This window comes from Lonchura striata, chromosome 1 (assembly GCF_046129695.1).
Source record: "Lonchura striata isolate bLonStr1 chromosome 1, bLonStr1.mat, whole genome shotgun sequence".
Taxonomy (NCBI): Eukaryota; Metazoa; Chordata; class Aves; order Passeriformes; family Estrildidae; genus Lonchura; species Lonchura striata.
The window spans coordinates 23,371,021-23,514,569 of record NC_134603.1 but is presented as its reverse complement, the minus strand read 5'-3'; the positions used below and the strand labels follow the sequence as shown (position 1 = coordinate 23,514,569).

Below are 143,549 nucleotides of genomic sequence, written 5' to 3'. Positions count from 1 at the left end.
AAAAACAGGCTCCCCCTGGTTATCTGGTAAAAGCAATAAAGGGCTTTCTACAGCTGTCAGGATGACCCAGGGAAATCTATCAGGCAGCATCAACTCGACCCTGTTTTCTGTCCCAAAGTCAAAGAGTTGACACGTCAAAACCTTGCTGTCAGTTCCTGCCTCAGCCCAGATCTCTGTGGGGGCTGATCCTGCAAGGTGCTGAGCACCTCTGAGCAGAAGCCTGGAAACCCTTTTGTCCATGAGAAAGTATTATTTGCAGTCAATGGGGCCCACACTGAACTGTGTTCCCATTGTGCTCCTTTTCACTGTCATTCTGCAGTGTTTGCATTTCATACAAGTATATTTTCTATGGGGTGTGTCCATCTGAGGTGCCCTGTCACCTGCTCAAGGCAAAGCATTCACCTAGAACTACATAAACAGACTTAAGTCAAGGAGAAAGCAGCTCTAGCATCTATTCCATCTAGCCCCAAACAGCTATTGCAAATAAGGAGAATATTTGTGTGTGCTGTTCTTATCTGGCCTGGCCCTAAGATGCCATCACTACACATATGAGGAGGAAGTTTGTCAGAAATGAGCTTATGCTGTTGGGGATCCTGAGAAATTATGGGAAATCAAGGGCAGATGTAAAAAACAGTGAGGATTTTTTTAAAGAATGGAGAAAAAAATCAGATCTTTTCTGAGGACTTGTTGTACCAGATCTTTTCTGAGGATTTGTTTGGATGTCTGAAGACATCCAAGGGGGAAAAAAAATTAAATTCTACTTCAAGTGAAAATATTAACTCAAACTTTGACATGGAGCTCTTATTAACATCTTAATTTTATATAATGTAAGCACATATGCCACCACAGAGCTATTAATTTCCATGCACAGAAACTTTTGAAGGCACAGCACCAGCTGCTTAAATATGTCTATAATTATTCACGCATTAACACCTACTGAATTAGCAGCATTAGCACCTACTGAATCATCTTGTGTGCATTTAAATAAATTAAGGCTGGGATTCAGTAGCCCTGGCCTGGGAGGCTGTACTTGCTGGAGTTATGGATGCAGTGCTGCTTGACCTGCAGAGCAGGTGAAAGGTGTTGCAAATGCCTTCTTGAAAGAGCCTGTCCTCTAATTGGCAGCAGTGCAACCCATCAGGCAATGGTGGCTGGCACTGAAATCTATTTTCTCTGAATCTTTCTTTTTGTTTCAATTGAGGAAGATTCTTATAACTCCCCACTTTTTTTTTTTTTTTTTTTTTTTTTTTTTTTTTTTTTTTTTTAATTCCTGCACTTTTCTTGCTAGGCCCCATTAGGAAACTCACATTTCTCCATCTGTCTCAGAGCTTATTTTATGTGGAAATATTTCAAAACTCTCACAGCTCTTATTCAGTCCCATACAATTGAAAGAAGTTCAAAGTTGGGCAGGGCACCAAGTCAGCAGACATTAATAACATTACTTGCAACCATTCAAAACTTGTCATTTGTTAAGTCTGTCTCTCTCGTTCCAACAGGCATAAATCATGTGTATAAATGAGCTCCTACCCACAAAGGAGAGTTGATTTTAACATCTAAGCCTGCGCTGTCACCATCAGGATTTTTTCTTTCCACAATTTTGAGTCCAAGACCAGAAGGAAGGTGACTCAGTGCAAACACACCTCACGAACGTTTAGAGAAAAGTTAAGCAACTTCTGCATGAAAACTTCAGCCCTTCCCACACACATCCAGCATAACAGAAGCATCCTTCACGTCCCACTGTCGGCACCTGCATCAATCGGGGGGGAGAGGGGCTGCCCAAGGGGAGGGCAGTGGGTGTCCCTGCTGCCTGAGCAATGATGGGGCTCTGGAGGCACCATCCTCCCACACAACCTATCTCACTCTTGCCACCTGCTCTGCAAGCACTGGAAGGTCTGTGTCCAGTGATGTCCTTCTGCAAAGGAGTTGCCAAATCTGACGAGAAAGTAAATCTTGACACCACCACACCAAATTGCCATGGGGCTGAGGGCTGGTGCTTATAGAACATCCCACTCATCAGGCAAGCCCTCATCCCTGCCCTCACCCTTCTCCTTCAGGCACCACCATGCTGCTTCTGATGAGATAGCCTCCCAGGCACTGGGCACTGACCTCACAAATTGAAACACAAGAAATTTCATTTAAAAGATAAGTAAAAAACATTTTTTGTGGAGGGCAGTCAAGCACTGGCACAGGCTGACCAGGGAGGCAAAGTCTCCATCCTTGTAGATATTCAAGGTCTGACAGAGCACAGGCCTTATCAACCTGCTGCAGCTGATGGTGTTGGAGCAGGGGTTGAACCAGACGATCTCCAGAAGTGCCTGTCAGCTTCAGATATTTTTCCATACTGTGACTCTGTGACTGCCTCCCAGCTACCCTCAGATGCTGTATTTCTGCTGTGTGTCTCCCAGCTCTAATACATCTTTAGTTCAAACCACCTTGTTGTGGCCAGAAAATGTCCTCTACTGTACTGTGAGGCAACAGCCCTGAGAGCACATTCGCCCTGGGTAGGAGTGCCTTCTACTCTGCAGATCATGGGAGGAGAAGAGGCATCCTTCCCTTTTCATGCATTTCTGTATATTCCTTGCTCATATCTAGCCCACAGCTAGGGCTGGAGAGCAGGCTCTGGAAGGAGGTGGTGCCCAGGACTGTGCACAGCTGCAACCCTGCAGCACCGTCATCTTCCCACACACACAGCACATATGGCTGTAGATGATCATGGCAAGTGCTGTCCCAACCACAGGCTTCCTGCCATGAGAAACTATAGTGACTGGGGTATTGTAGTTTTCTGGGACAAGCCATTACAAAGAAACTCTTTAGAACATACTCAAGGTTTTTGTGCTCAAGTAGGCCTGAATCACTCTAGCTGGCATTTTTTGTTCATACTTCCACTCCTTATGAACTCAGGGATTTGAATTTTATTTAATCTGCAAAAACACTGAAGGATGATTTTTGCTTCAACAAGAGTTGCAGAATCTTGCTCCCTAGAGATATTAATTTTTATATCTCTGGAGCTAGGCAAGATGACTCCTCTAGGTTATGAGTAAACTAATAAAGTTCTAAACCAAATCATATTTTTCACAGTAAAAAACCAGAGACTGTATGACCACTGTGGCTTCCAGCATCCTTCTCAGAGTCATAATGCATCCTCTGGAATCCTCACATCAGTCTGCTGCTGCTGACAAGTTTCAAACCAATTAGAAGTTTCATTCAGCCACAAGTTGCTTGGGTTCCTTCCTCCTAGTGAATAATCTCATGTGCAATACAGCAATCAGGCTATTAAGAACCTCAGCAAAGCCTTTGCTGATTTAAAATTATGCTCCTAAGTGGCTTCCCAAGATGGTGAAATGCTTTGTAGATGCTGCCATCAACAATTTTCAATCTAAGGCTTGCTCCTTTGCCTTTTTGGGAAACTTCCAGACATTGCTCTTATTTTTTTGCAAAGCCTTCAGCTCATATTTTATACCCTCTCTTAATTCCTTCTCTGACATCTCCAGCTGCTTCAAGTCTTAATTCCAACTGCAAAGTCTGTGGGTCTTGTTTTAGATCTTCTCTGTGATTTTTTGTTTCCCTAATTCCAGACAAGTAATTTTGATATCTCCACCATTTGGTTCTTCTCAGTTCAATGACACCATGAGCTCCCAACCTTTTGCCATGATTTCTTTTCTGCCTGGCTCGTGGTTGTGCTTCCCAATCCAGGCATTACAGCGAGTTCTTCTGCTCATTTCAACTCAGAAAAGTCGATGGCAGAATGAGGGATTTCATTGACATAATCCCACTCAATTACAAAAATAAAATAGAGAAAACACGTTCTACATCACATATGGACTCCAAATAGCAAGATACAATTTTTTTGCTATTTCTATCCCCCATTCCCAGGCAATAGCCTACTCCAGGATCACATTACAAACACTTCCCTCTGGCCGTCTTTAGCTGAATTCTGCCATTTTTGCCTGCTTTTCTGCTGACCTGGCTTCATGTTTCATGTCATGGTTCTACAACAAGTAACAGTCAGTCACTGGCTACCTGCCCGCAGTGAAACCTCTCTGCCCACACAGCTTCCCTTCCACCAAACCTGCCTGCTGCCCTCTGTTTCATTGATGGATTTTTTTTGTTTTGCTTGTCATATACTTGCAATGAGTTTTCCCATTTTTTAGAAGTAATGTATAGGATGATTCATGTTGGCTTGTGTTGTGAGTAAGCCCACGAAATGTCCCTGGGTGAGTAGCACCTTTGCCATCAAACAGCTGTACCAAACACACCCCCTTTCCTACTACATCAGTGGAAGAGGAGCTGCAGGATGCTCTCAACCACAGGCAGCAGTGGTGTCACCACCTTATCTCAGCCATCCTGAGAGTTTCTACTTCTACTCCCTTTCTGAAGTTCTTGGGTCCTTGAAATGAAAACAATCTGTGGCCAGAAGTAACTGATACAAGGGATGAAGGTACAAAGGATGAATTCCACGTGAGCATGAATTTATCAGTTATTGTTTGTACCTATAAAATGCAGGAGCACATCTCATGTCATCCTCACCACTCACCTCCTGACTGCTTACTACACTTTTTGCTTTAGCTTCTGAACTCAACTCATCTTGCTCCTTATAGATGTAGATAGATACAGATATAGATTTTATATATATATATATATATATATATATATATATATACATATATCCATGGAGATAAAGGACACCTGGCCCCAGCAGCATCCGTAGGAGCCTGTATCAGAGCTACCAGCATCCATTACCCCTAGCTTTAGATATGCTGCTTAGAAGTGCTTTGGAGTCAGTTAGTGACCAGTCTGGGACACTCTACTGTCCAGCAAGCTAAGTTGGAAGTTTTTCAAAGATAAATATATTCCCAGAGCCAGATGCAAGTAGCTTTTACAATATCTGCATTTTTGCTTTACACTATACCCTGTTCCTACTATCTCAAAAGACTAAAATTTGATTGCTACTGTCCTGGGAAAACAGAAACCAACTGAAGAACAGTTAAAACATAGTTGATTTTTTTCTGAGCTGTCATCAAAATAGCATTGAGTTTTGCATGTTTGCAAGGGTACCAGAAAAAGAGTATCAAATGCATACATTGCTTAAACACCCCCTTCCACCCTCACAGCACACACACCCAGAGCAGAGACCAGGAAGAGCACTTAAAATCTCTGTAGAAGTATTTATTTTAGAAATAGAAGCTATAGCTCATCTCCACACTGACTTGCAGCACAGTTGCCTGTGCTGATTTTGCAGGGGTCTGTGAAGCACTGCCCGTAGCAGCCAAACAGGCTGATAAACTCCTGACAGATCCTGCAGGGTTGGAAGGACTCAGCACAGTGATTCTCAGAGCCAGCCAGCACCACCACTCTGTATTGACATTGGCAGGGCTGCACGGGTCCGTCAGAGGGAACTGGTGACATCATGCAGCCTTCATCCTTCCATGGTGACCCACATCAAAGGCAGTTTAATTGCTGCCCAGAGGAATGGACATTCTGTAATATACAATGAATCACGTTTGGAAGTCCTAGGAGGTCATACACAGCTCCTGGCAAATCCAGTGGAGGAAGGTGATGTGGCTGACAAACCCTCTACAGCAGATCCCAGAGAGATTGTAACTGATGATGATGAACTAGCCCCCTCAAAGGCTTAGCCCTGCATACCGTAGTGCCTGAACATGGACTTATCAGTAGCTCTATAGTGACACTACTCGTCATGGTTATCTCAATGTTAATACAGCTCAAGAAAGAAAATCCTTTTGTAAATGTTCTTGTAATGGTCAGAAATTATTAGGAAAGTTAAATCAGCTGAATATCCATATTGTTGGATTTAGCTGCACACACCTTGGGACCCCAGTGATGTTCCGGGCTGCCTTTCCAGTGCTGTGAATCCAGGTCTGCTGAGCAAAAGGAAAGGTCCTTTAGCCATGCCTTCCACCAGCAGCCAGCTCCCTTTTCTCTCTTGCTTCAGCAGTACTTCTGCACCAACAAGGGCATAATGAAGGGCCATTACTTGCTTAGCCCTACCCTGCTCTTGAAGAATGTGTAATGTTTAATTGTATCCCAAGGCTAACTTAAAGCTATGCACTGACATTTAAATAGTGCTCTTTTGTTGACAACTGTTACATGTATCAATTTTTATTTACAATGTTACACACAGATGCATACTCATATGCCTATAAAAATAATGCGTTCTTCATGATTGGATATCAAAAAAAAGGTAAATAAAAATGTTTGTGAGGCTCCCTTGCATGCCTAGGTCTGAAAAACATTAATTTAAAAATGACAAAGCCCAGAATATGCAGGGGGATATAATATCCCTAAAGTTCAGTCTTATTGTTCACTCCTAGCCAGGTCTATTCAGAAAACCAGGACTCTATTTCACATGAAACATGAAGGTCAATATATTTTATTTCCCTGTAGAATGAAATCGAAATATAATATTCTCCATAGATGGTACCATGAAAAAACAGACTCAGAAGACATCTGGTGGCCCTACAGGTGACCTAGATTCTCTGGTTTAGTTGAGGGGGTTGAATCTCAGTCTCTGATATTCCAGGTTCTCTCCAAGGAAAGGTAAAATTCCTTCTGGATGTGAGAAACGTACTCAGCAGCTTCGCTTAGGTAGTGCTGTGTTTTAGCAAAATATTCTACAATTATATTTTTGGATGAATCTGTGATTCTGTGAAGCATTTCCCACTACAGGCCTTGTTCAGCTGGGTAACAAATGTTTTATTCTGGTTAGTCCTACAGATGAACTCATTGGAGTCACACCTTGTCTGTCCATAAGTACCAGCTCCGCCTCCGCTTTAGTACATCTCAGGGAGGAAAGATCATAAACACAGAGGAGACCAACGGGAGTTTCTGGATATCTGAAATCAATTGAACACGTGTGGGAAACTCCTAGGATACAAGTGGATCTGCCTGCAGCTACCCCTCTCAAGTCCATCCTCTGCAAGGCCAAGGCTTGTTGGTCATGTTCAGCCACCGAGTGCCTCTGAGCCCACCAGCTGAAGGCACTCTGGATTCTCAGCATCTGACAACACGTGCAGGTACTTCAATATACTGAGAACATTAAAGAGTAGGACATTTGTGAACAGCTGCCTGGGAGACAGAGGTGAGTGGAGACCTTTGCCTTTTTTTATGAGCATATTGCAGCTGCTGGCAGGTCTCTGTTCACAGTTGACAAAACAGCAGAGGAAAACAGAGGAGAGGAGGCCTGTGTCTGCATCTGCAAGGGATTGGGAATCCAGAGATTATTCACTGCAGCTGCAAGTTTCATCATGGGCAACTTCAGCAGGAAGAGTTTTCCTACTTGCCAAAAAGATCACCTCAAAGTGTTTAGCTGTCCCAAGCTGTGCTGAGCGAAGTAGAAAAGTCATTATTTCTTTGATCAACAATTCAAAGTGGGACTCAAAATGCTGAGGCTGTTTGCAAACTCATTTTCAGTGGAACCTAAAAAAGTTAAGGGCAGAGCTGGTTCAGAACTGGTGGTCGTTACCATGTGGTGATCCACTCTCCCAGCCAGATTCCAAACAGACCTGTTTTTTCTCTAAAGTGAGGATTTTCTCTAAAAGTGAGGATCTTCTCTAAAAACCTGGCGAGTCACAGATTTCCTGAGTCAAGTGAGAGACCTGCTATTTGCATAAAACAATTTCAAAGTCCTTGTGTGAGAAAAAGGTTTCTTTCTGGTCTGAATATGATCAAATCAGAGCATGGGACTGCTCACCAGACTCACTCCAACTCCTCTGGCCATCTCAAAGGCAAAGCTGATGGTTTGAGAGGAGCTAGGGACAGATTTTCCACTGACATCACTTTCCCGGCTATGGCAGGAAACCACGACGTCTTTATTGTTCAGGTGTTAAATGCAGTCAGAGCAGTCAGTAATAAAAAGTAATGACTCTGTGTATGTAACACGGACCAAAATCCAGTGATATGCAATTCTATGCAGTCCTCAGGCACCTTCCATATGTTGCTGTCAGTTGCATTCCTCTGCTGTGTAATTCCATAATGTCTTTTTCCTATGAAATATAATTGTCTGTGTCTTTTCTTGAAGATGGCAAGAAGATCTCTCCCATGTACTGCAGGGTGCACTCTGTAAGGACCTCCACAGAAAGTGAACACTGGAAACCAAGCATGTAGGATTATGTGGCAGCAGGTGGGTGTGATTTGGAGTGGCCGAAGCAGCACTAAAACACGTTCTCAGAGCTCATATTTTCTACTACTACTGCTAGTGGGAATCCTTCCACCCTTTCTTCTTTCCTGTGTGATTAAGTCAACTTTTTTAGAAAAGCAGGTTTGCAGGAAATTGCACTTTTGAGGGCATGCTTGCACTCTTGGTTAGACCTCGACCCAGTCCTAAGGCCTGCAGGCAGTACTACCCATACTGCAAGTTTGGGTCTAGAGCAAAGCACATCTGTCGCTAAACCCTGGGACCATGTTCTAGACAATAACCAGTGCTGTGCCAGGAAGTCTTCTGCAGTTCTGGAAAACAACCTCTGCTCCCTTTTGGAGATATAGTGGATAGGATGTATGTTCATGTTTTGACACAGTAAGTAGGATTTAATTGCCTCAGCACTGGACTTTTTGGCTATTTGAGATGCCCCCGCCGGTGTCACCTGGGCCCAAGCAGCTGGAGAGTGGAGTTTCCCATAAACCCCCTCCCCACCAAGCACCAGAGGATGTCTTGGTGTGTCAGGTCCTCTCAAGTGTCACTAGATATCTGCAGCTGGAAAACTGCACTGACTGGTTGGTGCCTTCACTAGGAAACTCCCAAGGAGAGGTTAGAACACAAGTATAAATGCTTAAATAGACACTCATGGCTTATGGCTGAGCTACTTATTTTCTAAAATGGTTTGGAAGTGATTTTGTTGTCTCACTTAATTTGCAAACAGCAGCGCATCAGCTTACACATATGAATGTGGGTTTTTTTCTGTCAGCGAGTGTGTGCACCAGTTCCAGCATGCAGATAACACTTAAAAAGCACCTAAAGCAGGTGCAGATAATGTAGGTCTGGTTTGGCTCTATATGTAGATCTTAATTCCTTCAAAGTCAGGAGGTGCTGGGATCTGAGGTTTTGCAGCAGACAGAGCCCTGCGAACCTCAGCTTCCCTTGCTCCCTCCTTCTGTCTCCCACTGTGGAATGACAGAGGAAAGCAGGAAAAGCTGATTGCCAAGTGGGCACAACCCAAGGGGAAAATTCTTCCCAGTCTCTGCAGGGGAGTTCATGTCTATGCTGGTGCAAAAGGCCTATTTACCTCAGTCTTTGCTTGTCCAGTTCCAAGTGTAATTAATTGACATAAAATTATCCAGCCATTTTTCAAATCCTGACCCATTGTTTGAATCAGTGACCTCCTGCAGTACCAAATTCCACAGGTTGACTACATACTGTGTAAAGTAATATTTCTATCCATTTACTAGCCATTAATTTCTGACCTTTGGGAAATCTGAAATATGTATGATCATGTGAAGGATCTTGAGCCATTCATACTTGTGTGTTGTGCAAAACACATTTGTTCATTTAACCAAGTCCTGAGTTCATTTGGCCCCAACTTGAGCACCAGGCAAGACAAATTAGCCCAGAAGGCAAGAGAAATGGCAAGAAGCAAGCTGCCAGCTGTTAGATGAGCAAATAGGGAGCTACAGAGATTCCCAGAGCCAAATTGTTATCTTATTTATGCTAGTATAAATCTAAAGTAACTGCACTGAATTACCCTGGATTTATCCTTCTGCAAAAGAGATCAGAATCTGACACTCACTTTGGAAATTTCCCGCTTCCAATTTCAATTCTTCCTAGAAACAGAATGAGACACCATTGTGCCACAGCGTTGTCAAATATTTCCTACAGAAATACAGAAAAGTATCAAATAACCAATGGTTCTGAGGAAAAACAAAATCCCTTGCAAAACTTTCAATCATCAAAAGAAATCCCACAGTTTTACAAATCCAGAGGTTGCAATACCAAGAGAACTAGACAGAACTAATTTTTAAAGTGTCCTTTGTCTCCTTGGTCCTTACAACAATCTGCTTCTGTGAAATTCAGTTTTGGGTCTCAGTCAATCCTATCTGAACTGAGACCTGAATCCTATCTGGAACTGAGTTTGATCAGAGGGAAACACAAAGAGAGAGCAGGAATGGAGATGTTGCAAATGAGAGAGAAAGAAATGCAGGCAGGTTTGAATGTGCTCTATAAATTCAAGTACCCTCTTGTTCTTTGCTTTATTTTCTCTTCTCATTGTCCCTTACAACTTTACCACCAGGTTGCTGCTAGAGAGAAGCAAAACACAAATATTGCAAAAGAAATGCAGAGCAGGCTAAGCAGTATAGTAACATGTTATAATGAACCAGCCAGTCCTGAAAAGAAAATTACTACTTCCCTCATTTCTAGTAAAATCCTCAGCATACTTTTTCTCACACATACAATTTTATTGCCAGGGTGTTTTATATGAGATGTGCTCAATTTGTAAAAGTAGTTCTGAAAAGTTTCTTAAATTATTACCTTGCAAAACATTCTAGGGTATTTAATTGAAATGGCATCACTCTGTTTTAAAACATTGTAGTGTTAAATAAACTTGACCTGTAGCACCAAAACACTCATTTTTCTTTTCCTGCGTCATACTCTTGAAATGCATGTGTACAATACCCTGACTCCAGCTGAAAAACAAATGCAAGCCCCTATCAAAAAATAATGACACTGCCACCTTTCCTCTTGTCACTGAGACTAATAGAGGAAGAAACTTTAAGAAAGAAGTGGCCTCATCTTCACTACCGATGGAAAATGAGATTGAATGAGACAGGTATAAGTACACAATTGTGCTCTGGGTCCAAATCCCGCTTGTGCAGTCACAGAGCTCTGCCTACAGCCCCAGCTGGCAGCCAGCTCTGCCTGCCTGTGCTCTGGGGAGCAGAGGGCAGGGGTGGGGCAGGGGGATCACACCAGGAATATGGGGCCAGGGCCATGGGCAGCAAAGGGACAATGCTTCCAGCAAGACCCAGGGCGATCCAGGAGAGCTCACCATCTCACAGCCAACATGTGGGCAAGGAAACTTGTTACACTGATAAAAAACTATTTAGTACCAAGAGGAGCTTGTGTGCTGAGTTTTTACAGTGGTTTACAAAGCATGATGAATAAAGATCAATGCTTTAATGGGATCAACATGCTGACTAGAATGAGAGGAAAGAAAGCAGTGGTATGTGCAGGCAGAAGGTTCCATCATGCAGGATGATACTCAGAAATCAGCTCACTGAATTTTCTACCTTTTCCTGTGTGGCATCACTGTGCTGTTATTTATGCTTTTCCAGTAAAAGAGACCTGCAAACTGGATATACAGACATTTAAGTTCCCACAATTCACAGGAGGCCATTGAAGTAGTCATAGCACCAGCTTGATAGAGTTCAAGAAACATTTGACAATGTTCTCAGGCACATGGAGTGACTCTTGGGGCATCGTGTGCAGGAGTTGGACTTGATGATCTTGATGGGTCCTCCCCAGCTCCACATATTCTATAATTCTGTGATAGCTGAGACACAGAAAGAATTAATATCTTGGAATTCATGAGGAAAAGAGAAAGCATTGTTAACCAGCTACTTCCAGGTCATGCCATTGAAAGGATCATGGTGTACTGAAGGTGGGCTGCAGGATAGATATTAATAAGACTAAAGGGTGACTTAAATAATGGGCAGCTAAAGACAAAACCACATGACAGGAAATTTTGAAGGCTTTCAGGGGCAAGACTCCTGGCTTTTCTAAACTCATGCACAGTGAAAGTCATTGCAGAGAAACAGTTAAAATATATATGCTGCTAGATAGAGCATGGCATAGCGATAAGAGAACCAAACATGTATTGTGAGGGTCAGTGTAAGCTAGTGTCACCCTTCTGGGAAAGAGTGGGATATCCACAAGAATCTGAAATCTGTGGTGACAGTACTGAGTGCAGCCTCAGGGGTGTCCCCAGCCCCAGGCATCCCACCAGGTGTTTCATTGTCTGCAGAGTTTTGTCTGCAGAGGACCCATGGAGCTTCTCTTGCCCTTCAGCCAAGAAGTCAACCTGTCTGTTTGGCAACTGCTTCCCCAAATACACACAAATTCTTCCGTCCAGGTCTTCCCCAAGGAAGGGACCTCTTTGGTGAGTTCAGAGCACCCAAAATTTTAGATTGTCAGTCCAGATCTGAAACTGTTCCTGCAGCCTTGAAAAATCTTCTCATGTCTGTTGTTCCTATCCTCTGTAGAAGAAACTCAATCTGAGACTGAAACAGGAGGATGTGATCTCAGTTGCAGGCTGTGTATGAAAGGCACCTGTGTCACAATTCCATCCAGCTTCCAAGATCAGCCTAAGAGCCTGAGGAGAGTACTCAAGATATAAAAAGGCAGAAGGAGCAAATCTGCCAGAGACAATGTAGCTTGGCATCCCCAAAGGCAGTGTCCTTCTGTCAGGGCGAGGGCGGGAGTTACTGCTTGAACAGAAGTTGAGAGGCAGGGTCTTGTAGGGCTTGGGAGGTATCTGCAAGGGGTAGGAGGGATAAAGCTCTGAGGGACAGTAGAACACAGCATAGATCAAGTCCTGTGGTGATTGAAATCCCAAGCTACAGGGTGCAGATCATTAGGATGCACTTTGGCCTAGAGGCAGGGGTTAGCTGAATGCTGCTGTTCTGTTCTTGAAATTTTACTTCCCCATTTGCTTTCTGTTGATTTTTACACAGGATGCTCATCTGCACTGACATGTACCAATTGGCTTGACTGCAGCTACATCTATGAAGAAGAAAATGGTTTAGAGCCAGCTCCTCAGCTGGAGCAAATCAAGCAGATGTGGACTCAGGCCAATTGAGACCATGCATGAGATCTCCCAGTTTCTCATCTCAAACTGTTATATTAAAGTAAACATAAGATACAGTAGCTCCCTATCTTTGCCTTGGTTTTGCACACTGATGTTTTGTCTGACTTCCCATGCCAGGGTAAATATAAGGAAGGTGATCACATGAAAATTGTTTCCAAATTGCCAATGACTCACCCTCTCAGACACTTGTAAGGAAATATGGGGATAGTTGTCACCACTCACTGTTTTAGGAAGCATAATCCATCCTAGATGGATATCCTGCATAGACATCAGACCTCAAAAGGTCTTTATAACTGCACCTCAGTGTACAGGATTCAAGAGCCATCCCTGCAGGTACAAGAGGGTCTGGGCAGCCCTGCCCAAGCCCTACATCTCTTGAAGCTCAGTGGTGAAGAGATGCTTCTGCCCCACAGGTCACTGCCCACAGGAGACCACCTGATGCTGAAATGAGAAAGCAACGACCCAGCAGTTCACCCTTTCTGGGGATTCTGCAGGATGCCACCATGTCACTCTCCATTTCATGCTGAACCACCTGAAGGCTGCTGTCACTTCTTTGGAGTGCTCTGTGAGGTGTTGATAGGAGATGCTTTGCCCTGCCTTTTCTATTAGCACACTAGTGTGAAAGGGACCATTATACAGCTCATTTCAGAAAAACAAAAGGATCCCTCAGCACCATGGGCCCTCCACTGGTCAGGCAAGCCAAACAGAAAGGTGCTTTCCTAGGCAGACAAAAGCTTCAAGCAGCTGCCTTTGCAGCACTGTGGGTCTTGTATCTGGAAATCCAAGAGGAGCCATGGGTGTTCCAGCACACCATGCCCTGGCACAGATCATGGGCACTTCCATCATCTGCAGTGTCCAGGAGGGCACTCCACACCCCAGCCCATTCCTCTGAGACTGGTTAAATTGGCTTTTATGCCATTTTGAGAACTCAGGTGTACTGCATGAAAAACAACAGCTCTATATAAAGCATAAAGCCAGAGTCAGGCTCCTTGGCTCAGATTCCTTTGGAACTGTATTTCAGTGAAGAAAAGGTCATAGATTAAAAAGATGCTGGGTTTTTTCCCCTCCAACAGCTTGCAAATAGTACAGAACTATTCACTGGTCTGGACTTCCTAACTCCATAGAGATTGTTCCTGTGTACAACCCATCTAATAAACTGATGAACAATGATTGTGGCATCCAAGGGTGGCCAGTGACTTGCTGGTCTGCAGCACTCAGGGGAGATTCTTTGGTTTTCACATCTGGCCAAACTCTAACATTTGTGTGACCTTTCAAAGTCAGGGGAACTTTCCATGAAATACACAGGCAACCAAATATTTAGGTCTGCAGAGTTACTGTGGGACATTACTTACTTATCACAAACACAAAACTCAGGAGAGACAGAGCTGTCCAAAATTTGGATAGCATGTCAACTCTTCACATTAATGCACTTTCTCTATTATTAAACAGAAACATTATATTTCTCCAAGAGCTTAGTCAGAGCCTGAGTTGTATAGGAATAGATATCTGGCTCCATCATCCCAAGATATTGATCAGAACCTTCCTACAGCATCTATGTGCCTTAATTACAGATAGTCCTCTCCCTGTAAAAGAACCTCTTCTCCTGTTACAATGCTGAGCACTATTCCTCCATGAAGGTCATGGAAATCAAAGTCTGTGCCTCCTTCCAGGGTCAATAACAACATGTTCGCCACACTTGCTCCCCACCAGCGCAGGTGCCGTGACCCTCCACCATCACCCACAGCGAGACCTGCCACCAGCTGCTGTGTGGAAGCCTTTGGCAGCTTCCAGCAGCCACTCTGTACCCAGGGTCACTTCACTGCCACTTGAGGCATACACCAAATTTTCCTGCTGGGATTGCTTTCCTCACTTTGGGACAGGTGCTGTTTGCAGAGCTCCAACCTGTTTTTTTGCTGTGGCACACAAATCATCATCTTTTCATGGAGCTTCTGCTGCCTCAGAGAAGTGACATGCTTACGTCCTTCAGCTTCTCCCCAACCTAAATGGGCAGCAGAGATATCCTCTGTAAGGTCCAGGAGCTGAGAAGGGCAGGAAGTGGAGATAGCCATGAGCTGCCTCTTGAACTGCCTCTTCTGAAGTAAGAGCCACTCACAGTGACTAGAAATGGTGGAAAGCCATGAGCACACCTCCATCAGCTAGCCCAAGGTATCCATGAATGCTTCAGGGGTGATATGAGCCAAAACCCATAGCAGAGTGTTCACTACACTTTATAGCAGCTGCTGTGGCTTTTTTTCTAACTTGACATTTATGAGCAGCTCCATCCCTCACACACCTCTGGGTATCATCACTGTTTTTATTCTGGTTTGATTACAAATATCCAGAACTGGGGCTGTGCTGTTGAGCTGTTGTTGCTCATGTAACTGACATGACCTCCTGTCCCCTTCCAGCACAAATAAGAGGAATAAGAACCCTGCAATCTGCAATTTGTTTTCTACCTCCTCTTTTTAATTTTTTTAAAAAATATATTGTTAATGAAACTAACATTTTAAAACACAGTTCTTTTTTTTTTTTTTTTTTTTTTTTTTTTTTTGCCCATGGAACTCAAACTTTGCTGTGTTCATGCACAAAAGGGACAGGAATATGCATGGAATATGTTGAAAATTGCAATGAACAAAGGCAGAAAGTGTGTTTCAATTTCCACACCCTCCATGCAGGACAACGTCTGTCCCTTTTTTACTGTTTTCAGTTCTTATTGCAAGATGAGAAACCTTTTAGAAATAGTAATTAAAATTACAGTCTTTTCTTCATCAAGATACATTGCAGATTGTCTGCAAAAGGGAAATGCTGAGCTGCTCCAGAGTCTCTACCATGGGAGCTACTTATGCCTGCCCTCATGTCACATACATATTTCTCTGCTTCCCACAGCCTTCCAGGAGGAAACTATTTGAATTTGTGGAAATGAGGGATGGGTTGCTGCATGCCAGTTATGTCACTTTAGGTGAAATAGGAGCCATCAGCAGGCTAGGGAAAAGCCAGTGCAGCTGAGCATGGTGTCTGGGTTTATTGCTCAGCCATGCCAGGGAGGTGTGCCTGGCAAAGGCACAGCTCCTGCTCCTGGTGTCACTGGCACATCCCAGGGAGCCCCATGGTGCACCAGGAGCCAGCACGTTCACCTGCACCTGGTTCCTGCAGTGCTGAACCTGCCAGGTCTCAGAGCATCCCAGCTGCCCCAGCCACTCCTGCTGAGCAGGGGGACAGTTGCTGATTTTGAAAAAAACATGAAAAACAGAATTCTGGGGGGAGAAGGGTTGCTGAGGAACTAAGCTTGTAATGAAATGAAAATATTCACTTTTTTAGAAGAATGTAAGACTTTATGATTTTGTGTTTTCCTGTTTTGCTTGGCGCATGGTATTGAAAAAATGGAGAAGGCAGAGATGAAAAAACACAGAAAGTAATCTCTGTCCTTGTAGAAACTTTGTTTAATATCAACAGTGAAATTTCTTTCAGTGATATTTTTTCCACATAAAAATATCTTCTATTCTTCTTATGAATATGTCTGTTCCAGTGAAGGGGTAGAGCTTTGCATCATAAAAAAATTGTAGCCATTTTTTATGTAAAAATAAGAAAGCAAAAAAAAAATCTGCTGAGGAAAGTTTTTTGTTTGTTTTGTTTGTTTGTTTTAATACCAGTCAGCCTCCACTTTTGCTATCAGGATTTTGCCAGACTAGACTTTTGTGGGGGGTGGAATGGTGTGAATTGAACTAGCAGAATTCCAAGGATATATTGCACCTGAAGATAATGCAATTTTTGTAGCTATGACAGTGATGCTAGACTTTAAATCTGGGAGTAAGGAAGGGGTGACTAACATGGAAAAAGCCACAAGTGGAAGAGGGAGAGGAAGGAGGAAATAGCAGATGCCATCTTCTCCAAGAGGCCAGAGAAAGGACAACATTCAGCGTGGTTATTAGCTGCACAAGGTTTTGAAAATAAAACTAAGGGCAGGAGGAGGAAAATCTGCAAAAGAAAAAGCAGAGGCAAGGGTGTGAAAAGGGAGCATTGTTAGCCTGATCACAGGAGAGAAATGGTTATGTACTCACCATGCTTGGCTGGGATGGAGCAGAGCAATGTCAGAGCCTGGATGGGTGCAAGAGAGCAGAGCGAGTGATCAGCAGGCAGGGAACAGCAACATGGAAAAGGATGGATCCCTCCAGGGCCATGGTTTATACTTGATTAGTTATTTTAAGTAAGCTGAGGCAGGTAATTACTCATGAGTCTGACCATGAGGTATTTAACAGTTGAACCACAGAAGAAGTTGTATGCACTGCCTACCTCTGCCTGGCAGAAGGCATAAATTGATGATTAATACAGCTTAAGTCACATCTCACTTCTCCCACTGGCCATGGGCCAAAATGAGCCCATTTTCCTTGAGGAATAGGTCTATCATGTGCAACTCAGCCCCTGCCTGCTTAGGGATGCTGTGAACTTATGCCTACACCTTGCCAGACCATGCAGGACCCAGGCAGAGCTGCAGCTTCTCTGTCCAAAGCCACCATCGCTCCCATCCAGATGCTCATGGCAGCAGCACAGTGAGACTGAGCAAGACGTGGGCTGGAGGTGGGTGCTGCACCCACGGGGATCTCCAGGTTCAGGGGACCCCTGGAGACATGGGATGCAGCCCCAGAGTCAGGGCTGGTGTCTGGAAGAAGGGCCACACCCTGAGGCAGCACAGGCAGTGTTTTCCCCAGGGACAGGAAAGGGCAAAAGGCTTGGCCATCCAGCCCAAAAGCAGCCCAGCCTGTTTGCATATGTTGGCTTGTCCATATGTACTTGTGGGTGTAGAGCTCAGCAATAGATTTATTTTTTTTTTCAGTTGCACTATGCTCACTGTGATAACAGGAGGCTTAATTGTGAACAGCACTATGAAACCAGTGAAATAGATGTAAGTATTAGCTGATACTCAATACCAGGAATGACCTGTCTTTTATGTCCTCTCACTGTTCTGGTGGAAGCCTACCAGAATGCAGGACACATGTTTTCCAACTCAATAGCAGGTATCCAGCTGGAGAAATGTGTTTCCCTGAATTATAGCCATATGCTATATATCCCACTTCAACATATCATATCATGTTCCATCTGCACAGAATTTGACACTGCATAAAACAATCTGCTTTGAATTCAAATGCATATACTTCCTCACACAAAACAAAACCCTCTGGCTAGGCTGTGAATCTAAATTCCTCAGAGCTTCTGGCAAAACTTGTGCCACAAACAGAAAAGCCCAAAGCCAAAGCTGTAGGGAGAAGGCATTATCTCTGGGCTGTTCCATCTGAAACAAATTCTACCTTCACATCAAGGAATTTGTCCCGGTGGTTGTTGATAGAGAACAGAGCAGAACCCAGAGCAAGAAATATTTGCAAACCCACTAGGACTACCAAGCTGTACAAAACATAATACCCAGGAGTATATTATCCTGGCTTTCTCTATGCTACTCTGAACCTCTCACATCTGTAACAGCATGGTACTTAAGTGGCAACTAGAGAGTAGGTGACTCAGCAATTTCGAATACCATAGCTCTCCTAATTAGAGAAAAAAATGGGTTTTGTCATTTTTCAAGCAAATGGACTGCTTTCCAATTGTCTGCTAGACTTCTAATGGCCCCATGTCAAGCTCATCTTCCTTGCCATATTAGGCATTCATCTTAATGTAAAGAGTATCCTTCTTCCTGAGACAAAATGTGAAGTCAGAAACACTTGAGAAGACCTTACATGATGAACACTTCTTTATTTTCTCTTTCTCTCTCAAAACCTTTCAGCTATACCTACTTAGTAGATGCCCAATGTTTCATGGCTCTGCTGCCTGTTTTGTCAGTCATGAATTTGTTTGCATTCTCTCCCAGCAAAACAGCCTTTGGCAGAGATACATCCCAATTTAAATAGGATTTTAGACTCTACTCTGAAAGAACAAAAAGAGCAACCAAATGAAAGAGAAGAGTCACTACAACTTTAGCACTGTTAATGAAAATATTCTGCTTTTAGAATATTGACAAAAAGGGACAGGAGTACAGTTTACAGAATTACAGTTCTAGATTATGATAGTAATTTATTTCCCTCTAAAACAACAACAAAAAATAATTTGGGAGCTTGTGTCATAGTGGATGTTCATCTTTACTAATCAAAGATGTATGTAAGAGGGCTGATAAGCACCACTTGCCAAGGGCCTGCATATGCAAGAAAGAACTGATTCCCCTCATGTCTGCAGGGTTTCTGGTTCAAGATGGACCAGATTTTTCATTGCTTTTATTTGTCTGATCACAGTAACCACCAAGACTCCTCTCCAGAGCTCCACATCTGAACCAATATGAAATAAATGACAAACAGAACAGCAATGTTAGATTAAAACTTGAGGACACAAAATCTAGTTTCTGAAAAGTATTTCAGAGTCAGCTGTAGGACACAGCTGGCTGCATAACATCTGCTGGGAAGTGCAGATAAATGATTTTAGGCTGATTGAGGCTTGGGAGATTTTTGACCAGAATTGGCATCAACAGCAATTTGTGCCTGGTGAATTCACAGAAGCACATTTTTCTCATGCTATGACCCATTGTCTGGTTTATGATGGCAACAAGAAACTCTCATCCAGTGCCGGACCCCATCTGAGTGGAAGTGAACAAAGGGACTCCCTCATTGTGAGGCATTCATCTGGCTGCATTAAACATAATGCCTTATATAAAGTTATGAGAGATATTTATTCTACTCTGCTCAGTATTAATGACATCCCAGAAAGTGTACAGTCCAGTTTACCAAAGTAAATCCCCCTTTTCCCATTTCAAGAGGAAAATTCAGATCTGTATATCTCAAGGGAGATAATTGCAGATGAGCACGTAACAGTTTTTAGTTCTCCTGTCAGGCACTTTATGATATATAGATCTCAGGCACTGTGGCACTGCAGAGTTCTCCACACAACAGTACCTTGGGAACTCTACTCCCACCTCTTTTGATGGCAAGGCCCACCCTGGTAGACGTAACTGAAAACATTTTTCAGAACACACAGAGAAAAGCTGGCCCTGAGTGAGTCTTACATAGGTACTATGTAAGATATATTGATGTCCCAGGTAATGTTAGCCTGTGGCCAGTAGGCTACTAATGATCTAGAACATACCAGAAAATGATCTCTTAGATCACGATCCCTAAAACTGGGCACATCACTTTACCTGAGCCCTCAGTAGTCTAGATGTCAAAATACTTCTGACACCTAATATTCCAATTGTTATGCTCTGGAATATTGTGGGCAACTAAATTAATCGTTCATTACCTTGTATTCAGAACTCATTTCAGTATACAGTCCAGATTTTCTCTTGTATGAGCATTATTAGCTAGAGTTTGTTTGGGTTTTTTTACATTTTGCTTGATGTTATCCTTTCTTAAGTGTAATATTTTGCATAAAGTGCTTAGCTGTATATTGTTGCTATTACATTTCACTGTACTTATACCAAACTGTCCCTTTAATGTAGCAAAATAATTTTGGAAAGTTACATGCTTGAGTTGCATGTCACTCTTACCAAAAAGAACATGGGACTAATTAGATATGATTTGTTCTGGATAAATTCACACTGGTTATTTTTATCACATTATCATTCTGCAGTTGCTATTTTATGAAGCACTTGAATTTTTTGCAGTAATTCTCAAAGTATTGGAGGTATCTGAGACAGGTTGTCTAGTCTGCAATTCTTGGTACCCTTTAAATCTTCTCTGTGTTCTTAAATACACTTATTAGTCAGAAATTCCTGTGGTTAGTTCTTTAACTATACCAGGGTAAACTTCCCCAGGACTTCCTAATCTGAGTATATGCCCTTTATTCAAAGGTTCCTTTACTTCTCTTCTGTGAGCTACATTTCAGTTACCTTGCTAGTCCTAAGTGTGTTCAGCCTCTCATATTGTCTACTACTTGCAAAGGTGATGTTTCACACTTCAGCCTACTCTGTCAGTGATAATCCTTCTCCCTTTTTCCCAATTTCTTTTTCTGATTCCTTTTTGCAGTCTTTATACTTCAGTCCTTCTCTTTAATTTATCCTAGTAGTGTCTTTGATCACTTTCTATATGATGGGGTTTTGTCAACGGATAACCACACAAGTTTTAACTCAGACCCCTGATTTTCTCCAATGCTGTCCTCCTTGCCAGCAGGATAGGTCCTATGAGACCTTTAACTAAGGATTTCTTCCAAACTGCCTGTTTCCTTAAGATTCTTTCTCATTTTGGCTCCTCCCTTCAAAACTTTCCCTATCAATTGCCCAAAGTGAGGAAATCTGCCATACAGGAGTGATTTGGTCTTGCTCTCTTCCTCCACAGACACGTGAGCTCAAATTGCTTTCTAGCAAGTTTATCTTTATTAATCATATTTACCATATCTTATCTGGTCATATCTCGCATAACTGCCTTAATACTTTGAAAGAAAGAGTTGTCCAAACACATTCCAAAAACTTGAGGAACTTTACATGCTGTGCTGTGCTGTTAGGTTTCGTTTGGTTGGTTTTTGAATTTTCTGACAGCAGGTAATCTGGTTAGATAAAGTTAGATTACCACTACCTCATATCCTCAGGACACTCCCAGAAGTTGCTCAAAAATGTGACATCAGCCTCCTCCTCATTCAGTAATCTTTACTGTTCCTCTGTTTCATCTACAACCACTCTGTCTTTCCCTCTTTCTGGCCTTCTATACATTCCTAATATACCAGATAACACTCATCCCTTTTTTACTGCCTCTACTTCCTACACAGTTTATACTCTCTCTGCTAATATTGAAGTGCCACAATTTATTTCACTGAGCCTATGTGACACTGATTAAACTGTAGCCTTTGTTGTGTCCCAAGATTTCTTGTTCTTCCTGTTTATTCTCCATACTCTTACCATTAGAGTGAAAACATCTCAGATGTTTGGCAGGTTGCCCTTACATTATCCCTTTCATTCTATGGCCCTCCTGCAATTTCCCATTTCCACCAAAGCAATGAGTTGTCAACCAGACCTCTACTTTTCTTACTCACCTGAGGTCTCTCCTGCCCACTCACTCAAATTCTGCAATCCTAGGAGCATTTTCACTCACTTTTCTCTAGTAATAAAATTCTCACATTCTGGAAAGCAATGTTTTTTTCACTGATGTAACAATGCTCCATAGGATGAAGATTCTCCCTAAGGTCTTCCTAAAAAATGGTGCAGAAAGTTGTTAGTAGGAAAGCAGTTTTATCAGATAAAGGTCCACAGTCCAATTTCAGATTTCTCAGTTCCAGAGAGGGGGTTGACAGCACTCATAGTTTAAACAAATGCTAGTTTTGTCAAAATGCTAGCACATAGGCAAATATGAAGTCCCATTCCCTACATCAGGCTGATGTGCAAAATTAGGTCTGGGTAAAACCTCTGGAGAACCATTTCTAATTCCCAACAGCATAATACACTAAGTAGTAATGTATATTAACTAAGACAGTGGTATTTCGAAGGCTGCAGTCATCAAGCAATAGGCAGGTGATGAGTGTAGCAGGGACAATATGTTGATTCTCCTCCCTCACAATTATGAACAGCTGGAACATCCTCAGTTTACAATGGGTCTGACACTGCAAAGAAGCAAGAACAAATATTTGGAAATCTAATCACATAATATAGATGAATGCTGACAAGAGGACCCTGCTCTAGGGGAATAACTCCTTTATAGCACATGGTTGCTATGTGAGAGAACAAATTACACGCTATTGATACCTGCTGTCCTGCTGCCCAGCCTATGAATGACTGACAAGGGTGAAGTTCAGTCACTCAATTTCCTCAAAGCTTCAGGTGTGCTTCTGAAGCAAAGATAAGAGTTTATGAAGAAAGAGGTTTCATACAGTGTCATCAGCTCAAATAGTATTTGAAGTTAAACACGGAGTTGTAAAAAATCAGCATGCTTATTTTATAGATGCAGTAAACAGACCAGCCTCTCATCTACATGGAGATAACAAGCAGGAAGACTGGATCTGCTCTTCGTGGGGAATTTCCAGCTTTTCTGCCCACAAAAAAAAAAAAAAAAAAAAAAAAATTTCAAAAACATGCTGCTCTGACAAGTAAATGTAAGAGAGCATCTGTGGTCCAAAATGAGCTTACTTATAAAAGGGCTTGTCTCATGCTGTTTTTTTCATTCATGTACTCAGAATTTGTTCCAATGCATAACTATACTTCAAAGATGAGTCAGTGATTTTCTTGTGCTTGAGCAGCACAGCCAGTGTGATGGATGAATTGTATAATGTCTGTTGATAAGTATCACACCATCAGCCAGACCAACTTCAGCTGTCTTCTGTCCCTTGTTGTCTAATCCCACTGTTTCATAGATTCTGCTCCCCCTTCTGGCCAGCAACATAATAAAAGAAATAATTTCCTTTTGAAATGTGATTTTGAGCACGGGGAGTTGAGAAATGGAAAAGAAACTTCATATTACTTTGGCAGGACAAAGAGATCTGAGCTGTGTATCCACTGCATTTCCATATTTGGATCTCTCTGTAACAAAGGCTTGCAGTATTTGTAGCAAAAAAGCCAATAAAATAATTACAGGTATTTTTTTGTTACATTTTCAATTTACTGGGTATCTCTTGCGGGAACAGCAGTGGGGAGGGCAGGAGAGAGGACGGAGGACAGGAAGTGCAAGGAAAGAAATACCATCAGCTTTGCTGTATCTATTCACTTCTCCCTCTCAGCACAATATTGCTCCTTTTTAGATTTGTGCAAAATACTGCAGACCTAAAAAAGGAAGTGAGCAGAGATCCCATCTTTAGGAATAGCAGACTTGCCAAAATGGGTTCAGATAATGTTATATTATGTATATCATCCAGAGCACGTGCTGCAAAAGGCCAATGTTTTCTCTGCTTCAATAAGCAATATCCAAAAGGTGCGCCTCCAAAGCAGATACTGCAGTTTATAACTATCTTTGCCTTTTTTCTGGTTCTCCACTCCTCTCTGAGGTTAGCAACCACAGGCATTTGGGACAAAGGGCTTTCAAACATTTTCTGGCCATTAAAGAAGTTACCAAAATTCAGCTAGTGTAGAAGAAGGTACAAACTGCACTACACAGTACACCCAGGAGAGAAAAACGTTGCCTCTTTAACAACTCCTTTGATGGAAGCTTTCTTAGGCCTCCCACAGTTGAACTTTGTCTGATGAAGCTCCCCAAAGCCATGTCTGAGGTGGAGCAGAAAGGACAACTCAGTAACAGCACAGATTGCCACCATGCGTGTGATGAATGGGCTTGCAACAGAAGCGATATTGGTTTTTACACGGAAAGGAAATTGCATTGAAACTCTCAGTGTATGGTTTTAGCCAAAGCATTGTCTGTACACACAATAATTCATTTGCTCAATAGACAGCAAAATAAAGAGATTATTCATTCAGCCTTCTCTAGCTGACAATTTTGTAAAATTTCGTATTTTACATCATGTTCATTTCCAGTTGACAATGTCTTACATATCTCATTTACCTTTCCTCAGAGTGTATATTGCAGCTTATTGGACATCATTTGCCCATTCTTTCCCTCATAAAGAAAGCAGAGTTTTGATCCACAGCAGAAGACTGAACTGGTGTGGTCAGAACAGCAACCAAAGTTTACACCAGTCAGAACTGCACATGGTGAACCTGGCTTTAGAACCAAAGCCTTTTTTCAGCTATAATTTCTAAATCTACTATTAGTAACAAACTTGAAACACTATTAAGTACTATTAAGTACTAGAAAGCAATATTCCTCTGGTAGTTGTACCAACTCAGCTGCTGCTATTCAAACACTGGGGCCCGATTCTGCACTCCTTTTGTTCAAGCACCAGTCTAAGGGAGTGAAAGCTGGTCAGAGAAAAACGTGTGGGATCAGATCTTGTGATATGGCAAAAAAATTCCACTTTCCATGAAAGGAACCTTGTTTTCAAACACATTCCACAAGGTGAGCAGCTCTTTCAGCCCTTCTGCATATAAGATGAGGCTTTTCTTTTTTTCCCTGAGAGTGCGGCTCACAGCCCCCAAGCTGCCTGTAACCACCTCTGCATGCATCACTGAGAGAGGATCCTTCTCTTACTGAAACAGCTACTCATTGAATAGTTCTTCATTATCTAAGAGATAGCCAGGAAATATTTAATAAATATATTACCCATTGCATCAAAATAAATATAATTTATAAAACATTCATTGTCTTTTGCTCATCATCATCATCATACAGTGTATATTACCGTCCCCCATACAGATGAGATTTACAAACGTTTGCCTGAATTTTTCCCCTTAATGCATTCTCCCACTTACAATAATCATTGCATAAATTGCATAAAAACACAATGCAGCTTTATGCCACTGGCATAAACCAAAGACGAAACTAAAGATCTTGTGAGAGTACAAGAAGTCTTCAGACAGGAGGAATGGCTTTAGGTGCGCCTTCAAGTGGCACTTGATCCAACTCAACTCCGCAGCATTTTAGAATCAGAGCCAGTATTTACTTGAGAACTCAGAATTACTTAATCAAATAATAGAACATATAAAAGCAAGCTGACTTTTTGGAAAAAAAAATGTTTAATAATACAATAATAGTTGTAGTACCGTCCAGTAAAGGTGTATTGTAAAAATGTTCTGAATATTAATTTACCTCAGATAACTTTAGAGTTGTAAATACTTGCATTATATTGAGGTAGACAGTAAAAAAAATTATTTTCTCCATTATTAGCACAGAATTAAAATCTTGTAATAATATCTTAAGGAAGTGATAATGTTAACTAAGGATGAAATATTTGATAAATGCTTAATTCTGTACAACTCAAATATAAACTTTTAAAAATATTAGAAATTATAACATTTCGAGTGCATATCATGTTTTGCACATTAAAAAAGAAATGTATGTTGTTCATCTCCATTTTGCACTTTTCAGTCTGTTTAAATAAACAAATATTTACAACTTTTACATGAACAACAGTGCATCCAAAGCAAAATGTGCATTTTAAATTAATGCTCCTGGTCGAGTCTTTTTATTAGCATTTTATATTATTATTCTCTTCTCTTTTTTATCTTTTTCCACAAGTTTGTAGCTCTGCAATACCAGATAAGCCAACAATTCTAGAAATCGGTGGGGGAAAGCATGAAACTACGAACATAATAATTACATTAAGAAAGGGCTAGGCAGAGCTTCGAAGTGCACTTTCCTCAGGTGAAGCCACAGATGAGACCAAAGGTGGGAAATAAACAGAAATCTTACATAGAACGCCTTTTCCAGCACAACGTTTGCATATAATACTGCTGCAAGTTGCGAGGGCCGCCGAGACACAGCTACCCAGAGACCTGGCAATGACATCCTTGAACTCTTCGTGGGACCCGAAGCAATTTCCTTTCCAATCCACCCCGGTTGTGCTTTCTGTACACTTTTCTCTTCACAGTTTGCTGTCTTAAAATAAAACCTAGCTGATAATTACAATCTTAAGCAACTCCCAGTTTGTTTTTTTTTTTTCCCTCCTTTTCCTCTTTGTTTTTTTTTCCCCTTGGGGGGAGAGAGAAAAAAAAAAGGGGGGGGGGGGGGGCGTAGGCTATTTCTGGCTGGTAAGCTTGCAGGAATGTGAAAGAGAGAGGGCAGAAATGAAACAGCCCTCTTCAGAGCAACTTCAGAGAGAGGGATCAGTCTGCTCCCTCTCCCTCCCCCGACTCTTTTTGTACTTGGTAAATTGCCTTCACCTTTGGAGGGAGGAGGACAGATCGCCAGATAAACCTCGGGGGAGGAGAGGGGAGCGGGGAAGGGACCGGGAGGGGGCCTCGCCGCCTACCCGGCCCGCTCGCCCTTCCCCGCCGGCAGCGGCGGGCCGACGCTGCCGTAGCCCCCGCCGCCGCCGCGGGCAGCCGCCGCGGAACCCCGGCGCCGGGCCGCCGCCCGCCCCTCCGCCCCAGCCGCGCTCGGCCGGCCGCGGGACGGCGGCCCCGCTCGCCGCTGCCGTCGCACCTCCGCCAGACGCAGACCCGGCTGCCGCCGAGGGGCGTCCCGCCCGCTACCTGCAGCCGCAGGACTCCACCACCATGTCCTCGTACTGCTTGTACACCACGTTGTTGCCCGCGTCGATGTAGAGGATGCTGATGGGGGTCAGTTTGGTGGGGACGCAGCAGCTGGGCGGCGTGGAGCCGGGGTCCATGGAGTTCATAAGGGTCTGGATGATGGCATGGTTTGTGGGCTCCAGGTGGGAGCGCAGCGGGAAGTCGCAGACGCCCTCGCAGTGGTGGGCTTCGTATTCCAGCGGGGCGATGATCCAGTCGTCCCAGCCCAGCTCCTTGAAGTTGACGTGCAGCGGCTTCTTGCTGCAGCGCAGCCGGGACTTCTTGCCGTGCCGCTTGGCGAAGGCGGTGCGGCGCTGGCGCCGGGCCGGCGGGCGGCGGGCAGCGGGCGGCGGGGGTGCGCCCAGCTCGGCGCGCAGCTCCCCGAGGAGGCTCCGCCGCCGGGCGCGGGTGAAGACCACCAGCAGCGCCCGCTCCTGCGGCGGCCGCGGCCGGCGCGCGAAGCCCAGGCCCCGCAGGTCCAGCCAGCGCCGCGGCCCGCGGTCCGCCGAGGCCCGCATCTCCAGGCACAGCCGCTTCCAGGGCCGCTGCTCCCGCAGGCCCTGCCGCACGTCGAACACCTCCCAGCCGGCGGACGAGGCCGCCCGCGGGTCCAGGGCGCGGGAGTCCAGCGGTCGCGGCGAGAGGCAGGCGGAGAGCTGCACGTGCAGCGGGGCGGCGGGCGGCGGGCGGCCCCGGGGGGCCCGGCGGAACAGGCGCAGCTCGGCCCCCACGAGCTCCTCCGTCTCCGAGAGGGTCGACACATCAAACACATACTGCTGCCGCCTCAAGGGAGCGGGCGAGAGATCGTCTGCGAGATAAAAATAATTACAGTCAGTTGCGCTCGGGGGGATCTGCCGAGAGGTCTCTGAGGCGGGAGAGGGAGGGAGCGCCGCCGGCTTGCCCGGCCGGGGCCGCTTTTGCCTGCCTCGCCCCCCACCCCCAGCCGGACCGGGACCGGGGGAGGGTAGGGAGAGGAGAAGGAAGCAGAAGGAGAAGGGAAGAATATGGAAAGGAAAAGGAAGAATATGGAAAGGAAAGGAAGTATGGAAGAACCCGCACCAGACAGAAGACAGCTCTCCAGGACTACAGGCAGACCCTGCTCCACGCACATCCTCTGCCTATCAGCCCCATATACACGTATCTGTTCGTTCTCCTCTAAGGAAGACCTGGACTTCTTTTTTGACACATCGGTGTACAAAGTGCAGCACAAAAAGCAAACCAGATTCCCCTGAGCTGCTTTCCAATAAAATGTTTACAACCCAGCAAATACAAAAATTCCCAAAGCCCCTGTGTTTTCCCAGAAGCTAGTAAAGCTTGTGTAGATTTCTATAGTAAAAGTGTCACTGGAGCCTCTGTTCAGCAGCCCCTCTCCGTTTTTCCAAAATCAGCCCACACCAGGGGTAGAAACAGACTAAAGAAATGCACACCCGCCTGTTATTTATCGATATCAAAGGTCATTACGATTCCTAATCAGTATGTTCCAAAACCTCGGCTCTACCTGACAGGTCTCTGGGAACCCCCTGCGGGGCAGGAGAGACAAGCGGATGATTTATGCAAACCAAAACCTTCAAACGCGCTACGGCGATGTAAAAAATCAATGCGGATTAACGTGCAGTTAATCAGTGCGGATTAGCACACTCGACAGCCGCTCTGCGCCGCTGCGTGTTCCCCTAGACGTCAGCAGGGAGATGGAGCGTGGAGTGCAGCAGGGACAGCGGGAATTGCTGGGAAAAAGACCTGCCCCGAAGGGAGCCGCCGTGGGAGGCCCCGCGCCCGCCCGGACCGTGCCGCGCACCCACGCATGGGCATCTCCGGCTGCGGGGCTGGGCGCCCGCCGGGCCCCGCACACCTGCCCGGCTCCCGCAGCCAGGCGGCCGCGGCACAGCCGCGGTCCCCGCCTCGCCCGGCGTGGCACTGGGAGTCAGCAAGGAGAGGCAGTTCCCGAGCCGGAGCTTCCCCGCCTCCCCGGGGCTGCGCGCCGGCGGGAGCGATGCGGAATCGTTGCCTTTCAGGCAATCCCGGAAAATCTGAACCCCGGCCTTTCGCATCCCTGTCTCCGCCTCCGACTTCAGGCTTGTCTGTTTCCTCGCGGTGGGGCTTCTCCTTCCCAGCGAGGGCTGAGAGGCAGCCTGGTCGTGCATCCCGCTCAGGGAGTGCGGGAGGAGACTGAAAAAAAAACACGAGCAGAGCCCGAAAAATGTCGTCACAGTCCAGGTGACGACAACAGCTGCTTTATCGAGCTGTGAAAATAAAAGTGAAACCCATCGGGAGCTGCCTAGAGGTGCTGGACAGTTTCATCAGCACTGCAAATACAGGCCAGGATTCGGTCCATGAGTCTCCTGTGGGTTTTGGGGGCGCCTGGGGGTAGTTCTACCCTTCCTTCACAGACGCAGGTCATGGGCTGAGGTGCACGTGGTTGCAGGAGGAGGGTCCAACAGCTCAGGAGATCTCTGGTATCATTGTCTCCTCCTTCAACGGGATCCTGGAAGCTTCAGAGAAAAGCGGATAAGCCCTCGGGTAAGAAAAAACGCACAGGTCCTCCTCCTCCTTCTCCTCTTTCTTGTCGTCTTGGAGGTTTTTTCCTGCATCCAACATCTGTCAGATACCTGGGCATCCGACAGGGCGTAGACCGATCTCCTGGCCTGCCGAGATGCCTCAGACCTTCGTTCAAGGGCTCCAGCGACCGTCGAGGAAACTAGATCAGCATCTTCCTCTGCGGCTATTCCCAGCTTCGGGATGTAGACAGAGCCGGGCCTGAGCACTGATTCGCTTTTAATCGCTCTCGTTGCTTAGGGGATGGAGAGGCGGGTGTCACGCTTCGTTCCAGAGAGAGATGCTCACTCTCTTTGATACTCCCAGTCGCCACGGGGTGGGGGGTGAGAAGAGTGCTGCCTCCCGGCCGCTGTCCCTCCGGAGCAGATGCCCCCTCACACACACTCCTCCTTATCTTATTCTTGGCCAGGGCCATGGTCCTGGGGCCCCCCTTACCTCTATCGGGGTGCAAGAGCAAGGCAGCACTGCCCGGCAGTCTCAGCTTTCAGGGAAAGGGCAGCCCTTCCCCAAGGGACGAGGGGACACGAAGGTAGCAGCGCCTCTCCCCTTCCCGAGGAACCATCACGCAGGTGACCTGGCGCGGAGCAGGAAATAATCCCATTCGGGGGTAACATCCAGGCATGAAGCTTAGACGGAAGGGAAGCAGCGAGAGGCTGAATCTCCCACATGTCCCCGCTGCTGAAAATGGGTTTTAAAGGGGCTGCAGACCCTTGTCACCCGGCGGTGTTGAAGGAAACCAGCTCCGGCACTGTGGGTGCCAAAAGGCTTGCTCAGGGATGCTCCCCGAGCAGCATCTTTTGAGACTACAGTTTGGCGAGGGTTTGGGGTGTTGTACGGCTGATCCGGGTTGCATGGCACGCTGGTGACACAGCCGATTTGCAGAGAAATGTGCCCCCAGTCAAGCTAATCTCTGAGACGGGCTTCAGCAGCACCGAAAAAGTGTGCTGAAAAAGTCCCACTGGCTCGGGCAGCTGCCGGCTCCCGTGCTTCTCTCGGGAGGGCAGGGAAAGGGGCAGGGCTGCCGGTTGTTTCAAATAAGCAGCTTTGAATCCGATCAGATAAACGCTATTTATTCACTCTTGTAACCTAATAATTCCAGATGAATACATAATCCTAAACCAGTACTGGCTCGCTCCCAGCGCAGTCGAGAGGGTGGGAAAAGCAGCAGAGGGTGGGGAGGGAAAGCAGGACCTCCAGAACCTCCACAAAACGGGGAGACACGGGTCTAGGTTGGGGACCCTTTGTTCCAGCGAAGCTGCTGCCTTCCTAGCACACAAAGAGCGGCAGCAGAGCGGCGTGGGGACACCCTGACTGTCCCTCTCTCTTCCTGTGAGCAGTGCACCGCGGATAGGGGCTTGTCCTCTTCAGTTTTCCTTTAAACCCAATGAGCGGTGAAACCCGGGGTTTCTAACAGCCAGCTCGAGATCTGCCTTTTTCTCAGGCCAGCTGAAGTTGTTCTTACAGATATTCCCGTTTCCGAAATACTTGGTGCGAACAGCAAAGTCATCCCAGCTGGGCTGGGGAAAGCCACATTGCAGAAAATACACTGGAAAGGTGTGTTTATATTTGTAGCGTTAATGTAGATGAATGTTGGGTCCGCAGTAAGTATTTGTTCTGTTTCGACTCTCCGTAGTTTATTCTTTTATTTCGGGCGAAAATAAAATATTAGGAGCGGGAAGGAGGGACAGAAGGAAGGACAGAAGGAGGGAGTAGGTGTATCTGAAATTTAAGAATGTGTCAGTGGCGGATGGAAGAGAGCAGTCCTACTCCGTTCTGCCGTGTGTGCACGCCGTTCAGCGGCGTGCCCGGTGCTCCCGCGGAAGGACCGGGCAGGGCAGGGCCGGTCCGGGCCGGGGGCGCCGCGCCGGGCCCCCGCCCGCCTTCCCCCACGCTATCCTTCGCGGTGCGGTGGCTGCGGTTTCAGCATCTCCAAAGCTAAATGAATCGGCTGGGACTCTTCCCTCAATTCCCTGTGTGAAGCCTCTCCTGTTTCCCGGGTCGCTTTCTCGCCGCAGTCTGGGCTTTGAGGAGAGACGGGGGTTAACGAAGGCTACACAAAGTTTCCCTTTTCATGGCAGATCAGGTACTGGGCTCCCAGCCAATTCATCAGGGCTCAGATCTTAACTTTACATCACTGCAAATTATACCCAAACCACATTCAAGAAGAATTTTCCCATTCCCAAATTCTCTTTCAAGCCATATTTAAATTCGCAAACCAAAAGCACATTTTCAGTTTAAAGACACTTTGCAGACACTCGCACAACAATAATCTGGAAATTAAAACATATATTGTCCCTAATTGCGAAGGTCTGTCCACACGTTGTCTGCGGAGTCGCAAGGCTGACAGGTATTTCTTTCGGAGCATTACCCAAGCTGTGGAAACAAGGGGCTGACTCTCCATGTGTGGTATTTCCCGGGTTTCAATTCCACATCTCCCAGCGCCTGCCTAGCCGCGGTTTTTTATTACACCCAGTGATTAGATTTAAATGTATCGTTAGCTTCATTATCGGGTAACCGAGAAAGACCACACCTTCCTCGGAACAATTCCCAATCCTGCCAAAAAAACACTAACTGGTTGTTGGAGGGCTGGTTTGGGGTTTTTGTTTGTTTGTTTGTTTGTTTGTGGGGTTTTGTTTGTTTGGGTTTTTTTTTTATTTTTGTTTTTCTCCTCAGAGTGGGGAGGTACCTGGCTGTGATGCACCTTTGATCACCGCTGTACCGTACCTGCTCCGGGAAGGCTGCCTGCCCTTGCCCCACTCTCCCTCTCGCCGCCACCTCCCCGCTTTCCACGGGCCACTCTCGGCCCTCGGGCACAGAGGGATCGCTGCAACACCCGCGGGACGTCCCACAAGGATCCGGGCGCTCGGCTGTCGGCATCGTCCCAGGAGATGCGCCGAGGCGGACAGGAGCTTCCTTGTGGGGTTTCTACCTGCTGTAACAGACCTTAACACAGTATCTTTCCCTTTCCCCATTTGCGGCGGTTACGCTACCCGAAACACTTCGATGGAGGAGAAATAATTCCTCCGAAATTATTCGTGTTGAGAAAATCGGTTTGAATATTCTCAGCACTTGGAGCTAAGAAATTAAGCGAAGATATTTCTGAGTGGTAAATGTGGAAGCGCTAAGATACAGCAAGACAGCATACAGATCTCGCCATAACTAGCAAAGACTGAAACACCCCCTTTCGCTCATAAATCAGACTTCAGGCACGAGAGGACTCCAACCCTCAGTTTCAGCCTGCCCCGAAATCGCAAGGAAAGGAGGGTTTTCTCCGACCGACCGTTTTTGGGTTTTTTTTCTGCCATGAAGGGAGGAGGTAAATGAGGAGGGCGAGGCGCCCCGCGGCCGTGCCCAGCACAGAGTGGCCCTGGCCTGCGCCGGATTTTCTCCCCGCGGGCCACTCGGCTGCCGGTTGGGGCCAGCCCAACTGCGGCACAGCATCTCCCCGCGGGCGGCGGAAACTCCACAGCTCCGAGGCGGAGACCTCGGACCTCCGTTCCCCACGTGTCCCCCACCTCCAAAAACAAAACAAAACAAAACAAAACAAAACAATGTAGCCTCTTAGCAAGCCCCGCAGGAGGGTCTCTGGATTTAAAAAATAATAGTAATAACGAAAAAAATCAGGACCAGGTCCGAAATGAGCCACTGGAATAATTTGATAGGCGTTAATTACTCGCCCTGTTAGCAAAGCGGCTCCGCGGCAGCGCACCGCCCCGCCGAGCTGCCGGATCTACGGAGGTCCCGGAGCCGCTTCCCCGGACCGCCCTCCCGTCCCGCGGAGCTGCATGCGCGAGCCCCCACGCCTTCTCCAGGGACAACAAACAAACGAGAGATAAACCAAAAAATACTCCCCCCGCCGACAGCCCCCATTTTCGCTGGGGAGCGGCGAGAGGTGCAGCTGCAGCCGCCGAGGGGACGCTGCGCTCCTCTCCGCCTGCGCCCCCACCCCGCGCTCCGCTCTCTCCCGCAGCTCCCGCGGGGCGGGGGGCGAAACACCAACCCCGAAACACTTCCCGGCACAGGCAGCGCGGAGCCGCCGCCCGCTCCCCGCCCGCCCCCCGCCACCGGCTCCGGGGGCGCGGAGGCCCCGCCGGGCCGGGCCGGGCCGGGCCGGGCCGCTCGCTCCTTTCCCGGGTGCACGGCGGGGATGAGGAGCGGCAGCTCGCTGCCGCGCTCCGGCCGTCTGGTCTGCATTAGTGTTTTTATAAGGGGCTCAAACAAATCGAATACAAGGTCACCAAATAATTAACAGTTGTGAATTCCCTCCTCTCCTATTAAAATACTTCCCCGTTTATATTTCATTTTCCTTCTGCCAACGACAACACTGCTTGGGCAAAGGCGCTGCACAGATTACACTACATTGCAGCTTTCGGTCCACCCAGAAACCCGCTGTTTTGCATAAATATGTTGTACTAGATTAACTTCAAGTGAGATTTACACTCTTTTCCTCTGCCGCATGTACAGCCGGGCCATTTTCTGTTTCTGTACACGAGATCCCCCTTTCGTCCTAGCCGTCTATTCGCCACCCTCATGTCAAGAGCAAAATAACGATGTTCGGATCCCTGCCCATCGGAATCAGCTGCCTTCCAACTGGAACGCGAAACTGCATTAACAAAACGCGGAGGGAAAAAGGAGACGATCTTGACCTATTTCGATTTCCCCGTCCCTTAGGCGCGGATCGCGGCATTTCGTATGCGGGAGCCCTGCCTTGGTGCCGGTGCTGCGGGCAGCTCTTCAGACACAAAAGGGGCACTCGCCGCAGCCGGCCCTCGTGGCAATCCCTTCCCACGGAGATCCTTTCGAAAATCGTGCTCCCTCGCACTCCAGCTATTTCTTTTTTGTTTTCGATTTGTTCCCAGTCATGCCGCGTTTCTTGCTAGCTGTGGGATCGCTTGTTTATAACTCCCTTCTCCAGCTCCCTCCCGCTCTCTTTTTTTCTTCTTTCTTTCTTTTTTTTTTTTTTTTTTTTTTTTTCCCTTCCCCTGCCTGGTGGAGTCCTTGCAGCTCCTAATTGTCCTGCCTTACTGTGGAGCTCCAATGCTGGGGGTCCTGAGGCCAGTGAGAGCACCATCTGCGTTTTAATGAGTTACTTCATGTGCCAACAGTAATTTTGCTACATTCAGCTAGGTCCTGTCTGATCTTGCGACCGTAACAAGGGGGAGCGAGTGGGGGGCGGGAGGGGGTGGAGAACGGGGAATCACAAACCCTTTCCCCCCCTTTCTCCTCTCTTTTTCTACCGACGGGGGGAAAATTATATATGTATTAATCAGTAGTGAGTCTTCACTCCCTCTCGCGCTACCCTGAAAACGATCTTATTAGCGTCAAGCGAGAAGGGAATAAGCGAAGCAAAGGGAAGCGGCTGTCGCTGGCTGCACCGAAGCGCTCTGCTCCGCAGCCTCGGAAGGCGGTGGGACGGGCGGGCCCGGGACTGCTGCGGCCGGGAGCTGCTGCCGGTCGGAGCCGAGTGCCGAGCCCCGCCGGACGCTCTTCGCGGACACGCAGGCACACAGCCCGCCTCGTACGGGAAGGGGATTTCTCGGCAAGACTAAAAGTTGCTTCGCGGTCCTCTGCGGGCTGCTGTCCCCCCGACATGCTGCCATGAAGGATAGCGTGCGGCAGGTGGGACGGCCGCCGTCATATCTCCCCCAGAGCTGCTGCTTAGGTAAAGAGCAGCCCATCTAATTGGGTCAATTTGGGCGGCTATACTGTCTGCAAATGAAGTGACAGAAAATCTGCCCCCCCCCCCCTTCCCCGCTTTCCCTAAGCAAAGACTGTTCATCATCAGCACAACTCCAGCCCGCCAATTAACTGGGCTAGGAGCCCACAGGGAGGTGGGCAGTAAAATAGCTACCACTTCAGAGGAACGGAAGCTCTCTTGAAGTTTTTTGGTGATGTGCCATCGGCTGGTCCACTTCATTATGGGAGACTAGACAATATTTGATATGTTATGACATGAACACTCAATTAGATCACTGAGTTGAAATACTCCAATCAGTGGCTTGATGCTAAGCAACCCTCAGAAGGTCCAGCAGAAGGTCACAGCCTGTGACACATCAAATCAAAATCAATGGGGAAAAGTGAGGCTTTTCCTTAATCAAACCAGGACTTCTGTTAGCAAATCACTTCCCTCGGAGTAGAATCTCACATACAGCGAGATGAGCTAAATTTGTTAAATTAACTGTCTTTCTTCTGGTTATCAAGAATAAGATGATATCGACCGCGACTCCATTTCTTGCGGCTCGCAGAATTAGCACCCCGTTTCCTCTCCGTCAGGGGGAGCGGTCCAGGCTCCTTTCTGACGGCTGAATTTTCGAAACCGTGTTTCTAGAAAAGAAGTCCTCTTTCCCCCAGCCCCGCTTTTAACAGCGACGAAGAAAACAACCCCCATAAGGCGAAGGCGGAGAGCAAAACCCCTTGTCCCATTTCCCCTCGAAAACGTCTGCGGGCTTCCGACCGCCAGAGGCACATACAGTGGGCGCTCCCACGCGTCCTCCCGAGCCCAGAGGGGCGCGATGGGCACCGAGGCGGGAGGCGAAGAGCCCCGCCGAGCTCTCTCCGCGGAAAGAGCTCCCCCGAGCCAGGGGTAGCAATGGGGCAAGGGGCTGAGCCTTGGGTGCCGTGGGCGGGGAGAAGCTTCCGGCTCGGGGAGGCGGTAAAGGGGGTCGGTTTGGGTTCGGTTCGATTTTGTTTAGGGCGATCGGCTTCTGCAGCTCCAGGGAGCCGTGTGACTTTCCCGGCGCTGTGTTTTGCCCTAAAACGGCTGGGACACGGCGGGAGGGCAACGAGCTGCCCCGGCTCCGGTGCTGCCAGCCCCCGGCAGGTACACCAGTGCCCGAGGAAGCGCGGACGGAGGGGAGGGAGGGTCTTCAAATGTGAGAGAGAGGGAGCAATGAAAGCGCAACCTTCATTAAGAACCTGTTAATTAGTCTGTTCTTAATGGCTCACAACCAGGGTAACGAGAAAAGGGGGGGGGGGGGGGATAAAAGGGGCCGGGGGGCGTTTTTATGGAAGAGAAATTTTACTCTGGATCGACAAGAAATGTGCACCCGTGGCCCCGAGTACGAGCGATACGACGGCGAGAGAGGAGCACAGGAGGGCCCCGGCCGGGACTGCAGGTCACGGAGGGGGCCCGGGAACCCCGCGGCACCGATGCTGCCCGGGAAGCTCTGCGGCTCGATGTAGCGGGCCCCGCTGCCAATCCCGACCCGGGGGTGCATGAGGACCAATCCCGCATACAGCTCAAAGGATTCGGCCCCGGAGCAGACGTCAAGTCCAGCCGCCCCTCGCTGAGTCCCGGTACTGGGCGGCACCTGGGCTGCACGCTGACCCCCGCAAGTGGAGCCGGCCGGTCCCAGTCCCAGCGCTCTCGGAAGGGCTCGGGGCTCTTCCAGGTAACCCCGATAACGCGACCCGAGGCGAGAACAGCCTCAGGCAGAAGATGTTTGCCTTCGGTCAGTTTAAACTTTCTTTTCGCCGTGCAGCCGCGTCGATAAGATCCACCCTTTCTCCGGTGGGTGGAAAGAAACCAGAAGAACTGTATTTAATTTTTTTGGTCAAGGTTGAATGTACACCCAAATTCCGCCTGCGAAGCTGGGGTGTGTTTTCCACCACCTCATGACAATTCGGGGAGGAACACTCGTGTTTCTCGCACGCAGCACTTAGGACTGCCTCGACTCGGGTTTAGTGCCGCGGGGCCGTTTGCTTTAGAATAAAACAACACGACTCCCAATTTACCGAGGGATCTGCACTTTCCTGTAACACCGGAGTGGGGAACAGCACCGGTGGCCCCTGCACAGCGCTCCCCACCTCCCAGCACCAGGCTCCGCAGCACGGCAGCCTCCTACCGTGGAGCGCAGCGGGAAGGGACACCCGCAGCCCTGGGGGGAACGTAAGGGGCGTGGGGGGCCAGAACTTACCTCGTCCCCTGTCGACAAAACTAGTGATGGTGTTGGCGGATTTGGACGACTGAAAAAAGCTGGCGTTGATGCCCAGTTTCTCCGCGATAGAGTAAGTCCTGAACAGAGACAGCATGTATTCGTGGGGTTCCGCCCGCGGGAGCGCCCGGTCCATGGCGTGTCCCCCTTGCCGCGGGCGGTTTTCCCGTGGGGACCGCGGCACTCTGCGGCTGCGACCACCTTTGGAGAAGGCTGCGAGCTCCGAGGAGGCAGGGAGGGAAGCCGGGAGGCAGCAAGGTAAATCCCAGAGGAGGCTGGCGAGCAAGGCGGCGGAGAGCAGGGCCCGGCGTGCATTCATAGCGAGAGGCGGCGGCGGTAGGGAGGAAGAGGAGGGCGGCCCGACGTGCGGCTCCGGCGGCCCACGGAGCGGCGCGGGGACTGCGCGGCGGCGCGGCGCGGAGCGGCGACTGCACCCGGGCGGGCTCGGCCCGCGGCCGCCCGCCCCGCCCCGCGGGTCCCGCCCCGCCGCGCACCGCCCCGTGGGGGCACCCAGCGCGCCCCCGCGGGGCGGTCCGCGGCGGGGCGGGACACCCTGGTCGGGGGCTCGGGGTCCCTTTGCTCCCTCCCCGCTGTGTTCTCCACGCGGGAAGCGGACGCGAGGGCCGGGGAGAGATGCCGCGCGTCTTGCTGCCACCTCTCGGGTGCCGCTTCTCATGAACCCAGCGGTGCTGTCATCTGTTCAGGTGCCTCACAGGTTCTCCAGGTTTGAGTGTGGGCAGATTCGTGTGATGCTAATGATTTTGCTTGAGGATGTCTGTATTCCCGTGGCTATGTGCCCGAAAACTTGGCACAAAGCAGGGTCTTATAACAAGGAGAATTTGGTGGCAGGTGAGGGTCTCACCTTGCATGTGCCAGGGCTCATCTAGCTAGAAACCTTGAGACAGGTCCTGACACCCATTAGAGAAGGAAGAGAAAGCATAGGAAGAGCCAGAGACCATTCTCCTTGTCTCAAAATCTGCAAATCGGCCACCAAGAGGGGACCAGCCCAAGTGGAGCACAGTGGCAGGCTGGGGCCTGGCAAAAAGCAGCTCTGGGCACTACTGGGCAATCAGCATTGTCAAGATAATCAGGGTAACCTGGGACAGGCAGGAAAGATTCCTCAAAGCAGGGCACACATTTGCCTTGTCCTGGGCATGCAAAAGACAGCAGTGGAGCAGATGTACAAGGATTCAGATATTCACCCACCACTTTTCAGAGGCTTTTCATTTGGCTTTCACTTTTCACTTTTCATTTGGCTTTTCAGAGGTGCGTCCTTCAGCATAAAACTGGTGTCAGTTCTCCAGTGGTTTCATCCAACCACCTGGCTAGGGTTCACAGCCGTGACAACGCATAACATGCTTGCATTACTGTCCTGATCACTACTTTCTTCTCCTTCACCTTCTCATCCTCCTGCCTGAACCATGACACTGCGTGGTGGTGTGTGTTTTTATAGGATTTTACACTGTTTTGTTTTTAGGGTGAGGTGTTCAATGTTAGGTAGTTTCAGTTGGTATGTTCCTTGTACCCCCTATTTCTTCCCCTCACAACAGCTTCTCCCAGGTTGTTTACCCTTAAGTGTCCCTCAAAGTGCCAATCTCCCTGTTCCTTCTCCCATACACTTAAATGATTCTGTCAATCAAGGTTGTGCACCCCTAAGTTCTCCCGCCACTTGACTGTCCCTCAAAGAGCCAATCTCCCTGTTCCTCCCCTCATACCCTTAAATGATTCTGTCAATCCAGGTTGTGCTGCCCTCCTCCTCTGTCTGTCAGTGTAGCCACCCCCATTTGGTTCTCAAAAGTTCCCTGTCTGTTGGCCCTTCCCCAGCTCCCCATTGGATTGTTAAGCCCGCTCCCTCCCCTGTGCTGCCCTCATTGGATTATCCCAGTTGGGTTCTCCCATAACACTTCCCCATTGGACGTGAGCTGTTTCCACCCCTCATATCCTCCCCTCTTTAAAATGTGCTGCCGCCCTCTTTCCTGTGTTTACTTGTCCCTGAGCCCTCCTAGGTAATAAACTACCTTGGAATTCATACAAGTGCCCCCTCTCTGTTTCTTTGCCAAGGTCCTTTGTTTCTGCTTGGGAGCTGTGCTACCCATGCCACAGCCAGCCACAGGGAACTGCCAACCCCTGTGAGCACTGCCACCCTAGAGGTCTCAGAAAGAGATCTGGGGGCAGCCATTCATATTGTGCCCTCCAGCCACAGCTCCTCTAATTCCAGTAAGAGGTCATGTGTGTATCTGTGAAATCCTGGTCCATAGTAAATAAAGGGAATATGATATCTCTGACCATGCTCCTCCATCAGCTGCAATTCTTGATGCAGTAATAAATACACTGGACTTGTGGACTTGCCTTTTTCTTCCCCGTTCTCATTTTCCACTAAGAGAGCGCAGCTCATGCCTGGGCTTTTGGCACCACTCCCACTGCAACACGGGATGAGTGGGATGAGGCAGACCCTGACAGGACATATGAAGCAGGCTTCTAGCCTGGCACATCCCAGTTTGCCTGAAGGGAGCTTAGGCCCACTGTGTTCCCTGTGTCCTGGGAAGAGATGCTAGGGACTATGAGGAACACAAGGGGAACATTCAAAGCAAGTGACAGGCTCAGGTTCCAAGTGTACCAGGCTGCATGTCTACTAGAAAAAAAGATAATTCCAAGATAGGAGCTCACACTATCCTGCAGCCCTCCATACATGGCTTAGAGAGCTCCCTGGTGTGCTTTTGCCCCATGCCAACTAGCACTTTCCAGCCAATACCCAGGCCTGTTACAAGTTATGGCTTGTGCCAGGGGCTGTCCCTAGATTGCCATTTGGATATGCCCATGTGGATGTGGGACGCATCATATAGCTGGGAGTAGAGGAAGGAGCCCGTCATTGCCTTGGCTTCTTTTTAGCACGATAGATGTACTGCAAGGTGCTGGCAGATGAACTGTGAAGAGATGGGGCTACAAAAAAGTATCAGTGACAGTGCAGAAATGAGGCAAGTGTTCTGCAAAACCAATTCCCACTTCATTCTGTCCTGTTTCTTCACCACCTTTTATTTATTGTGCTTTCACTCCTCCTGTCCACCCTCTAGTTTCACAGACACCCTCCTGACCACTACCCTCCCTTTTCATCAGCTGCTTTCTGCACTGGGAGTGTCCCCCCTCCTCCTGTCCCTTTGGCTTCTCTTTTCTGACGCCTCACTTTTGTTGCTTCTACTCTCCTTTGCCTCTCCCATCCTTTCTGTTCTGTACTTAGCATTTTGGCTATTTTTTTTTTTTTTTTTTTTTTTTGCCATGACCCAGTTCCTTCCGGAGCCTTATCATCACTTTTTTGTTTCCTTCTGCCGCTTTTGTGTCCTATTCACTTATTCCATGCTCCTGCTGGCTATCTTCAATCAGCTGCCCAGCTCCAGTTTCTCCTCCGTCAACTTCTGCCCAACCCTAGCTCCCCAGGCTCTTTCTTTTCTCTCCTGCTGCATTTCATTGTCCTGTTTTTCTTTTCTAATATTGTTCCCACTTCCCACATCCCCTCCTTGTGGTCCCAAATGCTGCTGCTGCACGGCTGCCCTTTCCCACTCTCACTCTGCTGGTTTCCAGGGTCTCCTCTGGTGCTCCCGGAGTGTCTGTTCCCTTCCTGCCTTTGTCTCTTGGTCTGTCTCTCCTCTTCCCTCTTTGTTCTCAGCTTTTTCCTTCCTTGGCCTCCTCCTCTCCCAAGGGGAGGTGGTTTCATGCTAATGCAAATCTGCAAGGTCTCAAGAGCAACTTCCATCAGCCTGATTTAATTTCTACCTGCTGCTTTTGCATGTTTTAACGCATTCTCTGAAATTGACTTGGATGGCTGCTTTGCACTGCCACTTCTTTATCAGGGGTCTGACTTGAAGCCCTCTGCAGCCAGGAGGGCCTTTCCTCTGGCTCTTGTGACCTTTCAGGCAGGGTGGAGGCTGAGGCCCTGCTGATGCAGATGCCCCCCAGTAGCACCCCAAGATTGTTACCTGTGAGGGTGCACACAGGTAACAGTAACAGCCATATATAGGCAGTGTTTGCTTTCCAGCCTTTTTCTCAAACCTTTACGTTGCTCAGGGTTGTCCCTGTGTCATTTTGGAATACAGTGCCATTGTTCAATACATCTAATTGCCAAGACAGTCACTTAAGGGAATGACAGAGCACGGAACTGTGGGGATATAACAATTGTGGTGCCTCATGGAGCAACACAGTCAGGTCACTGAGAGGGACTTGAATATATTGAGCCATCTTAAGAAGCTTTGGTTTTGATTGTCCCTGAGAAAACTGTGTGGAACTGGACCTGAGAATTGCAGGCAGGAGTGGGCACTTTGTGGGGCAGCATGAGAATGAATCAGCGCCTGTGAGACACTTGGGATCCCTGCTTTAGTGCATGGAAAAGAGTGAAATAATGGCAGCAACAATAAAAAGAGTAAAATAATAGCAGCCACCAGAAAAGAAGAATAGTGTTTTAAAAACTTGTTTCCTTTCTGGTTTTCTCAACAATAAAAGTTGGCCAGATTTCAGTTTATAATTGCATTATACATATTTTGTAACATTTTTTTCAATTTCAAATATGTTTCTCAGAACTAAAGCAATTTGGAGACTGCAAAAATGCAGTTTTAAAACTAGTTTCATTAATTTGCTTGCACTAGCACACATCGCATCTTTCACATTTTTTTCTTTCTGTGAATTTGCTATTCTGGGGAAAAGTATAAATGAACGGAGAGAAATTTGAAAATCAGAAAGCAGTCCAAATAAAAGAGATTTCTTTAATGTGGAAATTTAATGGAAATTTCTCTTGCTATAACCATAACATGAGCAGCCATGTTGAGGAAGAATGACACAGGTTAAAATTCATCCCTGCAAAGTGGTCAAGCCAAGACATAAGTATCAGTCATTTCACCTTTGGTTTGTGGTCATTTGTAAGACTTACTGTGGTACATAAGGGATATGAGTACAGAGTCGATCAGTTTGTAGACATTCCCTCTTAGTATTTTTTCTTTTTTTTTTTTGCGTCTAGGTTGATGCTTGTTTTAACATGAACAATCTATTGTAGGATTTTTATTTCTGTGAACCAAAATAATTTTTATTAGGATGACTAGAAAATGTACCCCCTCAAACTATGGGTTTTTCCCTGCTTAGCACAATAGGCTCCAAAAATGCTGTGGTTACACCACATAATCAGGGGGCAGGGATTCCTATCAGAACACCAGTTAGCACATTTTCCAAAATGCCCATGTAGTCCGTATGTGCTGGTTTTCAGCAAAACACCAGACTTAACAAGCCTTGGCTTTGAAAATGGAAATTTTTTTCCAAAGACCCTGGTTCTGAGGCATTAAATTCTTATCCTTTTAGCTTTAGCATTTCTAGCACCTCTAATCTTTTCTCTAGTGCTCCTGGAAAGGTTGATTTTCAGTGCTTCACACTGGCAGGAATATTTATTTTTCAGTAGCTATATTTTATTCCAGGAGTTGTTTCCCCTTCCCTTATGGATAATGGGCCAGCTCCTCTCTCTGCCTCCCTCCCGGCTGAGCTGCCCTGCTCTTGGCCGAGGGTACCTTCTGAGATGGAGCACCAAGCTCCTTCTCTTCTGCACGCATTCTGGACCGTCACATTAGCCAAATTTTTTTTTACACAGAAAGCCATCCTTTTTTCCTAAACATTTATTTCATCATGCCCCATCTCCAAACCATCAACATAAACACCAAAAGTCTAAGCAGATCAAGATTTTTAACTGCCCAAACGATGGTGTGTGAACTAACAGAAGACAAAGGAGCATACCCAAATAAATAGGGTTTCTTTAGGAGTCTGAAGTACCTCCTGCATTGTGGTCCTCCAAAGAAGGTCCTGTTTCACTTTCCAAGCATCCCGCAAGGGATCTGCTCCTCTCCCAGTGCACCACAGCCCACAGAGCTCTTCAGATGAGTCCCCCCAAGTTCCAGCTCAGTGGAGGCTTGTGCAGCCCCACAGCGTAGGGACAGACTTTCCCATTTCTCTTCCTTTTGCTCCTGCTTTTGGTGGTTTGTCTTTTCACAAGAAAAGTCGGGAGAAGGAGCAGGGCTAACCCTATGCATCACTGTTGCTTTTTGCAGTGCTTTATTTTGCCACAAAACAGTGGCAACTTCTCTTCTCTGCAAGCTTTCTGCATTTTTGTCAGTGTCGTAGATTAGAACCACATTGTCTCTCACTCACAGTTAAAAACTTAATACATGGATGTGAAGAGTGAAGCCACTCCTGCATTCTTGGTGCATCAAAACAGATCCTGACATCAGGAAAACAAATTGCAGCATATAGATCAGGAGAAAAGGAAGAAGTTTGCAACAGTAATTCTGCTTTCATTTGCTCTGGTGTAGAGCATCAAAATGATGTAGGAAATTGTTTTTCCTGTTTAGGATAGATTTGATTTTGAAAAATTACTGCTAACTTTGTAAACATTAAAATAGACACAATAAAGATGTGAAATTTCACACAGGGGATCCACAATGTTTGTATAATTATAAGCATATGGTTACTTTACACAAAGTCGCTGTTATACTTTTATTTACTAGTGGTTGGGGAAAACAGAGGTTCTCAAATTCAATGTTTATTTACATGTATAAGGAATGTCACAGTCTTCATTAACCTGTCATAATCTGTATTTCTGTCTTGGAACTCCAGCTATATAAACCAAACCCCCATTCACAGCATCATTTCTAATTTGTTCAGCTACTCTGCTAAATCAGACAATTTCTGTAATTTCTAAAGAATGTATATGCTGCTGCTGGTGTCAGGATGAGAACTGCTTACCACCTCAGTGCCTGCTTATTTCAGCTCTTGAGGGGGTAAAAGTGAAAGTTGTTGCTTTGATGCAATTTTCTTTGTTCTGAGGAATTTTGTGGGACTTTAATTTGTTGTTTTCTTTTTAGTCTGAATTTCTGTGAGGCTATGAACCAGCCCTGGAGGATACTCAGCATTTTTTCTTTGATATCTGCAATTCCTAATTTTATAGGACACAAAAGGAACTCAGATCCAGCAGGGTTCTGCCCTCAGTTTGTGAGCTGAATTACATTATTTTTTGCCTTTAATACTTTACTTCAGGAAGTGTGGGAGCTGATACATACACAGTAACTTCACATTTTAGAAGAAAGGTGAAATAATTTGCAGATTTTTTTTTTGCACTTTTTCCTTCTATGTAAGAATACGTACAGTTTTGATAGCTAGATTTAACTGTGCATTTGGGGTTTTTTGGGGGCAATACCTCAGCTCAGACTACCATATTTGGCTCCACTCAAGCTGGTGCTATTAAATGATGCTTGCTGTTATGAAATATCAGAACCATGCATTCTGACTGGAGAGGGACAAGGACATAGAACAAATTCCTTTCAAGAGAAGATGAAGGAGCCTGTACTAGTGTTGCATCACTGCAGTCTGGCCTAACAGCACAAAGAGATTTACTTGCATCCTTTTATTTTACAATTCCTTTTTCATCCATGTCTTTTTCCTTCACGTCCCTCTTGTCACTTCAGCACTGCATGGCCACTTGGAGCATGGCAGCTGGGTTTTCTCACAGATCCTGAGAAGACTTCAAGATGTCTTGGTTACTGTTCTGTTACCAGTTCTGGGGAAAAAGTGAACACTTATCTGACACCTCGCAGGTGTGGGTACCAATCTCATCCCTACTCACACTGCAGGAGTGTCACTGTGTGTTTCCTTGCTGTTGTTTCTGTCTATTCATTGTTTCAGCTACAAACTCTTCAGGACAGGATTTGCTTCCCACCATGCCACTGTTATTTAATTATTTTCTTGGAAGGGAAAATTTAATTTTTTTCTTACATTAGTTCAAAGCAATCCACCAGTGCTAGTTCTGCCGAGCCCACTGGGTGTTGCTTTCTGTCTTCCCAGACCATGACCTGGAGCCATTTGCCCTAGAGAAACCCTTCAGGAGCAATGCAGGAGAGTCACTGCATACAGAGCCAAACCAGGGAGGTGCCAATGGAATAGGCTCTGGCAAACAAAACAAACTTCTGGGAAGTATAAAATTCATTTTGACCCTTGGCAATGCTTAGATATTGGAAGGAGATGGGGTGCAGCAGTCCTCAGGCTGGGGATATTCCCTTGTCCAGAGAAGTTGTGCCAGAGGATGGTGGCAGGGGAAGGAGAGGCACAGGTTGATCTCTGTGATGGTGACAGCTGTCATGGCAATTCTACTCTTTCCCCTTTCGTTTTAGTTTGGTTTACTGAGGAGGGAGTGAAAGGCATAGAGAGGAGGAAGAGGGGATCAAGGAAAGACAGGAAAAGGCAAACTGATAGTGGTTTTATATCAAAAGGTTAGATGCCAGCTGGAACTTCCCCATTAAATAAAGGGACTTGATGTGAATTCTACTCCACCTCAGAAAACAGCCCCACATGTTGCAAGTGTTCCTTTCCCTTTGCATTTCTTTTTTTGCATTTTAAAATCTTTGTAATTTAGAAAAGCCACTTTTCCTATCCCTGTCACAAGAGAGCCAGGCACAGCAAATGGAAGCTGATGACTTGCCCTGGAGAAACAGTTGAATTATTTCTCCAAGGGGCACTGCTACAACACAGTCCCATACCTGCCAGCAGCCACAGGGAGCCTCCATGCTCCTATCCCAGGCAGACATAGTGTCCATCCTTTATAGATCCCAAATTAACTCAGCTATTTTGTTCAGTAAAAGATGATTAAACAAGCAGTAAGATGTTATCATTAGGGGCTTCCTATTAAACTATGACTATAAATACTGGCATAGGAAGGATAAAGCTTCCTCAAGCTAAGCAAGTCAGAAGATAATATTTCCTTCAACTTGTCCATGAAATGTATTGGTGGACCAAGGTGTTTATCAATGCTACCTCTTAGGAAATCAACAAGTTCATTTTCAGTTCCTCTGACTGCTTTATATTTAATGCAGTAATGTGGTTACCTATTACATAAAAATGCACCATTAAATAGATTTCTCAAACCATTTCAACACCACAAAGGCAAAAGACTTACTCAAAAGAATGCCAAGGCTCAAAAAGAAGCATTCACCAGCTAGAGAACAGCAAAACCCTCTTGCCTGTAGCATATTTTGTTTCCTTTGCAGCTTAATCATAATTCTGAATTCCCTTGTTTTAAATGCTTGTTCTAGGATTAATTAAATCAGCTGGTCTGATCCTGAAGCTGCTGATGTGTACATTTTTTCTTTCTTAATATATGGTGGGGTTTTTTCTATATACAGGAGCAGTGGCAGCAAGCCAGAGCAATGCCATTGTGCTGTACCAAAGAAAGAACTCTAAAGCAGAAGAGTTTGTTGGAGTATTCTTCTTCCCCACTGATGCCAATGCTGCCCTGGCAAGGGAAATCACTTCCACACCTCCTATATGTGCATGGCTGCTGGTGTGAGCAGATACCAGTGAGGCAAGAAGGAACTGGGAGTGATGGCAGAATATTAGCACATTTACAAGTAAAATTATGGGCATGGCCTTTATCCTGGGTATTTTTTCTGTGCCAATCAAGCAAAAAAGTCCTTTATAAAACCCAAATTGAAACTGTGCAAACAGTGTAGATAACAACCTCATGCTTGCTGTGCATCAAACAGAATAAATGTATGATAGCTTGGGAGGTGCTGGTTTGCCTCTGAATGTCTGAAGTTTGGGGAGATTTGCTCACTTTGGGCATGGGCCCAAAGCCATTCACAGGCAAGGGGAGTGGGCTGGGGCAGAGAGCTGACCTTTTTATTGCAGGGCTGCTCTACGGTCATCAGAAGAAACCTGCTGCCGTTCAGCCCGCAGCGCCTTTTCATCAGTGCTGCTCTCACTGACACTAATGGGAATTACGATTGTAGTTTAACTTTCTCATGTGCCAGGGTATAGCCGCACACAGTTCTCCTCTTTATAAAAGAAGACCAGGCACTCTATAACTGCTAAGAACAGGCTGTCTGAAAGGTGTTTTATTAACTAAAGTTGGGGAAGAAAATGAAACTGAAAAGAATACGACTGCATATTAAACTACATGAAGTGGTCATGACAACTGGGAATCTCAGTATCATAAAATTTTAACAGCTGGATGCAATCAGTGGGGATTTTCCATTTTTCTTTTTTGTTAGGCTTAAGAAAGAAAAAGAGGAAGAAGAAAAAAAGAAAAATAAAAGCTTCATTTTACTCAAGCAAGCTTTTTATCCAGCTCAGCTTTCTTTGCTTAATAACAGAAATTGTCTTTACTTCTCTATAAATCTCAGCACTGCCTGTGCTTAGGTGACATTGTCCTTTTCCTGGGGCAGGGATTCCACAGCTGGAGGTGTTCAATATCCCCAACAGCAACACGACAAGGAATGGAAACCAGAGAAATGCATGTTATAGGGAGACTTCCCCCACATGTATGCAATTTTCAGAACTTAACAAATAATTAATAAAAATCAAATTTTGCCTCACAATTCATCAGCCGTGCCTGAAATCCCACAGTAGTTCTTCAGCAAAAGGACAAAGTTCCATGGTAGGTCAGCAGAAACACTTTAATGTTTGCCTGGGCATCTTCCATTTCATCGCATGTAGTCTCAGCCCAGGCTTTCACTTATGTACCTTTCTTTAGCACTGTTTGCTTCTTGGTAATGTCAGCACTTGCCTTGAGGTAGCTGAAGAAACATTTCACAGACTGAGCTTTATCAGACCTATAGAAACAGAGGGCATTACTGAAAATAATGTAATGGATTTCCTATCCCCACAAAAAGCATATGTTTAAAAAACAAGGTCAGAATTGTATATAATTTATTGAATGGTATTTCTTGATAGCTCCAGTGAGGACTGGCTTATTTACCCAGGGAGTAATAGGATATTATTCAGCATAACTGAGTTTGATGGCTCTCTGTCTGACTTGTATCGCTTTGCTTAGGCAGCCTTATAAACAAGCATGTTTCCTCAGTTCATTGTTATTTCTGTGTCTGTTAAAATGCAAACTGACACCAAATGTATGACTTCACCTTTCAATGCTTACATGTGCATTTTTGTTTACTAAAATAGCTTCATTTTTCCTTTACTAATGGTTCATGAAGCCTACAACAGCATCCACGTATCTGAAGAAAACATTCTCTTGCATTTTCAGTTTCCCCAAATCCCACTTGTCTCCAAAGTCACAGGTTTCCTGGAGCAGAGGTTGCATTCTATATAAACTCCTAAGCCCTTGTTTTGTGGACTGTGGATGGGCTTTGCCTCTCCCGAGGGACTCAGCACTGCACATTTATACTGAGGGTCAGAGCAAGGCAGGATGGAGCACTGAGGATGCAAAAAGAGCAGATTCCTGAAGAATTTTCACCTTCAGTCTCCCAGTTCCTTCAATAGTTTCCCTAAATTGTGTTTTCCGTGTTCTTTTACAAAATAATGTGGAAACACCTGTAGAAGGGCCAAAATAAACACCAGCAGATGGTGTTTGGAAAATGTCAGGGGCTGCACTTTGATGAGGTGCTTGGGAAGGGAGCTGAGCCCATCAGAGCACATCACCTGGCAGTGCCCGTATCAGTGAGCTGTGGAGAAAACTGGTGGGCAGTGAAATGCTCTGTGGGCTTGGTGACTGCACAGACCTGGGACAGGGACTGTGTCTGGACTGTGAAGGACTTCTGGGTGGCAGGCTTGCTTCAATCCCAAATGTCTCTAACTGAAGTAAGCAAAGATGCTGTGTGTGCTTTGAGCAGACATGTAAACTCAGAGCCAGTAGCACAAGTTAAATGATCAAAGAGACAAGAAATATGCTTTTCTATGGAGAACCGGTTAAAAGTACAACCAAACCACCATGCTTGGACTACGTTATATATTTCAGAGGCTTGTATAAGGCACTGCATGGGGATAAAGAAGAGAAATTGCTGCTCTGGGGGTCGGGAGGATCACCGAGTCATTCCACTCATCACTCCAAATGAACTAGCAGCATCCAAGTGAAAACCCGGGCAGTCTGCGAATGAACATCCTCGGAGGGAGACGTCTGAGAGAAAGTAGGTATCGTACCGGCACCAGATGGGTGTCACCACTGGGTGACACGAAATGCGCTCTGTAGGACTGGCACTTAGGCTCCGAGCAGACTTTTCCCCCTCAAGGACAACATCTGAGAGCTGCCCGGGCTCTGCGGGGGACACACGGCGGATGGGCTCCGCTCCCGTTTCCTGACCTCCTCCTCGCACCTCCAGCTTACGGACGGCCCGGAGAGCCCGGCGCGCTCCGGGCTCCGGCCAGGAAAGCGGCCAGCGGACAGCAAGGGCGGCCCCTTCCCCCAGTTAGCGGGACAGCGTTCCCGCCCCGGTGCCGCCCGGTGCCGCCCGGTGCCGCCCGGTACCTCCCGGTACCTCCCGGTGCCTCCCGGTACCTCCCGGTGCCGCCCGGTGCCTCCCGGTGCCGCCCGGTGCCTCCCGGTACCTCCCGGTGCCGCCCGGTGCCTCCCGGTGCCGCCCGGTGCCGCCCGGTGCCTCCCGGTGCCGCCCGGTGCCGCCCGGTGCCGCCCGGTGCCGCCCGGTGCCGCCCGGTGCCGCCCGGTGCCGCCCGGTGCCGCCCGGTGCCGCCCCGGTCCCTCACCTCTGCCAGGGGCGGCGGGGCCGTGCCCGTGGCGACAGCGCCACCTGGCGGCCGGAGAGAGGCGCGCGGCCCCTCGGGGGGAGCCCGGCCCCTCGGGGGGAGCCCGGCCCCTCGGGGGAGAGCCCGGCCCCGGCCCCTCGGGGCAGCCCGGTCCCTGGGGGGCAGCCCGGCCCCGGGGCGCTCTCCCGGCCAGAACTGCGGCTGGGATGCTGCGGCGCGCTCCCCGCTCTGAATGTCCCTGAGCGCCGCTGGGACACTCACACGGGCTTTTTGGAGGACTTTTTTTTTGTCTCCATTCCCTGGGGCGGCGCTGCCCATGGGATTGTTTTGCTGGAGCGCCTCCACTTCCCAAAAAATTTCTGACCTGTGTTCTTTTTGTGTTCGTTTGTTCCACATGCTCATTCCAGTCCCCAAAGCAGGAGCCCACAGACTGATTTTCCCATATGACACTTGCTTTGCATGCTAGCAGGAACGACAGCACAGACAGGGAGCACCTGAGGTGAGGAAACGAGAAGGTAAGAGCTGAAACAGTGGGCATCCAACCTAAATCACACAGCAGAATTATGAGATAAGGGGTTTTATCACAATAGTGAAGAGGAGAATTGCAGAAATACAAAAAAATTGAAAGTTATTTTCCTACACTTAGCATAAGTCTGGAAAGAGTGAAAAGTTTGGAGAGAAGCAGCTCAGTATGTGCTGGTCCATGAGTGTTGGCAATCTGATGAATGCAGCTACCAAGGGGACCCCTGTGGCCTTTGCTGCAGGTGTTCTTGCAGAGAATACAATTTGTCCAATGATTCATGCTTTTTTTTTTCCATGTCCTCACAGGACAGCTCTGTAAATAAACCCTGTGTGAGCTCTGCCTGAGACTACAGGCTCACAAAGGTACTCTGCAAAATTATAAAGCCAGCATGAGCTTCAGGAGCAGTTCTGTAACTCATACAGACCTGGGCACATATATGAGGCTGTCCTGGAGCCAAACCCTGCCCCATGTGTCACTCACCAGTGCCAGAAATACGTTTTGTTTCCAGATTACTCTTTGCTACAAGTGTAAAGTGCTAGACCCCAACTGTGGCAGATGGAGTCATGTTACGTTCAGTTTTGTCACCTCTGCTAGATAGCAATGACTTTCATCAAGCCACCAAGAGGCTGGCAACGTCAACAGGTGCAGTAATGTCTAACAGAGCCTGTCTGTCTGCAGGAACCACTTACAGGCTTAGCATCCAGATTGTCTATAAGACAATACATGTGGTTCTGCAGCTCTGCTTGCACAGCCAGGACTCAGGTGCAGAAGTGAGGTTCTTCCGTGGCACCTGAGCCCTGCAGGTCTTTGTTTTCCACTCCTTAGAAAGTTTTCTTCTTGAAGAATGAACTTTTAATAATTTTTTTTTCTAACATTAACATACATTCCATTCTTTCAACTTACTGATGAGTGTAGCAGCCTGCTTTCCATTTTCACAATGTGTTTTGCCCATGAACTTAATTTTCTCATCAGATTTTGAGAGCTGCAGAGGCACTTGGAAAGTTCTTGGCTCATATGCACTGCGCCAGACCACACCTTCTCCTTGAGGAATTCCCAGGCTTTCATTGCAAGACTGTGATCTCTGTAAACTCTTGTCTCTGATGTCTGAATATTTGTAATACTTCTCATTGTTCAGGATTTAGCTCCATCCAAGCGCATGGGGTGACTTGCCATTCACCAGCAGATATGTTCCAGGCTTCCTCCAGCAAATTTTTCTCACCTCTCCAAGCTCTCCGGTGCACACCAGCAGGCTGTCAAGGAGGGCGAGGAGAAGAAAATCATGGTCCCCTCAGAAGTCAGAAGAAAACTTTCCACCTGCTTTTGCAGAGTCCATGCCATGCCTTCCCTGCTGACCTCGTCAATGTTTGGGCAGTGTCCCAGCTCAGCGTCGGTGAGGATTCGGGCTGTTCCTGTTGTTTGGGCTGTTCCTGTGAGGTGGATGCTGCTGTGGCCAGGCAGGGGCGTGAGCCTTGCTCAGTGCCCGTGTCCTGCTGGGTCATCCACTGGCCATCTGTGCTGGATCCACGGAACTGCACGGCTGCAGGTCTGGAAGGGGTTTGTGTGTGGGAGCAGAAAGATCACTCCTAAACACAATTTCTCTGGGTGTGAGAAAGATGGAGTCTTCAAATTGTGCCTGGTCTACCCAGTGCTCTGTAAGCTTTGGTGCAAGAAAAGTGAGAGCCTGAGATTTCCAATGAAAGAAAAACATCCACAGAAATAAATAAAATTTAAGATTAATGGAGCTGTAAGGACAATAATTGCAGAACTACATGCTGGTAAATTTTTATCACACAATAATACATATGGCAGCAGCAAATAGAGTCTGTTTTCTTTGCTTAAGCATATGTACCACTACACATTTATAAAAGCAACCATTCCTATTCTCTTACACTGTTTGGAATATGTTTGAAACACACAGTCGAGTGTGGGGAAGTGTCCAAAAAAGTTGCATCTGTCTGGTTTATGACTGACAGGAAAGGCCAAGCAATTATCTGAACTCCTGATGGGACAATTTTGTTCAGATGTATTTTGGGGTCAGGAGGCAAGGATTTCATCAGAGAGAGTTCTTCAGCTTATGAAACATACAATGTGTCCAAAACAAGGTCTGAAGTTGATTAGACATAAGTATTCAAAAGGAAATGATTTACATGACAGCCCTGGATGTATTGTCTTCTCCGTAAGATCTGACCCAGCAAGGCTGAGATAACTCACTTATGAAATAGGGCTTGTGGACCTAATTAAGGCAATCTTTTTATTTTTCCATGGTAATGTTTTTCGGGGAATTAGTATATAAATCTTCAGGAACCAGGTGGAAATTTAGGAGCATTTCCTCAGCTGGTGTAAATGAGCATGCTGGAAAACCAGGGCCATGGTTTCTAGATGGGATGACAGGTTTTGCTGTGTTTTGATGCTGTTTGGCAAGGGCTTTGAAAGAGGCAGCACAGTTGCCCAGGCAGTTACAAGGCTGCACATGTGTGTGGCATTTGCTGCATCTTTCCTCCAATGCAGCAGATGCCCCACACGTGCACAGCTCTGTCATTGCCACTGGGTCCAGGGGGTCTGCTCAGGAGGAAAAAAAAATTTTTCCCTTGTTACACAGGGCTTGGCCACCGTGAGTATTTTGGGGACACCTGCTGTTGGGACTGAGAGGCAGCAAGAGCATGAGGATTTTGTCTGGTGCAGCATTTCCCTCCTGTTTTTCACACACAAACCATAGAGGCTGAGTGCCTTCATAGGAAAAGATTACACAGAAAGTATAAAAAATAATAGTTGCCCTTCATGTGTTCTCTTCATTTTTCCTGTTGCCTTTTTTGTGGGGGGTGTGGGGTGGAGACGGTAGGACAACAGACAAAGCAGTCTATTTGCAAATGTTTCATTCTTGGTATGTTTAGATGTTGTTTATTTCTATGCATTTGCATTTTTGTCTTCCAATTCTAGCATGCACCTAGAGTTTACTGTGAAAGATTGAGAATTAATATTTTTAAATTCAAACAGGTTCGCTTTTTAAACTTTTCTTCTCCCAGATGAGACTTCTTTCTCACACCTTTTTAGGGAGGTTTGCAAAGGTCCCTCATGCTTTTAGCAAGACACGCTTGATGTCTCTGTAAGATTTATTAGGAGTCACAACTTAATCAAGGAACCAAGAAAGATTCATTTTTCATGCAACTTGTACAGCATCATCACCTGAGAGGCTCAGCACTAGTAAATCTTGCTGGCATACTGTGGAGGGTGATCCTGAATTTTCAGACTGCCCAAATGCAAACTGAAGGGATACACTGCTTTATGTCTCCTTCCAAGCTGAAAAGAAATATGTTTGAGAAATAAGCCCTTTTGATGGCAATTTAATTTGGGGCAGATGTGCCCAGCAGCCATGATATCATCCTAAGGCAGGCCTTTTCTCCTTCTCCACTTGCCCCCTCCCCAGCTTTACAGGAAAGGTATGGAACATGAAGGGATTTATCAGGTGTCTTATCATAAATGTGCTTTATATCCTGAAGTGCATCTGTGGGCTGGTTCTCATAGGTAAAACCAGCTGTTAGCTTTGAATAAGGACAGATAAACAGAAAAAGAAAAGATTGTTCACAGGAAAGATTTCCAGCCATCATGTATGTTGTGGAAAAGAAGAATAAAACCAAATATACATGTTTGGTCTCTGAGCATATGATTTTTTTCAATGTCAGGACTGTCAGTGAATTTACTTTCATCTGAAAGTAAATCCAGCTCTGCATTCAGCAGCAAGCAGTGCTGGTCACTGGGCACCTGGAAAGCCACCTTTGGCTGAGAGATGAGGCTCTGTCCATTTAATCACTGGCACCTCTGCTGAGGCAACCAATGCAGGTGGACAGGAATCCTGCCTGTCAAATGGTTTTGGCTCTCTGACCTCCCCTCCTCAAAATCTCCAGCCACCGCCAGATTAATCTAACATTGATTAACAATTATGCCTGAGGAATGAGGAACACGTGAATGTTAGAAGTTAGGTGCCAGTGGCCTGAGAAGTAAGCAATTAATCTAATGTACCTCTTTGGAGAATACAAACCTGGAGACTAAATCACAGCCTAGGATCAGGTGGATTTTTGAGTCTAAAGTCCCAATTTAGATGTGTTTTAGGTTACCTAGATCTTACCCCTATTTCATACCAGAAGAATTATTCTAGAAGGACAAAACATGGAGCTTGAAGCTGTGGCAGGCATAAAGGAATCTTGTAGCATGCTTTTGTAGGTGTAATGTGGAAAGATTGTGTCTCCATTTTCCATAAGTGTACTGGGAAGCATAGAAATCCCTTTGTCTTTTTTCAGAGGTTTTTTTGTTGTGGTTTTGGAATTTTTTTTATGTAGAGGTCTTTCAGTTTTCAAAGAGCAGTAATGTCCAGCCTTCTGGAAAAAATGCAAAGACCTCTTGGTATAGTGCAGCTTGTAAAGGGAGACATATAAGATATCTCATTGCTTTATCCAGTGCTTGTGCTCCACCACGCTGAAATACATCCACTATGTGGCAGAAAAACCCCTGTGCTTTCACCACATAAACCCTGCTTGTTTTCTTGGGTAAGGGGAAAAAAGTGCCCGCCATGGGGTGAAAGGCTGCTGGGAAAAGGAGTATTGCTCATGACTGCACAGCACTTGCTGGGAGAACAAGATGATCTGTGCTGGTGCTAATAAACCAGGGGAAGATTTTCATGTCCATAAGAACATAAGGATTGCCTAAATGAAAAAACGAGGAAGGAAAAATGCTAAGTGAAAAGAGCTAACTTTAGTACTCTTTCTTTTTGCTTTTTAAATATCTGCAGCCAGGAATGCTCGCGGGGAGTGCCAGGAATACGAAAAGGTTGAGGAAGGGTGAGTGCTAGCAGTCTCAGCCTTTTCACACTTGTTGCTGCTGAATCATAAAAACTCCACATAACTCCACATAGTCCTCTTTGGGGCTGTGTGAGCTATTGCCAAGACAGTGACATCTTTGGGCCAGCACAGCTTTCCAATGTGGAGAACTGCATTGACCATTCTGAGGGAACCAGGGGGTAAGATTTATCTAAACATAATAGAAGTTGTGTATTTAGGAGTAAAAAAAAAAAAAAGCATCAGAATAAAATTAATTTTTACTGAACCATTTATTTCTTGGCTTTGTGAAAACTGTTTCAAGTCATTGCCTTTCTTTAGGAGGGTCAGGAGGCCAAGTCCAATGATAAATACAAAACTCTGAGATCATTATTCCCTTCTTGGACTTTAACTGATGAAAAGCTCCATTCTGTTTGGCTGGGCTGCAGTCCAAAGCCCAGTGACCACCCTGCTGCAGCAAAATGCTGAGTTAGGGTATTCTTGAAAACCTAAAACATCACTTATGCTTTTCCTGATAGGAAACAGATAAAAGTCCGCTGTGTCTCTATCTTTAATTGTCCATATCCTTGTGGTCGTCTTCCTCTAGGCTTGATAGACCCCTGTTGCAGCTGAAGGGTGTAGCAGCTGGGGCTCTTGGTGCCAGCAGGTTTTAGTGCCAGGACTTCACTCCTTGAAGGCAGGAGAAGACTGGCTGCTGGCCAAGCAGCATGTGGGCAAGGCTGCCTTAAACCTGACTCTGCTGAGCTTGTGCTGCTGGCTGAGCAGTGACTAAGACACCCATCTCAGTGCTTTTTAAAGCTGTCCACCAAAATCTGGGTTGAGACTATCTTCTTCACTGGTATTAGCAACATCCACAGGATCTTGGTTAAAGTAACATTTGCCTTGTTTTGATCTGGGGCATGAATTAAGTGCATTTTCTGAACAGTCTTCAACACTGATTTCCAGTTGTCCTGTGTGTTCAAGGTGGAATATTTTAATGTTAAACTCCACCTTACTTCTAAGTAAGGATGAGCATTTCAGGACAAAAAGAAACTCAAATGCCTTAAACCTATCCCCTTCCACTGCAGTAGGTGAAACTCACTTTCCACAAGAATTCCCAAGCAAATTATGGCAAACTTCCCCAACTTCTCTGCAGCTGCACTGGCAGGAGGCCAGCAGGCTAAAGGCAGTATCATATTGAATGTAAAGGTGTAATATACATAGCCCAGAGCTACCAGCAGAAAAGGCTCTGTCCTGAATCCTATGGCTGCAGAAGCTGCTGTGACACCCAATATACACTTAGCCCTGGGCAACCAAAACCTGTACTAAAAATTATTTGTTTCTTCCCTAGCAATAAAGTTCTGTCACTCCTGCAGCATCCTCTTCAAGCTTGAGGCTGAAAAGCACAACCTTCTCCTGTGCTCTCCCAGGAGGATATTTCTTTTCCCTCTGACAGATCCTTCACTGAAGTAGGGTTTCCCATGCATGTGAGGCCTGCACAGGAATGCTAATCCTTTCTTTAATCAAGGAGAATGTCTCTCACCTTGAATTGGCAACAATCCCTTGGCCTTTCTGGGGCTGTGGGTGCTGCTGCTCTCACTGTTGGCTACCAGAGATGTTGGGTTTTTCTTTGGAGCATCCATGTGCAGATGCAGGATGAGAGGAAAGGAGCCTCAGTACAAGCCGCTTCCTGCAGATGATGCTGCCTTGCTCTCCTCCTTCCCTTCTAGCTGTTTCCTTGGGTGCTTGGTGCCTTACACTTACCTTGTGATTACTGCAGATTCCAGAACTGATCAGCAGAAAAATTATTTAATAATGTTGTTTTTTTTCAGTTTTAAAATAGCAATTGTCCAACTGAGTGGGGCATATGAATGTGTCTCTCGTGACTTTCTCATACAGACAGCTAAGGAGAGATGAAATCATTAATCAGTGGGTGCACAAGTGGTTGGAAAACATGCTGAACTTATCATGGTTTGTCATCAAACTGAAAATTCATTCTTAATAGGGTCACCTAGGGTCTGTTTGGGGCTTGTTTCAGTTTGATATTTTCATTAGTAACTTGGATAATGGAATAAAGCATGCTTATAAAATCGGCCCATCACACTAAGCCAGGAGGATTTTGAGCATATTGGGGCCCAGGATTAAAATTCAAAATAGCTATGAAAAATTGGAGAGCTTTTCCAGAATAAACAAATGGAACAAAAGAGAGATACATGCAAAGTGCTAGGAGGTCAGAAGGCCTTCTATTGGAACAAGGAGTGACCAACCAAGCAGCAGAAGAGACCTGGAGGTGAACACACCCCAGCTGACCACAGGGACACCTGCAAGGGTAAGCGTGGGGATGTGAAAGCTAAGGGCTGAGTGGTAACTTCATGGCATTGGGAACTTCTCAAGTTTTGCATCCAGCAATTGAACATCACCTTTTAGAAAAGACATAAATGAAATAAGAAAGCTCTGAGAGACCATCAAGGGTATTACAAGGTTTGTAAAATCTGACCTGTGAGGAGAGATTGAAAGATCTTGGAGTTGTTTAGTCTAGTGAAGAGAAGATAGATAGGTCCAAAGGGAGTGAGATAACAGCCTTCAAATTTTTTTCTGTAAAGAGGATGAAAATCTGTTATCTTTATATCCATTGAGAGTGGACATAAGGAGTAATAGATTTAACAGGATGCAAGGGAGATTTAGATAGCAGGACAAACTATCCTGCTATAAACAAATATAAGCTCAGGAGCATGCTCCCTTTGTCGACTGGGGGAGTGCAGTCATTAGAGGTTTTTAAGAACAGATTAGATGAGTGGGCGTTGCAGACAGCCTGTTACAGTTCTTCTCACCTCAGCACCAGAGAATAAACCGCAGGGCCCTTCCTGGTACTGTTTTATCCTTCCCTGCAGTAATTTTCTGGAGTTGCTGGAGCTGAAGGAGCTGTGCCAATGGCTCTTGTTCTGCTGCTCGGGAAGCAGAACAGCTCTGCCAGGAGGAAAACACAGCCATCTGCCTGGGATGTGTGAAAGCACCATGGCTACTACTTACATGGGCAGTAGTCACAGCTGCATGCTTTTGCTTATAGAGCAAGCCATTGCAGAGCTCCACTTCAATTCAAGCAGTCCTTGGGCTTCCTTGCTCAGCTGGGTCTTCCCTTAGCACATCTCTTAAGGCACTCAAAGGCAGCAATGAAGTGCTTCTCTCACGTCTTGTTCCTGATGTTTTAGCAGATTGGTCTTGGAGGCAGCTCTCACAGACACCATTCTAACAAGACTGAGTTGTAAACTGAGTCAACGTCCATGACAGCTCCTAGTTAAAGGGGAAGAAGTAAAACACCCAAGCTGCAAATGGCGAAGGCAACCATTCTGCTTTGTACATTAAAACAACTGTTACATACCAATAACTCATTGTCTTCTGACTTCCTTTCATTTATTTTCAGAGTGATACTGACTGTGATAAAATACACTTTAAAAATCAGATGGTTAAACAAGATGTGCAATCTGCTTATTATTATAGTTTCTACCCCAAGCTGTGAATCAGTGCCTCTTCAGTCTGGCAGTCTGAGATTATTTAAGCATATAGGTTTGTGTTCTAGGAAACAGTAAAAATTGTCTACTCAATGATAAATAATTGCTTCTTCTTTAGAAGCACTTGTTATCACCTCCTCATACTGAATATTTTTAGTACTAGCAAAGTATCTTCTTTTCAGCTCCCTTGAGACATCTGCTCTCCATATGGTGGACTTGCCTCTGCTTACACAGCCGGTTTCTGGGAAGGAGTCTCCTGGTATGACAAATTGGAATTATTTCCAGGTCTTCAAACACTCCACTAGTTCCTGACTCGTGTAATTGAGCCTAACAAGTTCTGCAATATTGTACATGTTTTAATCCCTCTTGCCTACCTAATTTTTGTCATATTACCTCCACTGACAGCAAGCTGCCCTTAAAACATCAACACCAGGCAGCAAAGAGCCACTTAGGAACCAGTGCTGGTGCTGAGCCCTGCTAGGGTACACACCCCACAATGCTGTGCTGCCCCTCTGCTCCTTGAAGTAAATCTGCAGGAATCAGCATGTTTAGTCCATCCTGGCCATGACCAGGGGCTGCCAGCATGGGAGCACAGCCTCTTTGAGCATCTCTGCCAGATCCTTAGCACTGTGACTAGTGCAAGAGAAACAGGACCACCCCATCACTATGGGACACACTATTTGCTTCCTGCTGTTTCTGAACTGTATTCTGTGAAGTAAAGACTCCTATAGTCATACAGAAAGGAGACAGAATTTTTTTTCTCTTTGGTTTGACAGCAAATGCCAGAGGATGAGAGATAAAAAATAATCACTCATGTTTGTGTGTTAGGCATATATCTATAGTTACCCTCTTATTCCCCACTGTAGACCGTGATGCATGGGTACTCTCTGATATTGCACTATAAAACACATGCACTACTCAGATATATTTCTCATGACTTATTACAGAAACTTACAGTTTGAATTTTTCTAGAAGCTGTTACAGTACAAAGAAACACAAAGCTCTGTCAAGTGTTTCATTCCACATAATAACCTGACGTTGCAAGGAACAGTGGAGGGAAACCACACAGATGATACTTTAGGAGCAAGACTTCCAACAGAGGACCGGTGGAAGGCACTGAATATTGATATTTCTGACTCACAGTGTTTGTGTATTTTAATAACACTCCAAGCACCTATTTTCCTTCCATGTTTGGAGAATCAGGGAAGTGCCACACCAGCAAAAGGGAAGAAAGCTATGTGCACGGGGAGGAGCAGAAGCAGTGTGGGGAGTACTCCAGAGCAGCAGGCCCTCATCATGCTGAGCCCCCAGCATGCTGCTGGAGGTAGGTTATACTGAATGAGCTGTGATTTTGTCTTGAAAATCTAATGCTTTCATTAATTCATACAATGTTTTTCCCAAGATCTATAGCTAAAACTCCAAGGATACAATATGTGGTCATGAGAAATGCATCTAGCCAATTATTTTTTTCCTATGGTAAACATGAAATCCTTCTTAATTAGAAAGAAGTGAATTGTTTTGGCAGCAGAGTGCCACATACAAAGTACCTGGAGAATAGAGAAGTACTCCAGATCCTTCTGAGAATAATGAGAGCAAAGTAAAAGCAGAGTAACCCAGATGAAAACTAAAACCTGAGGAAAAGAAAAAAATGTTTTTCTTAAATCCTTGGTTAGTGAGAAATTAACCTTAATTAATTTTTATACTTTAAATAAGATATATGGAACAAAGATTTTGTTTCTTATAAATTAATATGGATACTTGCTGTTTCAAGATAGGTCAGAAGTCTGTGTTTTATGGAGTTGCAAATAAACTTTGCTTATGAAGCAGCAGATAGGGCACATTCAGAAGCATGTTATTGCTTAGCTTCCACGTATGAGACAATTTCTGCAGCTAAAAAATATTAAATGTTCAGTAAATCACTGCATCATTAAGGACCTAAAGGGCAAAGATGTGTCAAACTGAGTATGCTGCTTTGTCTCAACGTTTCCTACATCCAAGGTTACAGCAGGACAGTTCAGTGGCATATTCCCAAACACTGAGCCAATGCCAGCATTTTCTTAATGGGATTAAATTCTGTCTTGTTACTGTACAAAGACACATTTTAAGTACTCTTGGCCATTTATTTGATGTATGATTCGCTTTGGCTGAATTATTAGCCTGGAACTGTGAAGAGTAGATTCTTTATTTCATTTCTTGCTGTTGTTCTCCAAAAATTATGCAATTAGCAATAGAGATATTAATAGAATGGAGAAGTAAGATAATAATTTAGAAGTTTTTCCCTTCCGTTAGTATCTCTATCAATAATTGAATAAATACTGGGAGAAGTAAAGCACATTGATGTATGTACAACAAAAAAACATTGATTTGATAAACAGCTATCCAGAAGGACTCTTCTGAGATGACACCCTGCCTTGTAGCATTGGAAGGAAGGGAATACATATGGCAGCAATACTACCCACAGCTAAAACAAGGCACAAGCTGGTCACAGACAGGACTTGGAGGCTGGGATGGAAATTATGTCAAATTGGGCCTCTGGTACCTTTCTGCTGCAGGCAATAGAACAGCAGGGATCATCCCTACAAAGACATCCTTGGGCCATGACACATGTGGCAGCCACAATCACAGCAGATTAAACATGATGAAAATATTTCTGGCTGCTGCAAACACTAAATTAAAATGTAAGTAAAAGGCAGTTCCCTCCCAGCTCCCCCTCCCCCTTGAAGCTGGCCAAGAAGACCTGTACAGTGGCTCAGGCTCACCAGGATCTTTCCTGCCAGCTCAGCAGCAGCGCAGCCTCGAGCCAGTGCAGCATAGCTGGGCTTCCCCTGCCCTGGACCCCACAGTGGGGACTTCCACCAGGTCCAGCAATCATGGGAGTGCTGCCTGTTGCAGAGGAGGGGAGGAAATTAGAACGTTGTCATTAGATCTATTATATGTAGATGCCTTCTCCAGGCAGGTGACACCCTGCAGGATCCCAGCCAGCAGTGCTGGAGACCTTTGCATTCCCAGGAGTGGGTGGCTCGCCAGAGGGCAGCCGTATGCTACAGTCTTAAAACAGTCGCTATCCACTCGGACACAAACGCTTACTGCAGAGTTGTTAACATCATAAAATACATTCTACAATAATTTCTGAGAACTCCATACTCACCATGAACACGTCACAACTGAGACTATACTCCTGCAATTGTTTTTTGCTTGCTAAAACATTGATTTATTAAAGACTTGATCCTGATCTTATTTCACAGCTATATAATTCCACTGCTATGACGTTATCCCAAAAGACTTTCGACTACAATGCATAAATGCAGAAAAATTAGGAGGCTTGCCAAACAGTATATGGGCAGAACATTCCTGGATTTGATCTTGATGCTGAAGACTATAAGCCTGATCCTCGGTTCTTGAAGACTGGTAGAAACCAGGGCATGTCTATGTTACAATTGCAAGGATAAATATGAGAGGTTGAGATAATGACTTCTATCACAGATAGTGTTGTCTTTCTTTTGTTTGTATGTATTCTAAAAAACTTCCCATCTCTATATATAATCACCAAGGATATATGTTGAGACTAACTGTGGTTTTTAACAAAGCACAGTTGTCCAGCTCCTTCCTACAAAGGAACAAGTCAACGCTACCAGGGTCTGCACTTCCAGTGCAGAGCCACCATTGGCAGAATTGAAACAAATTTATGGCAAAAATTAAAACATTTATATTTTAACATCTCCAGACTTTATTAGGTGTTCTTTATACAGTCATCTGGTATGTTTAAAGGGTGAGCAATCATATAAAAGGAAATATGGTCATAACTGATTGAAGTAATAAAACCCTGAAACTAAATAACATCTCATAACTCATTACACAGCATATATTAGATTTCATTACATCAGTATATGACTTAGTAGTAAATTCTCCTGTTGGTCATAAACCTCTAAAGTGTTGTCATCCTGAAAAATGAAATTAAAAAAGGGAAGAAGACAATGCCAGGACATTCTGGTGGTGCTTGTACTATTACAGCACAGCCCCACCTTGCGTCAGGGTGAGCTGGCCTTGATTGCTGATGATGGAGATGGGTGATGTGTTTTTCTCCACTGTTATCATTGTGTTGGGGACAAAGCCACTCCTCCCACCTGGGGCATTGGCATTGCCGGGGGTTTGTTTTTGTGACCTAATGCTGAGCTTGTCACCCTTGTGTGCTGATGAAGTCACCTGCATCTCTGGCACTGGACAGCTCTTGCAAGGGTGGTGGCTGAGCACACCCTCCCTGAGAGCTTCCCTGTCTGTACTGGGGTCCAGGAACCCCACTGAGCACGTGGTGGTGAAGCAGCAATGTGCTGGTAACAGGGGTCAGAGCCGTGGGCTGGGAGCCTGTGTTCCCTCCGCCGTGGCACTGGGCAGTGTTAGCTGCTGGCAGTGTTTGCTGCTCACCACCCTGGGCAAGCCATGAGGGGGTGGTTGCTACCCACCCAGCTTCCTCATCCTCACCATGGTTTCATCTGCCCTTGTTCACAGGCTAAGTACTGCTGCAAGCTGGCAAATGTGGCTCTGCCACATGCCCTGGGCTGCAGGGAGCTGGTTGGACACCCCAGCTACTCGCCACTTGGACATGGCATAGCTGGAGCCCGGTGGGACTGTGATCTGGGGCTCTCAGAAGGGACCTTGGAGAGGCATTCACTAATTCATGTTACCCCATGGAAACACCAGCATGGGGGATTTCCAAAATCCCCTCTCTTTCTAAGGCTGGAGCATCTCCCAGCCGATTCCCAAAGGCTATTCAGGATGCTGGTGCCTTCCCAAATCCTTCAAAGGGCTGAGCAGAGGGTCACTGATAACCTGAGCATGCTCCATGAGTCCAGTGACCTGCTGGTGTCTTTAAGGGAGGTAGCAGTCACATGCAATGAGGAGAGGAGCCAGGCTTATTTCTGGCATAAGCTCACCATGCCCACTGATTGTTTGTGCTACAAACAACAAACACATCAGAGAAACTGCACAAAAATCAACCTCTGAGCTGGGGACAGGCTCTGGTAAGTGTTTGAGCCACCCAGCTACAGCATCAGAGATCTGCTCCCCATCTTTTTGCAGCTCCCAGTGTCTTGAACTCTTGATGTACTGCAGCACAGCACCAACACCTCATCTGGGGCTCCATCCTCCAGCTGCTCAGGCCAGGTCTGAGCAGGGGACCAGCCCTGTGACTGGGAAAGTTGATTTCCCCCAGGGCCAGTGAAGTGGCAGTTTTTACCCAGGTTGCCTCTTTCTATTTCACTGTCAGGGCTGGCATCTGCTGCCTCAGGATAAGATGGGCTTTTGCTAGTGAGGGGGGCAGCAGGTTCCTCATTCCAGGCTAGGAGATTCTGCTAAAATTATTTCTGAGCAGATTTGCTAGGATTAGTCCACAGCAAACCCCTTGCTGCAGGGCTCATCTCTGTACAGCATGCCATAGCTCTGAGACATGTCCATGACACTGGTTTGGCAAAGTCAGGCATAAGCAGAGACTGTTGTGGCTCTCAGTGTCAGCTGTGAACAGTGGATCTTCCTCTCTACAATTCCCCAAAAAGCTTTTATGTTGCTTCATTTGAGAACTAACCTCTCCTCCTCCATCTGACAGTTTATAATTACCCAGAGCCACTGATCAGCAACTATACCATTTTCAACATCTGGGAGATCTTAAGGCAGATCCCAGTCCAAACTGCACTGATGTAATTGTTTTGCTGGGTGAAGGACGATAACTCTCCCCATTTAAGATTATACTCCTTCAAAATAATCCAATGGTATTTTTGAGGCTCACTTATGTCAACACGTGCTTTATTGTGTCTTATGTGTTTTTAAAGTGCTGGGTGGAAGCAGCTGGAGGAGAAGTCCCCTTTCAAAGTATACCTCATCTTGTTCTTTTTGAAGTAGCTTGTTGAATAAGGCTTTAATGGCTGTTTTGGACATGTTCAGACACACCATTGGGTTTGATATACTTATGAAAAGCTAAGGATATAAAGTCATGAAAGAGATCCCCCAAAGCTCCAAAGGTGAAGATGACTACACCCTTCCTTTCCACGAGAAAGAGCAAGAGTCTGTGACCAGATAAAAAACAAAGCTATACTTCTGAAAGGAAATATGGTCTGTTACTTTTATTTTTCTTGAGAATTTTTTTGTGTTGTTGCTATATAAAATATATAAATAAAGCATGTCTAGTTGCTGTCAGTGCAGCCCCATGTCCTCCTGACTTTGCCCTGCCCTAGGAGCCTAAGTGCTCCTAGGCAGGGATGACTGCCTCCACAGAGCTTCGAAATTATGATCTCACCCCTCCTCTAGTACCTTGGCTTTTGCAGTGCACAGAGCAGAGCTGAGCCAAGCCTCACCTGGCAGCACGGTACCTCTTGCTTTTTAGCAGAGCCACCTCTACACCACCACGACAGTGTGGTGAACTCTAGCAGGCTGCCTGAGTGCTGAGCATTGATGGGGGCCTGCTTGCACATTGATGGAGTTTTCACCCACACTCTTCAGGATGAGAGACTGTGGCTGAGAAACATGGAGAACTTGGAGAAGTTTTAGTTAATTGAAGCAAACCAAACAGATCAAGCTGCTTTTATGACTATTTCATAATAGTATCTTTTAAAACTAATACTCCATTGGGGAACACAACTTGCAGACAGAAAACCCTCTGAAGTGCCTTGAAGAGATCTGAGCTTTGGACTCTGAACTTTGCTGCTTATAAACAATCATTTCAATCTGCTAGGTCGCAGTGGGAGTATGAGGCTTCATAAAAGGGCTTAGGTGTTGGAATACTGAGTGCAGCAGTGCTTAACTCCGTGTCTCACTATGCAGCCGCCCCTTGCAATCCAGAAGATTTAGACACAAAGAACCAGATCCATTTAGGCCAGTGGGGAACCACTTTAGGAAGGGCTAAGGAGAGCACAGCCCAGCTGCGCTGAGTTACCTCCTTCTGATCGGGTTTCAGGCTCCAGATCCTTTCCCAGCACAGGAACCAATGCAGCACATTCTCATAAAGTAGCAACAATAATTCCAGCAGCAACAAGATCCAGTGCTCCTCTTTTGCTGCAGAGATGTGAGCATCCGAAACTGAGACCCACCCTGTAACTGTGGGGGCGTCTTCTTGAAGATGGTCTAATTTTCATGACAGAAACAGATGAGGTTGGGCCACAGGAGATGGAAGCTTAGGCCATGTCTGGGCACCCTGGAGGCGGGGCAAGGGCAGCTTGGATTCCATTCACAATAAGGTTCAGTGCATGATCTTTAAATATTCTTTAGGGAAATCCTGAGCCTCAATGAGTGCCATGAACTTGGCATTCCAAAAGTTAGGATACACAGGTGTCACTCTCTGCAGTGGCCTAAAAAGCACCCTTGCCTTTGTCAAACCACCTCATACCTCTCTCCACATGCGCATACTCAGTGGTTCCATTTCCCAAAATGCATTAAACAACATGTTTGCACATAAATGCATCAACTCCGCCTCATCCTCACTGTGCACCTCCAGAGCAGGCAAAGGGGATTGAGGTCAATTTATATTCTTTATACTTCCTTCAGATCCCTGCACATGATTCCCTAATCCTCAGTCTACCTCAACCCCTCACCTACCCTGCATTTCTCACTCAAGCCCTTGGCCTATCTCCCTGATCCAGTGCCAGGGCTCAGGTACTACAGGAGAAAGCAGGGCAGAAGCTGGTGGGCAGTAAATGCCCAGACAGGTGAGTGCCTCTAGGCAGGTGGAGTCAGGCATTACCCTTATTTTGCAGCACATCATAAACCAGCCTAGAAAAAAACTCTAACCAACTGATTCAAGTTCTCGTGTCTCCTGATAGTTTATCAGATCTTTCATAGCAGAAGAGATAGCCAGAAGGATTAATAGTCCCACTTGCACTGCAGAAAATATGTAAATACTATGTAAAAATATGTAAGCATTCACCGAGAAGGGAACTCTGAATCCACACCTTTTGTGAAGTAAAAAGAATTGAGCTGACAGGCTGCCAGCATAATCTAGCATTAAATCACCCTGAGCAGAAGAAATTGAGGGCTCCTTCTCCAAACATGTCTTAACACGTACCTTGCCAGGAAGGCAGAGGTGTAGATGCTTTCTGGCATCTTGGGACGGCACACTTACCTGTCATTTCATCCCAGTAACACCAGCACAGGTTCTGGGTGAGTCAGGAACTTCTTCACACTGAAGGAAGCTTACAGCTCCACATGGCCAGCAGGGGAGTTTGAGGAAACAAGTTTTGGGATCAGGCCCCATGGCATTTAGATGCTAACACAAACTCTTACAGTGAAGTTCGTGGCCTACAGTTTTTCAAGATGTTAGCCCTTTGGGCTGTAGATCAGCTAAGAGAGGCTATGAGAAGAGAAGTCACCCTGATGTCACCCTGGAGGCGTTGCCTCTGCCTGTTCTGCTGCCCAAGAGCAGCCCTTGCCCTGGCCACAGTTGCAGTCCACAAAAACCGACTGCTAACACTGGAGAAATCCTGAAGGTCATCTTTGACCTTTGCTATCTAGAGAGAAAATGCCTCAAGTCAGAATGCGTTTACCATACTAATGCTAAAATGCTTCCATTAAAATGACAAGCACGATGCTTCATCAAAATTCTTCTGGGATTTGTATCTGCTGTAGCTCTCTTTCAGATGGAATTTGGATGTAAAACAAGCATATGTTTCTTGTTACAGTGCTGAAAAAAATCCATTGTTTTGGGGTTGACCAATTCGAAATTTAAGGAAATCAACCTGACATAGCAAACATGATCTTCACCAATCAAAATGTATTCTTATATTTCATTATGTATTTAATAAAGAGAACTTCAAGTGAAGCACAGGTTTGCTCAAAACTGATGAAGAATAATTTAAGCTAAAATTATCATCAAACTGCAGGACTAGCAATACCAGCTCAGACTCTTAATTTACACACTAATAATTCAGATGTGATGAACTATAAAAATACCTCAGTAATTTATGTAATCCCTACAAAATTTATATCCAAAAATCTACATTAACAAAGGTGAAGATTTCAAAATCAGGAATAAGGAGATACAAGATTTGCTGTTGCATTGTACATGATGATATGACCTTAAATTGCCGGTTCACATTTTAGGCATTCTCATTCAGAAATTCTTTACAATCCTCTTCAGTGCACGACTCATCCTTGCTTTCTGGAAGCACCAGGTACAGGCCACAAATACATCGTCTTCTATGCAAGTTTTTTTGCACTTACCACCAGAGGAATTATGATTGTGAGAATCCCTGTGAAATTTGCTCCTGCTACCACCACCTGTAGTAACCATTGTGTGTATGGATAAATACCAACAGTTGCACCTAATATTTTCAGAACCAATGAACTGAATCCAGACATTTCAGAATCACCCAGATGTGATTACTCTGTACTTCTGCAGATGTAGCTCCAAGCAGAGATATATTAAGCACTTAGCAAAATTTTTATGAAGCTTCTGTGAACCAAGTGTCTTGCTTAGTATTACAGAAGAACCTTGTGATAGCAGAATAAAGGAATCCCAGTTCTCCAAAGCAGAATGCCCTTTCCTTCCTCATCAGATATTTTCTTTTTTCTTTTATTTTCTTCTCTCCTCTAGCTATCTGATCCCCTTTACTATTACTAAGCTTTTCCTTAAAATGAGGCAACTTTTGCAGATAGCAAGATAATGGCTGCACAGGCCAGGATGATCCAGAGGGCAGGATCCCACAGAGAGATGGACAAGTGGGGTAGAATCAATACAGTAAAATTGCAGGTCTGAAACCGCATTTCTGCAAATGCATTCCTTCCCATCCCAGATATTTTAAGCATTCAAAACTGGGAATCATGCTGACCCTCCAACTTGTCACCAGCAGGATTAAAATCCTACATACAAGAAAACTCCCATTTCTTCTGGCTAAAATTAATGCTTGTTAACTCAATGTGCACAGAAGGGAACACCAGAAGGTGAAACATGAAATGTCTCCCAAGCTACTCATTCATTAGCCAGTAGCAGAAGCATCCAAATCTCACACAACATACCCCAAAGTAAGAGTTTAGTCTCTAAAACAAAGCTGATATAGCTCCTGGTTCCCAGGCAGCAGATGCCAGTCTTATACCAGGCCTCCTTCCTCCTTATTCCTCACCACTTTTAGACACTCCCAAACATTTCAAATACACACCCATCTCTACCAAAAAATGGCAAAAAACCATTTTCCTTACTAATAGCTTTCCAAGATACAACTTGGAAGTTGTAGTACAATAGTACATTTTTCCAAAATGCTTCAACAGAAGACTACTTTGGACATTATGGAAATTTAAAGTTAAAAATTATCAATCCAAGTCAGAAGCATCTGAAAACTCATCTAAATGAAACCTCAGTGAACAGGAAACTTGGCTTCCTTTTTCCTCTTTCCCTTGAGCTACCCAGATAACTTGGAAGGACTCTTTTATTAACTTCTACTACTCACTTCTGACTCTTTAAGATGTTACATTTGATAGAAAAGGGGTAATTTAGTTTCAGATGTTTTAGACTAACTGGGGTGTGGCTGCTTTGGACTTTATTCATAGGTCAGCCTATTTTTAAGCGCCTTATGCCAACAAAGCCCTTTTGTCCAAACCAAGTAATTTTTGAGAGGCTTTCTTCTTAATCCAAACCTGTGGTCAAATAAGCAGAGCCTTTCCACAGAATTCTAGCTTTCATAGAAATTTGACCAGCTATGCTTTTAAAGTACCACTTTCACTATGTAATTAAGTCTTCTAATAATTCTAAGAGATAATGAAATAGTTCTAATTTCATTTAATAGAAAACTATACTCTAATAATTCCATAAAGAGAAGTATGAAATTTCAAGCCCCATTTGTCTCTTGGAAGAAAATAATAAAGTTCCCAAAAATACATCAAATTATGTATGGTTCAATTATTAGATTTTACTATAGGAGAAAAATGAAACCTCAAATTCTTAACGTATTCTCCACACAGACTTTAAAGGAGTATTGACAATGTAGGTATTTTTGCAGAATTTTGTTTTGCCACATGAGGCTGTCAAGTTTTGAGGGATCACTGTATCCATCCTACAGATATAAGGGACTTCAGCAAGCAGGTGACGGTTAGTAAGAGTCATGAGCAAAGCTAAAAGCTTCTAACCCAGTATTTTATTTATTTGGTCATACCAATTCAAAACTGCAGATGTGGTTTGCTCCTTTTTCTTTTGGTAAACTGAGTGTTGCATTTGGCAGACAAGCATGCACAATAAAAGGAAAAAAGCAAGTCTTGAGGCCATCATGCAAGATTCTCAACTTTATCCAGAAGATTATACAACAGGATCCGAATTTCATGCCTTATACCAGTATCTGCCTCAACTTCACACTACCATTGAACTGTGGAAGACTAAACTCCAGGTTTTCAGCCAGTAAGGGCCAGTACTTCCTTGATACGAATCACTAAAAACTAGAGCATGCTTTAGGTGATGAAAAAATCCCATGAGAAGTTAACTATGTAAAGTGCTATGTTGTTTAAAACACATCAGAATATTACTTTTTCTCTTTAAAATATTACTTTTTCTCTTCAAAAAGCTGAAGTGAGACAGTCATTACGGTTTACATGAAAATAGTTTTTAAGGCTTAACAATGTATATGGTATAAAAAGTTAGTGAAATATTTCCTATTTTATGATTAAGGAATCATCTATATTTTTCACTTTTACAATACATATCTGCTTGGGTACACAGAATATTACTGTCTCACAATACCACTGTAACATCAAACACTGTTTCAATAATGCTGTCTGCAGTGACAAGTGATGAATGAATACAGCCGCATCTTTAAATACCAAATCCTCTTTAACTTAGACAGCAACTACCACCAACAGCCTTGAGCATTTCTTACCTAATTCTACTACTGCAGAAAACAGCTGCATGATAAAAAAAGCAAGAATTAAAGGCTGGAATGAGACTGCATACCACTAAGCTAGTGTGTAATGTATACGCTCACAGGAAAGATCCGAACATTAGCTTGTTAACATTTAGAAAGAACTCTTCCAAGATTTTTATACTTTGACATGTTTATTTTAGTTGGATGATCAGACTCAATGAACAAGCTGAAACAGTATTCCTCAGCCTCACAATTACTTCCCTATGGACTTCTACAACCAAATGTTTAAAATATCAGAAATAGCTGGATATTTGCATGAAGCAGTTCAACAGTTACTTCTTGTTCCATGCTTCCCTTTCTTGTCTTTCACGGATTACTTCCTTTAGGTATGGTTCGAGATAATGATGATCCTGAAAAAGAAGAGATATATAGAAGAAATATATTTAAACTTACAGCAAGGTCCAGAAACATCTCAAGTCATTCCTACTGACTATTTCTTCCTCATTCCTTCCCAGGTTTGACTAAACAATAACTGACAAAAGGAAAAAAAACAAAAACAAACCAAAACAAAAAATCCAGCCTTATTTACCCTGAAAAGGTAAACTTTGTATCTGCCAAGTCTGTGATGACAAGTGCTCTACTGCAGCAACTACTAATTCCTAACGCCTCAAAAACATTAGCAGGCAAAGCGATGCTTCCAGCTGTGCCTTTAGAAACAGATATCTTTTTGGCAGATACACAAATACAAAAGATCCACTTTAATTAGTTTGAAGTCCAACAACAATACTCCAGATAATCTCTTTTTGAGATTAGCTTCTAAACAGCACTGTTTAGAAGGTTGGTTTGTAAGTGCTAAACATGGTCACGCTATCAGAACAACCTGACCATGTTTAACACTTACAAACCAAACTGCTGCTTGAGGAAATATGTGACCAATTATTCAGTGCAGCAGTTACCTAAGTATGACCTATGAGACCAAAAGAAACAGCCTCTGCTTATTCAGAGATGCATTAATACCTTTATACTCTCCTATAATCAAAAGTTTAATGATAAAATTCCTCTCTGCCAGGTAATCTGGAGAAAGCTGAGTGGACAGTAATGCAAAGTGCAAAGTCTGTCAACCAATTCACTACCAAAAAATAAAATTTACTTACATCTGATAAAGTGCAGCTTGTTTTTTTAAAGTACAAGATTACACTTATTTTAATGCATGTTTTCCCTTCAACTTTTTCTTCCTTAGCACTTTAATGAATAAAAGCTTTGGCCCAATATTTTCTGCAAGATTAAGAAATTAATCAGAAAAGCAGGAGACCTTCTTTAAGAATTCCAAATGTGCTGTGATTCTGAGCTGCAGCTTAAGCATCTGTCATCTTGACAAAAATTTAGTAATTTGTACAGAAAAACAGATTTTTAAACTGCAATCAGAAGTGTTTTCCAGAGGTACTCCACGATATCCTGACTCATTCACTATAAAGAACATGTAAATATGTCTCTCCAGAGAATGAAAATCCCAACCACCAGTCCTAGCAGTGCCACTTAAGACCTGCACCTTGGAAACACTCCATGCACATACCTCTTCATACTTCACCCACTGGTCTTTGGGAAGGATCTGATGTTTCAAGCTTAAGTCCAGCGCTCGCTTTATGCGAAATACTCTTTGATTGTACAGATGTTCTGGAAGTCTCTTCAATGCTTCTTTTACATCATCATCTTCATGCAATGTATCATCTCGCATTAACCCTGTACCAAGAAGAATTTACAGTACCACTGAATAAATGTATGTTCTTCAGTAAGATTTAGGATTGACACTTGCCCGTGTACCATGGGCAAAACACTTCCAGCAGAAAATTATGAAGAAAAGCCAAACCAATCCAGGAGAGCCACTATTTGCTTAGGGAGAACATGCAGTCCTAAACACTGATTTCACAGACTCTATTTACTCCTTTTCTTAAAGAGAAATAAGGAAAATGGGTATTTAATTCAATATGTTTCATGTAGAATATACATACACAGAACAAAAACTTCTCTGGATCTAAAGAGTGAACTTATGTGCATCTAATTTTGTATCTCTGTTTAAGAATGACTGTCCAGGTAAAGGGCTTTTGAGAGCTCTGAATCCATTAGTCAGTCAGCCACAGATGAGACTCCTTCAGTACTGACGAATTTTTCTCTAAACTGCCCTGTTCATAATGATCAGACCTCTGCTGACTATATGAAGCTATGGAGACCTGAAGCTCTGTGTTGGTGTGTGAGTTCCAAATTAGAATCAGGGAGAAATTTAAATTAGGGAGAAACACCCACTCCCACACCTTCTGTGGAACAAAGGATCCTTGAAACTCAACCAACCTTTCTGTAAGGTTCAGTATTAACAAAATAGGACAAAATATTATTCTGTGGCATACCTGCTGACTTGCAGTTAAAGGTTTTCATCTCATGTGACTGATTTGGCAGTAGTGTTCCAATAAAACAAAAACTTATTTTGAGTCATGTATTCTTAAATTCAGTTTTGTAATTTATTTCAAAGGCGCAGGGAGCACTGCTGCTAGTTTAATCACTATATTGAATTTGGTGCTTCTCTAATTTTATACTCGCATTTGCAGAGGAGCAGCAGAAGTAAGAATTTCAGCAGAGGGGCATTATCAAAGAGGAATTAAGCATGCATCTTTGGAGGAAGGATCTAAACTACTTCTTTATAGTTTTCTTGTATTTTTTTTTTCTAACTTCCCCAGGGCAGATATGCTAACTTCCTTCAAGAGATTTGCTTGTATTGTGGTGAGCAATAAATCGCAGCATCAGAATATTCAGATTTTTGTCATATAAGAACTGTTCTACCATCTAAATTGTTGAAACAAACTTGGTGACAACTCTGCATAAACTGAAGACAATACCATTAAGGGACCCTCTTGTCCTTAAGGAAGCCCTGTACTGACACCTATTCCACTGCTGTGCAGGCCAGAGTGATGCCAGCTGAGGTTATGGTGACACAAAGGGCAGAATAACTACAACCTTCTTTGCACTTTGGATGCTTTGCATAAGTACTGCAGATAGGCTGACTACTATCAGTGGGAACCTCTCCAGCTTCAAGGACAGTCTTTGGGTTAGAAGACACTGGCCAGTGAAAGTGACTCAGTGGGGAAACAAATAATTGATTTTTCAGGATTGCTCTGTGAAAGTTTTTTCAACTTCCCCAGCTTAGCCTTAGCTGTTATAAGTTAATTCACTGGAACTTGAGCAAACACAGAAATACTGGAAATAACAGAAATAACTGAAGCTATTGCCAACTTTTATCGCCACAGAAGTAGGAGCTAGTTTTGATCAAAAGGATTTATGCCAACCTGCATGTACATATGCCAGCTATGAACCACAACTAGTTTGAGAACTGTTATATCTGCAGTTTTTACAGCTCAATGAAACACTTACCATATTTGTTGAACCCAGCTGCATTGTAATACCACTTGCAAATCTTGTCTAACAGGCGACCACCTCCTGCAACTGAACATGACGATCATCAGTTGCACAGCAAGGTAAAGTTCAACATTTATATATTATTGTGGCAGTACACAAATATTTGGCCTCCAACACATGCAGTAATGTAACATTGCATCATGTTTGAATTTGACCATTCATGACTCAGCCTCTCCTCTCCTGAGACTGAACAGATAGGACTGCTCATTACATACAAGAGTTTAACCCATTGCACTAAATTGGAATATTGGGCTGCTTTAAGACTTGGAAAAACGCTACCAATTCCTCATCAAAGACAGCAACAAAACTCTTAAGACTCTGTAACACTTACATAAGCCAAACCCATAGTGTCTACATAAAGAAAAACCATCAGGCTTTTCCAACAATTTGTCTAATTTCCCTGGCTTTCATTACGTGACTTCAAGCCCAGCATATTATTATACTTTTAACCTTCTGCTCTCCTCTCCAGATACTGGAATGCCATTCCTTTTTCAAGGAGCTGCCAGAGTCAACCACAAAATCCATACTAGTATCTCAAAAAAAAAAAAAATCAGACAAAAAAACAGACCTCCACACCGCATACAGCACTTTCACCTTCCTTTAAATGTGGTTTGGGACGGCAGAGGTGCCTTTACACATAATCAAATACCTCAACAAGGGGCCTAGAAGGCCACGAACGGCGCAACACAGGCAATGCAGCAAGGGCCAGCTGTTTTTCGTGACTTTTAAGTCATCTTCTTACCACGTCACCCCAGAACACCCCAAAGGAGGTCATTAGAGCACCACCTCCGCAGGTTACTTAGTTACCCCTTCGTCCTTCAGAACAGGCAAGGAATAACCTTAGACCAAGTGCGCGCCGAGCCGGTGTCCGCGCAGGCCAGCAATGCCCGAGGCCCCTCAGGAGCACTAGAGCTCATGTGCTGCACAGCTCCCGAGCCCTGCCTAGCCCAGCGATCGCAGCCAGGCTCCCTCCGCTGCCACGGGAGGGCCGGCCAGGAGACTCGCCCGGCGGCTGTGGAAGCGGCACTCGCCGTCCCCTCAAGGGCACACGGTGCACACCGGCTCCCCCGCGCCCCGTCACGGCCCGCCTCGCTGCCCAGCGCGGGCCGGGGCGAGCCCGGCGCCGCGGGCGGGCGGGGGCCAGGACAGACCGGGCCCCGCCGCCGCTCAGCGCCCGCCGCCGCTCAGCGCCCGCCGCCCCTCAGCGCCGCCGCCTCACCGGGCGCCCTCGCCGCCATCTTGACCTCGGCGCGGCGCGCGGCCTCCTGGGAAGGGCGCGGGGCGGGGCGCCGGCACTGCCGGCCCGGCGCCTGCGCTCTGCCGGGAGGGCGGGCACAACAAAAATACGAAAATTAGCTTTGGAAAGCACGGGAAGCCAAGCGACGGCGGGTCGCGCCGAGAAGCAGAAAGCGATCTCTGCTCAGGAATCGCAGCCGCCAGGTGAGCGGCGCTGCGTTCTGAGGCACACAGCGCTGCATCTGCCCAGCCCTTCCTTCAGGAGGGGACCACTGCCGTTTGAAAGAAACAAAATGCGGACTTGGGGGGAGCCCAAAATACGTAGCAGGCAACGCAGTGGGCAATTTCAGTCAGAAAAGTTTGTGGGTTTTTTTTTTTTTAATCATAAAGCCACAAATTTTTGTCATGATCCTCAAAAAGTTTTTCGATCCCCTCTCCCCTTCCATTTTAGCATTCCATTTAAATGTTTTGGCCCATTGTCTCCATCGTGGTTTGGAGAAGCTATTTCGGCAGAAGCTTGTGCACTCAACATTTCAAATAAACTAGTTTAGCTCTGGCAGCAATCATTCCTACGTTTAAAAATATTAAAGGAATTTAAAGCTCAAAGTTTGAGGCATTCAAAATATAAACACTCTGTAATATAATTCCTGTTACAATGGTTTGCCACATGGTAATACATAGTAATAAGGCTAGTGGAGCAAATCTGCAAAAGTTGACTGCAACATTATGAACCCACATACTTTTCAATTAACATTTTCACTATAAACATTTTTTACAAGATGGTTTGAAGATTACAGTTTCTTATTAGCATTTAATACAGTCAAAAATCCAAGTAAGCATATTGGACTTTGGAGACTTCTATTTAACAGGAGGAAATGGGGGGAAGTGCTTAGTCAGCACATTTCAGTGGCCGTGAAATTTGTTACTCATCTCGACTAAGAACAGTCTATTTGACAGAGTATTTCAAGCAATCTTTCCAGGCCAATGGAACAGAAAACATAAGAAAAAAGACAAAAGAGATCACCTCAGATATATATTGCAGATAATGAATGTGGTTTTTCAATGTGTTTCAAGCACTCTTCAAATTCTTCATTTGGATGAATAAGAATTTAGCCAAAGTCATAATCCAGAGATTGCTATATTCTCATTCTTTAACTGTCTTTAATCTTACTATATTTCCCACCTATTAGTAGAATTCAGCCTTTTGGATTTTTTTCTGCTGTGTTCATAAAAATTGCTATTTTTAGCTTCAACAATGAGGTTTTAAAACATTGAGGCTTTTTCATTAAATAAGCTCAAATCCAAATTAAAACATCTGGATTTCAGATTTCCTGAACTGTTTTTAATGAAGGAATGGAAGTTTCGAAACATCAAACAGTGTGGATTTAGGCAGCTTTTTAGTTTTTCCCAAATACACTGTGAAGCATTTGATAATTCCATATTAATGTGCTTTGTTTAAAGAATAAGTATTTTCAATACTTTCATGATGCCCAATGTCAGCATTTACCTCAGCTTTTACAACTGACCAACTCTATCACCTTCATATATACTACAGCCTCTTTTCATATGGTTACATGTATATTAAAGCCACACAAATCTCATCAGTATGGGAGGAAAAAAAACAGAACACAGGGAAAAGTAAATAAAATAAAGTTCTTCTAGATTTCAGGAACAATAACAACTTTATTTTCTTTTTATCATTTTCCTAAATTCCGTTTGCTGGTGGGTTTTTGGGGTTTTTTTTTGACATTTCTAACCAGCTTTTCGGATACTCATTTCAGCAGCCAGCTTCACAAGGAAACACCTTTGTAACCTACTGAAAGAATGCCTTTCTGTATGAGGTGCTTCACATATTAATGATGTGATTCTTTCTACCATACAAGGAAAATTGTAACATTATTATTAGCTCAAGCAGATACCACACTCTCTTATTCTTATTTTTGGGGAAGAGGGTGAAAGGAGAAGATAACAGAGGGGAAGACAGGGACTAAGTCACTAGACAGTTTTCCAATCTCCCAGAATTTTGCCATTATCAAAAGAAAAAAAGAATTTAAATTTAATTTTTGTTAATGTGCTGCATCATCCATTTTCAATTAAGTTTGCAATTAATTACAAGACTTGTATTAGTAGCAATCAACATATTGGCTCAATCCTTCTGAAATACATTTTTAAGTTACTATAAGCATTAGTGTAAGCCTTTAAATCCTACATGCTTCATAAACAATGACTTTTTAAACCAGTAATTAAAAAGTTAAGAGACCTTGAAGTAGTTTTATAAAGTATGTTTATTTTATAACTTAATTCTACAATTTTTTACATGTGTTACTAATCAAAGTGTTTTCAAAAAATTTTCAAAGTCCTGCATAGACACTTTGGCAATCTCTGTACAAAACACCTCATCAGGCAAGGATACCAGCTGATCCAGGGAGATGTAGCTGGGTTGTGCTGGGTCATATTGGGCTCTTCCCAAGAATGCAAGAAACATATGCCTCTCTCTGATTCGTAATAGCTTTGAGTTGAAAACCTAAGAAAGAAAAAAGGGAAGAATTTTTAGCTTGTCTAAATTTCAGACCCTGAGGCATTGAAAGTAAGAGCCTTTTTTAGACAAACTGAAGATCTAGGAAGCAAACAAATAACACACTTATTTTCCTTTATGTCAAACACCAGGTAGGTTACATTTATATCTAAATTATCTAAACTATAAATAAATACTTCAATACAATATGCTGACATACACCAGAAAAAACAGGGAGTGATACAAAAAACCTAATGTGCTTGACAATTGTTTCTATACAAGAACTATTACTTTTGTGTAATCACAGCCAAGAAAGTGGAGATATTCAGTAATAGGGAGCACTTTCCCTGTAGCATCAGACAGATTCAAATGACCACTGTTACAAGGAAGAAATGAAGAAGTGACCACATGGCATAATGAAAACAACAAACTGGCACAGTGGCAAGGGCAAAGGTGTCATCATAACATGGCCAAAAGGCACACTGGTGGGTCAAAACAACCACTTGTCTTCTACTGCACAGCAATGCCTACCTTTGAAGATACCTGCCACAAAAAAAAAATCTAGACAGTCAAAGATGAGAACAACAGTACGGGAAAACACAAAAGAAATCAACAGAACATTTAAAGAGAGAGGGAAGTGGGGAAGATGAGATGCACTGTTAAGTTGTAAAAGCAAAGATCTAAGTTCATTCCTGAGCAGTAAAACTGAATATAAAGAGATGCCAATAGAGGAGATAATGATGAAAATATGAATGCTACAGGAAGCAGAGATTTTACTAAAAAAGAGACTCTATTGAAGGAAGTAGAGTTCCATGAGGAAGTAGAGAGTTATATTAGGATTCCCTCCTAATTTGAACAAGGAGGGAAAAACAAAACTACTGTTCCTCCTCTACTTTCCTTGAATTTTAAGAGGCAGTCAAAACACAGAATAAAAAAAAAAACCACTTGACCACCATTTAGTGAGATAGCTGACAGAATGGTTACAATAGTAACTGTAACATCAGGAAGAATTTAACCCCAAAAAATAAAATTCCATATACTTCCTATTTTCAACATTACTGTCAATCAGGATAAAAGTGAGCACAGATGGAGATAAATATGCATTTGTGAAGGCACAAGTTCAAGGCCCAACCATATATAGACTGATGTGCACAGCCAGTATCCTGGAATTGACAGTTTGAGAGTGAAAGAGAAGAACAGGAAAGAGGAGAGACTGTGCCAAAAAAAAGGAACAGAGGAAACACTCCACTTACCCTACCAAACAAAGAGAAGAAAAATAGTGAGGTCAACCACCATAAAGCCAACAATAAGACAACTGAGAAGAAGTGAGCAAAACTTGCGATCACTCACAGATCAAGGAGGGCAAAGTGACACAGATGAGCATAAGAGCAACCATCCTTGTTAAATAAATACAGATTAAAAGCAAGATAAAATTCTGAGTAGTTTCATTCCCCCATGCAATTTTGGCTTTCTACCCACTTAGATTCTTTACTAGACTTACTTTAGAACGAAAATTACTGCCATTCAGAAGCTGTAATTTCTACTTTCATTTTTACCTTATAAGAAGATAGTGCAACTGCATGTAGGCATTGAATGAAGTAACTAACACTTTCAGCTTTTAATTTGTGAGGAAATAGCAGTAATGAGGAGGTAGAAAAAAAATCCAAGATAGTAATCAAGAAATGAATCTATTTTCAATCCTGTGGTATTTTAGCAATTGCTGCAGCAATAAAAAGACCAATGATAATCTGATTGTCTAATGGACAGAACTTCTCTTAACCTTTACACTGTATTTTCAGATCCTAAAATTTCTAAAGCTTATTTTTTAAGTAGACAAACCTGAAATAAATGTTTATATTTATATATATATAACGTTATCTAATGAACAGATCTTCTGCATAATCTGTCTTCTCTTGTGTCTCCTAGGTAAGATTTCAGGACAAGCAAATCCCTAAGCAGGCAGTAGTCTCTCTTGCATGAACACAGAAGAGATGAGCATGACTACCTCTATTGAAAACCTTAAATATCACAAGGCTGTGGGTAGTGATGTCACATATGCTAAGGAAAAATAAGCGGCATTTCCATATGGAAATCTTCAATAGTTTCTGGATTGCTAACAGTTATCCCAATGAGAGTAAAAGCCACAGGCTAGCTGAAGACTTATGTTCTGTATATAGGCTCCACCTTCAGCACATTAGTGAAGTGACAAGAGCACCTACAATTTATTCCCAGGTTAACAGCTCACCTGAGGAAAGCGAGTAAGCATGTGGTGGGGAATGCCCATTATGTTGTGTAAGTAGTCAAACGTCTGTTTGAGTCTCTTTTTACTTGCAGTTAAAATCTTGGGAGTTTTACACACTATCTGTTGAATTTCATTACGTTGAAAACCAAGTTCAATTTGACAAACCTGAAAAAGAGCACAATTTTATCTTTGCAAGTCAGCTACAGCAAACTTGGCTTATTTTAATGTGACACTGAAATAAACTAATGCAAAATTCTTCTATCCTTTTTCACACAGCAACAAGAATGCAAATCACAAAAATATCTGCCACTTCAGTTTTTCTCAAGTCAGACAATGCAAATTATTTATCCTTCTACATTAAAGTCTAATTTGTTTATAGAATATCCCCAAAATAAAGATAATTTCTGTGAATATTATGCATTTTCCAGTTTGTCTGAGAAGTGAACAAAAAAACCATGTCACCATATGTATGGCAGTTAAAAGCATAAAAATTCTCCACTAAGAGTCCTTTATAATTTTCAATACCAAACTGTCAAGAGACTTTCTTCCTGTGGAGTTGATAAGCTCTGTACAACACAGCCATCAAGTAGCTAGTGCCTACTTTTGCTAATGTGTTACCTCTTTTGCTAATGTATCCAAGTTACACTTGTATAATAGGGAATATAACTTCTATAGTCTTCAACTTAAGACTGCTAAACCTAAAAAGAGATGTGTAGAATATGTAGTGTATTTGATTTATTCTACAGTTCAATGAAGTCTAAAGTAAGATGTCTTTTTCAAGACTGCCTTGACTTCAATTATGATTTCCCAAAAGGAAATCAAAACACATTTTTTCAATAAAACCATGAGCACTCCTCCCAAAGTGCAGAATGGCAAGCAATTTATTGAGTTGTTGAGAAAGAATTCAGCATACAAGAGTGCCTATTAACTCAGTAATTTCTTCTATCCTCCAGTGACACAAGCAGCTTGTTTTCAGTCACGAAATGGGTGTGCTTGCCAGTTAACATAACTAGACTTTCGTATCAAACTAAGGTACTTCAACTGGTAAGAAGGTGGTGGTTTTGCTTGCCCAATTTGATGTGCCAAGACTGCAGCTCTTTTCCAGAACTGCTTGTCAAATATGAAGGGAAGGGCTTAGAATGTGGGTTTTGAATTTACCTGAGACTTCCAAATCCTTACACAGAACTGTTTCTAGAGGCAACTATAATCAGGTCTTTCAACTCCTCATTTTAGCTTTTCTGCTTTATAAATACTTGTGCACCACACAAAATACTTAAATGCTGTCTTAGTTGATTGGTATGAAAATAAGTGTTACCACATGAGTGGTATCTTCCATTGACCTGAGTTGGCAGGGCTAACTTTCCTGCACCAGGATACACAACCAGAGTTAAGATCCCATGTTAAATCACTGCAGGTACAAAGCTGGACTCACTGTAAAGGTAATTGTGGCAAGAATCTTGAGCTTTTATCTTCAATTCTGTGCCATGGAACAGCTCCCTCGACATGACCAGTGAGCTCAAGTGTAGGTTGCTTGGACTGCACTCAGTCTGACAGCAAACGGGTTTAATATTCAATAACTCTCTAGGCCACACGTGCTAATACCCTTACTGTGCAAGCCTCAGCAATACTCAATGAAGTATGTATTATTCCCACAATAGGCAGTAGTAATGAAAGCTTTGACAGGTTTTACCCTGTCAATGAATCTCTAATTGTGCTTGATTAAACTCTCAGAGGATGGACTTCAGCACATTTAGTCCATGATTGGTTATCTTACAACAACCAAGATCAGCTACTGTACTTGTTTCCAAAGAACAGTCCATTCAAAATGAGGGATACAACTTGATCACTTCCAAACTGCTGGTATGTGATTTCACTTTTCAAGTACTGTCCTCTCCCCCACCAGTTTAGGACATACAGATCTGAACAAAGATTCTGAATCCAACCTCCTGAAAAGCTTGAGCTTTTAAGAATCAGAGAAGATTCCAACAGTGGAAATTTAATAATCCTTCCTTCCTCTCTCTCACACATTTTAAAAATAGAGGTGCTATGCTGTATTTCTTGGTAGATAAACAAGATAGTCACATAGAACTAAAGATCTTAAAAACACATTCATTATAATAATGGCTCCCTAGCCTGTGGAAACAGTGTGTGTTAAAAAGAAAGCACAATTAATTAGAAAAGTCTGCTACTTTCCAGTCTCCTCCCTTACCACACACACATTTCAGATTGCAAGATTTCTAATGTTTAATAGTTTCAGAACAGTGAGTCTGTCTGAAAATTATACATTTTGATTTATAGTTATTTGTTATAGGATAATGGAATTTCACAAACTGTTACACTACATCATGCTGTTTGGCCTCGATGGCTTTACAGCATGGTAATTAAAGCAATACAGTTACATTTTCAAAAGGGAAAGGAATCCCCAAGGGTTTGAAGTTATTTACCCAATATGTGTTAATAACGACCATCTGCTATCAGACAATAGGTGTCAAATGCACATTTTGGCAGGCTAGTTACCTGCCAGGAGAAAATAATCAACTGCACATTTCTTGCTCCTAAATATGCACGGACAATCCAAGTTAGCAAAAACCCATAATAATTAAGTGTGGTGGGGGGAATACTGAGTATTTTTCTACTCATTAAAAAATGTGTAACCATTTATGTCATCATATAGCAACTTTTGGCAGGAAGGCACTACATCAGAGTAGAAGACAGAATAAGGTAATGCTCCATGCATTGAATAAGCTTGCACACTATAGAGGAAAATACATTGTTTAACAGTTATTTTATATCACCACTAAAATAATTTCATTAAATTCTTTCTGTACACAACCCCCTATAGGAATTTTATCTTCTGACAACTCTTAAACTATACACAATACAGTTGTAATATCTATTAATAAACTCACCTGAAGATTTTCTTTTACAGGCTCTATTTTGCCAGTCAGGAGCCTTGGAAGACGAATTACAAGATCCTTTGTCTACAATCAGAAAAACCACATAAATTAAAAGAGTTTTACTGATGGCTTCTTTATCTATCTGTGAAAGAAAGATCCTATATAAACTATTTTTTGCATTTCATTTTATCTCTAGACCAAAGATGAGTTTGCATGAAACAGCAGTATTTTAAAGATGCAAAACATTACTCAAATATGTTCTTTTGGACAACAAAAAATAATACAATTGTAAAGCAGACAGGAAGAGGGAGCAAAAGCATACATCAAAAGGAGAAAGTATGCTCAAGCGCCCAATTTCTCTCAGCCCTGAAGCTGTTTCTTCCCATCTTTTTAAAAAAAGTTAACAACACACTACCCCCCAATGGAGGCTATAAAAGGATTTTCCAGTGGCAGTGGAGCTCACTTCTGAATCTGGTTAGACAACAGTGTAACAGCACTACAAGAAATTACTCCACATTCTCTCAAGTGTCTGATTACTTGTAATCCACCCTGAGTACAAGGTGGTGACTAAACCTTTTTCCGAGAAGATGTCTCACCTCAAATATGGAAAGGCCAGCAACGGCACTGTAGCAGCTATGACTGTTCAGCTAATAGAGCACCAGATTCCACTTGGAATTTGGCATTCATTGCAATCCCCACCTACTGCTGGACACAACTAACACTGCCCATTTACTCCAGGCAAGTCCAGCTACTACCTGCCCTGAAGATCCCAAAGCATGGTGTTGAATACCCACTAAGCATAACGTGGTATGCACCCATGAGCTAACACAGAGATCACTCTTGGAGAACTGTGTGTATGATTTGGCATTTATCTTGATAAGATATTCACAGATTAGACAATTTTTTAAATTATTTAAGTATGATGCAGTATCTTAAAGAGATGAAGAGCACAAAATAATTTTCCACAAGTTTAAAGAGCTGCTTGCTGTTCCAGTAATTAATTCAGTCCTCTGACCCACCTGAAATAATAGAACTGGATATACACATGCTTATTTAATAATAATCTGTAGCACATGATCTTCAGAAACCGTACTTCAGGTCCTCTGAATATTAGGTGTCCATATCACTTCCATAGACAGTTAAAACCGTTTTACCTTCCTGTAACCCTCTAGTGGCACTACTGATGATAACACAGTATTTGTTGATAACCTCCAAACACTTGGTGTATTCATATTGCAAGACCTTACAACTGTCACTAACAAAATACCTAAAGACTTCAGTCTTTACCTTTTTTACACTGAGACCAAGTTCATTTTTGAAGAAACCCAGTCTGTTATCCAGTCTTTCCACTGAAAACAACAGCAAATATGGAGCTCTTGAGACCATCTGAGCAATTTCTGACTTACCAAATTTTTTTGATTTTAGGTAAGCCACTCTAGAAAAAGAGCAAAAACAAAATAAAATCCAGTGATGAAAATTATATTGCCTCCATTTATTCAGTGATCACTTAAATTCCTCAGTGGTATCTTATAAATGGACAGATGTTCTAGCATTAACATGCAACCCTGCCAAAAATAATTAGGGTGAAATCTACAGTTATCGTAAAAGCAAAATACCCTCCCTTCCAATTAATTAGAAGTAAAATAAACCTCAGAGCAGAATGTCAATACTGAAGACAGATTTTAATTCCTTCCAGCTGTACATAAGCAGATACCTATGTTAACCTACACTTAACTACCAGTCTGTCTCCTAAATTGCAAACACATTAATAGGGTATGGACAAGAAGATATATACAGCCTGTTGCTATTTTAATGAATTCCATTTCAACTGCTAAAAGAATGGAGTACTACACCTCATACATTCCCGTTTTGCCAATAGCATTGGAGAAGAAATATCATACAATGATGCTGTGTGCAGAGATACTGTCAAAGAAGACATTTCTACATCAGCTGAAGTTGTGTTTGCCACAAATAGGTCCCTGTTTTCAGTCACTGGTCTAACAAGTGAGTAACAAACATCTGGTTGTCACAAAGCAAGAGGAGTTGACTCAAGTTTTGATATTTAACAGAGCTTGCTTTCTTTCTTTCCAAGTCAAAATTTTTTTCCAAACTTTGTTGATTTCAGTGAAAGTGAAATGCTATTTCAAGTACTCCTTGCAGTAGATGATTACCACAGCTCCCAGGAAAAAAGGCTTGAAGAGGAGAAATACAGCACACAAAGTAAAGAGACAAAATTAATCCACATACTACCATATACTAAAAAACTAAACCATAATCTGGAGAGGCTTTCTCTGGTTAGAGATGAGAGTAATTGCAATATGAGAAGTATTTGCAGTCAGATCAACTTATGGCATACAAGAATTGTTTATCTGGTAGTAATTAAGGTACTAAATGGGTTGCAGAATATTCTGCAGAAGCAGATATTCAGCAAAAAATGGTCTTTCTCTTAAACGATGTCTCGTGAAGAGAAATAAAATAAAATTACCTTCCAGTCACTACAACTTTCCTCTTTCCACAAATCCTCAGAAATTAAATTACCACAAGCCAAAAACTCCCAGATGGAAGATATAAAAACAAGCTCTAGAGGACCAATTCCTAACTGAGCAGGTACCCCAACACAGAAGGTAGCACCCTAGGGTCCAGACAATGACAATGGAACTGACACAGCTTCCAAGCATCCCAGAAAAAGCTAAATGAGCAGATTAAAAATCAAATCTTTTGGCTGTCCTGACTCCACTTCTTTTCTGTTAACAAGTCATTAAGATTCACACTTGAAGCATTTCTTCCTGGAAAGGCAAGAAACATAAAAGAGGGATGGCAAGATTGTAGCAACCTGACTGTAGAAACTAGAATATTAAAGGAACACAACTATCCAACCTGGCCAAAGTTTGAGATACATCTGTGAGTACTGGCACCGAGGTTAGCCCTCGTTCCACTACAGGGCTCAGCAGTTCTATGTAGCATGTTAACAGTTTTAAGTCATTATTAACACCAGCATAAAACAAAGCATCTGGTGCAGCTGCAGTACAGAGACTGATTTGCAACTGTCAGAATTGTTAGGAATTATGGAATGTTTTGACTTTTACAGTGTTTATCTGAAGTCAAATGCCAAACCTATTGAAATTTGTGTTTTGTTTCCTGGCAACATGGAATCCATAGCAATAAAACATTCCAGAGTGATGTAACCAATACCACATCCATCTGCACTGAACTGTTTATGCAAAGGTGATACTCAGCTTTCAAAAGACAGCTATTTGAGACACATTCACTTCACAGCCTTTATAGCACACTTACTTTAAAGCTTGCAGGAAATCATTCACCAGTATCAAACTTACAGAAGAATCATACTGCAGAAAATTAAGAAGAAATCGGATTGCTTTGTTTAGCCCCTGCTTCACTAACCAGCCAGTGCCACAGACACTGAAAATAAAATCTGACTTCATGGAAGAGTTAGGATATTTATCACAAAAAAAAACCCAAACTTCAGAAGAGCATAAGCAGTCTGGTTTGATATCTAGACTCAGAACCACTGCTGGAATATGACACAGGGTATTTTTTTTTTTATATTGTTTCTAAAAGGCCACTTATTGAACACAAGATTAGAAGAACAGAGGGGAAAGAAGGTCTGTGTTATACAAGAGTCTACTCACGTGCCTGTTTCTAAACATCTGTACTTTCAGATTTCTGTTTCAGATAGAAATGCTACTACATGCAAGAGCTAAGGCAACAAGACTTTTTCTCTGGAGTACTGGGAAATTTTGAGTTCATTAAACATGCACCAACATACATGAGTTGTTCTGAAAGAAAACTATTGAATTAGGAATAATGTTATAAATTAACATTCATTTTAAGGATTGAAGAACACTTTAGGGCCATACAAGTGTGAACGAACACACACACAAATTAGTTCATTGCAGTGTTGTGTTGAGTTTCAGCTGGACAACAGGAAAAAAGTCACCAAAACCTCCTGCTGCTATTAGATCTCAACACAGAAGAGATCTGGTCTGCTTCTTTGATTGCAGAATTCATGATGTTTCAAATTGTGACTGAAGAGTTTAATGTTGTTCTACAAATTTATGCAAAGCCTCAGGGATGTCATTTTGGAAAGAAAGCTGACACGAGTAAAGCAAGTGGCCTAAGGTGGCAAGCTGTTTCCTCTGCGGCAGAGAGACAGGGATGGGCAGTAAAATTTGTTACTAGACAGTTTTCAGGTGGATGAAGGTGTTGACTTATGATACCATCACATGTTAGTGCCAAAAGATGGGGAGGCACAAGAATACGGAGCCAGGGGTTGAGCAAGAAATGAGGCAGCAGGCAGCACAGGTTCCTTCAGACAAAGTTAAACCAACCAGGAAAACAGATCTTCAAGCCGAGGGGCTTAACATCCTGCTGCTACTTGAAAGGCTTACCTGGTTTCTAAAGCTTCCAGATCTTCACCAAGGATATATGGATTTTTGGTCAGGAATGGTCCCAGTTGATTGTCTTCTACACCCACATCCTTAAGAAACAGAAGTATTTTTTTTACATCTTTTTCAAAATCCAAGGTCAGTAAGAGCTGACCTGCCTTTTGACGTTTCTCCACTTGGGATAAGTCAACTCCTACAACAAACAAAATCAGAAGTTGTTTTAATTAAACACAGATCTTGCTTTCTGTAAATGTTTCCCAAAGGCATGCTGGAATTTATAGGACTACTCAATGTTTTGCACTGATTTTGCATACTTTAATTACTCAATACAGCAAGGCTCCACCACCTTGTATATTGTGGAAGGACTCCAGATAAAATAAGCAGTCATTTTAGAAGCTTTTGCTGAGTTTAACTTTTGAAGAAAGACATTTGCAGTGAATCCTGCATGTATCACATTTAGAAACCTGCTCTTGTTTCAAGTATGTGTGCAGGAAATTCCCAAATCTGCTATAAAAGAGAAGATGACAATTCTGCAGTGAAGTGACTTTGTATACTGACTCACACATAACAATTTCTTACTACAGGGGACAGATTCCCCCTCTCAAATATTAATTTCTCCAACCTCTTTCTACTCTTCCTTGCACATCTGAGCAACAAGGTTGTGAGAAAGCCTGAATTTTCTTATCTCTGTAGTCAAAGTGTTTTTTGATGAGAAGGAAGGTTCTCATCAATTCCTTCCCTCTTGCCTCTCCAGTGTGCTGTGCCCCACTCCTAAGATTATGCATAGCAAACATTCTCTTTCCTTCCTTCCAAGGATGAAGAGCTGCACATTGTTTTGCAGCAAATTAAAGCATCCTTAACCAACCCAAAAGAAGAAAGACCAATTAAGTTAAACAGCAATCCCCACCTCCTGAAGCTGTGGGAGATGCCTCCTTCTAACATCCACAGCACTAAGGGACTAACACCAGCCAGCTGTTCCCCAGTAGTATGGCATTGCTAGTGACACAGTCCCCTCTTTTTATCCATTTACCCTGGATAACATTCTGCAGCTTTTTACCATTGGTCACCGTTCCCATTTTCAAGTTTACAAGTTAATCAGTAGGAGCAAAGCAGAAATTACAGGATCTCCAAAGCTCCTGCCATAGGCAGAGCACACAAACAAAATCACACATACCTAGGTGGACAAGTTTTGTGAGGGTTTCTGAGTGATCAACATACTCTCGGAGCGTGGAAGACTGAATGGGGAGAAGCGGTTCTGCAATGATCTGTACAGCTTCTTCCTCGGAAATCACTTCCAAAGCAGACGACGGTGGGATGTCATCCCAGTCTGAGAAACAAATGTAGAAACCCAAATGCATTATTTTGTGAAAGACAAAGCTGCTGCCACCAAATGCTATACAGATCTCTTAAAATCCTTTACAAAATGCAGGAACACTGTGCCATATGATTAACAGCCAACCTATTATTTGAAAACATAAAAACATAGACTCTGCTCCCAGTTTTTGCTTCTGTTCAATCTCCTTATCACTGCCCATCAACTTTTACTCATACAGCCAAATCTGAGAGTAGTACCCAGCAAGCCTGCCTTCAGTCTGCTGCCTAGATCACTGCAGACATATCATATCACCCTCTGGGAAAGGATCATCTTTCATGTCTTTATAAATGCAGTCTTGCCTGATTACAGTCAGATAAAGGCTACTGCAAAGATTATTTTTCATAACCTGACCAGCTCACTGCTTTGTGGCTGTCCTGAATATGATGCCTGAAATGCAGCTGTTTTAACTTTCAATGTATTTCATAGCCAACTCCAGCCATGTCTATCCAGCTATTATGTCTTATCCATTACAGAAAGGCAGCTGACTGCCACTATCTCTAATAGCAAAAGGAATAACTTTCTACTCACTAAGGTTTCAAAGGGAACATCATTATGTTTGTTTTCCCTTAAGTGTTCCAAGTCACAGAACACAGTGTCTTTAAAAAACAAATTCTCTAAACATTGATAGGAGCTCACAGCAGCAAGATTAAGATTGCTGTTTGCAGGCTAGGTGCTAGCATGTACATCAATTATCAGTTTGATTACTGACCAGATGCCCTGAATATAAACTTTTCAGAAAGGGGATTTTTGGTGCTCTATGAATACCAAGTAGTTTTTTTCCACTTGCTGAGGACCAAACCAATATACATACAATAAAGTCCATTTCAGATGCATGCATGTCTTATTGCCACTTTGAGGTCCTTACACTTCCTATTGGGAATCATACTTCAAGTTAACAAAACCCCCAAAAATTATCAATTATGTTTATTCCATTAAATAGACTGACAACTGGGCAAAATGCTACACATGCACACATTCTCCAGCCAGTGTGCTGGCAGACAAAAATCAGACATGTGGATAAACTGCATCGAAGGTGCAGCCACATACCAGCTGGCTGACCCATCAGTTTGGCGCAGCACTGTTTCAGAACCAGCTACACACACAGATCTCTGCTGCAGGTCTGAGCCACCACAAAGAACAAGCTCTGTATAATCCAGGCTTGTTGGAATTTGTGGTATTGGTGATTCTGAGATAGTAGAAAGTCTCTGTCTTTCTGCCCCATTGCCAAAGAAGAAGTCATAATTTGTCTGTGCTGGTTTTTAAAGTTGTTTATTTTTGCTTATCTCTAACATGTTCTGCTGCCCTGCTGCAGGTCTGTCCTGCAGGGCAGTGTGCAGGGCTCTGCCCTCAGTGGGATGTTACAAACATTATATACCAGAAACTACGTGTGCTGTATTTACAATAATGTACAATAATCTATCATCTACGTTGAATAGTGTGTCCCCAGCCTAAATAAATAGAAAAATGCCAACACTACAGTGAAACATGGAGGTCATGAAGAAGGGGAAAAAGGACAAGACACTCCCAATTTCCTCCATCTTGTCCCCTTTGAACCCCTAATCTAGAATACTAAATTTTTACTTTTACACCCGTGCCACACTTAATTATTACTTATTTCAAATACTCAGAGATGGTAATTTATCCTGCAAGATTGAAAACTCTTTTCCATGGACAGAGATCAGAGACAATGTCTCTCAGGGCTCTGTACAGGGGGGTTCCTGACCCCCTGCCAGGGTCCCAGGCCTTCCAGGGCAGCCAGAGGGAAGCTCTGGATTCCCACACAGGCTGGCTGGGCTCAAAGCAGAATCTGAACATACAAGGCTGCTTAGTAATTCAGAGCAAGTTTCTCCAGCATACCCAAAGTAATTTAAAAGAATGGAAATATCATAATCCTTGTTTAGATGTAAAAGTAGTGGAGTAAATTTCCTCAGGGTAACAACACCAAGGCACCGCTGTATTTATCTCCTTTTGTGTCCTGTCCTCAGAAGACAGTTGGGCGAGCATTTCCCAGCACAGCAGCGCTTAATGAGGCTTCACACCACTGCCTCCTGTTGGTCAACCTTGATCCCTCAAACCGTGGAGTGAGCTGCTTCAGGCGTGCAATCCCCCAGCCTCGCTCAAAATTAAAAAAAAAAAACAAAAAAAACACCCCCCCCCCGCAAAAAAACAAAACAACCAAACCAACAAAAAAATACCCCCCCAAAAAACCAAAACAAACAAAATAACCTCCAAAAAGCCTCACAAAAAAAACCTTTAAAAACCACCAAATCCAAAAACCTAAAAAACCCCAAACCAGAATCCTTTAGTTTGTACTACCACATCTGTGAGGGAAAGGCAAACGTTCAGCAGATGCAGGTAGGGTTATGAAAACTCCTTTAAATGGCATCTCTAGACCTACATTTCTACCCAAATATACTTTGATCTCACTTTAAAGACATTCTTTGCATGCTACATCAACCGTAACTATTTGAATTAACTATGGAGCTAATCAGAAGTGAAAGTCAGGAACTCCAGATACATATTTTAGGTAAACGGAGCAAAAAAAAAAAATTAGGTAAACAGGGCAAAAAAGGAGAACCCAGCTGGGATTAAACCGCAGCATACTAAAAACATAATTTGAGGATTCGGAGAAATGGCATCCCTTAAAGCCTCTTACCTTCGTCCAGTATTTTCGCATTCAGATCAGGTAATATTTCTGGGTTTGCTTGCCCCTGTTGTACTGAAGGCAAGTGACTTTCGGGAGAAGAGAAGGATCCGTCCTTGTCGCTATCGGGCGGGGATCGGCTCCCTGCAGAGAGCCGCCGGCATGCCGGCAGCCTGCCCAGAACAATCTCCTTTCCGGCGGGCAGCGCGGCCGCACGGGCGAGCTGGCGGCAGGCCCGCGCGGGGCGGCCGCCGCTCCCCAGCCTGCGAGGGAGCTCAGCAGCACGGGCCGCGCCCAGCAGGCAGCCCCAGCGGGAGACGTGCCGAGCCCACGCCGCCATCATCCACCTCAGCACCGCGGAGCATCCTACGGGCAGGAAAAGGCTGCGGAGTGACACTCGCCGTGGAGCCGGCAGCGTGAATCCCCCGGGCGCCACAGCAATGCCTCACTACAAAGCACCACCTAGCCGCCTTAAGGCTTTAAACGCGCGACAAACGGAGGAGCCGGGGCTGAGGCCATCGCCCGCCGCCCTCTAGGCCAGCCGCTGCCTTGGGAGCGCGGGGGAAGCCCAGCCAGGACCTAAACCCTCCCGGGGGACGCGGCCCTCTGCGTAAATCCGGCACCGCACACTCTCCACAGGGCGGGGAGGCTGAGCCGGGCCGCGCCCGCCGCCCTCCCCTCACAGGGCTCCCCACGCCGGCGGCCGCTGCGTGCAGCCTGCGGGAGACAGAGCAGCGCCGCCCGGCCCGGGAGCAGCGGCACCCAGCCGCGCCTCACCTGCGTCCCACGGCCCGGCCCGGCCCGGCGCGGCACCGCGCGGCCCACGTGTGCGCTCCGCTCCCCGGCCCGGCCCCGGCGAGACCACTTAGGAGGCAACGGAGAGGGGGAGCAGGCAGCAGCGTCCTCCTCTGCGCGTGTTCTAAAGGGGCGATGTAGCCCCGTCTCCCCCCTCCGCGCTGCGTTGCTCTCTCCCTCCCTGGCCTCGTGGGCGTGGCGGGCGAGCTCCGCCCCTGGGCGCGGCGCTGCCCCGCTCGGCTGCGCTCGGCGGGTCGCGCTGCGGGCGGGCGGCCGGGCTGGCTTGGGCCGCGCCGCCCCGCGCCACCACAGCCGCGCCGAGACGAGGGGAGAGAGGGCGAGATGGCGTCGTGCGTGGGGAGCCGGACCCTGAGCAAGGACGACGTAAATTACCGCCTGCACTTCCGCATGATCAATGAGCAGCAGGTGGAGGACATCACGCTGGAGTTCTTCTACCGCCCGCACACCATCACCCTCCTCAGCTTCACCATCCTCAGCCTCATGGCCTTCGCCTTCACCAGGTGCGCGGCCGCCGCGGGGAGCCGCAGCCCCGCCCTGGTGCCGGCAGCCCGGGGCGCAGGGGGTCCCGGGCAGGGTCGGCGCTCGGCCCCGGGGCGAGCGGGCAGCGCGGCCGCCGGGCCGGGCCGGGCCTGCGGTGCGCGCCCCGGCGGGAGCTGCGCCGCCGGGCGCCCGCGCCCCTGCGCGGCAGGCCGTGCTGGAGAGTGGGCATCTCCCCTGCTTTCCAGGGCGGTTAGCATCCCCGCCGCGTTTCCTGGGAACTTGTTAATCCTTTCGAGCATCTCTGCTAAAGTCTCTACTAAAACGTGTTTCAAGGAGTTGCCAAAAATGGGCTTTATTAGGCGGTCGAGCAGCCCCGCAGTGGTATCACTCATGTAGATGAGTTCCCGAGCGGGCAGTGACTGTTCTGTGGCATCACTTCTGTACCCCACACTGCCTGTGGCCAGTCTCACGCTGGCTCAGGCCCTGGCACAGGTGGGCTTAGCCACATCCTTTGCGCACCACTGGAAGGGAGGAGCGGTCTTTGGGCATCACCTCTGCCGTCATTCATGGCGATACTTCCAGGAACGGACAGATTTCTCGGGAACCTTGCTTGAAAACAGAGGGTATAGCAAGCAGTGCAATGTGAGGGGTATCTTGCACGTTTTTTTAAGTTGTGTATACTTTTTATTGCTTCCTACTGGATGTGAAGATGATTGCATAGTCCTCCTGTGTACTAAATTGTGTAGTATGTAGGCAGTGATTCCTGAGAGGTTTTGACTAGGTAGTGCAGTGTGTTTTAGGCTCATTTAAACTTCTGTGGCATTGTGTGTACACAGCCACGGATTTCAGTGGTTTTGAGGCTTAAACTCTGATGGTGGTGAATCCCTCCCTTGAAAGTGACCTTAAAACATTAATTCATGACAACTCTCTGTTTGATGTAAGAAGATTATTTGTCACTAAGCCTGATACACACTTCAGTATGTAATCTTGTCTTATTCTAAGAATTCAAATGTATAGTTTTCATCAGCTGTGAAATAATGGCCAAGCCTGGCTTGAGTTGAGACAGGAGCTTAAAGAAAAGTAAAATAGTGTAACTGCAGATGGTCTGAGGTGTGCCTTTTCTTGTTTCAACATGTGTATCGCCGCAAGGGAGATACTTTTGGTGAGCACAGCCCTTGTTCTACTTGTATCACTTCTTAATGCCAAAATCAGAGACATATTTCTATGCTCTGCTGCCATGTTTAGTTACAGACCTTTGTTACAAGTGCTCCTCATCCCCTTGCCTGATCACTTTTCTCCCTGAAGGGCTAATTTAGGTCAAACTTCTGAGTCACTAAGGAATTTTCATCACTATGTCATTCTGGAGGATTAATGGGTTAATGGACTGCTCACCTTTGGGGAAGGAATTTTGCAATTAATTCTTTCAAGCAGAGGATGAGCTAAGAAGCAATTTCAGCACTTTGGAGTCTTCTAGGCCCAAATAAAATTGCTTCACTTCTGGGATGTTTGTTAGCATTTTTCCAAGAGGATTGCTAGTTTGTCTTTCCATTTGTTTTGCTGTCTTTCTAACTGACTTCTTCAGTTTCATTTTCTTCCCGCTGTCTATCTCTGGCACTTCCTGTGTTTAAATACCAGTTGACTTCTCTTTAACTCTTCTTTATTTCTCCTCGGATTGTAGAAGGTATTCCGATATTAGTTTCTCTGCTCTCCTCCTTCTGCTGTTTTCAACTATGGTAGGAGTTTCATAGATCTCCTGAGTGATATCAGAGTGCTGCCTCTGGGCCTCATTTGGGACACTATCCAAACCATATACACTCTTTGAGAAACTGGGGAAGAGGAGATACTTTCCCACATGCTTTTACAGTCTGTGCTCCTTTCCATCAGCTTATTGCATTTAGTCTACACTGACTCATGCAGTAAGGTGATGTTTAAGTTCATTTTCCCACTTCCTGGGCACAAGGCGCTGCTGACTTCCCTGTGAGGTGTCACAAGGGATTCTTTGCTTCCCCTGTGCTGTCAGTTGTTCCGTAGGTCTTCTGGGCATTTTGTTGAGTGGGGGATTTTCTATGATAGATTCATGCTGATGTTGTGAAGTAAAATTTTTTTTTTTAGGAACTTCACCATAGACAGAGGAAATTCTGTGTTCCTTAAATTCTTGTCTCTTCTGTAATTGCTTTGTGTCAGAATTATGCGGGGGTTTCTGAGAAACTTGCTTTTGCCTTGTGTGTAGCAAGCCATACATAACATGAAGTCCTCCTTAGGATCACTGAGAGTGGCTGCTACTGTCTTTGAGCTGACAGTTAAGGGTGAAACTGAACTTCAGGTAGCAGTCATCTTCAGGTATGATGATGATTATAATAGCAATAATAGTAGTCCAGAAGAAATGTGTTTTTAATTTTTCTATGTTAACGTGGGGAATAGAGGGTATTCTGTTCTTTAAAGCATATCTTTCTAGTGCTTCTGACAATGGCTGCAGCTTCCTTGGTTGTTTTTTGCTGAGTGAGCCAGACACAGGCTCCTCTGCTTCCATCTAATGCCTTGGGGCAGAGGTGGGGAGTAGCTCTAGCTTTCCCTGTCCTCTTCTGCCCTAGATAGAGGGTGGCCCTCTCTGAGCCCAGAGGCAACCAGCAGGAGTGAGTCCTGGAGGGGATATTTTGTGGGGCACAACGATAGGACTGAGAAGGGTGACAGACTGGCTTCTAGTATGAAGCTGCTGGGGTTTGTGGAAGCAGGAGTAAGACCTGTAGGATGTCAGGCTTTTGTCTTCCATGTCCCTTGATTAAACTGGATTATTGTGTATTTAGGTTTGGCTGAGTTTATGGAAGATCTTTTTTCTCTTTCTCCCACATTCCAAATACAGTGTCCTAGCTATTTTCCCCTCAATTTGGTATCCTCTTTTTTTTTTTTTTTTTTTGGTGATGTAATAACTCACTCGTTGACATTTTTGTAATCTAGTGCTCTGGAGAAGAACAGAAGAGAGATGAAGATTATGCAGTTTTTATGCACTTTGTTTTTTTAAATTTCTCTCTAAAAAGCCACAAAATTCATAAGTGCCCTTGTAAAGTGGGTAAAAATTGAGAGAATTTTCATCTGTCCTTCCATGTAATCATTAGAAACCTTGCTTTTGCTGCATAAATGCTTGTATTTCAAAATCAGAGTCAACAATTCTTGGGCTGAGGAGATGATTTAGCACATTTTCCCAATTGCAGCTCATTATGATTGCATCTTTCTCTTTGGCACTCCCCAAAATAGTTCTTCCAGGTAAACAGTATAATTCTTACACCAGCTATTGCACAGCAGCATATTTCTTGCTCACGTCTGTTCTTACCTGCTTCTGGCAAGAAGATTGGATGTCTATTCCTTGTGAAAATGTATCTGCAAGCCAAAATAAAATGCCACTCACTTGGAATGAATTGCAGTTTAGCACTGCGTACAGCTTTGTTGATTTTGGGGGGAAGTGGTGCCAACATGACAAGGAGAGCTTTTCTGAAGCTGAGTAGTACTCAGAATCCTGATAGGCAAAGGTGAGGACCTTCCTTCTCACCTGGTGCAGCAGTTAAGTGATGTTATCACAATATGTTTCACTGCTTTGTTGGCCTTGACAATTTGATGTGATGCAACTGTAGTTATTTGTTCTATCTAAAAAACAAAAAAAAAAAAATAGTTCATCCTCTTGGTGGCAGCCATGACAGAACGTTCCAGTGTGTTATTTACATGTGTCAAAAGAGGGATATGATTTTGCTATCTGAGGCATCAGAGCTGGAGGCTAGGAAGTGCACTGGATGGCATAAGGTCTTGGGATTGCCAAGGGAGCCAGAGTTAAGCTCTGGGACTTGGAGTCTGTAGTTGATATAAAGTGTCAGCCTGTGCAGCATGGCTGCTGGAAAATGGAAAAGCAGAACTCTGCTGGTTTAAAAAAAATGCTGTGGGGAGTCCCTAAGGCCTGCAGAGAAACCATTTGTGTTTAATGCACTTTTTCCTTCCATACATTTAAACTAACACAGAGCTTAAATGCCTCACAGTGATGAAAGCCTGCTGTGAAGCTGTTAAAGTTCAGTTTTGAGGAAGAGAAAAATAATTTGGCTAAGTAAGAAATATTTTCTAACTGCAGCAAGTATCTAATGTGGATAGCATTTCTGTTGTCATGGATTATTTACTGAACCATCCAGAAATGTGACAGATGCTCTTCTAGGAAGAGCTTTATACCTTTAAAGTTTTCTTTGAAGTCTTTTGTTATTGTGTTGTGAATAAATAAAGAAATATACTCAAATAAATAAAAGTACATCCTAACTACCCATATAGTAAAACTTTGACTTTAGTTGTAGTGGGTGATATATTATGAAATATTCACTGTTTATACTATGATAGTCTGAAGTTTGTTAGTATTACTGAAGTATACTGTATTACTGAAGTGTCTGCTGGTTAGAAAAGTTAGGTGAGGGTTATTTTGTCAATTTTGCTACCATATTCTACCTGCCTAAAAAGAAAGGGCTCTGTCAAGTTTGCCTCAGCATTCCTAACTGAATTCTTAGGTCTCTCTTCTGGCTATAATGTAACAGTAGCACAACTAATTCATGATGCTATATTCTGAGCTGTGGCTTAATATACCTAAAAGCAAATTTATATTTTTTCTTGGGACTTTTAAGTTGCGCTGTGTCTGTTACAGATTCTAAGCTGTACATTAATTATTTCTAAAGACTGATTTTAATCATTATTTCTGCCCTCATCTCAGGCATTTGATGTTGAGGATAGGCAAAGGGAAGTGAAGGGTATTGCAAGTGGCGCCAGAACAGCAGAGGGAAACCTAGGAATTGCATCCAGGCTTCCAGAGGTTTTAGATCAGGTGTAAAAGTAAAAGTTGCTGTGTAAAAGTAATTTGATGATGTTTCTATGAATATTAAAGCAGAAAGATTTTTTTTTTACCTTATATTAAGTTTGGGCATTACTTCTACACTCACTTCTAACAATGCTAATGGCTTGCATATGTTTACTAAGTATTTAACCCTTTTGTAAGAAGGAAACACCCAGAAGTGTAGTGTGAAAATAATTTTGTGCAATTACTGTCTTGTTACATAATGGGCATGAATATTTCTTATATTTAATTGCCATATATTCTTTATTTAAATAATATATCTTGAGAGCCTTTTGACTTCATCCTTCTAATGTACTTTAATATTGTGTTGTTTGTCTCTTTAGGGATGATTCTGTACCAGAGGAAAATATTTGGAGGGGTATCCTCTCTGTGATTTTCTTCTTTCTAATCATCAGTGTTCTAGCTTTTCCTAATGGTGAGTAAGGTTTATACAGCTTGTACTTCATGTTTTTTAAATGTGAGTTTCCCTTTATTTCCACTGTATTTACTTCGATTTCTATTTACATACCCATTCTAAGTGTATTTTTTCTTTACTCATTTGAATTCTTTTATGTTAAGGAACAGTCTAAAAATGGGTTGTAGTCATACTGAGTAGGGGTAAGTGTTATTTATAGCTTGTTATTTATAGCCTGTTTTTAACAAGGAAGTCAAGTTCTCAAAATCAGTGTCCTATTTAAAGATGTGCAGTTGCAGCTCAGATTGTAAGGAATAATGCTAACAGACCCCTAAATACTGTTTAGGAGGACTTTCCCTCAGTGTGTTTCAATAGAAGTGTAATTCTAAATATTCTCAGACACAACACCTTACCAGAAGATAGTGATAGAAATGGTTTAAGTTGCATTTACAATGTAAAACCATTGCTCAGTAGAAGTTAAAGTTGGGAAAAAGTTTTGGTAGTTGTGTGAGGAGCAGAAAGTGTAAAAATGTAAGAACATTTGTGTGTCACTTAATTCTGTGGAAAAAATGCTTATACCTGGTTTGTCTGTTTTGGTTTTTTAATTTTTACTTATTGCTGTCAGCCAAATCATGATTCCTGGGTCAAGTCTAAACTGTCTCACAGTTGGCAGTGTTCAGGAAAAAACATTGATCATGTTCAGGGCAGCTTTGTACTGCAGAGCTGGAATGTGTTTTTCCCATATGTTAAAAATCCCTATATACATACTTTTCACAAAGTGCTGCCTGAAAAACTGAATGCCAGAGAAAAAGGAGCTTTATGAGTGGTGAAAGTGGTCTGCAGTCTGTGCTGAAAATATTGGTTGAGTCATTTCTTGCTACCTATATGTATGATTAATCTTTAGATGTTTTCCGGTTTCACCAGATTTACCTTCTTTGCTATTCACATCAGCTGAGAGGTTTCTAGTCTAATAAATCAGTTTCATCCCTGGCTCTAAAGTAAATAATTTGACACCAGTAAAGAGCATAGGTGTCTTCCTTCTTGTCAGCTGTATATGATGCTCAGTTTGGAAATTTCAGGAGGCCTGTTCAGTAACATTTTGGGTTGGTCTGAAGGCTAAGCACCATGTTTTTGTTTTTTTTTTAAACAGACAAATTTGTATGGGATATCTTAATTGGGAGCAAGCTGCAGTCTGGAAATCAGGTCAGGACATCCTCAGGTGACACCTGAGGTGTGCTATGTGCTGAACAAACAGCATGCTACTGTTGTGGACATGACTCCATAAAAACAGTGAAAATTGTCATGTTACCAACTGGCAGTCTCCTTTTCCCACTCTGAAATCTGCTGTTCTTGGTTTTTTTTAACAGCATAGAGCTCCAGCTTTCAGGTGTATTACATAGTTTGATAAAAAACTGATCCATGCTCATGCCAAGTAGTCATATATATTAAAAAATAAATGTTGTGGTTTTACTGATTATCTCCTAATAAGCTTTTTGTTTGCTGTCTATAGGACCCTTTACACGTCCTCACCCTGCTCTATGGAGGATGGTTTTTGGTAAGTTTGTGTTCCCAACTTTTGCATTGATTTTGTAGGACCTGCCTTTTTAACTTTCTGATGAATGGAATTTTCATGAAACATAATTGTGCATCAAACTTGTGTGAATATTACTTTCCTCCTACTCCTGAGCAGTTGCTTATAATCTGTTCTTAGTTGTGTTCGGGAATATCATTGGAGTTACTCTGTGTCAGGATGGTGTAAATGACATCACAAAAAAGGGATCATTCATTCTGATACTCTGTTTTAACCCTGTTTTGTGCTTCCCAATGTCCTTCCCCCACTCCTTTCCTACTGTCACCTCTTCTGACCCCAGCTACTATATATACTGTCTGACTTATAAACACAGTTAAGTAGTTGGGTTTTTTATTGTTGGTAAAGTATGCTGTTACTTTATGCATTTATTAAATAGTATAATTGCATAGGTTAACATTTATCAATGTTCTTGACATGTATATATTCACATTCTTAACTTTTTAAATTGAAAGTACCTGTAAATATCAGTTGCATTCATACTTTGAAAAATAATTCTGTTAGATACAAAACTAACAAGTGAAATCCTGCTCCTTAAACATCTGAATTACACAGCAAAATCATGAGGAATTTTATTTTCAAATAATTCAGGGTTTGCAGAGCATATGCTAGACTGCACATTTGATTATTTTTTAGGCAGACTGAATGTTCATCTCCTGCCACCTTATATCTAAAAATAAGTAGGTTCCCAAAGTAGCTGATTACTCATCTGTTGACATTGAGAGGATACTGCTGATTAGACAGTACTCATTAAACAAGTCCGCTTCTTGGGAAGTTTTGGAAGCACAGGTCCTACTGCTCACTTCGTTTCACCATATGTAGAGTGAAAGGTCATTCTCAATGTTGATACTGTCAGAGCTTGACCCCTGTACTTTTGGGAAAAGGCTGCATGCAGAATTAGAAGCAACATTTTCCCCTGTGTAATTCTGCTTCTTCTGGTGTGGTTCATTTAGCTGTGTTTGAGTTCTCAGACCCCTTTGGTAGATGAAGGGCAGGACTGGTAAATCCTCAACATTTCCAGATGCACCCTGGCCTGCAGGCTGTGCTTCCTTTAGCAGGGTGACATCTGTTGCCCTCGTGTTTCTGAGAAGGACTGCACAGGACTATACAGATACTTCCTGTGCATGTGTGTGTCTCTGAACAAAAGTTGCATTCTGGTGTACACTGGGGGCTCTCAGCATGTGAGTCCTGGTTATAGTTTAAAAGGCCTTTTTAGAATTGCTGCAGTTTATTTTAAATGCTACATCCTTATTTTATTCACATTAATCTTTCTGCCTTCTGTGACATTGCTGCAGGATACAAGTACATTTGAGGCTCTGGAAATAGTGTTTGTATGCCTCCTTCAATTGTGGTCTTTGATATCTGGGAGCTTGTGGATAATGTAAAGATACGGTCCCAGCAAAAGCTTCATCTACCCACAGAGCTATATGCCTAGGACTCAGCTTCTAAGAAGTTTTTCTTTGAAAAAAAAAAATCTTATTCAGACTGGAGGAGAGAAATTATACTCCTAAATGCAATTGTATTTCATAATTTAGAGTGGTGTGAAAATAAATAATCATATTTATCTTTAAAAGGTTCAAGCAGCAAATTTTCCAGCTCACAAAAGTAACTCAGACATGCGTTAGTTTATAATTACTCTTTATTACCATCACAGCTCAGAATTACCAGGTGGCATTATTGAATTGATCTTTGTGTTGAAATCTGTGTAAAGCCTTAGGGACTTGCATTAATGAGACCAAGAATACTTAAAGCAAAGGGACAGAGCTAATGCAATGGTGGATCCTAATGTATCTCTTGATCACAGCCTTGTACTACATATACATGTCTAAATTGGCTAGACTGATTTTGTTTGGATTGGATTCATGCAGTTGAGCATGTATTGTATCACTTGTCACAGGAGGGGATATGAAGGGCTGAGTGCTCAGACATTGCCATCTGACTGGTGTCTCTTCAGCTTTTCTGTATGTAGATGCTGCATATAGAAATTAATTTGTAGAACAACTATTTAACAGCAGCCTTTTGGACTCTGTGTTCCAAGCAGTTCTGTGAGTGAACATGATTTTAAAACTGAGTCTTTTTGCAGGTCTCAGTGTGCTCTATTTTCTGTTCCTGGTGTTCGTGCTCTTCCTCAACTTTGAGCAGGTAAAAGCAGTGATGTACTGGCTGGACCCTAATCTTCGCTATGCCACAAGGGAAGCAGATATTATGGTATGTATCCATGACACTTTATTGTACATACTCTAGGCATGTTTTATATGAGTGGGAATGGATAGATCTGAATTTGTTGGCATGAGCAGTGCAAGTTTTTGCCTATACTTGACAGAGTCAACAAGTCCTTTGTGTCAATGATAATTTATTTACATTGAAATCAGCTGGTGTGAAAAACAATCTTCTCAGGATGTTTTTTTTTTTCCTAATGTGGATGTTTGGATGAGTGTGCAATTTAGAATATGATATATGTTTGCAGTGGGGTGGCTTTGGATTCTTTTTGGTAATAGATATGACATTGGATACTGAAAATAGACTTAGCAAGGTAGTATCTTAATGTAGCCTGTATGGTATGCATCTCAGATCAGGGTTTTTGATGCCACAGTGCTGCACTCAAAGAACTTAGGTCTCATCTTGTTGGTCTGAGCTTAGTACATTACCGTTGTGCTATGGAGCTTGTGGAGTATGAGTTTTTATGGCAAATGCAGCACTCTGCTCCCTTCCAGTCAGTTGGCAACTGAGCACTGATGCTGTTGCCATTGGAAAATTATTTCTACAGACCATAACCTGGAGTGGCGTAGAAAGCCAGGCTTGTTCTTCTGCTCACTGAGCAGCTTGCAGAGAATTTTCCATAGGGAGAACATTCCCTTTCAGGCGAGGACACGAACACAGAGCAGTGAGGTTGTAAAAAGAGGCCTGGGAGAAGGATGTGAGTTATGCAGGAAGGCAAGCAGAACACAGCATGAGCAGTTGGGCACCAAGCACAAGAGGAGGCTGCATGGGGAGGCAAGAATTGCCAATTGCTCTCTTCACTATCACATCAAATTACTCCTCACCATCTGACCAACATGCTGTCTTGTCCACCATGGCCACTTGTCATACACTAGGTGCTTTTATAGGAGGGCTCATGCCTCATGAGTAGGGAAATTGACCAGTTGTCTTTCACAGGTGGCAGTTTACTGCTTATGCAAATCAATGCACAGCACCTCATCAGCAGTGGCTGCAAACTCGTGCACGTGGGGGAATGGAAATCTTTACAGTGCAGTAAACTCATCTTAGTTGATTGATAGTGAGGGCTACGTGCAGGTTCCTTGCCTGGAAAAATGCATGCTTCAGGTATTGCACCTGAGCCTGTCAGCAGTATGTGCAGCTCTGGGCTGTGACTGTGGGTTCTGTAAGGAACCTCCTGTGCTGGTGGAGAGGTGAGGGCAGCCTGCCCTTTGGATGGGGGGGAACACATGGCTAAATGGAGGCCCAGCACTCTTGTCAGTGGTGTTGCTGAGACAAGGAGTCTTGGTTTGTCAGATTCACCTGGCTCTCCTGTCATTTAAATTAGAAATATATTCTAACTAGGGGAGGACTAGTATTACTACTGGCACAGAACCACAGTACAGCAGATTCCCTGGCTGTAGCAGTCAGTGGAAACTTGTCCTGGTCTGCTTTGCAATCCAGATACTGTAATTTAAAGTTGGAGTAAATTTTTAAAGTGCAGCTGTAATGAAGGCTGCAGCTTGGTCACTCACACAGGACTAGCGAAGTTGCTTGGATATAAAAAAAAGTTCAACACATTTCGCTGTATGGCTGGCAGAACTGCAGCTAGAAAAAATAGAGAGGAAAAAGCCCCAGTAAAAATAAAAGCAAAAAAACAAGAGCTATGAAAAAACCTTTACTTTTGGAGTAGCCTCATTGTGTTCACTCATCATAGGTATCGTGGTGTAGCAAGGAGCCTGCACCTTCTGTGGTGTATTCTGTGCTTCTCATGCTGGCAAAGGAGCCAGTTTAAATTCTCTTGGTGCACTAAAGCTGCAGGTTTGCCATCCCTAGAACAGGTACTGCACCTTTCTCTGACCAGCAGCACAGGCAGGCACAAGAAAGCACCAGCAGTAAGGGTTACTTGCAGTAAGGGTTACTTTTAGTAACCTACACAACTCTATCATCCCACAGTGGGACTTACCTGCCTGCTGATAGACAGATTTATATGAAATTGTGCGTTCTTCTCTTTGTGGTGGCCAGGATTTAAGTCTTTCTCTGCTCTCTTGTCTTCAACTTGATTAGTGTTCATTTGAGCAGGATTAGCAATAGTTCTGGCCTGAAAGAGAATTCTTGATTCAACAGCACTGAGCAGTGCCGAGTTGTCACCTGCAGGTGGCAATGTGTATTTTAGAGAGCAGAGATTATTTTAAATGTCTGTTTTCTGTTAGGAATAGTTCAGCTTTTCCCCAGTGATGAGACAACAGCCCACAATTGCAGCCTCCTGATGGCATACATTTTTTTTTTCTTGTTGGGCAGTGATTTCTAGCACTTGCTGTACAACATGTTTTGAGAACCTGGTTCCTTTGTCACTGGTGACCAGAATATTAATTAGTATTCTTAAGGAATCTGCTGCTCATCTGCAAAAAAACATTTGCAAGTTCCCTTTGATCTTCCCCTAAATTTTTTTTCAATCCAGGCCTGTGACTGAATGTCCTCAGTGTGAATGGGTTCTGGGAAATTGCTTTCATGAGGAAAATAAGACACAAAAGATACTCAAGTAAACTGACATAAATAACATTACATCAAAAACTGAGGAGGATTAGCCACTAATGAGCCACATCTGAATTACCAGACAGCATGAATGTGGAGAAAGTGGTTATTTCAAATCAAGACTCCAAAGAAAGGCAAATAGGTATTTTCTGGAGTATTGTTTGCTGGTTTTATTGTTATGGATTTTATTGGTTTTGTTGCTTCTCTGTCACTTAGGAAATACATGCTTCTTCCAGCACCAAGGTCCATTCTATTTCCCTTTAAATTAAAGCTGTACTGTGATGGCACTGAGTCTTAATACTGGAAGTTTTCTGTCACAGTTTAGAAGGATTAGGAAATAAAATAATGCTAGTTTTAATACCTTATAATTCCAGGCTTAATGCACTGGATGGAAAGATGTTTCTTCTTTCTGAAGTTGTGTGTTGATGGAGTAATTTTGTTCTGTGTTTTTTCTTTTCATAACAGGAGTATGCAGTGAACTGTCATGTTATCACCTGGGAGAGAATCCTCAGCCACTTTGATATATTTGCTTTTGGACATTTCTGGGGCTGGGCTATGAAGGCTTTGCTGATCCGCAGCTATGGGCTCTGCTGGACTATTAGCATCACCTGGGAGCTCACTGAGGTAGGCCACTTTTATCTTTATTATCAGCAAAGGTAAGAGATGTGAATTGTTCTTGAGGGAAGAGTGAATGCTAGTAGAAGGATGACTCTCTATTTCTCAGTATAGGTTTACATTTTAAGTCTTATAAACCAGATGCTGAGTAATTGATGCAGCTAAATGAACTGAATGAAATGCAGCAAGCTGGGTTTTATCTAAGTGATTTATTACTGCTTGAATAGAAAGGAAGTCTAGCTCAGCCTATTTGTGTAATTCATAATTTATTTTCTCCTGTTATAGGGATCATGCTACTTTTTCTACTTCACATATTTCCTGAATCAGAGCAACTGTTCTCCTTTTTCACCTTGCAATATGTGTGATCTATCTCTTGGTCCCTGTACCTCACATACAACAATATCACACATTTTGTATAGTCATGCATAATATACAAGTGAAATGGAGTTGAGGGATCTTCTTGATGTAAACACCTGAACTTAGTCTTGAAAACCAGTTTTCCGTAAAGCTTGCTGTCTTGAGAAGGCTTGGCTTATCTGACAAAGCATTTTTAATTTAGAAACAGAAATAAAGATTTATTAGTCTAAAATTAAATTTTGGGTTTGAAAATCTGGTGCCATGAGTTCCTCTTCAAAATGTGTTTTTGTTCTGTGGCATTGAAGGATACTGTGTTTTCTAAGTGATTTTGAAATTGCTCAAGATTAGGATTTCACAAGTACCCATTCACAGAAAATATCTCAGCTAGTTATTGTACAAATTTTTTCCCTCTGGAAAATAATGTATTTGAATTTGTTTCACTCCTACTCTTATTGTTCATCACACAACCCTCATCTTCAATTTGACACAGCATCAGGTGTCTAGTATTCCCCTTGGAAGGTAGATTATTGGAACAGATAATGTGTTGGACAAGGTTCAAAACACAGATATGTTATCACCACTTAAATGGATTTTTGATAAATTAGATAATTCAGGAGAGTAATTAGAAACCTCCAGTAGTTATCAGGGCAGTTATATAGGGATTTAGCTGAGTATTTCCTATTAGCATTCGTGGATTTCAGCCAGCTCCTTGTTCTGAAATGGGAGACTTGGCTCATGCTCCATACTGTCGGATTAAAGTTGGGAAGCAGGCAGACCTTGGTCTGTTATTTTGAGAAAGCAGCTAGAGAACCTTAGAGACTGTCAGGATAACACCTGTGCTCTGGGTTTTGCTGCCTCATTTTCTGTAACTTCTGGTGCCTTTGCCTGGATCTGACTGACATTTGTCGGCTATCCACCTCTCAGGCTAAATTAATTGAATATATGAAAGGGAAACTTTAGCAGGACAACAAACAACACTGTATCACTTGAGTCCTGAAGAAAAACTCAAATTTTATTTTTTGTAAAGGTTGAAATCCACATAGCTTTGTCAAAGAAAAACAACTGCTTTTGATACACTTTTGCAAGAGTTTTCACAGGAATTGTCATTGCCAGTATTAGTCACTGTAATGTACTGTAAATGAGCCAGCTCTCATTCCTGTTGTATACAGAAAACATTCTTGTTCCTTTTCTCAAATCTGATAAATCTGATTTTTTTCAGTACTTTATGCTTACATCTCTGAACAAAAGATACTTTATTACAAAATCATACCAATAATCTTCCACAGCCACAGTGTATGTGCATTAACTGACAAGAATTGCACTGTTTTTGTGGAGGTACATTCTTTAGTTTGCTATGTTAATTATTGCTATGTTATTGTTAATTATCTCCTTGAGTATTGCAGAGGGACTGCTTAACATATGGCTGTCTTGATTTCCATAGGTAACTTTTCTGTTACATTCTGTTTTTTGGATTGTAGTGATTTTTCTCATAGAATAAAATAATAAAATTATTTTTCTTAAAGGAGAAAGAGAGGCAATGAATCCGTTTCTAGCTCTTGGTAAAATATGTTTATATCTTGCTTTAACTCTGACCAGTTGTTGCCCTCACTGCATCAGTAGAGTGGAATGTCCTCTTAACTTCTTGAGCCATTCTGTGTTAAGTATGGCAGCAAAGCTTGCTGAAATGGTGTCTGAAATGTTGTTGAACTCTTAAATTTTTTACAGTCACTAAATTTCCTGAAAATAGAGTTTTCAAATAAAGAAGTCCTGTGTCCTGAACAGCACCATGCTTTAGTACTGACAGCTTTTACAAATACATACATTTTACTTGCTGCATCTTGTTGCTGGTTTAGAAAACACTAATTAAAACTATTCAGCAAAAATGGAACAAAGATGCTCTTAATTTTATTTTTTTAAAGCACAAACCACATTATTTCATCCAAGAAATGTAGTAGTTCTGCTTGTTTCATACGTTTCTATTAATGTATTGTGTATCATCTTTGAGAGGCCAACAGCTTCACGGTATCCTTATATACAGCATAGCCTCAACAGGAAGCAGTGAGAGGGAACCTTCTGATGCCTTGTGTGCCTCTGTTCAAGGCCTTCTGAAGTTAATGGAAGATGTCCATCAAATTTCAGTGGCTGTGGCTCATACCCTTGAAGTATGCCGTGTACTGATTTTTGAATGTGTACTTTAAAAGAATTTATATGAATTCTGTGTTGTTCCTCACTCAGAATCTTTTTGCTGTGTTCTATAGCTCTTCTTCATGCACCTTCTGCCTAATTTTGCTGAATGCTGGTGGGATCAAGTCATTTTGGACATCCTGCTTTGTAACGGGGGTGGCATCTGGTTGGGCATGGTAGTTTGTCGTTTCTTGGAGATGAGGACCTATCACTGGGCAAGCTTCAAGTAGGTCTAAATTAAAGCTTGATAAACATTGTTTTGCATGTGTAAAAATAGCATGGAATCTGCCTGTGCTAACAGTGCTGTAATATTATTTTCAATGTTAAATATCAATGTCATAGTAATGTTCCTGTACAGCATATGTTTGTAAATGTGACTGTATATATGATTTTCCTTTGCAGTTTTAAGTTACAAGTATTGATGCCAATGGACAATACAAAATAATAAAGCTATTTACATTTTCAGTTTATTTGGTATACATAAAACTTTGAGGAATTCAAGGAGCAAAACAAATTGTGATTGTTTTCTCATCACACATTTTTGAACTAGATTTGGGCTCACCTTGGTGATACATTCGTGTGGCAATCTGTCAGCACTATTTGTAATTGCAGTAGGGGCATGGGGCTGATGGTACCTGTGCTGTGAATTGCCTTACCTCATTGCTGACCTTCTAAAATAAATGCAGTAATTGTAAAATAAAAAGGCATTTGTTGTGTAAAAGGACAACAGCTTATAGCCTAGTATGTCAGTTCCTAGCTGTCCAGGTGTGGTTTCTTTTATAGCTTTTTGCCCCTCTCCTGCCTTCTTCCTGCTAGCTGGTAGCAAGCACGGTTGTCTGCACACTTCCAGTGGTGTAGGTGAAACAGGGTCAAGTGCAGTGAATTGCCTTGAGAGATGGAAAGGAACTCAGATCTTGACTTCTGAATTTGTACCTTGTGTGAATTTCTCTACTGCTTTCTTTTTTTACTCACAGATTTGTTAATTACTCCAAGAACCATCCAGCCTTTAGTCTGAATTCAGTTTTCCTGCATTTCTATCAGAGTTGGTGATCCTTCTGTTTTTAGAGAGTTCACTGGAAGTTTAAATAGCAGACTATCTATGGCACAACTTGTCTTTACTGTCTTTGTGGAATAAGTTTTCTTCATGTTCTTTTAAATGCATGAGTGGATTTTTCTGACCTTTAACATGAAGATGCTGCTTCATGAGAATGAGAAGCTTTTGCTTGTGCCCTTTTAGTTTCTTTTTTTTTCATTTAATAAATACAGATGTTAAAGTTTACAAGATTGTCCCTAATCTAAGCTTTCTCCAGCTTAGAAGAACACAAATATTGGGAATACCAAATCCAAGGTTTTTTTGGATTCTTTTTCTTTGATCCAGAAGGGCCAAAGGTGAAAACTGGCTTCTAGTCCTGCTAGTCTTCTTTCAGAAGAGGAATCACTGAGTATTTCTTAGATTCTGTGTCCTTTGAATGCTGTTGCTCATCTGAATTAATGTAATGAAAAGCAAGAATTAGTAACATGTCATATGAGCCTGCATTAAAATCCCCTTTCTAGATGGAATTTAAATGCTTTCCAGCTTTTAACAGTGTTATCACACCTCTCCAGGAGGTCCACATGTATCTGATATCAGAACAGCAGGGCTTATGTGTGCTGGAGGTGTAGTATTATTAAACCTGTGAAGCCAGTCCCTAATACAAATAATTAGTAATGAATCTGACAGATTCTTGAAGGATTGATATCAGTGATCTCTATAAAGGAATGTTTGGGCTAAGAACAGTGGCAACACAAACTAGGAAGAAATAACCCCTAGATTTTCCAAGGAAGTTGCAGAATTGCTGTCCTACTTTCTTTGTGAAGAGAATGCTAAATGTGTTTTGTAGTTAGTTACTGAGTTACTGACTGAGGTTAGAGAAGACTTTTGTAGGAGAATATGCACCTTGACTGAAATGCTTGATAGATTATTTTTCTGAATTCCCCCTTGCCTGGTACATAGCTGGGTCTGAGAAGATCTCTGCTGTTGGTCAAAAAAAGTGATTGTTCCTCAGAAACATCAGTAACAGGGCTGTTGCTTTTTTGTTTTTTCCTTCTGGCATATTCCTTGTATTTACGCCAGCCATTATTTTTTCCAGGGACATTCACACAACCACAGGGAAAATCAAAAGAGCTGTATTACAGTTCACTCCAGCCAGCTGGACCTATGTCCGCTGGTTTGACCCAAAGTCTTCATTTCAGAGAGTGGCTGGAGTCTACCTTTTCATGATTATTTGGCAGGTAAGAAATAAATTCTGTGAAATCAAAGCTGCCACCAGCTCAGTTACTTGTTGGCTATGTTGGACTAAAAAATATTCTGATGGCATGTATGTCTGTTACTGAAGTACACAGTTAAAGGAATTGATAATGTGGAATTGGAAAGGGCACTTCCATGGGTGTTATGTGGTAGTTCGGGAGTGTAATTGCAGAATCTGTGGAAAAAGCCAAATGTTACAGATTGCTGTATTGGCTTTTTGCAATTGGCACAGATTTAAAAACTGCTAGAGAGTGGGGTTTGAGTGGTGGAATTCTAATTTATTTTGTTTTTGTTGTGTTGATGTGAAGGGGATTGTTTGTGTAGTTTCTGTGGGGAGGTGTTTATTTATTTGTTTGTTTTGCTTTGCTTTGCTTGGATTTTTTGCCTTTCCCATTGACTGTTGAATGGATCAGTGATACTCAGAATACTGTCATTGATCCAGCAAGACTCTATAACATGTCACAAATGCCTTAAAAACTTAAACCTAAAACTTTTGTAATTAAAAAAAATAATAATTTAGTGTTTTAAAGGAAAACCATAAATATTTGATATAGTTGTTTCAGATTTGGGGTTTTTTTAATATATGATCTCTTCTGCTTCTCTCCCAAAATTGCCTTGGTCATTTGTACTTGATTTAGGATATGCAAGCTATCAGAAGGCCTCTATAAGGGTGAATTAGTGTCTGGTCCCTTAATGAGTTTTGGGAAAAAGAGCAAATACATTGCTAGAGGTTTCTAGGGGAGATTTTTTTTTTGTTTTACTAGTATATTACTTGCTTGTCCTAGCAATAGACAGAGCAGGAATTCCTTATGTTTTAGTTTCCATATTAATCTTTGCACATTTTCTGTACTAACTCATTAGGAGTTATGTAAGTTGAACACTATTAACTAGTTTTTTTTTTGATCTAGCTAACTGAGTTGAACACATTCTTTTTGAAACATATCTTTGTGTTCCAAGCAAGCCACCCTTTAAGCTGGGGGAGAATTCTCTTCATAGGAATCATTACAGCACCCACTGTAAGGTAATTTTTTTGCTTCAGTGTTTTTTTTCAGTTTGAAGTAGCTTAACTTCTAGGCACGCAAGAACTACATATAGTTTGTGAATAAGTATGACACATTTCACAAAATGTATGCTTTTGACACCATGAAATGCAAAACAATCATCTCTTGTCAATAAAATATTTGTCTCCTGACAAATAAACTAATGAGGTAAAATGTACATAACAACTCTGTTGCCGTAGGGATGCAGAGCCAGTCTGTTCCTTCTCCTGTTCCTGTAGCATCTCCCTGTTTTGGGAGTTAGCTGCATATGTTATCCTTGAGGACTGCATGTGAAAGTATTCAAGTTTATGAGTCAGGTGCTCCCAAAAGCATAGATGAGGATAAACAGAACTGTTGTTTTTTCTAACAGCTCCTGATTGTGGTTGAGCAGTAGCTTATTGGGAGAACAGAACAGTACATGTGCAGCATTAGGAGCTGTGTAGGAACATGAATCTGCTTTTGGTCATGCAGATGATTTTACCTTGTTAGGCAAAGTCCCTTAATTTTCCTTTTTTTTTTCCCCGTTACATAGTTGGAGGTAGACAGAATGCACACAGATCTGAAGTTAGAAGCAGAGAATTCCCTGTTAATATCCAAAGTCATATTACCTTGGACAGTTAAATGGCAGACATGAATTGGTTTATTCCTCAAATACTGTCTTAAGTTATGTGCAGTGATTTCATACTATTAATCAAATCACCTGAAACACCCAGTGAGCTCTTGTATAGGTGAGTTTTTAAGGTTTGTTTTTTTTTCCTTTGTAGCACTTACACGCCTGTAGAAGTCTTTATTCTTTAGCAGTCCTTGTATTGTTGGAGTAATAACACTTGTCTTCCCTATCTGTCAGTGGAAATCAGAAACTGAGAACTGGAACTTTGATTCCACTTCTTTGGAATTCCCCTCTCTAAACTTAAATTTCTGGGGCATAGAGAGTAGAGCAGAATGGTCTCCATACTGTTTTCAAAAAAGTGAAAAATTCTACTGCTCTTGAGAGGAAAATATGCCAGTGGTTAGACCATTCAAACAGGATATGGAAATAGCCATATTCTTTCAAGAATCAAGCCCACATTTCTCAAGAAAATGTGGTTGTTAATAAATAAAAGACAAACTGTGGAAAAAAAATAAGGGAATCTCTAATTCTTTTGAAACTGCTGCAGTTTGCCTGTAAGAATTGGAAACTCAGTGGAGAGGCAGGAGACAAATGTTGCTAGCCTACTAGTTTGGGTACTTTCCCAGTCCTTGCTCTCAGGATTGTTTTCTGTGTTGTTTCAAGCTATTTGATATATGTGATAATCTGTCCTACTAGAATTGAAGCCATCTGGTAGACATCCAGAATGATTGCTTGTGAATTTTAACCATCAGCACTTCATTTTCACTATAGATATATCTGTAACACAAAGATTTTTTCTAAATGTAAATATTCTGGGGACTTTCAACTTCACTGAAGAATTTTCTTTCTTCCCTTCTCAGGCAATACTATGCTTACCTCACAGACACACAGTGCAAGAGGGTGGGAACTCAGTGCTGGGTGTTTGGGTAAGTGTTCTTGCTGCATTCCTGAAGCACTTGGACAAGTGTTAAGGATGGGTCCAGCACAGGAACAGGCAGTTCCCATGAAGCCAGTTCTTGTCTTGTTTTGGTTTTGCAAGTTCAGAGGAAAAGGAAATTCTGAATTTGGAGGTAGAACATGGGAAGTGATGGAATGAGTAAGGACAACAGAAGGAATAACTAGGAACTGCTGGATAAAACTAGGCTCTTTCAAAGCACCATTGGCCTTTCTGCCCATATTCTCAGTCAGGTGAGAAGGAAAAAGCTTTTACCTCTACAGCTTGCCTTTGCTTGATGTGAGAGTAGTGTTTCCCTGGCTGCCAACGTGGGCATTGTTGCTGTTAGCAGCATCACAGTAGAGGAGAGTGAAACAAGCTATGGTTATCCACAGTTTCTATGAGTGTACTCTGAGTCATGGTGACCTTACAATCTCTTTTTCTCTTAGAGGATACCTTTAAATGAAGAATTTGCATGGTTAGTTCTTGGAAAATTGTTAAGGACTACAGAACTCATCATCCTTGGTCCAAAGCTCTCACTGAACACATTAATGTAATGTGTGTTAACAAATAGATACCCAAATATGTCTGCAGGATTGCTTCTATCGTCTACTGCAATTGAACATTCATGCACAGTCTGATCTAATAGTGGGAAATGTGTATGGAATAAGTAGTCTCCTTCCTACTGCTGACTTCTGTAATCTGCTGGAAATAACAGAGCATCACTGTAATTACTGTTGATTGCAGAAAAAGAGGAAATTTTCCAGTGATGTAACTATCTAGAATATAATTTCTGAAGCAGTTAAAATAAGTATATAGAACATTCATCTCTGTGTTAACCAAGACACTTCTAAAGGCACAAATGGAATTTTAAGCAGCCTAACTATGGGTATAATTAAAATTAGTGCCTTTCATTAGTACAAAATGGTTTCTTTTCAACTTGACATAACTATTGCATCACTCTTGATAGATGTACAGTAAGTTATGTAAAACATGAACAAGGCCAATGCAACAGCCCTGCTGAAATTGCACTATTTTCATTAAGATTAAATCCTTCAAAAAGGAAAATATGTTAGAATGTTACAGGACCATTTTCCTTGAAAGAAAACTTACCATATTTGGTCTGTGGAGTACTCTCATCGCTTTTTCAGTGGGACACTAACAACCTTCATGTTAGCATCCTTCTTTCTCTTGATTTACCACTTCAGCAACTGTAATAGCTTTCCTGTTGTAAAATGTGCTTAACCCAAGTATTTTTGACAGGAATAACAGAAAGAATGTATAAGTTCAGGGCAAACAGATGTATTTTTTTGAGTCCTTATTAAAAATAGCCTATTGTTTTATTTATAAAACAATGAGTGTATCATAACCCTATGTTTGTTTTCTGATGGTGGTCTTTCTCTTCCCACTCCAGTAGTTTGGTTTCATTATTTTTTACTCTGCAGCTGGATCAGGAAGAATAATATAAAACCAAGAAAGAAAAATAGTGACTCAAGAGAGTAATACTGCTCTCATTTTTTGCTAATATGCATCTCATTGATTTGTGTATTGGTCAGTTGGGTGTTACTGGCACGTTTTAAATTTTGGCCTCACTCATCATGCTGGAAATCACATTAAATAGTATAGGGAAAGCTGTGGTTTATTACTTGCACCAGGACCATCTCTGCAATACCAGTGGTTTAGTCAAGCACACATTTTCCTTCCTCTTTCATGGGGGAAATTGGGTCTTCCCTCAAAGGCGGTAGTGCCATTTTTTTGTGAACTGGTTATTGAGAGTGCTGGTAAGGAATGTGTCCTGCAGTGTCAAGCTTGGGAGAATGGAACACTTGATGTGATGTTAAGTGTGTCTGCACATAGGTGAGGAGGAGTTTTCATGCATTGCTCAGATGTACAACCTTAAAGTCTCTATTGAAAAAGCTAGCTATTACACTTTAAAATGTAATAGTGTTTTTCATTATTTGCTTCAGACTGAGGAGTCAGTTTCCTGCACTTTTAATGCAGGGTTTTAGTGTCACTTTTCTACACTTGTATTGTTAAACATACGTAATTTTCTCTTCAGGATCTATACAAACTAGATTTATTTTCATGCCAGACAATAGAAAATTTGGATTCATAAACAAGTGGTGGAAAAGCCTTCATAGCTGTGAATCTGAAAATATGTAAATACCTGGTAGCAGGGAGAGAGATGGAGATAATGTCAAAGAGGAAAGTAAAACCTGCATACTTTCTTCTCACATTTCTCCCCGAGTCCTCTGAGGCTGTTGTGTGGATCTGAGTGTACAGATAAATCAGAGCAAATGCATGGATTCTCAGAGTATTTGAAATGTTTCATATTAATTTTCTCATATGTGAAAATATGGGAAATACATGTGAAACAAACAAACTAGACAATTTAGAGATGCTGTAAATTTACATCTAGTAGAGAAATAAACAAAGCACAGTTCTAGTTCATCCATCAAGGGAGTCTGTTGGGTGTTCAGCATGGGAAAGAAATTCATATGTGGTGAGAGCTAAAGCACAGTGGTAGGCACAATTGAAGATTCTCTGCTATTGGCACACACTTTTTGTTCCCTTTGAGCCCCATGGAACAATGAATTGCCAGTCAATCACTTTTTGTGTGCTGTTTATGCTGAGGAAAGTATAGAAAGAAAATGACATTTGTCAAAGAAGGGTGCTGTCAGGGAGGTGTGTGCTCACTAGAGGGTAGTGCTTGTTTAGAGTTGACAGTCTGGGATCTGAATTGTGAACATGTGAGTTAAAGCCTTACTTTTTTTAATCACTTTTTCCCCCTGCTTTAATTTACCCACAGGGTAATTGCCTTCCTTGAAGCTATTGTGTGCATAAAGTTTGGACAAGATCTTTTTTCCAAAACACAAATACTGTATGTTGTGTTTTGGCTTCTCTGTGTGGTAAGTGAAATTTCTCATGTGAAGCATAAAGCATGACAAAAGCATTGAAAGTATCGAAATAGCTTCCTCTCTGGAACATTGGCAGCAGGGAATCATTGTGGGGCAATGCTGGTAAAGAGCCTTATACATGTCCTAGTAAAAACTAATGCTAGATTGCTTAGAACTCACATTGAAGGGATGAGAATAACTTCTTTTCTCACTTCTTGACATAGCAGATTACTGGTGCTTAACAATGAAACAAACAGTAGTTATAGGATGCTTTATCTTTATGAGAGATGATGTCAGTTCAATTGAGCCTAGCTTTGATGGAGCTTGCTATAAGTGGCTGCTGCAAATGAACAGGAGTTAATGGATAGTGTTAATAAGCAATGTGTGTTGTGCCACATTAAAGTCTTACAACTACATAAACAACCCTCATTTATCAAGCAAATTATTCTCACTAAGCCTGTAACTTTCTGTACTTCAGTGTGATTACTGCAAATGCAGCATGAAATGCCCATTTTATAACAGTAAATGGACGTTTGTCTTGCCAGACTTGTAACTCTGATGCCAAGCACATTTTTCATGGTCAGTGAAAAATAAGGCATTTATAATGGGCTGACAGATAAATACTTCTCTCTTCTAATTGGGAACATAGTTTGAACAGGTGATGGGGAGTCAGAATTTATTGGTCTCTTATTTAGCATGTAACCTAGCCTGAAGCATGGGGCAAAGAGGAGGAGAATTTGGTTTTCTCGCAGACTGGTGTTTCCTGATAATATACCTACAAGTGCCTACCAAATGCCTTTGTGTGATGACTGTACAGAGTGTGGACAGAGATCCTGCTGGCAGTGTTTCCTGTGTGTGATCTGGATGTATTTTCCTGCTCCTATTGAGAATTGTTCTGCATACCCCATGGTGGCAGGCTCTGTGTGTAGCTTGAAGTTGACGCACAAGTCTTACTCATCCTGACAAAAGATGCAGGGAGAAACAGAGCATGAAAGTCTAAATGCGGCATCTCCAGGGACTCTTGAGACCTTGAATCAGCAAGGAATTTGGAAAAAGTTTCACAATTTTTTTTTCTTCTTGTTCTTTTTCTCCTCCTCTCTTGTTTAGGCCTTTACAACTTTCCTGTGTTTATATGGTATGGTTTGGTACGCAGAGTACTACGGCCACCGAGAAAAGGTACTTATATAAAAGAAACCTGCTTTTTTGTTTTTTAATTCCAGAGTTAAGACTCCAAAGCTCCTAGATTTTGGAATTCTTTACCAGAGTTAGCATAAATGAGGCTAAGGGGGGATGGTCTAGAGTGTAACTGAAGTCAATAGAAAGAACTGTGAATTCAGCAGGCCTTGGACAGATCCCAAATTACACTGTGGTTTCTAAAGAATGCTGTCCTCCTAGTTACTCAAAATGAGGCCGTAATTTTAGCAAAGCATTCAAGGATGAATGGTTAGCTAATGTTCCCATTGTACAGGTGGAATGCTAGGGGAATATTAAGAATACTTGGTTACACAACAGATCATGTGGCAAGTGGTGAGTTCTTACTGTGTGATCTATGTTGTGCCTTCTAACTAGGAAGGGAAAAGTCCAAAGTACTGTCTGAATGTTTTATGAGGACTTCTGCTACAGTTCTAAGTCCAGTTGCAAATGGGAGGAGTACTGATAATATGAACTACCAACATCCCAATGACATGTGTCCTTGTTTTTGCAGACCTTATCAGAAAGTGAAGACAGCCCATACAGTCCAGATGCTTCCTGGCTTCATTCTAAATTCAGCAGAGGTATTGGTACTTCTGTAGCTGTATTCCTGAAATGGTATCATTATAATTTTCAGCACTAGAAATGAGGCTTGAGAAACTTATCTAGTTTCAGCTGGATTTGTTTTAACATCTCTGCAGGACCAATGCAGTTAAATCATCTGCAAAGCTATTTTTCTTTATTCCCTTTTAAATTCTGATTCTTGAAAATGTATTTATTTTTAAATGTGTCAACTGATTTTTTCTGCTGTTACTGCAGGCTGTTATTGCAGGTGTTGGCCATTATGCATTTCATAACTGTTGTGAGCAGGTTTTCTCTCTGAACATTGCATGTTTGATTTGCTTTACTTTTATTTCTGCTTGTTAAGAAATAGTCAGCAATGGGCCCTGGAGCCTGTGTTCTTACTGACACTTGCCTTGTCAGTGCAGTCCTGATGGTCATAAGCAGCTTTCTCTGCACTAAGCAAAGGCAGCTCCTTTGACTTCTTTTCCCTGCACTGGAGGTCAGTTATCTGTCTCCTCCGTAGGCTTTTGGTGTGGTCTTGCTTATTGAACAAATATCAAAAATTCACACCTGGAAGTTATCTGTCACAGTTTATATTCCAGATTTTTTCAAAATTAAAAATATTTCTTTTTTATCATAAGCTTGAAAAGCACCTGAAACAGATTTCCTTTATATTTCATACATGATTTTTCTGGATATTTATTCTCAGTTCAGTAAATTTGTGGACTTTATATTTGGAGAAAAATTATTTGCACTCAGAATGTTTTTCCCATTTATGCATGCTGGAGAAATCTGACAAAAAACCCCTTCTTTTTAACTTCCTGTTATTTCATTAATTGCAGGCTTCAGCTTCTTTCACATTTTGTTCTTGATTTCTTGTTTTGGTGCTCACTGCCTCCCTTTTTTTCTCAGAATAAAATATATTCTGTCATTTGAAAGACTGAAATCTAGAGGTGTAATCTTAAAAGATTCTTAAAAGACTTTTCTTACATAATTCTTAATTTCTGATAGTAGTGCATGCCACTAAGAAAAATGGGGAGGTTTAATTATTTGATATGATTTAAAATGGAAGATGTTTCACCACTGTACTTTGCTATAGCAAACTTCTGATTTTTTTGGCGGGAGAGGGAAGAATATTGCAGGAGTCTTAAGAATTGCTTTAAAAAAAGTAGGCCACTAGATGGAGTACAAGTATCAACCAGTTTGTTTTATCCTGAAATAATCTATACTGTTAACATTGTAGATCTAAAAAGCCGTACTGCCTTTCAGACAGGAGCTTGACAATGTCAACTAAATCAATATGTATATGTATTAAACAAATATTTATTTCTCAGCAGGTGCTGACAATAGTCCACCAAAACATTCAGTCAATAGTGAAAGCCATTCATCTAGAAGGAGGAATCGACACTCCAAATCAAAAGTATCAAATGGAATTGGCAAGAAGTAAGAATGGTATCTAAAGACATCCTACAGTGTGACCAGAAATGACAAGGAAGATCAGACCTGGCTCTGAATTACCAAATGAAAGATCGATTTTTAATTTAAAGTTTAAAAAAGGAGGTGTTGAAGAGAAGGATGATGAAGATGGAGCCACCAGTGTAGTGCAGATAGTTGCCTGATGACACTTACCATTCACTGATGTAAACCTAGCTTCTTCAGTGTGTGGCATCAAAAGTTCATGAAAGGTATACTGGAGAAAAATGTCATTTTGTCATAGCTGGTACTCCCTATTTTGTGTTCAGGTGTTCCAAGGTCATTTTTAATAGATTAGTTGTGGACTTCAACCCAAGGGTTAGTAAACTGATAGTGAGTTGGTGTAGTTAATTGGATTTTTTTTTTTATTTGGTTTATTGTGTTGTTTTCTAGAGGAGTATACAACACTTTGACTAAAAGCAACTCTGCCCTTCTTTCTCAGTCTCACAACAGAACTTTCCCATGCAACTGTTAGTAAGTATTTAAAAATTTCATATTGCTTGCCTTTATTTAAAGGCTCTTTAGCCCTTATGTCAGGGTTTTACTAGGAAAGAAATGGGTCCAATTTTCTTGTAAGGGATGTGAAATTGATTTTCAAACACACATGTTTTTGTTCTACATTGTCCTCCTGTTTGAGTCATACATAATCAATTTTTAAAAGTTTTTAAAATGCATATATAAAAATCTGCTATTATAGTAGAGGGCCATCCTCCTGTCCTCAGTGACAAAGGTCCTATTATTTTATTGTTTTTCTCTGCTATTGTAGTGTATTTTGCATTTTCAAGTGTAAATATGTCTTTTTTTCATCTGTGCCACATTGTGTGCAGTGTTTCTTCTACTTCCTTCTATTTGCTTCCATCCTAGCTGGACCCAGAAATTCTGTTGTCTTCAGACTGATACCAGAAATTGCTTTGAAGGCTCAGATGCCCTACTGAGCTTGGTGATAAGGCAGTTTTTTGCTGAAGCTGAGTTGCTTACTATCTCCATAAACATAATTATTTGTGAAGACTTGCAGTGGTCTTTGGTGTCTGAGAGGCAGCATGATGCAATAGACCCCATTGCTTTGATGTTTCCTATCATGCATCAGATACTCAAAAGCAAAGTTTCTCTTTCTTACGTTTTTGTTTTTTTTTTTTTAGAGGGGTGATTTACTTTTTGTCTGGGTGTTCTTTTGGATTTTTTAAACGTATCAATTGTGACATCTAGCAAAGTGGATAATTATCCAGCAGTGGATGTAATGATTAAGTCAGGAGGTAAGCAATCATGAGCAATCAGTTTCTGTATTAAGTTATTAAAATGTTTTAGTGCCAATTAAATTTTGGGATTCAAGGTATTCAGAGGGGTAGGTAGCTTAAGCAAGGATGAGTAATACCCATTAGTTACTTAGTCTTTATGAGAAAATAGCATTTCCTTTTTCTTTGACTAATGTTACTGTGATTTGCCACAGGCTAGGTACTAAAGAAAAAATGCAGCAGAGACTTTTATACAAGTGTATGATACTGTAAATAGAAGAAAGGATCTTGTGTAATCCATCACTTCCTATGTGCCACAGATTATCAATGTTTTCAATGCACTTAAGTGTTGCTGCTGAGCTCTTCAGAGGCCTTTAATTTCCTACCCTGCTTTTCAATCAAACATGGAGTGTACAACTTGGAAAGTAATGTCATAGAAGCTGCTGTATCAACATTGCCACAGTGACATTTTATGTTACATGAAAAAATATGTTAGGAAGACTTTCAGGCTCTCCTACAATGACTTGTTTTTCATTCATACTATAGCAATTCCATATATTGCCTTTGTATTTGTAATGTACTACATATTGATGAATGTATTTGTAGATTTATTTGGATACTTTTGTTTCCTCGGTTAAAAACTCAGTCTGTGTAAGACTGAGGAATGGCATTGTAAATTTTCTATTGATTCAATACCAAAGCAAGAGATTTGACATCTGATGGTTTAGGTATTTTAAGTACTGTGGTTTTCCCAGCGTGAGAGCCTATTTTGTACTTGCAACATTTTGTACACACCAACTATGTGTACAAAGCTGGCGTGTGTAAACAGATGCTGAAGTAAAACATCTACCTGCCTGTGGGGACAAGCACATGTTTTGTAAATGTAGGCCTGGTGCTCACATTGCTGAACTGCACCCTAAAAATACTGGAAAGAGAAATATTGAAGTGTCATCTTGATCGGAGCTGACTTCTGTATACTATTATAACAGCTTTGTCCTGAAAAATGTTGTTTGACAACACATTTAAATTATTTCCAATTAAGTATTTTTATTTTAAATTTTTGTGTTTGGTTGGATTTTTTTTGCTTGTTGTCTGGTGTTTCATTTTGTGGGGGTTGGGAGGGTGTTGGTTTGGGTATTTTTTGTTGTTTTTTGTTTTGGGGTTTTTCTTGGGTTTTGGGGGGGGGTTTGTTTTTTGCTTGCGTTTGCTGGGTGTTTTTATTTCTTTACTTTAAAAGAAAGATTGCTATGGAGAAGGGAAACTTAAGTAAACTCTTCAAGTGCTGCTTGGTAAATGGCACTTTGTCTCCTCTGCCAGCAGTTCTGGCTGGAATTCACATGTGTTCTCACGATACAACTGTATTTCCAGCCCATCACTTTGGGTGTGAGCTTTGCACTGGAAGGCATTGGAAAGGTTCTTTTGATCAGTGCTGTAAATTAGTGATCTCAGTTTTATCTGCTGCTGTGCCGTTGCTGAATTCTGTATGTGTGTAACACCTATAATGACCAATCACTGAGCTGTTTAGCAACAAGCATCCATGTGTGAGTTCTGCTGCTTGAACAGTGTTTTGTAACAGTCATGGATGCACTGTCCTGTTTTTAACTATTTGTTCTGCCAGAGCCTCTCATTCCTATTTTCCTACTTCTGATGTTCTTTCCTTTCTCTGTCCTCCAGTGATTTCCCATGCTGCTATGGAGAGATTGGAATTGGCCCTCCAGAGGCTGTCCATGAATGTCAGTCATTGAAGGGAGGCTAATTTGAGGCAGCTTGGTGTAAGCAGAGGGTAGTGCCAAGAACTTTAAGTACTAGATTAAATAAAAATGGAGTATTTTAAAATAGATTTATACAATGAACCAGAGCTCATGTTGAGTACTGAATTCCAGTGTTAAGGTTGCTGCATGGATCATACACCACATCTAATTAAATATTTTGAGCATGGTTTCAACCAATTCTTTTGTTACTCTTCTGTGAAGTTCATCATTTGATGTTCTAGCTGTTAAAACTTATCAGCAAGTAAACAGCCAGTATAAAGGTGCCACTGAGTGTCTAAAACACTTTGCTTTGGCTTCCACTGCTGACAGTTCCCACAACAGCCGTTTCCAGTTCTGTTATACCTAAGACCTATTGTGAGCTATTGAATGCTCTTCAGAGCCAGATGTGTAGTTTGTAAAGCAACATAGATTTCCTTTTCTTCTTCAGTTCCTTCTCTATACAGACATTGAATATTGGGACTTTCTGATTTGCTGGGAAGGGCTTTCCTTCAACATAACTTACCTTTTTGAATTCTGGTTTACAGAGAGGCCATGCCTTCTGAGGTTGTAGTAAAGTTAGGGATAGCCTAACTTAAGGACTTGAGCTTGTTCATAGTCTGGGAAGAACAGATAAAAGTCAAGTGTTCAGTTTACAAACATCTTCTGAAGGATGGGAAAATACCAGATTAAAAACTTTTAGGAGCCACCTCTCTCAGAACACTGCTTACTGCATTAGAGAAGGGGAGGGTGTTTATCTTTTCATTCTTCATTAAAGTATTAGAAATACTGGGAAAAATTGGAACAGTGAAAGAAACTTTGTATGAGAAACAACACTTCAAAAATATGCTCCTTTATAAGCATGGAGCTCTACTACATTTGAACATTGATCAATCTTTGTTTTATGTCTTGGTACTTGCTGTTGAGAATGAAGCTTAATCAGCAGTGTCAGATGGGCCTAGTGGCTTCATTTGTGCTCAGTCACCCTGTGGCACAACTTGCACACTATTAAGATCATATGATTTGGCCCAGACTAGAAGCAGGACTCAAAAGCTGGCAGTATGATTGAAATAGGTGTTAGTGTGCCTAATTCAGTGTCTTGAGTGCTCACATTCAGCTACATCCTGTTAATGTATGCGTGGACCTAAGCACGACTCTCCTGAGCCATCTGTTCCCTCTGGTATATGCTGGAGCACTCTAAGGAACACACATTTAGGTTTATCCAGAGTTTTCTGCGCTGATTCTACTTGGATGCTCAAAATACCTCCTGCAGTACTCTGGCTCCTTTTGTCTGCAGGAATAATCTGCCTCCTTATACACACCACAGTTGTTCTCTGGAGCCATGGCAGGCCCTGGTCCTAATTGGCAAATTAAAGTAGTTCCTAAAGGTGCAGTTTCCCAGTTGAGTGGAAATACATATTTTGGACAATCACCCTGCCCATGTTACTCGCTTTTACTTTAGCATGGCTGGTCAGGAATTGGGCACTTAAATGTATTGCTCAAAGAAAGTAGGACTAGAGAACCATAAGCTCTTCATACAGTGGGCTGAAAAGTACAAGGACAACCAGACTCCTGGCTTATGCCCAGCAGGGTACATGGTCTGTTACCTTTGTGCCTGCTCACTCATCTGTCAGTGCTGTGGCTGCAGGTGCACCTCAGGTGCCTTCCCCTATGCTGCTTTCATTTGCATGAGCCCCCCCACCCCATAAGCCAGCTGACAGTCAGGTTGTGCTGCTTCCAGCTTTTGTTGGACTACGTGACACACCTTTCAAACATGTCAGCACAGCTGGGGACAGAGGGCTTACCACGGGCAGTGTGAAGATGGTACATAGGCTTTCAGGCTTGCTCATGTTTTCTGTTGTACCAGTGAAGCCAGTAACCTGCCTGTACGTAAGAGCTGCATGCATAAACCACAAGGGCGACTCTAGGAACCCAGTTTGGGTCTGGAGAAAGTACTTTGGTTTGGTTGGTTTGTTTGCTTCTGGATGATTCTAAATTTGCTGTTGCTTTTTTGCAATTAAGCTATCCATCTAAAGAACATCACAAAGAGCAGATCCTGCACAAGTTTCCTGTTGTGTTTGTGACCTCTCTGTTCACTTTGGGCAGCTGCTCAGCAAAATGTATCCAATTTCTTTGTATTTTGAGTCCAAGTCATGATTATCTCAAAGAACATTGGAAATTTAAGGTCTTAATTTTTATTTCCAGGTCCTTCCTATGTCTTTAATCTGGACTGTATCTTCTGTTTCCATAATTTCTCAGTGAAAGACAAGAATTGGTCTCTCATGCTTGGGTTTTGTTTCTTCTCACAAAGGATCAGGCTTGCCCTCAACAGTTGAAATTATATTATGGTAAGACCAAGTGAGTTTTTACTTCAATGCAGAAAAAAAAAAGCAAGTGTGGGAAAGAATGCAAACTATAAACATTGAATTCCTATAATCAGCAACAATGTGAGTGCCAGACTATACTAAGGATACACATGGGTTCAATTTTCATAGTTTTTGAGGATCTCAGTTTTCAGATGATCATGAAATAACTGGATGGCTTATTTAATGTTTTTAGAGTAGGGGAATTTACAGCAGCAGCATTCCTGTGGCTGTGATCCAAAGTATGTTCTACAACTGCTGTGCCCTCCAGTTCAGTATTTCAGTGGTTCTTGCTCAAAAAACAATGCATTAAATAGTTGTGTACATTTGCATATGTCCAGATAAATCTACCGGATTAACTTTCTCATCAAAATGCTTGGAGCCTGGTTCAGTACAGTCTCTGAGACAACGACTACAGCACACCTGAAAATTTGGAAGCATTCTAGTCTGTTTGTACCCCTGGAAGCTCCAGGAGCAGTAGGCATTAATCTCAGTTGCAGCCCCTAGGTGATGCTGTAACACAAACACACAAAGCATATGACCTGGATTTTCAAATGTTGCTTCTAATTTTGGGCTACTGGCTTTAGCCACCCAGGCTTGGTTTTAAAGATTTCGTAACTCCTGTTGACTTTAATTACAAGTGCTGTGCACACAGTCCTGCAAAGTGCCCTTGTTGTCAAACTTGCTACAGAGTAACCAGAACAAAATCAAATTAGTAGCTTTGAGAAGACTTTTATTTAAAGCATTAAATGATAGCTCTAGGCTTTGGAGAGCAAGAGCAATGGACTTCTATTCTGGTTTCTACCATACAAAGACTACCAATTTCTTGTCTGAGTACCTTCCTGATTTGAAGGGAGCACTGGTTTCTCCCAGGGATCTTTGGGATAAAGCTCTGTGCAGGGTTCTTAGGTTTTCCTCCTATTCTGACTGTGCTTTGTGTAGAGCACTGGGAGGGATAGGATGACTGCTGTTTGAAAAGGTGGTTTGGTTTTGCTCCCAGGAGCTCTGCTGAGCCAGTGCTGCCCACTTCCTTGAGTTTGTGGCTGTAGCCATGAAGTTGTTAGCTTATCTCCTTGCTTGGATGAGCCTGTCCCTCATCCCTGCCAATCTCTTTAGGATAGAGAAGCCACTGGGTGCAGATTGTTACTGCTTCATGTGTATATGAGGCTCAGAGTTTTGGATGACTCCGAGTATTTATCAGCAAGCATTGAAAACTTCGTATCATCTGCAAAGAATTCCCATTTCTCCTTTAAGTGTCATTTTTTTCTAAAGATTTAGAAAATCCTTCTGGTTACAAACCTCAACAAGGCACCCAGCTTGTACCAATTACTATTACTTCTGTCTATTAACACTAAGATGGCTATTGGAGAAAAAAATAATTTAACTTTTATATGGTCAGCTGGAAGAAGAAATTGCAGCCATCATTCCTTGCAGTAGGAAACAGTGTCCTTGTTCTTCTCAATCTGGTTCTGCATAGGCAAGACACTAATATAGGTAAGCCTGTATTGGTTTTTGTTGTAGCTGACTTCAGTACTTAATGGAGAGGAAAAAGAATACAGTGAAAAAATATCGCTAGGAGTCATATTTTTCCATTAATCAAATAAATAACCTGGATGAAAACCAAGACCTTTTATTACATTAGCTGAGACATTTAGGTTTGTGTTTTTTCTTATTTATGTGCTGTAAGGGTTGTAGGTGATGCAAAATGATGCTTATAACTTTTAAAATGCTATTATTTCTGCCCTTTTGCTGACTTTGCCATATTTGGCTCCCAAATCCACATCTCTGCATTCCATTTGCCCACGTTTAAAATGCATCTGGAATAGCAGGACAGAGGTTGGGGTGGAGAAACCAGATAGAGCTGAATTGCAATTTCCTGGTGACATGTTCTCTAAACATCCCAAAATATCTCTCAGGGTGAAATGTTCCACTCGGTGACTTCGGGTTTCAGCAGCACACGCTGTTCATTCAGTCCCAATGCTTCTCACAGGGATGGTAACATGATTACCAGTAATGATCTTTCATGCTGTAGAGTTTTTTTCCTTGTACCTCTTCCATGTTGAAGAAAGTTCTTTGAAACAATGCATAAGTCGTTGCAAACTTGATGGGGGGGAGTGGCCAGTAAGTTCACTTTAAAGAATAGAAATGGGGACAAAGGGTAAGTAATTTGTCTAGATTTCCTCAGGAAACTGAAGACAAAGAGAAGAGTAAAATCCCAGACCTTTGAGGGGGTTCCATGCTGTTACCTGAAAATTACCGTGGGACTTAGTAAAAAAGGGCTTGTGTAAGTAAATCCAAGAATGTTAGCTACATCTCTTAGTCCTTAAAAATGAAAATATAATGTAAGATGGAACAGGAGCAAGGTGATACCCCCTCCAGTCTTATATTCTGATCTTAATTTCATTTTGTTCCACTGGCTTACTTCAGTTTACCTACCTTTTCCAATACCTTGGCTGTTGATGTAAAATTAGGGTTTGCTAAAGGTGGATCAACACACATATGGCAAAGTAGAAGATCTTGCATACAAACTGGGAAAACTCACTGAGAGCCCTGTGGAAGAAGACTTGGGGGTTCTGGTGGGTGAAAAACTGGACATGACCCAGAAATGTGTGTTCCTAGCCCAGAAAGCCAAATGTGTCCTGGGCTGCATCTAAAGCAACGTGGCCAGCAGGGCAAGGGAGGGGATTCTGCCCCTCTGCTGTGCTCTGGTGAGAGCCCACCTGCAGTGCTGTGCAGGGTTCTTGGGTGGACAACTCCAGAGAAACGTGTTTGCTGTGCGTTTTTTGCCCAGACATGCAATGCCTTCCTACATGAAGAAACTATAATTTGTGAAAGTGGCTGATTTGGTAATGGTCTGCCACTAACACTAGGACCTTAAGCCCTCATGGTTTTGCATTTATTTCAATTGCCGAGTGAGCTGGCATGAGGGTGTTTTCTCTGTTTTGTTACAGCAAAAATTAAAGAGATAATGACCCAAGTGTCTTTGTACCGAGTTAAAAAATTTAAATTTCTGCTTTTTAAATACTGTTCTTGAGCCTGTCAGACCCTGCTGTTTGTTTCCATCAGCCATGCTCTTCTGCCTTGATGCATCAGAGATCTTTCGTTAAGGACTAATAACTTCTTGAACTTGATAAGAGGATAACAGCCACTTTAAAGTGAAAAGAAAAAGGAACAGAAATCCTTTGTTTCTGAGCTGGGTTCCTGGCTCATCTCTAGCCTTCCACTTAATATGGTCCCACAAGGCTTCAGCTTTGAGTGGGTGACAGATGTGTCCTGGTGACAGTCTGGATCAGCCTCTCTTCTGCTCCCTCAACAATGACTTTTCACTCTTCTTCCTCAGCAGCCATGTCACTTTCTGTCATGCAGCAGTCAGCCTCTCCCAGCAGCAGGATGGGATGCTTAGATTTATCTCCACTTGAGACAATTGACAGAAGAGCCTTGATTAGGTGCAGAGTCCTCATAGGCTTCCTGCCAGTCAAGAATATTCTGTAGGTATCTTCAAAGAGCAAGGGAGGTTGTAGATGGTTTAATCATTCTCTGGACTTGCAGGTGACCTCCAAAGGAGCCTTCACTGCCAAGAGCAGGCATGTAGCTACACCAGCCTTGTTCACATTGCATCACCTCCTGCAAGCACCCAAATTATAAGGGATGAGTCCAGCTACGTGCTCCTGGTGCTCCACTGATTTAAAGCATCCATCTGTTTTCCCCATTGGTCCTCACAGCATGATTCTGTTTTCTAGATGCAGGAATACTGCACTTCAGCAATAGATAATTCCATCTGATGAGATGGGAATTACATGTCACCCCTCATCCTGATGGTGTGCTTTTAGAATGCTTCTGAAACTCTGAGCCCATTATAGCATAAAAAAGGAAACTTAAGGGTTCCATGCTGGAATGACATTCACCTGCTTTCTTTACAGGACTTGCTAAATTTGAGGCTGTATTCCTACTAGTGTGATAAACAATATTCAGCACGGCAAAAGATAAGAAACAAACATTTATTTCTTTCTGCTTTCAACTCTCCCAAGCTGTAACTCATCTTTTTCAGCTTCCTTCAGCTGTTAGAAGAGGGTTAAACAACTTCACTAGGAAGCAGAGAACTTTATCATAGCTAAAGAGGATTAAGGCATTTATAATCCCCTTACAAAGCCACTTGCCTTCCAGCTCCAGTGTGTAAAAATAAAAAAAGGATTGGATCAATGTTATTTTTCTTATATCTAATTCAAGAACAATAGAGCACATTAAGTAATTAAAATCTTCACCTGTAAGGTGCTTAAAAGCAAGGCTGCTGGCAGATATATAATTAGCTCCAGTTAGCTGCTTGCTTGTTTACTTCCATTAATTTACGCAGAGTTGGGGTCTTTGGGCTTGGGGCTTTTTTTAGAAAACATTATTGCATGAAGTAGTGCCATGGATAGGCAGGGACCAATGACAGAAAAATAAAAATTAGATAATTTACTGAGCCAACATACATGCTAATATAGGATATTTCAGGTTCTCCTTGTTATGCCATCTTCAGTTACTGGCAATTTATATTTTGTCAGAACTACAATTCTTAATAGGTTGGGTAAAATCACCTTAAATATACTCATTTTCTTGTGTTGTCTTTCTTCTGCAGAGGACCCAGTCTGTTCTGCTTGTCTCTGCATATGACATGCAAAACAGCAAGCTTTCAACTTTCTTTAAAGGAAGGATGACTTCGAAAGATGCAGAACTGTGCATTCCCAGACCATGACAGCATTCTGAAAACAAGGAACATATTAGGACTACTATCTGTACCATTTTCATGGATGCATGTGAAGGGGGGAAGGGGTGAAGAGCAGGATTTTTGCCTGGTTTCCTATGTCACCTCTGCCAGACTCCTGACTGCCCAAAAGCCAGGGGCTGTGGGTTGACATTCCACGGCAGGACAGACAGACGGAGACCTTAGTGGAACGTGAAAGGAGAGAATGGCAGGCTGCAGCTAACAGCTCCCTTGTCATGAGCTACAGGCTTTGCTGCCCATAGGTCAGGACAAGTAATTTTGCATGGCTTTATAAAATGTCTTGAAAAAATCTGGCAGCACTGGGACAACAAACCTTGGGAATGATTTGCAGTTATTTGTTGTTTGTCCATGTGAAGGGGTGACTCTGCAGAGGAGCTCACAAACAGTGTTTGTGATCTGAGTGAGACATATGGGAGACTGGAAGATAATGACTGACACCAGGGAGGAGGAGGAAATAATATTATACTGATGTTGTGTGAGCACTGTAAAGGAAGTGAGTCTTTAAAGTGTGAAACCTCCAGCACTGGAAAAGATAAGCAGTGCCTGCAGAAATCAACTTGTGAGATCTGTTTCTCTTGCTAAGCTGCCTTTGAAGATTGAGGAGCTGTTTTGCTTTCAATACCCCCAGGGAAGTTTTCCCTCCTTTCCAGTCTTGCCATTGATCTGAGCTACGCTCCCAGATCTGTAGGTGTCTGTACTCCTGTGGCAGGCTATGATAAAGCCCAGTGGTTTTTTGAACAATATAAATGATTGTACTTCACCTCCCTGTAGGCCTCGAGTTCAACGGCCACGGGAGACTGAACCTGTCAGCAAATGAGCCCTTCACGGCTTCTGCTTTCTTAGTGAAGTGTTGGCTTCATGGCTCCTGACAAGTTCATCTCAATATAAAAATGTGTGCAAGTTGACTCTTCCCCCTCCCTTTTTCCTTTTCCTGTGGAAAACTTTGCTTTGCTGGCCTGTATTACTCTTGCTTAGGGATCAAGGATTTAACATATGCCTGCCAGCTCCCCTGCCGAGTCCAGGGCTCCACCTTCCCTCCAGGGACTGCATGTACTTTAAGATATTGGTTGACGTTGAAGTGGCCTTGGACAGACTAAAAATCGGGAGAAGCTTCTGCATCACAGAATCATAGAATATTCTGAGTTGGAAGTGACCCACAAGGATCATCCGGTCCAATGCTAAGGTGAATCACAGCCTGTTTCAGCCTTTCCAACTGTCAGCAAGCAGGAACCAGATGTAGACAGCTGCTGATCTAGTACAAAGCCACCAAGGTTGGGGGAGTTTTATCAAAGGTGAATCCATCCATCCATCCATCCATCCATCCATCCATCCATCCATCCATCCATCCATCCATCCATGTGAACTCTAAGGCCAAGTTACTCAGGTTACCTATTTACACCCACAATTGACTAGCTTTGATTCAAAGGATGAACTAGAAAATGTACTATCCTGAAGATGTTCTCTTTTAAACCTGTTTCTCACAAAAGGGGCAGAAGTTGCTTAATGCAAGGTTGTCATCTGGTGCCTGTGACACTTGGCTGGTATCACAGCTCGGTATCTCTAGCAACATCAGACCTACCAGGTCAACAGGGATGACTGCAACAGCTCCCCCAGCCTACAGCCACACAAACACCTTTCCTTGTACAGCAGCTGCTGCCTTTCTGAGTGGGCCCAGCCAGAGCCATGCCTGGAAAGCTTGGGACCTCCCAGATATATTGTTTTCCCCTTCTTTTCTATCCCTTAATCTTTCCTCTGGCAGCCTGTGTTTGACCGATAGCGAGTTCACATCAGCTAATCACAGTGTGTCCTGAGTATCTCCAGCTGTTCTTGACAAATGATGAAGAAAGTGGCAGAGCTTGACCCTCATCAAGGAGACCCCTGGGCTTCCCCACGGGAGGATGGAGGCAGCAAGTGACACACTCAGCCACTGTCACATGTAGACATCCTCCCCCCAGCCTGCACACTCAGCTCCACATCAGCAATGGGGAGTCCTACCAGGGAGCTTGAGTGGGAGGCTGCAGGAATGGAACAGGGTCTTGTTGACAATAGAGCCGGCTGCCTCAGGGAAGACAGAGGTGCTGTGAATGCAAGCAGGCCAAGAAACCAGCCAGCTCCATCAGAACCACTTATGGGAACAGCTGGGTTACAGCAGGAACTTGAAGCCACACCTCTAGATGAGAAACTCTAGACCCTGAGAGACTGACTCAGAAATGGGACAAAAGGTAGCAAATTGTTTGCCTCACCCTCTGACTTCACCCTTCCTGTTTCAGATGGGTCACCTTGACTTCATGGAACCATGATGAAGTCTGAATAAGTATGAGCACTGAGGGCTTTCCTAGTAGGTTTGCATTTGGGTTTGGATTTGATGGGGTGGAAAAAATCTTCAACTGTATTTCTTTCCCCTAGTCCTGGAGTATGGTGTTTCATTTACAAGTTCTTTCAGGCTGCTGGCAGGTTGCAGTGGTGTGACCAAAAGGGCCAGTATAGGAGTGCATGGGGCTGTGGCTGGAGAAATCTGATGTGGGGTTTTCCAGTTACGCTAAATCTCTTCTTCCCCAGCAGGGTTAAAGTTAACTCAGCTGTGCAAACTCATTTGTATTCAGCCACACGTGGCTATAAATGGTACTTTTTGTTCCTGACAAATATGAATACAGTATTTGCTCTGAAAACTCTCCATTTCTCATGAAAAAATCTTTCCCCCTTGCCATTTGTCTCCAAGATGTTAAATTTTACTTGGCAGATGGACAGTGCAGGAGGGTGGCCATGCTGCGTGGGAAAGAGTGAGTGCCTGGGATATGGGGCATCCTCTTTTCTTCTGAACTCTTGTGCAAGTTTTACTCATTTTATATGGTGAAATGCAAATGGCAAAAAAAAATGTGTTCTTCCAAACTGTTGAGGACAAAGGGAAGATATCCTCCAGTGAGAGGATGGACAGAATAGTGGGTGATACAGTCCCTGGCAGAAAACTTGTTTCATCTTATTTTCCAGATTGGAGATTGGATTTTAAAAAGGGAGCTGACAGGACTCAGAGCTGTTATTCAAATGTGTAGTGTATTTTTTCAGCTGCCCTTTCTGTACTGCTGGGTCTGTACTCTAGATATAACATCCTGGCACACAGACTTTCCTAACTAACTGGAAGAGAGCAGACACATTCACTTGACTGGCGGTTGTTACCAAAGAACATCCATCATGACCAGTATGTCACAGAACCCATTATATAATTTCTGATAGCATTAACAGAGCCATATCTAACACGTCTCTCAATTTCTCAGCTGCCCTTTCTGTACTGCTGGGTCTGTACTCTAGATATAACATCCTGGCACACAGACTTTCCTAACTAACTGGAAGAGAGCAGACACATTCACTTGACTGGCGGTTGTTACCAAAGAACATCCATCATGACCAGTATGTCACAGAACCCATTATATAATTTCTGATAGCATTAACAGAGCCATATCTAACACGTCTCTCAATTTCTCAGGCAGTCTTTCTACTGCATAACAGAGGTAGTTGGACAAGGTCTGTCTCAGTCTAGAAGTTACTCAATGAAGAGTTTTTCAAGGAATTGAAAAATTAACTTTTAAAAGTTTCCCACTCTCAAAATCAGCAGGCTCTGGAATGATTTCATTTTTTTCTGGAATTATCATCTCAATCCTTTAAAAATTATAACATTATCTACATAATACCAGTCAGACAAATGCACCTAGGAAATTTCTGCTTGAGCTTGGGAAATAACGGAATAACTCTCCACAGGAATATTTCATGTTGTAATGTCAGAAAATACATTTATATAGGTGTATGTGTATATATATGTGAACAGTTGCATATAATTTCCCATGCTCTGTGAGCTGAGAAAATAACAAAGAAAGATTATTAGATAATATTATGTGGTTGGCCACAGAGCTGTTGTTCTCAGCACAGAAGGGCTGATTTTACATTCTGCCTGTTTACAAACCCATCACATTAACCACAGGCACAGAACTGAGGAGCACAGGAGAAATGGAAAAGCTATTCAAGAAGCTGGCAGCTGACAACAGGATCTTGAAAAATTATTTCCTTGGATTCAACTGTATTTCTTCTTCCCCCTTTCCGGACAGGGCTCTGCTAGGAGACAGTTTGGTTCACTGTGGTTGAACCAGCTGTTGAAACCCCAGCCAGCTCCTGAGTAAGCAAAAAACTAATCAGAGCCTGCCTTCAGCAAGCTCTGCTTTCCCAAGCACTGCCGTCTCCTCACTCAGGCAGCGTGCTGCCCACTACCAAATCAACAGGCATCTTACTCCTGCCTGGCTCCTGAGCAGGTGCCTCTGCCTCCTGGCCCCCTGCTATGCCCTGACTACCAGCCCCCTGCCACTCCCTGCCCTGATGGCTTAGACTCTGGACTTCTGCCAGCACAACACTTTTGGTCTAGGACCAGGGGTACCTGCAGTCCTGACAAACAGGACATCTTTGACCAAGGGGCCAGGAGGCAGAGCCCTCCTGATGGGCTGTTCATGGCCTGGGCAAGGAGGTGCTCAGGGAAGCAGAGTTTACTGAAGGCAGTTTCTGATCGGTTTATAGCTCATTCAGGAGCTGGGATTTCAATGGTAGGTTACAAACCCTATTGAAAGACTTCAATTCTGTCTGCTCCTTCACCTTAGTGTTAAGTGCATCTGTGCGCCTCGAAGACCAGGGCCAGCCCTGGATTCAAAGGCTGAAGCAGAATTCAAGCTCTGAAAGTACAGGCTGTCATTCCCATTATTACTTTTTGGCAATCCCATTCCCATGTCCTCACCTTTAACCAAATGGAGGATACTCCAAGGCAGCAGTACAACACTGCATGCCCCCTCTCCATGCCATTGCTTGCAAGACCAATCTGGATTAAAAGGAGCTGGTGTTTCCTTGCCTGGCTGCCCACCCTCACTCACTGTGGGACACTGGGTGTCCCACCATGGCTGAATGGGGCACTGTGAAGCCACACCACCTCTTCCAGCTGCACAGAGCCAAGCTCAAGCCCTGCCGTATGGTTCTGCTACTAATTGTGTGAAACTGCAGAGATGCTAAGGCTGGACACACAGATTTAGCAGTTTAAACGTAAGCCTAGCTAGGCCTTGCACCAAAGTCCTGGCCCTGATGTAGCACCAGACACGAGGACACCTGTGGCTGTGTAGGTGGAGTCCTCCTGCTGCAGGGGTGGCCCCAGCTGGATCTCTCCAGTGGTACTTCTCACTCACATGTGCTGCAAACTCTTCCCCAATGATTAGATAAGAGGAATTGCCCATTGACTTTCATTTCAGTTGTTCGTGACTGGATCAAAGGATGTATGCTCTGTTTGCTCCAATTATGCATTTTGGGCTAATATAGTCCAGATGGCTATTTCATCTCAGCCTTTATATTTATTCATGGCCTTTCTATTTAACTTTCCTAAAACAAATACTCACTTGTAGGCATATATTAATTCAGGGAAAAGAACTGCCTCAATCAATATGTTGAGGTTAAGTTTCTATACCACAATAGGTCCTATGTACATGAGTTCTATTTTTATTACCTCACTTCTAGCCTCAGATATATGAGCAATTTCTTTGACATGTTTACTTTGGCTTTTTCACAAATTTACACAAATTACATCTTCTCTGATTATTAGATTTACAATATGCAGATATTCTTACATTGACCTTTTAGCTAAACCCTTCTGCAAACTTTGGCTGAATATTAATAAATATACAAAAATACCAAGGAGCCCAAATGTTTGCCAACATGATATTGCACCACCTCTGACCGCAGCATGCCTGTCCAGTAGAGGATAAAATTTGTTGTTGAATTTATGTGCCACCTTGCAACCAATGGGTTGAATACAAAGAGTGGAAAATCTCAAGAGACCAATGAGACAAAAAGTTTTCAGTTAGCATTTACATAATCTTTTAAACTGGATCTGCAGGTTGGGTCTTGTGAGTTGGCTCAGAGGCTGCTGCTGGAGAGCTGAAGGCAGTGCCTGGCAGGAGGTGTCCAAGGAGGGGCAGTGCCTGGCTCTGGGCTCAGCAGGAGGGAGGGGACATGGGAAGCCTCAGTTTAATCTGTCTGGTATTTGATTTGGGCTTTTGGTCCTTGTCTGGATAACAGGGTTGCAATTCCTCTTGGTACACTTTCAATAAGAACATCTGAAACTCAGCTGATTTTCATTTTGGGTAATCCGATTTCATTTTAGGTGATTAGCTGCTCCATTGTCAATGGCCAAATCTAATTGTCAATGTAGTTTCTCTTCTGGAGCCAACAAGTGCTAATGTCTTACAAGCTGGGTATTTCTTCACACCTTCTCTTCTTAAGCAACCTCTCCCGAAGCATTTGCAAACAAAGGAGGTGATTTCAGACCCAAGCAAGAGGAAAATGGTAGCAATCACTTATCAATTTTTTTTTTGTTGTGTGAAATGGACACAGTGGACCACTTTTAACATTCTGGGTATTAACATTGACCTGAAAATCTTATATATATATTTATATTTAGCATTCATAATATAAACATACTTTTCATAACATAGATTAGATGAAGTTTTCCAGAACCAGATCCTATTCAGCATTTTACACCCATATTTTTATGTGTGAGTGACTGCTCCAGAAATCAGTGTGAAACTGGGACAAGACAGCTCTCCAAGTTTCATTAAAGATTTTTTTTTTGTTTGTAAAACTGTTTCCTCCAACGTTTGTTTGATTTAGAATAATAAAAATAATAAAAAAAAGATGGTGAAAATTTATGATAGCTCTTCCTTTCCCTGCCAACCCTGTTAAATCAAAAGGACAGTTAGAAATGTAGAGTTAACCTACAAATGTAGAGTTAACCTACAAATCCTAAGCCTGAGAAGAAAAAGAGACGGCAATGATTGTATGAAGACAAGTTTTCTGTAATGCCATTTTCCTTTTGGTTGGATTTCTACACCAAATGAAGCTAAGGTTTAGACACATAACCTGGCTGCTCTTGGAGAAATTATTCCAATATTTTCTAAGGCTAAAAGTAGAAAGAAACTGCTATGATGGCTTGGAAAGGCAAATGAAAGACAGCCTGCTCTACTGTGTGTCAGCATTGCTAATGCTACACGTATGTAAAACAAAATCCACACAGCAGTGCTCACCAGCCTTCAGACTCTGCCCATGGAGCACCCTGGGGGAACCCTGAAAAATCAGTCAAAAGTCCCTCCCAGTCCATGCTTCAGAGAAAATTCCGAAAACCCCCACCTGAGAATCTTAAGTGCTTTCCCTTAAAATTACCTCAGACTAATTGGAAAAGCAGGAACAATTGCAATCACTGCAATTGCCCTCAATGCTGTGATATTTAGAGTTTGCCTGCACAAATAAAGTCCACCCATGTGTCAATATTTCTCCAACTTCTAGGCCACTGGCATGCTTGCTTATCCCCAGCTCTGAGCAGCTCCAGCTGCTGTGGGTGAGCACACCCTGTCTGTGGCTGCTGGGATGGATGGAGGCAGGACCTGCTCGGCTGGGTGCCCTCCACACCAGCCTATGAAAGTCTCTATAATCTGCTCCTGCCCCACTGCTAGCTAGCCTGAATGAGGTGTCTTGTTTGTATTCAATAGTGTGGGTAAGACTGGGGCTGGCCTCAGGTGCTTGACCCTTCAGTTGGGGCCTGCTCTGCTTACTCCCATCAGTTCCCCATCAGGAGTAGTTGCCACTGGCAAGGAATCATGTCTTGTGATCATAAGTCACGTGTGGTGGCAGCACGTGCACAGATGGTGTGGGAACAACAGGGAACAGAAGAGAGGATATGGGACATCCAGGGCTTAAGAGATAGTCTTTCCAAGGAAGGATGGGGAGATTATTTTACTCCAAAGCCCCCATTTGGCAAAGGTCTCAGTGAACATCCTTGGCTAGAAATTCAAACTTCAGCTTGATTTCAGAGTCCCTGTGCATACCCTGGGCAGTGCACATACTTTCAGTTACTGTGGATACAGGAAGAACTGTTAATTAGTCAGTTTTCTGGCTAAGCAGTAAGTATTACAATAAAATCTGGCCACAGATTTTCTGGTTTGAATTTTTGTGTCTTAAATAATATCTTTGTGAACATGTTTTCTAGATCTCTTCCCAGACTTCCCCATGCCAAACTATCCCGTATTTTGGAATGTAGGCTCGCCCAGGGCCAGCAACATGGGAAGTCAGCATCAGCAGTGCCTCCATTAACAGCTAAAATCTTCTGCAAGAATTTGGATTGTAAGTATTTGATGCTTCCTGTGGTTCCCACCCCCACCCCTGTAATGATCACACAGAATTTTCATAACCCTTTATGTGTTGAAAAGAGGAGCCAGGTTTCTTGCTGTTTACAGTTATACATAATTTCTCAGATTCACTTTCCTTTATTGCTGTAGTTTTCCTTCCTCTGTTTTCACTCATCCCCACAGGCCATTTTTAGCCAGATTACTGACAACTGATTTAATCGGTGTCATAGGGATGAACTCTGAGAAGGTCTGATAGCACAGCATGAGCTGCTGGGAGCTAGCAACCAGTTGTAACATACCCCAAGTAACTATGCTTTTCTATTTATTTTTGTAGTCTTGAGTAATGATGCTCTTCTTCATAAATGGATTGGTTTTGGACAGCAGGATGCTACACTGTTTTGAGACTGTTATAATTTCAAATAAACACCACTGAAGTACCAGGTGGGAATTTAACCAATGGTTGGAAATCAAGTCCTACACCCAGCTTGGACAGGCCAAGTCAAATCTTCTTTAGGGAGAAAGATATTGAGAGTGCTGTGCTATGGGGCTGGAAACAAAGCAGGTCATTAGGAGCCTTGGGTAGGGTGCTGGGGAAAGGACTCTGCATGGGTCAGCTTGCACCTTAGGGCAGGTTGACTTCTTCTGGCAAGGTTCTTCTGGCTGGGTGGAGTGATGCATGCAGCTGGCTCCGAGTCAGTGGTGTTACCAGCTCTTCTGGCATGACATCACTACTCAGGAAGCATTAATTTTAGCAACAGAACGTGACTTTGTGTTGAGAGGAAGTACACAGAGAGCTTTGAGTAAAAAGCACATGACTACAAAGGAGTGTGATTACTTCCGAATTGTGAAAAAAATGAAAGTGGCTTGTGTATTGTCTTTCTGTGGTGCTGCTTATAGACAGCAGTTGTACAGCAGCACTTGAGTTTCCTTTCTGGAAATATGCTGCAGACCACAGGAAATTGCTAAGCTTAAATAAATGTGTTTATTAATTACATAGGAAAACTACCAAGTATGGACCCCTTGTGATCACATTTCCCATTACATTCTGGTAACTGTTTGGAACTTGGGCAAAAATCCTGAAACTCCAAATAGTAGAAGCCACATGGACTGTCCCTGGCTTCAGCAGAACGGCATGAGGATGTGAAGAGGGACTGAAGTATGGAGTGATGCAGCCTAAGATAGCTTGTCCAGTCTTTGCAGCATGGGATCTCATATGGCTCTGACTACACAAAATTTTGGATTGCAGCTCTCTAGTTTCTTTGCCATGTTCTCAGTTCCCTTACCTTTAATGTAGACTAACTTTAAAGAGATAATTTTTTCTGGCAAGATGGAATGTGGTACTTGCCACGTGCCATAAATGCTGCAGTCTGAGCATAAAATGCCACAAAATTCCTGCTTCTGAGATCCCACCAAAATTACCTGACTCACCTTGGAAACACGGCAGGTAATGGCAGGATTGTATAAATTTAATACTGCTGTGAGGGGAAAAATGAGTCCTGTGGAGGCAGGCACAAGAAGCTGCTGATCACAAGACATAACGGAAAAATATCATGCTGAAGAAAAGCTGGTTTAAGGCCATTTGATTCATTGGTTTCCTCCTTGGAAATGTAAAAGAAGTGGAGAAAACTACCTTAGAAATAGAAGAGAACTTGACAATACCCATAAGGAGGAATAAGGAGGAGCCTTTTGCTGCCATAGTGTGGGCAATGACTGACTAAATGCCGTCATCAAAGGTTAATATCTGAAAACAGTACTGGCCAACATTTCTGTGACTGTACAACACTCCGAGATTCAGCTGTTTGATGCTACCTGTCATCCTCTGGGAACAAGCTGGCACCATACAGGTAGAAAACCACAGAGACTATAGCTTCCTAGGAACTTGGATCTCCCAGGTTGCTACAAAGCAGCCCAACAACTCATTGAAGTCCTTTACTAAAAGGATCAAGCTCCATTTTAAAACTCATCAGTTTATTTTGTCCCTACTGCCTGAGTAGGAAGCTGACCCATGATCTCCATGTCCTTGAATGGTCAAGTAAGAATTTACAGAGAGCAGCTGCCGAGGTCTCACTTCGTTAAGCTGAAGGAACCAGCCCCATGCATTCCTGTCTATTAAGAGGAGACTGGCACAGCCAGAAAGCCAGAGGGGTGTAAATGCTCTTCAGGGAGATTTTGAGGTGTTATTCCCTTCATTACTGAGGTCAAGGAGCTGTCTAGCTGTGCTGCTTCTGTCCTGACCAGCTGTGCTGGTGGTACACCAGCTCCGTGCCATCCCATGAGCACATGGCCATGGAGGGCAGAGCCTAGCCCCATGTCGCTGAACAAGAGGAAGTGTTTGACTGTGCCAGGGAGGAAATTAGTTCAGGCCTTAAGGACAAGAGCAGCAGGCCACTCTTCCTCTGTGGAAGGAGCTTTGATGTGCAGTTATGATGTCCAGTTATCTGTCTGTCCAGCTAAGAAGCAAGGCTCTTGAGGGCTGTCCTGTGGAAGGCTGCTGGCTGAGCCACTGCACTGCCCGGAGGCGCAGCTCTGTGGATGAACCCGGAGGCTTCAGCTTGGCTGATGGGCACCCAAACACCCTACACACCCCTCCTGAGCCAGCCTCTCCACCAAACTTTTAAAGAGCTGATTCTCAACATAAATGTCAAAGAGGATTTGAACTACTTGTAATTTTGTATTAAAGCTATGCTACACTGAAGGCCCAAGTGTCCATGAGGGCTGTTCAAACGCTATTTTTGCTTCTACAAACAAAGGAGCCCTTGATATCAAATGAGTGACTCTATCTCCCAAGTATGCTGTCCTGTCTAAATATGGAGATATTAGTAAGCATTTGTTTTCATTATCCAAAAAAGGAGGAATTGCTATTTCAAATTTTTTTTCCTGAATTTTAATAGAGAAAAGGAAAAACTTCTGGATGAGGACAGTTTTTTATTTTCCCAAGAAAAATTACTTCTGCAACAAAAATATTCTTTCAGGATATTTTGATGATGTCCCCTGAGGGGACATCATCAGCTGTTTTCCAGATGTTTTAGCCTTTCTTAATCATACTCCTTCACTGGCCGTGAGATCTGATTCAAAGCTGAAGAACGTCATTCCATCCGGCACAGCCCTTCTGAGTCTGAAGGAAGTATTTGGGTTTTGCAGCTTATAAACATGAATTTAATTAAAAGATAAACTGAAATAAATCTCTTTACAGTATAGTTATGTATACGACACACCATTGGCAGTTTAGACCTACCAGCATTGCCACTAGGCGATGCATGTTCAGTTTATGTCTTGTGTGTTTTATGCATCAGGTTGAACTTCATAACCCTGCCCTGGTAAATGTAGGGTGCCTTCATATCCTCAATACTTAATACTATCTGAAAATTCCCTGTCTTGCTGCCCACCTCTCTGTCTAGGTCATTTTTGACTCTATTGATCAGCAGGTCCCAGCACAAACTGCTAAAGTCTGTCTGTGACCTTCCTCCATTGTAAAAAAGTTGTGATTTGTTTCCTTTTCTGTAACCAAGCAGTGGCCTGAGGGCTCTGGTGAGGAGTATTGTCAGAAGTCATTGGTCAAGAAGCAAGGTGCTCTCATTCTTTGCATCTGCCAAGAGTCACTGTACAGTGGTTTCCCTGCCAGTTCTGTGACACAGGGATCTGCCTTTAACCTAAACAGCAAACTTTGGCTTTTAGCCTGAAGATCTCCATCAAAAAGACTGTTCTCCCCATTGCTCCACTCTCTGTGTAGTCATTTATTCCTCCATGTAGTAGCGGTAAACTGCTCCTTAATCAAAACCGTACCCTCCACATCCATTTCCTATTGAACAATAATAATAGTGACTTGTATATTTCTCCTCTTAAAAGCAAATTGGCTGTGTGTGTCTCAGGGAATTTATGCAGGGCCTAGTTTAGGGTGGGGCAAGCTGTGAATGAGGCCCCTGGGTTCTCCCTGGAAGCCTACCATGGAGATGACAGCCCTCTTTGTGACTGGAATCATGTCTGCTACACACATGGCCATCCTGATGCTTTCTTTGCTCCATCAACAGATGTAGTCTCTGACTAGCAAAACAAAACATAGGAGAATTTTTGAAAAAGTAAGTTCTGACTATTTTTGAAAAGAGGCTTGGGGATTTTTTTAAAAAGTAGTTTTTTTGAAGCTTGGGGATTTTTTGAAAAGTATTTTTTTCCATAATTTCTGTAAAAATTGAAATACTTTATTTTAATTGTTCTTACATTGTTTATCTAGAAATCTTTGTTCAAGTCATGTTGAATTCAATGAATTTGTCTTGTTTTCATTCATAAAGGACCAAGTCCTACAAACACCAGAACACAGCAGAGCTTTGTGGGAAGTGGACATATCCAACTTTTTATGCACTCTTGCTCTTGTTAGCTTCCTAGAAACAAATCAGCTAGTATTTTTTTCTTTCAGAGGGAAGGGAAAAAAAGAAAGATCCTGTTTATGTGGATGATGAAAATAAATATTTTTTAAATGGATGCCAAATGTTAGGCTAACAACCTTGAGAGTTTGATCTCATACCTCCTAAAAATGCAGATGAAGGAAAAACTCTCTAAAAAGTTTTTTCATGTTTTACTCTGGATTTTTCCAGTTATCAGACTCCTGAGATTTGCATTTTTGGGAAGAATGACGTGGTGTGGCCCCTTGGCTTCACAGAGACTGAGACTGAGGTGTCTTTTTGCTAAACTGAAGACAAGACTTACCAGCTCCTTCCCACTTCCCTGGCCCTGCGCTGGTTAGAGCACGTCAGAGCAGAAGTCACACTGAGGTCACAATGCCCCCAGCATCCTAGGATGAGCCCAAGGCTCCTTACTTGCCTGTTCTGAGCACACACACTGTCACGGTTTCATCCTCCCCAGCCTCTCATAGCACTGGGACTGTGACCCCATCGATCCCTGACCTGCCCATGACAGGCTCAGACAGGAGAAAAGAGTCCAAACATGAAAACTCTCAAAAATGTAAGGTAGAATAATTTTTCTGCCTTTTTTTTTTTCTTGCTGTCTACCACTGCTGTGGGAGAAGTCTACAAAAGTGAACAGCAGAGTAGGATTATGCAAGCCCATGGGCAGTTCCTGTTACCATTGACCCGTCTCCAGGGCCTACAGAGTCCCACAGAGTCCTAACGGGAAGTTTTTCTGATGTGGGAATGCTTGAAATTGTTTAAGCACCTGTGCACATACTTCCACACGTGTTGGCTAGAGGAAGAACCACAAAACTTAGGACAAAAACATACCCACTGGAAAGTAAGACTTGGTGGGGTCTTTATTTTTTGCTTTTGTAAAGGATTTGGATGCAGGCAAGTAAAGAAAGGAATGTGGATTCTAATTTCTTGCTATTTGATTATTCAAGGGAGTAAGAGGTACAGCAAAAATCCAACCTGCAGTTTGGCAGAGTACAATACCATTATTGCATAGGAAGTAGAGACCATTTATTTCAGTGCTCTCTCTTCCTGATTTGTAACTCCCATGTAAACTTTACACAGACTTCACAGAGCAGGACTGTGGCAGGTTCAAGGAGTAAGGTCTTTCCTGTACACTTAAACCAAAACAAATCTTGTATTTGCCAGAGGCAGCCTCCAGTTTGTTTTCATAAAGAGGAAGTGCAGTGAACTTCTTCATGGAGACTTCACTTATGATCTTCCTCATTTTAGTTCACCTTCATATTAAAATAGACCTTTTAGGCTGAGAGTTGATGATTCCTTTGTACATAACAGAATGGTGTGAGATGAAAAATAGAAGCTAGTCCACAATGACACACGGAAGAAAACAGCTTCAGCTGCAAATGCTGAACCAGTCAGGATGTGAAAATAATTTCTTCCTTCAAGTTGAAAAAAAAAATGTAGCAGGAAATGTAATGTATGGGTGGCATGAGCAAAAGCCCTGGGATCAGATGCTTAAAAAAAAAAGGAAATTGTTTAAGTATATGAAGTTTGTCTTAGGAACTGTTGGAGAGCAGAGATGAAGTAATCATTTGCTAATTCTTCCATACATTTTAGAGGTTCTCCTCATTTATTCTAGTCACATACATATGCACTCTTTTACTATGGAGAGCTATTTAGCCTGCAGAGAACCACATTTCAGTGTGCATGCATTGTAAAACCACCATAGGAAGAGTGTTTAGTGAGCAGCTAATGACTTCCTTAAAAGGATAATACAGTTAACAGTTGAGAGGATGTACAGCTAAATATGGCCCTTGTAAAACTTAGCAGATTCCATTAGAAAACAGACACGCAGGAAGTGTCTAGTTCCTATTAGAACTGATTGTACACAGTTGCATGGGAAGAAATAAATTTAGTGTGCAGAATTTTACATCATATCCTTTGAAAGCATTGAAATTCTCTGGGGTCACAAATCTGTGCATCTGGTCCACATACACACACATACACACACAAACAATTAACTGGTGTGCAATTACTTTAAAGGAAAATGTGCATCTAAAACTCAGAGTCTGTACATCCCAAAGTGAAGGGGAACAGCCTACTGACTGCAGCAGGCCTGGGTTTGGTTACACCCGAACCTGTAAGTTAGGCTCTCCCTCTACAGATCCTATGCTCACCCAGAGGGATTCCAGGTCCATGTAAAGGAGGGGGAAATCCATCCTTGTAATTTCTGTGTTAGAAATGCAATTCCATTTTCTTATTTGATATAATTTTCTATTTTGAAAATTAAAACAGAGCTAATGCTAAAATTTCCTTCATTTGATTAATCATTTATTATGAACAGCAATTATGCATTTCATCTTACTCAAGTTAAATGATTTTATAAGACTGTGTTTATTTTCAAGGAAAAGATTTGGAGCCAGAATCATTTAGCATTGAAAGGTCGCTGTTCACAGGAACCTGAAAAACCTTTCTCAACTGTATTTGAAATGATTTTTTAATTCATTTGCAAGGACATCAGAGAATCAATTTGCCTCTAGCCACAATCCTGACGCCAGCAGG

The 143,549-nt window shown here is 43.0% G+C and overlaps 4 protein-coding genes across 6 annotated transcripts; 1 reads left to right on the top strand and 3 right to left on the bottom strand.

The window, feature by feature from the left end:
* Window positions 1–26,786: 26,786 nt before the first annotated feature.
* On the bottom strand, window positions 26,787–37,661 carry GDF6 (growth differentiation factor 6). The gene is made up of 2 exons (XM_021543264.2): window positions 37,299–37,661; window positions 26,787–27,637 (listed from the first exon to the last, which is right to left on the bottom strand). The coding sequence occupies exons 1-2, from the start codon at window positions 37,633–37,635 to the stop codon at window positions 26,787–26,789; spliced, it is 1,188 nt and encodes a 395-aa protein (XP_021398939.2). The 5' UTR covers window positions 37,636–37,661.
* A 32,098-nt stretch (window positions 37,662–69,759) lies between these two features.
* UQCRB (ubiquinol-cytochrome c reductase binding protein) lies at window positions 69,760–75,266 on the bottom strand. The gene is made up of 4 exons (XM_021543240.3): window positions 75,176–75,266; window positions 73,912–73,983; window positions 72,065–72,231; window positions 69,760–70,901 (listed from the first exon to the last, which is right to left on the bottom strand). Exons 1-4 carry the CDS (start codon window positions 75,192–75,194, stop codon window positions 70,824–70,826), a joined length of 336 nt encoding a protein of 111 aa, XP_021398915.1. The 5' UTR covers window positions 75,195–75,266; the 3' UTR covers window positions 69,760–70,823.
* Window positions 75,267–77,459: 2,193 nt separating this feature from the next.
* Window positions 77,460–91,643, bottom strand: MTERF3 (mitochondrial transcription termination factor 3). Of its 2 annotated transcripts, XM_021543242.3 has the most exons (7): window positions 91,284–91,643; window positions 88,427–88,579; window positions 87,256–87,445; window positions 84,134–84,281; window positions 82,859–82,930; window positions 79,953–80,114; window positions 77,460–77,716 (listed from the first exon to the last, which is right to left on the bottom strand). In XM_021543242.3, the coding sequence occupies exons 1-7, from the start codon at window positions 91,612–91,614 to the stop codon at window positions 77,522–77,524; spliced, it is 1,251 nt and encodes a 416-aa protein (XP_021398917.1). In that variant the 5' UTR covers window positions 91,615–91,643; the 3' UTR covers window positions 77,460–77,521. The 2 variants fall into 2 exon arrangements, with proteins under 2 accessions (XP_021398917.1, XP_021398918.1); XM_021543243.3 differs by lacking the exon at window positions 79,953–80,114.
* Window positions 91,644–92,312: 669 nt separating this feature from the next.
* Window positions 92,313–121,486, top strand: PTDSS1 (phosphatidylserine synthase 1). Of its 2 annotated transcripts, none has more exons than XM_021543245.3 (13): window positions 92,313–92,587; window positions 97,764–97,855; window positions 99,345–99,389; window positions 101,506–101,630; window positions 104,619–104,777; window positions 107,384–107,535; window positions 109,439–109,580; window positions 110,505–110,617; window positions 112,107–112,172; window positions 114,990–115,089; window positions 116,185–116,253; window positions 116,783–116,852; window positions 118,170–121,486. In XM_021543245.3, the coding sequence occupies exons 1-13, from the start codon at window positions 92,409–92,411 to the stop codon at window positions 118,277–118,279; spliced, it is 1,422 nt and encodes a 473-aa protein (XP_021398920.1). In that variant the 5' UTR covers window positions 92,313–92,408; the 3' UTR covers window positions 118,280–121,486. The 2 variants fall into 2 exon arrangements, with proteins under 2 accessions (XP_021398920.1, XP_021398919.1); XM_021543244.3 differs by having other exon boundaries at window positions 118,167–121,486.
* Window positions 121,487–143,549: the final 22,063 nt, after the last annotated feature.

What these genes read in the sequence shown, in the direction of transcription:
- GDF6 (XM_021543264.2), bottom strand. Translation starts at nt 37,635, where the DNA reads ATGAATGCACGCCGGGCCCTGCTCTCCGCCGCCTTGCTCGCCAGCCTC. An exon ending in TTTTGTCGACAGGGGACGAG is followed by an intron (nt 27,638 to 37,298) that starts GTAAGTTCTGGC and finishes TTTATCTCGCAG; the next exon opens with ACGATCTCTCGCCCGCTCCC.
- UQCRB (XM_021543240.3), bottom strand. An exon ending in AGCTGGGTTCAACAAATATG is followed by an intron (nt 72,232 to 73,911) that starts GTAAGTGTTTCA and finishes TTCTTGGTACAG; the next exon opens with GGTTAATGCGAGATGATACA. An exon ending in AGTGGGTGAAGTATGAAGAG is followed by an intron (nt 70,902 to 72,064) that starts GTATGTGCATGG and finishes CTTCTTTTTCAG; the next exon opens with GATCATCATTATCTCGAACC.
- MTERF3 (XM_021543242.3), bottom strand. Translation starts at nt 91,614, where the DNA reads ATGATGGCGGCGTGGGCTCGGCACGTCTCCCGCTGGGGCTGCCTGCTG. An exon ending in TGCGAAAATACTGGACGAAG is followed by an intron (nt 88,580 to 91,283) that starts GTAAGAGGCTTT and finishes TTTGTTTCTCAG; the next exon opens with ACTGGGATGACATCCCACCG. An exon ending in TGCTTACTCGCTTTCCTCAG is followed by an intron (nt 77,717 to 79,952) that starts GTGAGCTGTTAA and finishes TTTCTTTCTTAG; the next exon opens with GTTTTCAACTCAAAGCTATT.
- PTDSS1 (XM_021543244.3), top strand. Translation starts at nt 92,409, where the DNA reads ATGGCGTCGTGCGTGGGGAGCCGGACCCTGAGCAAGGACGACGTAAAT. An exon ending in ACTACGGCCACCGAGAAAAG is followed by an intron (nt 116,254 to 116,782) that starts GTACTTATATAA and finishes TTGTTTTTGCAG; the next exon opens with ACCTTATCAGAAAGTGAAGA. An exon ending in TCATTCTAAATTCAGCAGAG is followed by an intron (nt 116,853 to 118,166) that starts GTATTGGTACTT and finishes TTTATTTCTCAG; the next exon opens with CAGGTGCTGACAATAGTCCA.